The 109,692-nt window shown below is 41.9% G+C and overlaps 6 protein-coding genes and 1 long non-coding RNA gene across 13 annotated transcripts; 2 read left to right on the top strand and 5 right to left on the bottom strand.

Moving 5' to 3' along the window:
• Nucleotides 1-2,239: 2,239 nt before the first annotated feature.
• Nucleotides 2,240-44,291, bottom strand: myo5b (myosin VB). Of its 4 annotated transcripts, none has more exons than XM_051393923.1 (39): nt 44,043-44,291; nt 30,838-30,948; nt 30,343-30,514; nt 29,046-29,190; nt 28,109-28,265; nt 27,470-27,613; nt 27,179-27,260; nt 26,696-26,803; nt 26,395-26,504; nt 26,043-26,308; nt 25,052-25,133; nt 24,814-24,954; nt 24,232-24,354; nt 23,206-23,289; nt 20,734-20,868; nt 20,563-20,660; nt 18,317-18,403; nt 17,371-17,482; nt 16,885-17,096; nt 16,146-16,302; nt 15,739-15,978; nt 15,404-15,640; nt 15,014-15,107; nt 14,701-14,846; nt 13,855-13,974; nt 13,627-13,761; nt 12,459-12,524; nt 12,046-12,285; nt 11,244-11,338; nt 8,967-9,165; nt 8,474-8,567; nt 8,255-8,398; nt 6,541-6,692; nt 6,376-6,465; nt 6,154-6,304; nt 4,896-5,190; nt 4,628-4,802; nt 4,391-4,471; nt 2,240-3,899 (listed from the first exon to the last, which is right to left on the bottom strand). In XM_051393923.1, the coding sequence occupies exons 1-39, from the start codon at nt 44,070-44,072 to the stop codon at nt 3,747-3,749; spliced, it is 5,463 nt and encodes a 1,820-aa protein (XP_051249883.1). In that variant the 5' UTR covers nt 44,073-44,291; the 3' UTR covers nt 2,240-3,746. The 4 variants fall into 4 exon arrangements, with proteins under 4 accessions (XP_051249883.1, XP_051249881.1, XP_051249884.1 ...); XM_051393921.1 differs by having other exon boundaries at nt 11,244-11,341; nt 44,043-44,290; XM_051393924.1 differs by lacking the exon at nt 44,043-44,291 and adding an exon at nt 37,764-38,141.
• LOC127359793 (uncharacterized) lies at nt 12,554-15,560 on the top strand. Its single transcript, XR_007882851.1, has 3 exons — nt 12,554-13,351; nt 13,497-14,040; nt 14,664-15,560. It is a non-coding gene; the product is annotated as an uncharacterized LOC127359793 (long non-coding RNA).
• A 1,966-nt stretch (nt 44,292-46,257) lies between the features above and the next one.
• Nucleotides 46,258-60,440, bottom strand: cfap53 (cilia and flagella associated protein 53). The gene is made up of 8 exons (XM_051393928.1): nt 60,289-60,440; nt 52,513-52,742; nt 51,734-51,907; nt 51,341-51,644; nt 47,478-47,696; nt 46,986-47,202; nt 46,682-46,784; nt 46,258-46,560 (listed from the first exon to the last, which is right to left on the bottom strand). Exons 1-8 carry the CDS (start codon nt 60,355-60,357, stop codon nt 46,326-46,328), a joined length of 1,551 nt encoding a protein of 516 aa, XP_051249888.1. The 5' UTR covers nt 60,358-60,440; the 3' UTR covers nt 46,258-46,325.
• Nucleotides 60,441-61,913: 1,473 nt separating this feature from the next.
• LOC127359785 (septin-4-like) lies at nt 61,914-71,240 on the bottom strand. Of its 3 annotated transcripts, XR_007882849.1 has the most exons (4): nt 71,166-71,240; nt 66,264-66,318; nt 63,916-65,735; nt 61,914-63,804 (listed from the first exon to the last, which is right to left on the bottom strand). XR_007882849.1 is itself a non-coding variant. In XM_051393926.1 (3 exons), exons 2-3 carry the CDS (start codon nt 66,269-66,271, stop codon nt 64,157-64,159), a joined length of 1,587 nt encoding a protein of 528 aa, XP_051249886.1. In that variant the 5' UTR covers nt 66,272-66,318; nt 71,166-71,240; the 3' UTR covers nt 61,914-64,156. The 3 variants fall into 3 exon arrangements, 2 of the variants coding, with proteins under 2 accessions (XP_051249886.1, XP_051249887.1); XM_051393926.1 differs by having other exon boundaries at nt 61,914-65,735; XM_051393927.1 differs by lacking the exon at nt 71,166-71,240 and adding an exon at nt 70,442-70,687 and having other exon boundaries at nt 61,914-65,735.
• Nucleotides 71,241-72,967: 1,727 nt separating this feature from the next.
• Nucleotides 72,968-84,719, bottom strand: LOC127359789 (septin-7-like). The gene is made up of 4 exons (XM_051393930.1): nt 84,668-84,719; nt 77,954-78,000; nt 77,371-77,490; nt 72,968-77,134 (listed from the first exon to the last, which is right to left on the bottom strand). Exons 2-4 carry the CDS (start codon nt 77,959-77,961, stop codon nt 75,895-75,897), a joined length of 1,368 nt encoding a protein of 455 aa, XP_051249890.1. The 5' UTR covers nt 77,962-78,000; nt 84,668-84,719; the 3' UTR covers nt 72,968-75,894.
• On the bottom strand, nt 78,709-84,466 carry LOC127359787 (septin-1-like). 2 transcript variants are annotated; one of them, XR_007882850.1, is made up of 3 exons: nt 81,793-84,466; nt 79,366-80,905; nt 78,709-78,871 (listed from the first exon to the last, which is right to left on the bottom strand). XR_007882850.1 is itself a non-coding variant. In XM_051393929.1 (2 exons), exons 1-2 carry the CDS (start codon nt 81,798-81,800, stop codon nt 79,519-79,521), a joined length of 1,395 nt encoding a protein of 464 aa, XP_051249889.1. In that variant the 5' UTR covers nt 81,801-84,466; the 3' UTR covers nt 78,709-79,518. The 2 variants fall into 2 exon arrangements, 1 of the variants encoding a protein (XP_051249889.1); XM_051393929.1 differs by having other exon boundaries at nt 78,709-80,905.
• A 2,794-nt stretch (nt 84,720-87,513) lies between the features above and the next one.
• Nucleotides 87,514-105,380, top strand: LOC127359790 (uncharacterized). The gene is made up of 12 exons (XM_051393931.1): nt 87,514-87,577; nt 97,627-97,729; nt 97,988-98,205; nt 98,920-99,115; nt 100,260-100,428; nt 100,908-101,001; nt 102,189-102,230; nt 102,351-102,413; nt 103,160-103,278; nt 103,464-103,599; nt 104,209-104,279; nt 104,371-105,380. Exons 3-12 carry the CDS (start codon nt 98,007-98,009, stop codon nt 104,590-104,592), a joined length of 1,311 nt encoding a protein of 436 aa, XP_051249891.1. The 5' UTR covers nt 87,514-87,577; nt 97,627-97,729; nt 97,988-98,006; the 3' UTR covers nt 104,593-105,380.
• The last annotated feature ends 4,312 nt before the right edge of the window (nt 105,381-109,692 follow it).

Here is a 109,692-nt window from a genome sequence, read left to right on the forward strand (position 1 = left end):
GTGAGCTGTGAGGTTTATACTGTAGTACTTCCTCTCAGGACGTCCTCCCACATACATACATACATACATACATACATACATATATACCTTAAGAAATGGCACATCTATTTATGTCTTCCATCTTTACACCTACACCCATACCATGAAACCACAGTGTAAAATCTCATGGTGATGAATTTCAGTGAAGCCACACCAAAATGAGCGAGTCTTTGAAGCCGAGCTACAACAGCCACATGAATGTGTCCTCTGTACACCCTCGCTACAAACTCTGCTTCCTGCTTCTCCTCAGTTGTTCTTTTTTCAGTCAAACATCAGCCTCACACAGTGTGCAGCCTGTGGACAGACACAGAGACACATAGACACACAGACAGACAGTCTGACAGTGGCGCTGTGTGCGAGTGAATTTCTGTAGAAAGGTGTTGCACGTTGTGCAAACAGAGGTTAGACTCTTTGAGAAACAACTTGTCACCACATCCTCTTCCTTCACTCATAATTCGTCTTCATCCTTTAAAAACACAACGAGCAGCTTCAGGTTGAGCACACAGTGAACACATGATGAACACATGATGAACACATGATGAACACATGATGAACACATGAACACTCACTGACGTTCTCATGCAACGTGCGGGTTTCATTTCAGCTCAGCTCAGTCTGTGGAGGTTTGTGGCGAACTCATGAAACTTTCTGTTTTTGCACCACAAACATATTTAAATATAAACAGAGGAAGACGTTCAGAAAGCGAGCTGACGTCCTCGTTAACGGTTCGTTCTCTGACCAACGCTTTCTCACTCAGCTCACACCGTGGAAACACGGCGCGGTAGGGAGGCGGGAGCCGGTGGGAGCTGAGCTGGGGGCTGGATGATACTTTACCAACAAAGACAAACTTTAGTCACAAATAATAATTATTTATTTTGTATTGTAGCGCACTGACTGCAGAGCTACAAGGTCCCCTACCCCCTGGAACAGACACCTACCTGGTCTCAGTGGGCATTCAGTCTTCTTGCAACATCACACGGCAGTTCGGGGTCTTTCTTCCTACAGTGTCTTTATTCATTTCAAACTTTAACACACACACACACACACACACACACACACACACACACACAAAGGTGTGTACATAAATCTCTACGCAGACACACAAGAATACAAGACCCAGTAATGAGTGTGTGTTGATTCTTATTGTTACAGTTTGCTGACAGGGAACAGCGTTACAGCACCGAGGTCATTCTGAGTTCCTGATGGACAGATTGATCAGTGGCTAACCGCTAACTGCTGTTAGCTCGGTCAGCCGTGCAGCTAAGCTAACTGAGCTGGCAAGAAAACCACCTCGGTACTGGATTACCCGTTGGTCTCGGAGATTGTGTTCGGTCAAAGGTCAAAGGTCACTGTAGTTTTTGTCAAACAAACAGGAGGAAATAGGGCATTGGTCGGGGACTATTTTCAGCGGCGGATGAATCCACACTTTGTGAAGGAGATAAAGCGTGAGCTCACTGGCAGCCGGTTGGTGTGACGCTGTGTGCCACCTGAGCGGCAGGTAGACCACAGACAGCTGGAACAACTGACACACAGCCGCTGTGGGAATCGTCTCTCGGCCGCGTTCACACAGCCTCTGAAGAACTTCCTTCAGTTCAGGACCATGACAGCAGCGCTCAGGACAACAGCCTATTAATGCACCGGTCAGAGTTTTGCCTCTTTTGCTTCCATATTTTTTTTTTCTTTGAAGACTATCAGAAAGAAAACGGCCAAAATACACATTAACTGTTTATTTTACTTCACTTTGTCTGTTTGTGTCTGTAGATTTCACCTCAAGTTGGAATTATATAACACCTCATTTACATATTTAAACAGAACACTTAAAACTTAATAGAAACAATAATTGTCTTAATGTGAGTAATTAACTGTTAGTTTACATTCTGACTGCAGTGAATCTTTCATTCAGGTCTTTAAATAAACCTCGTTCAGCAGCTTCAGGTTTATTCCTCTCTGTGTTCATATATATATATATATATATATATCATTCACAGTGATTTATTGCTCATTTTATTCATAAATAAATTCAGAAAATGGATTTTATAGCTGTACAGTATTTTATGATGGGGGGATATACACCCTCCAGCACTACGTATCCTGATAGAGGTTCACTGTATTAGAATCTCTGCAGGAGTCAAACCTCCCACTGCCTGAGCAAGATTATTTATTAAATATTAGAAGAAAATAACTTAATTTGTCTACAAAATGGATTTTTAAGGAAACAGCAGTATTTTATTCTTCGTGATGAAGATCAGATGGTCAGAACATCTTAAATCACAAAAGATCAGACAAAAAACATTTGAGTCCAAGTTACAAAATATATTCTTTGAAATACAGAAAGTTACAGAAAGTGTTTCCAGCTGAAGAACATTTTTGATCTTGTGAAAATATAAAATATATATTATCGATTGAGGAACATTTCCCACACAGAAGATAAAAGCTCTTTACGACTGCAGCAGGATTTCTTTCTTATAGTTACACTTCATAAAAACATGTGTTTCTTATTTGATACCGTTTGTAAAGATAGTTCATAATAATAATAATAACAATAACAACAATATTAATGAGCGCTGTTTACGAGTGCAAATGATTGATCAGGCTTCCATAATGGCCCAGGAATGTGATGAAAGGCTGCAGTACACCTGTCAGACTGTATTCGTACTGTAGTTATTAATCAGTGTTATTAGTTATTAATCAGTGTTATTAGTTATTAATCAGTGTTATTAGTTATTTATCAGAGTCACCACACAGTGCTACAAATCACACGAAAAAAAAACACGAGTCAGAAGAAAATGATTTCACACAGAAAAGAAAAAAGAGGAATCAAAGTGAATGCAGCTGATTCTAAACAGTCTGATCAATGAAGTATTGATTACTATCTGTACATGATTGGCAGCCCTTTAACAACCCAGACCCAGCGCTCCTCCTCCTCACTTCATCTACTCTTTGACATTCAAACAACTTCCTGATGGACAGAAATGATTCTGAATTATTTCCACAAACAAACAAACATTGTCAGTATCGAGGTGATTGACAGTCCATCTACTTCAGTGTTAGCGAGGTCGCTAAAGCTACTGAGGTTTCTTACTAATGATCGCCATGTTGACGCCTCGTCAGTCGTGTTTCCATTCGTCGCAAATTTTAACTGAAATTTGAGTAAATCTGCAAAAGAAAATGTGATTATTAGGAGCTGGATAGATCCGCAGTAGGTGGCGCCATTCGACCCTTCCTAAGCCCCGCCCATTTTTGAATGCCACACTGGTGTTTGCTGTGAGGAAGGTCCAACACTTCAACGCTCAGAACTCGTTCTTTACTTCAAATAAAAACACGTTGATGGAAACACGACTGCACACGGCTGTTGGGTCTACTGAGATTTTGGCATTGCATTGTGGGATTGTTAGCAGGAAGTAGTGTCTGTGATGGACGTCCCCACAGACCTCCGTTATAAAGATTAGCTTTCTGATTGTCCTTCCTGACCTCTGACCTCTCTTTACGCTCTGTCCACACATTTACTGCCAGTAAGAGGACGGACTGGATCCTCTCTGTCTGTCTCTGTCTCTGCTGGGGGACGAGGGGTCAGTAGACGATGCGGACACATTCTGAGGGACCGCTCAAGAAGACTTTGGTAGCAGGATGGTAAACACGTCTCCGTCCAGCCTGTCTCTGTTGTTAAAGTGTAGTCAGATGGTTCTGCTGTGGGTCTTTGAGAGCCCTCAGACCCTGACGAGGAAGTCGAGGCTGAGGGAGGCGGGGATCTGCAGCGTCTCCAGGCTGAGAGCAGACGGGGTGTACGGGAAGAGGACGGGGAACGTTTGCTTGGTGTCCACCAGAAGCTGAGGAGGATCGTTTCTGTCCTGAAGACGGTTCTGGACACACAGACATGGACAGACGGATGGATTCAATCATACTGAGACTCAACAGATTCTTTTCAATAAACTCAGAGGATCTATAATAATGATACAATAACAATACTACACACATCAATAGTCCCATTATTAAAGCATTAATCAATCTAATACAGTGAGACAACCTGATCAGCCTTCAGCAGTTAGCTAGTGTTTCTGTAGTGGAGACTAAACGTTAACAATGATCCATATCAGCAGTTTGAATCCAACTAAAAGCTCCCTGCACCAAACTCCCTTTAAGAAATATCACATTTTAACAATTCCTAACGTGTTCGTAACAACACGTAACTCTAGAAACACGAGCTAAAGGCCGTCATATGTCCACAGTCTGACTGTCAATACAGGATCAATATCATCCATAAAGATACAGTGTATACTGATCAATATCATCCATAAAGATACAGTGTATACTGATCAATAATCCATATGATCAATAAAGATATTCTGTGTACCTGAATGTTTCTGATGAAGGACACAGTCACTCTCTCTTCGAACTCGTTCAGAGGGGTGTAAAGGTTCAGGATTTTCACAATCTGCAACACAGAGGACGACAGTGGTTGGAACATCTGAGACAGTTCAGTCACGATACAAATATCACTTCCTGTCTTCACAACAACAACAACAACAACAACAAGCTGTAAACGTTCCTAAAAGCATGTATTGATCAGCTGATGTATTGACGAGCAGACCTGCTGCGTGCTGAGGCCGCTGCACAGCGAGCAGATGGCCTCGGCGTCCTGAGTCGTCTTCTTCTTGACCTGCAGTAGCTGAGCGGCCTGGATGATGGGCTCCAGAGTGGCTGCAGCTTTACTCTGGAACAGGTTGTTTGCTCTCAGCCACTCCTCCATCTGACTGGTGTTGTACCTGCACACACACACACACACACACACAGACAGATGAGGCTACACTGTCAGTCCATGGCGTGCCTGACAGACGGCGTGCTGTTTGCGGCCGTACCTGAGCTGCATGCCGTTGCTCCAGGAGCACACGTCTTTGCGCAGCAGCAGGTTGTTGAGGGTGACGGCGTTGATGCAGTGGAACAGCTGTCGCACCACCTGACCTACGATCTCGGGGTCCAGGCCGTGGTCCTGCATGATGCTGTGAAACTGCCCCAGCTGGCGGATTAGCGCCTCCAGAGTGTAGCTGCTGGGGCCGCCGGCGTCCGTGTCCATGCTGGACGAACGATTCCTGTAGCCCATCGGCTTCACCCCCGCCAGGCTGGGGATGCTCTCGCTCTCCAACATGGCCGACACTGGACACCACGACCACAGACAGACAGACAGACAGCAGACAGACGTCATGTTACATCACAGATTCCTTCAGAAATCACTGATCACTGGATACTGATGTGCGGTCCACATTTCGATCTATGAGGCATGTATTGACAGTAGCTGGGCGGTTGCCGTGGTAACTGTGGTGGAAATGAGTCACTGGATGTTGAAATGAGTCAGAAGAGCAGCAGTGACGTGGTTTCTGTAGACAACGTCTGTAAAAGGAACCAAATATCAACCCGACGGACTCTGGATCAGTACGAAGTCGCACTGCTCTAACCGTCAGCTGCACACTGCTCTCAGTGGGAGTAATTACTACACTACCCACAATGCCATCCAGCAAACACTGAGTCAGCACAGACTTATGAAGCATTTCAATAATAACAACCTAAAAGCAGTTTGTAAAAATCGAATCGAAAAAAATAGAAATTGTATTCATTATGAAGCTGTGGCAGGACCAATTCAACGGTGGTGGGCCGCCACAGTCTATAATTACTGAGACCGGCTGTATAATGTTGGCTTTCTACTGAGGTACACTGAAGAGTCTGATTTTATAAATATATGACAGCCTGCATCATTTACGTCCATGTTTACTTCCTTTTCTTCTTCTCTTATTTTATTGGTACATTGATGTTTCTTTTACGTTACCGCCACCAGCTGTCCATCAGTGGAACATTATGTTCAGCACAGTGTCTTTAGACTGCCTTTAGAGGCCTGACATTGGCTGAAGAGGGCATTGTGGGTAGACTGTGATGAAGTGACTTTATACAAAGATCATTAGTCATCCTTTCTATTGACTCAGTAGTTCAGATTTATTTTAGTTTCAGCCCAGCTGGAGGAAGTTATAACATTACAGCTAGTAGTGTAACTAATTACTTTGGGCAGGGAGTAATAAGTAAAGTAATAACATTACTTTTGAAAAGAGCAATGAACATGTAGCTCACCGATCATGGGCTGGATGATGCCTTCTGCCACCTTAATGAGCTGCTGGTAGATCTGGATGGAGAGGTCGCTCAGCACCTGTCGGTACTCTGCCAGGTCGAAGTTCTTCAGGCAGTGTTCGTTCTGTTTGGCTGTGTTCTGCGTCATGAACACCTGAACAAAAACACAACAGGTCTTTCTCTGCTCACTCTGGATTCTCCACAAACTGAGGAAGAGTGTCTCACCTCGTCACCGCTGTACTGCTTCAGACAGTGGAGGAGACGGCTGGTGTTGGCCAGCCAGAAGGACGTCATCTCAAAGTCGTCGTTGTTCTTCTGCAGACGCAACAGAAATATTTCTTTAATCCATCAGTCATTAGCCAGACTGGTGGATGTGTGGAGGGCACTCACCTTGAGGACCTTCTTGATGGCGTTGATGGTGGAGGTGAGCAGAGACTCCACCTTCTGGTCGTCGTTGATGTAGTCAGCGTGGCGGATGCACATGAAGAGAATATAAGCTGGCAGACAGGGAACAGTAGCTGACACTGTGTTGGGCCTGATGTCTGAAAACACATGAAGTCACAGTGTGTAAAGGTTATATATAAGAGATTTATATCATTAATAAAGCAGTAGCAACTATTAGCTATGTAAAGTGTAGAGTGAAGTCATGGTGTGCTGTGAGGAGCAGAGTGACTGAAACTGGATTATTTCCACCAAACCAGAGTTGGTGATTGTTGGAAAGACTTACAGAGATAGTGAGTTTTATTTTGTTTCTGTCCACTTTGAATGAAGTTATGCTGTTACGAGGTAAAATTACAGCTTTTGCCTATGGAGTCTGGTGCAAGTGAGTAGTGATGGGAATCGAGAACCAGTTCCGAATAGTCCGATCCATCAGAGTCGTATGCCTCTGAGCTTATCAATGCTTGATGCATTGATAAGCTAATGCACTAATGCATCTACACTGCTGACTTTTATTTTGTTTCCATCCAGTCTGAAGTGTGTTTTATGATTAACTGTGAGTTAAAACAAAGGAGTCTGGTCAGCTGTAGCATCGTGCTGGTTCTCAAGTCCGACATCTAGTGGCAGTGAATTTCATACCTATAACCTTTAAAGTCAAAGGCATCTACTTTACTTAGTTTGAGCAGCTGAGAACAACAACGTCCATCAATCACTTTTTCATTAGCAATCCTCCAGCATCCTGATGGAGCTTTAAGGCGGCGACCATCAACCACCACTTCCGGTTCTCTCTCTCTCTCTCTCTCTCTCTCTCTCTCTGCACTCACTTCCTGTCGGCTGATCCGACCCACAGAAGAACAAAACTGATGTTGGCAGCAGTGTCATGACTGGAAGCTCAGAGAAAAGCTGTTTCCTCTGTTTCCTGTCAGCAACACTCAAGCAGACTGAGCACCAGATCCTACGGAGGACGATTAGGGCCAGAGTTAAAAAAAAACATTTGTTCAGATTTGACATTAAAGTTCGAGCCTGAATCCTCTTCCGAAGGATTTACACTGTGGTTTCCACTGAAAATACTAAACCTGATACTTAAGTTAAGATATGGAAAAAAGAAAGATTCAGTATATAGTGCTGCTTAGCATATAACTGCTTAGCTAATCTACATCAATTTTTAGCTTGCTACTTAGTTAGCATTTGCAACAGAGCAAAGTAGATTTGGTGATTGTTTTTGATGAGTTTGAATGAAGTGGTTTTTTATGATGAGTTAACAAGGCAGTTAAACTAACATAAGTCTTTTTTCAGTAAAAGAAAGGTGTACGGTAGTATTTTTTCTGTTTAATGCGAAAAATAGCTGTAAGAATATTTCCTTTCTTTACATTTTGTGGGTTTATTTAGTTTATTAAAGCTATGAGAAGGAACTGTTGGGTCTCTGTAAATAATGTTATAAAGAGTTCGGTCTAGACCTGCTCTATTTGAAAAGTGTCCTGAGATAACTTCTGTTATGAATTGGCGCTATACAAATACAATTTAATTCAATTAAATTTAATTGTATTGAGAGCTTAATTGTATGAACTTGCTGCTCCTACCTAGCACATGGCACATCTAAGTACAGGAAACAACAGTTTGAATAAGAGTCCATGTACTGCTGTGGAGGAGGATGGAGCAGACTGACCTGAGATTAGAGTCTTGAGCAGCAGGGCTTCGTCCTCCTTGTAGTACTCCAGCATTCCTTCAAAGTCTTTCTCCTTCCTCTGGACTGTCACCTGACGGCTTAGTTCGGGTCTGGACTTGGTGGTCTGAGCTGCAGCCTGAGCAGCTACAGAAGCACAGAGACCATCAGCACCCAACATCTGATCCAGATCAAGTGTAAGCTGCAGATGTGAACTCTTACCTTCTAACTCCTGGACCTTCTTCATGTAGATCCTGAGCTGCTTCTTCAGCTTTCTCTCATTCTTCTCCAGTTTCTCCACCAGCTCCTTGAGGTCCTACGAACAAGAGAACCGGTTTTAGATCCAACCTAAGTAGCTAGTCAAAGAAGTAAATGATCTCAGACATGCTGCTGACTTCCATCCATATCCTGTTAGATCTTAGCTCAGGGTTTGACACCATCAACTGAATAAATCAACTTTAATGATGGTTCAGTCTCTGGCAGTGCACTGGTTACGCAGACGATACCCAGTTACACATTTCTATTGAGCCAACTGACCCAAATGGCCTTCATCTCTGACTGCCTGTTTGGCAATCGTTTAGAGGTCCAGTGTGTAGACCTTATCATCTAGCAGCGTAGTTGCAGATTGCAACACCTTTTTCAGTATAATTATTGTTAAGAAACGGACACGCTGGACCACGATGCTGGAATGTGCCTGCTCAGCAGATTCTCTCACCAGGTTGTCGTTGGTGAGCCGTGTGATCTCCTGCTGGACGCTGTACTCCACCTTAGCCTCCGGCGACAGAGACGAGGTGTAGTTCAAGATCTCCTGCTTCTTTTCAATGTCGTCTCTCAGCAGCTCGATCTGAGTGTGAAGAGCTTCCAGTTCGTCTTTGTGCTGCCTGGACTGAGTCTGCAGCTGGGCCTCCAGCAGCCTGAGAGGACCAGGATAGTGTTACTCACTGCATGTTTACCAAGAATATTATCACAAACATCTGTCTGATTTTTTTTAATTACTGATTAATCTGCTGATTATTTTCTAGATTAGTTGATTGATCATTTAATCTATAAAATGTCTAGAAAATTGTGAAAAGTTTCAAGTCCAACTTCCCTTCCTAGCCTACAGTTTCTGTATGGTGATAAATCAGTCCGGTGTTACCAATGATACAAATTAAAGTTCCATTTAGTGTAGCAGAGCCTTTCCAGTAATACACAATAGCAACACCCTGTTTTACCCTACTATTTCATGTCAAAATGGCCGCTGTGAAAAAAGTGGATTAAAGTGGCTGTAAATGTAAGACTCGTAGGTAACCATAGAACACATTTTCAATGAGATATCTGAAGGTCAGAGGTCAATAGATCCCTTTGAAAATAGTAAAAATGCTCTTCACGACAACCGAGCATGACACGATGAGTCAGATCTTCTAATTTCATACGATATCTTCACTGTAGCTTTAAAACCAAGCCCACTGCCACCTCTGAAATACATTAACCTAGACCAAGGACATCGGCAGAGAGGCTAGTTTATTTAGAAATATTTGCAGATGGTATTTTGGATTTTGACCAATCCAAAATTAAAATTTTGTGACCAACTCACAAATCTTAATTAAATTTTAATGTGTTTGTTTAATATGATTAATATGAAGACTATCAGATGAACAATGGGGGACTTTTTACTTTCTGTTGGATAAATAAAGACGCAATGGGTTCAACAAGAGTGCTCTGTGAGAAAAGCCCCGGCAGGTGCAGTCAGTGTACTGAGCTCTTATTTTAGTAAGAAAAAGAAGAGAAAGTGAAAGAAAAGCGAGCAGAGGAAACAGAGACCTGGCCACTTGCTTTAGGCCCTGGTAAGCCAAACCCAGCTCTCCATCTTCATTCAAATAACACCAGTCCTGCGGGGTACTGGTGTCCAGCAGGACGCACACAAACAGAGGAAAAGGAAACAAAGCAAAAGCAGAGTGTGAGAAAGACTGCAGAGAACAGAGGCAGACAGAAATTCAAGTGTTAGTAGACACAAAAAAACAGCATCAAGCAGAAAGTCGGCCCTGTTCACTCCTTCCAATGCTACAAAGTTAATATAATCTACATTTAGGGTTTCATACAGTGATTTTTATTCCAGACTGCAGAACAGCAGAAAGAAAACTGAAAGTGGGCTCAGACTGTTAGTACACCATCAGCTGCAGTACAGCAGTGTCCCACAGTGGTGGAACAAGTACAGCACAGCTTTAATGTAACAATACTCACAATCCTACTCAAGTAGAAGTACAGAATATGCAGCCTGTCAGTGTACATACAGGAAACATTAACTACACCACCACCTCCTCTAAACTCTGCTATGAGAATCTGACCCAACCTGGACTGAAGCTACGGTCACTGATATTCTCTGCATTCAGCTTTAAAAAGGGCAAAAAAAAAGTAATAAATGTCACAAACTGTTGAGTGAGACAGTATTTAGTTTTCATTTCCGCTGTGGAGCCACATTAACAGACACCATCATTTCCCTTTAAAGTGGGCCACTACAAGCAAAGACATTGGTTTTATGTAATGCTCAATTCTGTGATTTTAGTCTTTGCTTCCATAACATGTCTGGTTTCAGATAAGTGGACCCAAAATGCACATTTAGTGTTTATTTTACTTCACTTTGTCTGTTTACATCTGTAGATTTCACCAAAAATGGCATTTGATGAAGCCTCATTTGCATTTTCAAAGATACAATTTCAGAAAACTAAAAATAATTTAGGCCCTATCCACTTGTATTTTCTGGCCTTAAATCAGATTCAAAGCTTTAAACAGAACAGATGAGGAAAGGAAGGAAGCTGTTCAACAGGCAGAAAAAAGCACAAGACACAATAAACACAAAAAGATCAGGAAGTAAATGTATTTCCAGTGGTCCCATGTAACTCCTGACGAAAATCTAAAATGAAAGTCTACCGGTGATTCTGCCACCATTATCACTGTAACCTGAATATGCGTACTGTCCCTTTAAATGTTGATGAATAATGAAGTCACTTACTTTTTGGACTCACACAGTCCGTGATACGCTTTCAGAGCCTCCTCTTTGTCCATGGGCTCTTTGCTGTCGTTCAGTTCAGGAACATCATTACTTTCCTGCTGAAAAACAGAACATTTTATTTTAATACAACAAAGATTATTGACCCCAGTTTGTGTGTCTTATATACACTTGTATCGGATTTGTACTCGCTACTGGTCAATACGCAAAGCTCAAGTATCAAAATTGATACTGGGACAGAATACACTGGAACATCTCCACTTTTTTTTTTACCTCCACACAAACACAAATGTCCACTGGAGCAGATTATTTACTGTTCTGCTCCACCTCAGAGAGAAGCTTGGCTCCATGCACAATCAGTGACTGCATGCGAAGATGGACAGCATTACAGCCCCCCAAAAGGGATATACATTTTCTCAATCGCCCCCTGGTGGCTGTTTGCAGTATAGGTCATAAACCCCATCAAATATGTTTTTCCCAAAGATGATTTAGTTATTTGATGCTATAAAAATGGGGTTTCATGTTCATGCCTGCTCGCGATTGAGTCAGCCAGTTGTATGGGCAGGACACTGATACTGCGGCTCGTGTATTTGTGTTATTTTGGCTTCATTTTTGTACAGTGGGAGGAAGTTACGATGCGTCATCCATCTTTACATACAGTGTACAATCTTAATGTACTTCAGCACACTTGATTTGAAAGTTCTTCTGAATGGTGAAAACCTGGAATGTTTTTTACACCCGAGGCCAGTCTTTCATAAATAATAAATATCATCCCAACATTACAGTACAATGAAAGTAAACTCACTATGTGATCATTCTTCTCCAGTAGCTGGGCCGTGCTGACTATCTGAGTCCTCAGAATGAGGACTTCCTCCTTGCGGGCATCCAGCTCCTCATTGGCTGATTTGAGCTGACTGAGCAGCAGGTTGTAGCTGTCCTGGAGTTCATTGGAGGAATTGTTTTGAGATGCACGCTCAGAGATTGCCTTCCTCAGCTCGTTTAGGTCATTCTTGAGTTTTTTGTTCTCAGTTTCCAGCTCTTGCCTCTGCAGGGGCACAGAACAAGGTGTGAGATATGATCCAAATGGAATCCTTTATAAAACATGGTATATTAGTTTTTATTAATGTGTATTTATTTGAATATGACAAAACATCTAATCTATGAGCTTGCAGTGTGCTGATGGTGATGTGTGATGATGATGTGTGAGGTGAAGTGAACCTTCAGGTTGTTGTAGGCCAGATCTGCAGTCTCCTGCTCAGAAGTGGGACTCCTCGACTCAGAACCCTTTAATGAATGAAACACATATGGAATTCAAGTCCAGTTCAGACCAAATATTCACAATATTTGCGGGGTTAGGGTTAGGGTTAGGTTTAAAAACCTTGAAAGCATAAACACTCATTCAAAGTACCTGGAAAAGGGAGATGTAAATAACCATAACTTCTTCTCCCGTGGTTTCACTAACAATGAGGCTCAGAGCTCCCCCCTCCCGCCACTGCGTGTATTACAAATCAAATCACGCGATCTCTCAAAAAAGGACCAACAGTTGGGTGGATATTTGCCTGTGACGGTGTGAACTATGAACCTAACTAGTTCCCGCCTCCTCAGCACGAGCTGAACGATAAATCTAACACACCAAGAGAGGCGGGAGTTAAGGCAGAACAGCCAATCATCAGCCGGTCACACTCAAAGCTGGTGTCATGTTTGAGGCAACAACAGGAGAGGGAGGGGGAGAGGGGGCAGCCGCAGCGAGCGCAGACACAGAGCGGCCAGAGAAACGGAGCGACTGTAGTAAGGCGTTTGCGCAAAACTGTGGAAAAACTGCAGAAAAAGTGTGGGTGTTTAACCCTCTCACCGGGAAAAGTGTGGGTGTTTTAACACCCACACTTTTCGTGACGCCCCTGGTTGAACCGTGTGAAGAGTCTCAGTCCGCACTTTTCATCAGTCTGATAGTTGCAGAAAAACAACGTTAAACTCTGTTCAGGAGCTGCAACAAGCAGTGGACCAGAAACTCCAACGTTCTCTGAGGTAAAATCACTGTTTTTATAAATGCAGTCTGGCGGAGAGTGCGCAGATGGATATAACGGCATCAGAACGGGCTGTCTGACAGCAAGGTAAAGTAATGGACATATTATAAATATAGTATAATATAGTATACACTGTCTGCTCCTTCCCCATCCACAGAAGAACTTACAAACTGTTTTTTACAGCAGTTTACAGTGTTTGGTTTTCTTCCTGTCAATTTCTTCCATTTTCAAGAGACAAATCTTTGGTCTGAACTGAGCCATGCAACGTGGATCCTCGTTATCTGAGTGACTTTCTGCAGAGATAATAAAGACAGCTGGACTGAAGTATCACATCAGTATGAATATCAGTTGGCGACTGTCACCTTGCGCTTGGCGAGCTCCTCCATCTTGTCCACGTTGGCCTGCAGTCTCTTCCTCTCCTGCTCCAGCTCTCTCACTCTCTTCTGCAGCTTCATGAACAGACTGATGTCCATCGCAGCCTTCTCCACTCCCATCTCCTGCAGGGGACAACAAATCAAACAGTTAGCTTAGCATCAGGCTTCAGCGGAGGACCCTGCCTTCGTTCCGCTCTTCCCTCCTCACGGACTCACCTCCACCAGCTGAATGGAGTCCTCGGTGTCTCCGACCTCTGAGGTGGAGATGGATGGGTAGTTGGAGTCCGATTCCAGGCTGCTCTGATTGGACGGGTTCCTCCTGTGGCCGGGTTGGAACTGGAGGATGATGGGAGTAGAAGAGTTACTTCATGTTGTGTTCTTTCATGGAAATAATTATTTACCGTAAATATCTATAGCAATACTTCACATTATTAAACACTGACCCTCTATTAGTCGACCAGCTACCTGAACCATAACTGCTGAGTACAAAGTTTTCTGTTAGACATGTTCAGTATGGGGCGCCCAGATAGCTCAGTGGGTAGAGCTGGCGACCCATGTACCGAGGCTGAGTCCTTGCAGCGGCCCAGGGTTCGAATCCGACCTGCAGCCCTTTGCTGCGTGTCATCCCCTCTCTCTGCCCCCCTTTCCTGTCTGTCTTCAGCTGTCACTATAATAAAGGCAATAAAAGCCCAAAAAATATACTTTTTTTAAATTTACACACTGACAGATGCTAACTTGCATATGTTGGTCAATTAGCATAATTAGCATTAATAACCACCTATACAGACAATATTTCAGCAATATAGAAGTGGTTTTGGGGGCTTATTGAGGATTCGGAATCCATTTCTGACATTTTCAACAGGAAGTGGCCATATTCTCCCAGTGGGCATTTTCTAAAGGCTGGGGGCCCATACTGTACATTTCTAACATTAGGGCTCTGTTGGCTGCAAACACACTAATATAGAAAGATCTCCCATGTTTTACACTTTTAATTCTGAATATGTAACATTTCCTCTGAACAATAGATGATGTTGGGCTGTGTGGCAGTGAAGAGGAGCTCACCTTACTCAGGGACACCTCCTCCTTCAGGTTGTCGTATCTCTGCTCCAGTCTGGAAAACTCTTTAAGAAGATTCTGGTAACGCTGCCTCTCCTGATCCAGCTCCTTCTGCAGAGACGCCTCCTTCTGAGACACACTGCTGCCGTCCTCTGAAACACACACACACACACACACACACACACACACAAACATTAAGTCATTTAGAAAGCAAAGCATGTCTTAATTCCATATGATAGAGGTATTTTAAATTTAAATATAAAGACAAGCTTTGAACGGAAGAGTTAATACCGTTCACGTGTTCTGGTTCAGGTCTTACCTTCAAAGCTCTTTGAGTGCTGAAGAATCCTTTGGTTCATCTCCTCTTTCTCACTTTTCAGCAGGGAGTTCTCTCTCTCCAGCTCCTCTACCCTCTGAGGAACAAAACACCATCAGTAGCATCCACCTCAGAGTTACAGGTAACATCCAGACAGCAGCGAGAGAGGCTGTTTGATTACTTACAATAAGTTTTCTGCAATGTTTAAATTAGAGTTATTCTGCAGCCATTAAACTGTGGAATCAACAAATACCTCATTATGATTAGTTAAAGCAAAACATTTCAACTTTAAATGTCCTCACCGGCTGATTACTGATCTAATGACTGTTACGGTGCAGTTTGTTGTTGTTGTTGTTGTTGCTGTTGACAGTGACTGTCCGGCTGTGCTCTCACCTGTTGGAGCCCCATTTTCTCCGTGCTGTGCTCCTCCTCCAGCCTCTTTCTCTGGGACGCCGCCTCCTGCAGCTCCTCCCTCAGCCTCTCCAGCTCCTCCTGCAGCGACGTCAGCTGACCCCCGTCACTCTGCTGACTGCGGACCTGCTCCAGCTGCTTCTGCAGCTTGTTCACCTCCGAGCCCAGGGTGGTGTTCACCAGCAGCAGCTGCTCATTCTGACTCTTGTACTCTTTGGACTGAAAACACACAGACAATGTACAGCTGTTCAATACAGGACAGCACTTGGACTAGCGGTGTTAGCAGTATTTTTACATGTAGTTCCCACAGTGAGTACCTGGTCGTCCATCTTCCTCTGCAGCTGGACGATCTTGTTCTCCATCCCTGTGTTGAGCTTCTTCAGGCGTTCGGCAGAGCGAGCTTCGATCTTCAGTTGCTTCAGCTGTCGTTTGGCGAGCGTGCGTCTGTACGCGCACTGGATGGTGATGGCGGCGTCGCGTGCTCGTCTGAACTTCTTCCTCTGCAGCCAGCTGCGGACACTCTTCTGGATGATCATGGCCTTGTGGTGCAGGAGGAACTGCAGAGGAGACAGGGTCAGTGAACCGAGGAGGCCTTCAAAAACATTCCACCATAAATTGGAAACACTGCGCTTCCAATTTACTCGTTACAGCAACACAGAGACAGCGAGGAAGAGTGAGAGAGCACAATAAGGGTCAAGAAGAGCAGGTTTGGGGGGTTGTGTACCTCCTGGTAAATCCTACGGGTGAACATCCCTCTGGTGAAGGCCTGGATGGTGACAACAGCCTGTCTCACTCTCAGATAGGCCCGTCGATCTCTCACCATACGGTACTGTTTCTGACAGATGACGGCGGCTCGAGTCTGACGCAGGAAGTCGGCGTATCTGAAGACAAAATAAAAAAGTTGCACTTTGGTTTGTCTTCAATCAGGACTTAAAAAGTCAGTCAGTTAAATTCTTATTTACAGAGATAGTCAGTTAGTGGTGAATCAGGCTAAAAGGCTCCTATTACATCACTACATGTTCATATAAAGTATTAATTATAGGAGCTTAAAGTAAAACATGGAGGCAGATGGTGTTTTATCTCACTCTCAATTGAGGATTCCACCAAACCAGAGTTGGTGAAACACTAACAGAGACGGTTTCAGTGAGTTTTATTCTGTTTCTGTCCACTTTGAATGAAGTTACGATGATCTGAAGATAAAATGAGTGGTAGAAACCAGAGCACAGTTGCCCCACTGTATTAGCTAATTTTGGGGCACTCTCACTGAATACTGGACCAATTACAACACTTGTTGACTCCATTTGACACAAAAACATGGGAAAATAAGGTCCAGGTTGAAAATAAAAGATTAACTTCAGCTTCTCACTTCCTGTGTAAGTTCTGAAACAGTCTCAGTCTCAGTGGGTTCTGTGTGGGGTTACGTGCAGTGTATAACTGTTATATCAGCGCCATGAGGAACTCACCTGCGGGCCAGGTACCCTCGCCCGTATCTCTGCAGGGTGATCGCAGACTTGCGGATCTTTCGGTATCGAACTCTCTGCAACCAACCTCGAACCGTCTTCTGGATCTTGATACAGGCCGAGCGAAACTTATCCGCCCGCAGCTTCTCCAGGTACGCTACCTGACCCGCCCGGAAGAAGATCTTCGTCTTACCGAACTGGAACATGTCCGGCTCCTGAGACACAAGAGGACAGCTGGTGAGACACGGGGTCACACTGAATGAAATTCCTTCTTCATGCTTTCAGTCAAACAATAGCATTTCAAGGACTCGTGGGAACCATGGTGCACCAACTGCTGCTGCTAAACAGCTGAATGAACAACTAAAAGAACTGTGAATGGGTGTGTTGTTCAGAGCAAGTTGCAGGATATAAAAGGTCATAAATATAAATACAACAATGAATAAAACAACTTCATTTCAAGAAAACGACGTGTTAATAAGGTTTTCTTACCTTGATCAGAGTCTCCAGCAGGTTTTTACACACCAACTTCTTGTCTGCCAACATCATGTCAGACTTCTTCAGCAACACTCGATACCTGCTGAAGAAGTCTGGGTACGTCCACCTGGAAACAACACCAAGACACACGTTTGTCTCTGACAGCTTTTATTGTCATTTCTTTATGAATATGAAAACTTTATTGTTCACCCAGTGAAAATTAGTCTTCAGTTTAATGTTATACTTAATATGACAATAATGTGAACTACAGGGAGTCAGGGGGAGCTGGGCTCCTCTCAATAACACATGAGCTCCACTAAAAACATGAATTGTGAAATTTAGGGGGTCTCTGACATTACCAACACCAATATACTGACAACATGCTATTCTTGACACTTCTGTTTTTCTGTATCTTTATCAGGATCATGTGTACAATTAGTCTATTATTGATGTCTGTATGTCATTAACTGATCATTAATGATCAGATGTACAGAAGTAGGCCTTTATGGTTGCAGGTATGTTTCTTTGCAACTAGGTTTTTTTCACTAACTCCTTTTTCACTAAAATGGTTGAGTGTAAGTGCAGACGGTGTGTTCAGTATTGTTCTGGAAGGTTAACTGTCAGTGTGAACTCTCGTCTGACTCAGAGTTTGTTAAACAGCAGTTTTGTAGAGTTAAACGTCATATCATCTGCATACATTAATACTGTGTACAGCACTGTTGAGGGGGTCACAGTGGAAACAGATAGTGACCGTTTCAGAGCCTCTTTACACTCAGGTACATAACGAACAGACTTTTGTTGCTCTGCTGTCTCACAGACTCACATTATTAGATTTGGATGGAGGCAGTGACTCTGGAAATAAATTTTTAACCCTCAGAGCCGACAGGAGCTGACTGCTTACACCTGTGAGGTTCTTATGAGACCGATCTGAGGACAGAAGAGGACGAAGAGGGGGACTCACCTGGACGGGTATCCGGCTGCACTGATCCGGATAGTCTCCAGGACCCCACAGGCTCGGAGCTGCTGCACCGCTCGCCTTGAGTCGAACCTGCAGCGACAGGAAACAGTTTCACATCACCTTTGTTTCACACAGTTCAGCTCCGACACCAAACTCTTCCTCCTACCTCATCTGTTTCTTCGGCATCGCGCTCAGAAAGCAGCTGCTGAGTCAGTTTCCAGCCAACTGACTGGGAGCCAGACTGTCACACAACATGTGACTGAGGCCTGAAATTCAATTTAACAGCAGCAACAACAGGAGGAGGAGGAGGAGGAGCAACAGAAAGCTCAACCAGGGTTGTTTGTCGAAAGGAAACAATGAATAATGTGAATAATGTGTGACTGATTCATCCTTCACATATTTACATATACACTGTTTCCTGTCCTCAGTCACATCCATACATACAGTGACACAGTCAGCTGGAAGTCAGTCAGTCAGTCAGTTTCGATGCTGAGAGAAAGTCTGTCCATATAATGACGTCATACTAAATGCATATTATTGATGGTTTTTAATTCATTTGAAAAACCAGGATCATTATTATGTTTAAAGCCTATTTAATAGTTTTTTTTCTTATTTATTCAGAGAAGGTTCACTGAGAGGAAGCTTCTGATCACAGTCACACTGTTACACATTCACACCTGGAAGCTGCCCAGAACCACAGTCTGATCTGCTGCCACTGAGCAGTGCTTGGGGTTAAGAGCCTTGCTCAAGGGCACCTCAGAGGAGGGGGAACCGTCAACCTTCCACTCACAAGCTCGCATCTCTAACTTTTAGGCCACATTTACACAAATGTTATAACCTTTTAGTGGATAAAACTGATAGAAAACAAAGAAAAACTTTGTTTCCTGCCATAAATGCCAGTGTACCAATCCCAGTAAAAAAAGGAGAAGGTCATTATGAGTTTAAACATTATTATGAGTGAATGGTTTTATTGTGTCAGATGTTAGGAGGAGCTGGCAGATATCACAGATTAAAGTCACTTCTCGTATTTGCGATAATGACCTTCCTCTCTAAAGGCGAGTGGCGAGGAGGTAGAGCAGGTTGTACACTCAAACCCATGAACATTGTGCGTATTTTCAGGTGATTATAGACTAATGAAATACCTATGAATATTATATTAGTAATGTTGCACACTGGGGCTTCAATGAAAGTGAAACATGAATGGAGGTGCCTCTTAAACAGTTTAGGGAATGTGATAAACACCTGTCAAGATTCATCTGGAATAACAAAAAACCCAGAGAGAGATACTCAACATTCCAGCTGCCGGGGTGGGGGGGCATGGCCCTACCATGTCTTAAAGATTACTACCTGTCTGCTCAGCTGAGGCCTCTTGTGTGCTGGTGTAATCCGGCATATGAGGTTAGATGGAAAGACATTGAGCTGTCTTTAATGGACATACCTATACAATCAGTACTGGGTTGCCCCAGCAGAGTTAACAAGGCTCTCCAGCTTTAAAATCAGTTTGTTGCTTTCTCTATGAGGGTATGGTTGGAGGTGGTGAAGAGATTTCAGCTACACAGAGAGATAAGATTATTGAGCTGGCCGGCATATGATCCACAGTTCCTTCCAGCGTCACAGGACCACAGGTACAGACAATGGGCTAAGCGAGGTATTACTGCCTTCTGCCGAATATTAACAAATGGAAGACTTAATAGTTTTGAGGACTTATGCCAGGTGTATGAGCTGGGCAGAGAGGACTTCTACCAGTACCTACAGATTCTACACTTTTTTTTAAAGAATAAGGCCCTCTGATCCTACTGAGCCCTCAAGAATAACCCAGATACTCATTGATGCTTATTGAAAAAACACGAAAGGCATCATAGGCAAATTATAAAAGGGTTTTTGCTTAATGAATAAACATTCAACTAACTATATAAGGAGTGCTGGGAAAACCAATATAGTAATCTCAGAGGATGTGTGGCTTCAAATATGGGAGACCCAGTCGAGTGTGGATCAGTTTCAGCAGATCATGCTGTTACTGTGACTGTTACAACCATGTAGATCTATAATGTATATGTGTACAGTATTTTTTTTTTTTCTAACTAGACCTTTCAATGACCTGTACTTGTACTTTTTCTTTTGGCTTACTTTTACTTTGTATATGTAAAAATTCCAGACCTCACCCTTTCTATGTTCACATAAAAGAAAAAAAAAAAAGTATAAAAAAAAAAAAGTGAAACATGAATGTTGTCTGTGGTGCAGCGACTCACGAGAAGGCCTCCTTGTCATCGTTGGGTTTGATGCAGCGGACGTAATGAGGAGTAGTAGCATTCAGAGTCTCCATGAGAAGATGAAGAGAGGCACGGAACTGAAACAGAGAATCACATGAACATCGAGAACAAGGACAGCGACGCCACCGCGGGCAGCAGAGTGGAGCTCACCTGGTGTCCCACCGTCTTCCTGTGGTCTTTGTTGGGAGCTTTGGGCGTCGACTTCGCCGCTCGCACGTTGATTTTGGACGACTTCGAGGAGGTGACGTCTTCCTTCTCATGAAACAGGTCTGCGACCAGCTGGAACTGAGGGGGAACAGGCAGCCACGTTGATACCTCAGACAGCACTGCAGTTCCTCTAATGGCCACTGGAGGCTGGCTCCATATTAAAACCCCAACTGCACAGCCTCGTGCCCTTAACGAGACACTGTATCTTTATAGATTATATTGATCAGTATACACTGTATCTTTATAGATTATATTGATCAGTATACCTCACTCCACTGGCTGCCTATTCAATTTAGGATCCATTTTAAAATTCTTTTATTTGCTTTTAAATCCCTGAATGGTCTTACCCCGCCCTACCTCTCTGAGCTTCTACAACCTTATATACTCGCCCACACTCTCAGGTCAGCTGATCAGCTGCTCCTGAGTGTGCCTAAATCTAAGCGGAAGCTCAGTGGGGACCGTGCCTTTGCTGTGTCGGCTCCTAAATTATGGAATGATCTGCCTTTGCTCGTTAAACAGGCCTCTTCTCTGTCTGTTTTTAAATCCCTTCTTAAAACCCATCTCTTCTCTGTGCCCTTTGACACCTAGTAAGATGTCAACTTTATTTACTTGATTTAAATTCTTATTTTGATTGCTTTTTATTGCGTGGCTATTATTTTTACTCATGTATATTGCCTTTCATTTATTGTTGTACTTTATATGTAATTTTGCGCCTCATGTGAGCTGTTATGTCTCTTATTTATGATGTCTTATTTATTCTTCTGTACAGCACTTTGGTCAACTTTGGTTGTTTTAAAGTGCTTAACAAATAAAGTTGGATTGGATTGGAGTATACACTGTATCTTTATGGATGATATTGATCAGTATACACTGTATCTGTATGGATGATATTGATCAGAATACACTGTATTTATGGATGATATTGATCAGAATACACTGTATCTTTATGGATGATATTGATCCTGTATTGACAGTCAGACTGTGGACATATGACGGCCTTTAGCTCGTGTTTCTAGAGTTATGTGTTGTTACGAACACGGTAGGAATTGTTAAAATGTGATATTTCTTAAAGGGAGTTTGGTGCAGGGAGCTTTCAGTTGGATTCAAACTGCTAATATGGATCATTGTTAACGTTTTGTCTCTACTACAGAAACACTAGCTAACTGCTAAAGTCTGATAAGGTTGTCTCACAGCTGCTTAGTACAAACTGGCCGTCACCACATTGTGACCTCTGACCTCTGACCAGCTTCACTGAAGCGACGCGATGTGTGACGAGAAAGGATCTGAAAGATGAGTGAACACAAACAAAAGCTTTGACCCAGTTCTTCCCCATTAACCATTTATGGTCCAGAGACAGCACGCCTGACCTGTTCCACTGTTAAACTGCAGAATAAGAAGGTCACATTACAGAGGTCCTCCACCCTGAAACGTGTTCATTGAGCTGTGAACTGAACTGAAATGTCTCAACACACCCTCTACTGTACCTAGACTGTTTGGGACGACTTTACGTCAGACATTTCTATAAAAACAGAGTTAACTTCCTCGGCCCAGAACTTCCTGTGGAAAGGTAGAACTGTACTTTAGGATAAAGGAGGTCTGCCAGAGCTCCTCTGATCCCAGTGAAACCAGCAACCCTAACAGGGAGATTAAAGAACGAGGTCACAGGTTCCTGTTCTGCAGAACTTCAGCAGAGGAAGTAACACAAAGAGGGAAGTTAGCACTGTCTGTAGGTGTGGACCCCGAGGGCCTGTTCAGACCTGTAGACCTTACCACTTGTGATCTCACTTCCCCGCTCAAACTGTACTATGGTCTGTTTATTGCGGCCAGTTCCTGTATTTCAGTTCAGCTCCACACTGAACTCAGCTGTCGGCAGCACGCACTGTGGTGCATTGTGGGATTTTATAACTGGACACCCTGTTATTGATGTTTTCACCTCACAGATGAGGAAGGAAGGTATTAATGTCACAGAGAGTGAAAGTGAGTGTCTCTGCTGCCGAACGTCAAACTCATTCATTCATTCATTCATTCATTCATTCATGTGTAACATTTGCCCAAGGTCCAAATACTTAATAAGTTTCTTCTTCTTATTGTTGACTCTGTTCTGTCTCTGTTGACTTTCATGGCTTTATGGACCCATTCAGGGTCAGATCAGCTACAGATGTTGAGGTGTGAGACATTTCTTTATGCTACATACTTTATACACATAAACAATAAAATCATCATATAAAGGTAGTTCTGTGGTTCTGGTTCTATGGTTCTATGGCTCTGGTTCTGGATAGATGGCTCTGTGGTTCTGTGGTTCTGGTTTTGTTGTTCTGTTGTTCTGGTTCTATGACTCCGTTATTCTGTGGTCTGTGGTTCTGGTTCTGTTGTTCTGTTTTTTTGGCTCTGTGATTCTGTGGTTCTGGTTCTTACCTGACTGGCTTTGAGGATGTTTATCTGCTCCTCGTAGACAGTGTCTCTGTTCTTCTCCAGAAAGCCTTCACACTGATACTCCACCTGTCGACCCAACAGTCAACATAAATTAAATGTTGTAATGTGTTGGTGATGTTGGTGTTGGTGTTGGTGGTGTTAGTGTTGGTGTTGGTGGTGATGTTGTTGGTGCTGTTGGTGGTGGTGTTGGTTTTGTGTTGTTTTGTTGATTTGTTGGTGTTGTTGTGTTGTTTTGTTTTTGGGTGGTTTCTTTTTGTTGGTGATGGTGTTGGTGTTGATGTTGCTGGTGTTGATGTTGGTGTTGATGTTGGTGGTGATGTTGGTGGTGATGTTGGTGCTGTGTTGGTGTTGATGTTGCTGTTGGTGATGGTGATGGTGTTGCTGTTGGTGATGGTGTTGGTGTTGGTGTTGGTGTTGGTGATGGTGTTGATGTTGGTGTTGATGTTGATGTTGATGTTGGTGGTGATGTTGGTGGTGATGTTGGTGTTGATGTTGGTGGTGATGTTGGTGCTGTGTTGATGTTGGTGTTGATGTTGCTGTTGGTGATGGTGTTGGTGTTGGTGTTGCTGGTGTTTGTGGTGTGTTGGGGTTGGTGATGGTGTTGGTGATGGTGTTGATGTTGGTGTTGATGTTGAGTGGTGATGTTGGTGGTGATGTTGGTGGTGATGTTGGTGGTGATGTTGGTGGTGATGTTGGTGCTGTGTTGGTGTTGGTGTTGATGTTGCTGTTGGTGATGGTGTTGGTGTTGGTGTTGCTGGTGTTTGTGGTGTGTTGGTGTTGGTGATGGTGTTGATGTTGGTGTTGATGTTGGTGTTGATGTTGGTGGTGATGTTGGTGGTGATGTTGGTGGTGATGTTGGTGGTGATGTTGGTGCTGTTGGTGGTGTGTTGATGTTGGTGTTGGTGATGGTGATGGTGATGGTGTTGGTGTTGGTGTTGGTGGTGATGTTGCTGTTGTTGTTTTTGTTGTTGGTGTTGATAAGGTAACAGCAGAGAGTTCTGTGCTCACCTTGTCAGCGAAGTGTATGATGATGAAGGAGGTGTTGGACATACGAGGTTTCTGGAAGTGAGCACTGCTGGAGTTCTGCTTATAGAGCTTCTGGGCCCAGTTCTGATCTGTTCCCTTCGGCACCTGGAAGCAGATCATAGAACAACAGGAAGAGGAAGAGGAAGAGGAAGAGCGGTGGAAGAGCTTTATTTCCGCCATCACTGAGACTCTTTTCTGATTCTCTTCAATCTACAGACACAATCTGCTCACATTGACAAACATGGTTGTCTTTTCAACACAGATTAGCGTAGCATATAGCATATCTAAGTACAGGAAAGGAGGAAGTTGAATGAGGTTCTGACCGAATCTTGCTCAACTGTTATTGCAGCACAAATCAAAAAGGGGCGGGGCTTAGAAAGGGTACATTTTCACCATCTTAGTTCAACCTGTTAGCATGCTAGATTTATTAGCTAGATGAAGAACACTGATCTCAATAACACACTCCATATTCAGTTCCATTATTATATTCTAACAGCCAACCACATTCACTCTGTTTCTAATCAGACGGCAGTTTATGGGCAAGAACAGGAGCTCAGTTCTCACTTTACACTCTTCATCCAGCAGGTCCAGGATGCCGAGTCGAGCCTCGATCAGGTCTATGCATGGCTGGTTGTCATAGAAGTCTATGAGGGTCCAGGGGATCTGCTCCTTCATGTACTCCTCCTGCTCCAGCTTGAACACGTGCTGACAAGACAGAGCACATACAGAGGGGTTAGACTGTTCAGGTTCAGGTTCAGGTTCGGACCCAGCCATGTAAGATTTTAAAGGAGAGGAGGCGCACAGAGTTGAACTGCTGCTGAAGCTTCTCGTTGGCGTAGTTGATGCAGAACTGCTCAAAGCTGTTCACCTCAAACGTCTCGAACCTGCAGACAGACAAACAAACAAGTGACTATGCTGACGCTAACACCGGGCGTCACAACAAGGGCGCATGCAAACAAATTGTCTCCATGGAAATTGCTGAATATAACTGCTGTAAAGGGCTTCATGTATCCTCTAAAGGGATTCTGTGCAGCAGCCATCATTCAAAATGGCATTTTAACCCTTTAAGATCACATCCTCAGTTATATTGTTTTCCTGTTTAACACAATATTTACAAAAACTAAATTTCTTTGTATTTTTATATTAAAATCCATCACTTTGTCTTGCTGTGTCGCATGCTTACGTAAACACGAACAAACTGATTTCAACCAATAATATCATGACATTCACGCGTCAATCAGATACCGAGGTGACCGAGTTTCCATCTGAAAGCTAAGCTATAAATGCTACAAAGCTAGCAAAACTGGCAATAAAACCACCTAAGTCCTTTATTCCCTGCAGTCAAACTGTCCTCCGTTCTCATCAGATGGTGCATTCAGTCCCGGTCTGGACCTGCTGTTCACTGGGAGCTCCCAGTCCAACAGAGTCAGCTAATGGATCCACTACAGCTGCTGGACTGGGGGGACGTAGCACACAGCGCTATTAGCTACTGCGACAGGTCTCTCCCTACCAGGAAATACGTAAATATGAGGAAGCAAACAGGTCTCTGATTTCTGTCTCACCTGGACTTTAAGGTGTTTTGTGCTGCTTTATGTAAGAGTTAAATATAATCTGGAGGTCAAAGGTCTCAGCTCACAGCCTTATCTCAAAGCTTTATTGTCATTTTTATTGTCTTTGATTGTCTCCCTGTGGGACAATAAAGATCTGACAAGTGTAGCAGGGACAGCTGAATGCTGCACTGAGGCCTGGAGGGCGTCAGAGTTGAGAGGATAAGGATGATGAAGGCTATATACCCGTAGATGTCCAGCACTCCGATGAAGGAGTGCTGTTTGGTCGAGGTCTGTAGGGCCTTGTTGATGTGCTCCACGATCCAGTCGAACATGCGTGCGTAGATGTGTTTGGCGAGCGCGTTGCGGGCGTTGGTTGCCTGCTTGCTGGACATGTTCTTGACGTAGGTCTCGGACGCAGTGACCAGCTTCCTGTGACAGAGCCAGTGCTCCATCTGCTGCATCTCAACACCCATCAGCTGGCAGAAGTGTTTGAGGTGGACGTCATCCCTCTGAACACATACAAACAGACAGATTCAGCCGTTAGAGGACGCTCGCCCTGACCTGCTGACCATCGACTGTAACCACGGTGACGTACTGAGATGTGACACGACTCGCCGTCTCGCTCCGGGCAGATCTCGATGTTTCCCAGATGAAGAATGGAGGCAATGACCTTAAAAATACTGCTCTGACTGCTGTCCTTTATCCCTGAAACACAGTCACATGTTCAATGTCCAACACATTCAGCACACAGTAGACACACGGCAAACACATGTTGGACAAATGTTGGACAAAAGTCACATTTGTGATGAAGTGATGAAACATGACACAAATATGATGAAATCTATACATTAATATGATATTTATATAGTACGTTAATATGTAGGATGGGTGCTCACCCAGCAGTGTGAAGGCTTCTCTGGTCTTTTTAAAGTCTTCAGCATCGTTCACTCCCTCGATGAAGATGTTCTCTCCCAAAGATGTGAAGGTGAAATCTTCTGCGCTGGCTGACAGACACAAACAGGAACCAATCAAACACTCTGAGGTCAGCAGGTAAAAACTAGGCGGATGATGTTTTATTCATTATTCATAAAACTGTGTGAATACCAGCAGGGTTTGAAATATTTCTCCTGTACTGAACTCAGAGGAGTCCTCACAGTCCTCACAGAGCTCACGCTCTCTCTGAACTCACCGTTACAGTCGTACCTGAGAACACCTGAGCAGTGCAGTAGTAATGTAGTAGTAAGTCTGGTTCCATGGAAACAAACAGGTAGACTCAATTCAATTCAATTCAATTTTATTTGTATAGCGCCAATTCATAACAGACGTTATCTCAGGACACTTTTCAAATAGAGCTGGTCTAGACCGAACTCTTTACTCACTGAGGCTGAGCTCTTTGAACTCTGGTAGACTGGCAGAGGCACACAGCTGGTAGAATATGTGATAATTCCTCTCATCCTCCGCCTGTCAACAGACAACAACAACATATTATTATATTATATTATATTATATTATATGATTATACACAGAGTGGAAATACTGCAGTAACCTGTCACTATGTACTGTCCTGTACACTGTATACTGTACACACTGTACAGTATACTACTTTACACTGTCCTGTACACTGTACACTGTACACTGTACACAGTCACTAAACAACGAATCAAACTGACCTGAAAAACAACCCGGGACTTCTCCAGCAGGTACGTTCTCATGTTGGCGCCGATAATGTGATAACGCCGGCTGAATCCGATCTGAATGTACTTTCCAAAGCGACTGCTGTTGTCGTTCCGAGTGGTTTTGGCGTTTCCAATAGCCTGAGGACGGAGAGCACAGTGTCATCAGCATAATGTGATATCAGAATTTAACAGCAGAACACCTTCAGTACGTAAATGTTCATGTTTGAAGGAACGAGCACACTCTGGTCACTGTATCCGAAATAAGAGCATTAGTATCAACATTAGCTGTACATTCTAATGTGTTATGAAACAGTATACTGAGTTATTGTTTTTGTGGTTCTTGTAGGTGCCTGACCAACCAGCTGAGACTCCAGGAAGTAATTGCTCCCAGAGAGGACATGGTCTGTAACTTTTCATACTGTTTCAGTGTTTGCACAGATGAAACAAAGCAAATATAACATCAGTTATTCAGTGGTGGTTGGGACAGAGCTATGCTAAAACTAAACAAAAATTGAATTGAGTCATAACAATAAAAATATTAATTTGCATGATGAGTTGTTGAGGAAGAATTTAATAGTCTCAGAGGGAAAGATAAAGATGAAACTGAACATCAGTAGTGTGTCAGTCACTCACCTCCATGATGGGACTGGAGGCGAGCACTTTCTCCTCCACATTGGTGTCGTTGGCTGAGCCGCCCACTGTGGCAAAGAAACGCATGGCGTACTTTGCAGAAACCGTCTTTCCTGCTCCGGACTCTCCGCTCACTATGATGGACTGATTCCTCTCGTCTCTACAGGACACATTATCATTATTATTATTAATAAGCCTACATCCTCTATTCACAGCCACTGAGGAGAAAATAGGAGGAACAACTGTATAATATTATATAATATGAGTTCTGGAAGAAAATAAAGTACTTTATTGTTGGTATCAGTACTTAAAGTATCCTCAAAACGTTACAACATTCTGTCAAAAATATATACATATATCATTTATTCTCAAAATATTAAACACACAGTGTGTAGTTTCTGCCACTGGGAGGGGCTGCTGCTAATGTTAGCTGCTAACGCTGCTGCTAACGTTAGCTCAGCTTGTTTCTCTGATAACTTAAGATCCAGACGTCCGATGACTAAAATCCTTCATCCGGTTCAAATCTAGAGTTAAAAAGCACCAAGATCTAAACAGTGGATGGTAAACAGTCAATGTATGACAGCCTGGTTATTGATTATTGATTGAATCAGCTCCATATAGAACATAGCTCTAGAGTTTATACCCTGTTTAATGAGGAGATGCTACAGATTATTAGAAGTCTTTATAGTGGGAGTATTTCCTCTGTAATGTATCTAACATTCTGAATTAAGCAGTGTGCTGCAGGTGAAGGAGTCGTGATGTTCAGGCTGTAATTACAGTTGATGAAACCATCAGATGAACCCTGTAATCATCCTCCTACACCACCAGCTCCACAGATATCTCAGGAAACACACATCGTCTCTGTGCTGCTGCATGTGAGGATCAAAAATTAATGATCTGATCATCAATACAATGATCATTAGACAGGTTCAGGTCTGACCTGGCCATCTGCTTGTACGCCTCTTCAGCCACAGCAAATATATGGGGGTCCATGTCCCCCATGTTTTGACCGCTGTAGGCGTTGATGACCTCCTCTCCGTAGATCTGCAGCTGCTCGTACGGGTTGATGGCCACCAGCACGATCCCTGCACACACGTCACACATCAAATCATACATCACATCACACAAATATCATATCATATCATACATCATATCATATCATATCATACCATACCATACCATATCATATCATATCATACCATACCATATCATATCATATCATACCATATCATATCATACGTCATATCATATCATATCATACCATACCATACCATATCATATCATATCATATCATATCATATCATACGCATATCATATCATATCATACCATACCATATCATATCATATCATACCATATCATACCATACCATACCATACCATATCATATCATATCATATCATATCATACGTCATATCATACGTCATATCATACATATATCATATCTTATCATATCATATCATATATCACATCATACATATATATTATATCAATAATACACTACATTATTATTATTTGATCATATTAATATATGATGAAGGATCTTTTATTAACACTGAGATGAGCTTCACCAGAGTCATAAAAAGTTACACTTTTATCCTGATCAGGGTGTAAAACAGGCCAGACTGCAGACAATCAATAATAATCAATACCAATGTGATCAGCTGGGATTAGCGCCATATGTGGGAAATGAAGGGATTTAATAAAAGGCTATAAAGTGCATGTTTTGTTTCAATGGAAGTTGAAAGTAAAGCCGCACTGTGTACTTATCCATTACTCACTGTGTCAAATTCATTCTTAAATTATAGCTAGAAACCTATTGTGAGGTCACAATGACCTTTGACCTTTGAGTCAAAAGTGTCACCAGTTCGCCTTCTGTTCCTGAGCCACAACGGCCAGAAAAATGTTATTCCAGGACAACAAGATGTCACAGTGAAGCCGACCTTTGACCTTTTAGACGTCACTTCATCACTGTATCCCATTAAACACCTGAGTGACATCTTTTCATAATTACAGCATCAACTCATGAGTTATCGCCAAAAACGTGTTTGATCAGGTCGTTCTGACGTCACAGTGAAAATTCTACTCAGATATCTTAAAGTGTGTTCAAATGTGTATCCTCGAGTCCAGGTGGATGTTAAAATTCCCTCCAGACGTTCCTGAGAGATAACGGACAACCTGGAGCCACACACTAGAAATGATTTACTGAATACTAATGAAAGAAGAAGAGAGATACTGACCGCAGTAGGTGTAGATGTGGTTGGACTCCAGGAAGCGGACTCTGAGGTTGTGCAGGACTGCAGGTTCATGCAGGTAACTGAGGGCAGTGAGGTCGTTCTCCCCAACCAGGATGTCGGGGTTCCGGAGGAAAGGAAGGGGGTTGCTCTTCGGACCCACAGGATACTCCAGAGGCTGAGACAGCGGGACACAATACAGCACCAATACACAATCAATATCATCAATACGCAATCAATATTATCAATAGCATTAATGGCTTTATGCCACAGGGGGTCTGTTGGTGTGTGTAGTTCTGTGAATCTGATGATTGTTGTGAGGCAGAATTACAGGATGTTTAATATAATATATATATATATATATATATATATATTATATTAATAATTGTGTTTAAGTACATATTTATTCACTCTGGTCACAGAGGAGGTGAAATAACTGCTGAGCTGTGTGTCACAGTGTGTGTCACAGTGTGTGTCAGTAACATAAAGAACAACAACTACCGTCTCATCCTCCAGTTTGAGGTGGAGAACCGGTTCTCCTTCCTTGTAGTCCCTGACGATCTCTGCAGCCTTCCAGACATCCTCCGGGTCTGGGATCCAGACCCGAGTGAACTGGAACAGACAGGGACCACAGATATCCAGCATGAGTCTACAGGTATAGATGAGTACCCACAATGCACCTCTTCTCTCTAAATTGGTGCTTTGTGTGATAAACTGAAGAGAAATTCTAACTTTAAATCAAACTGTTTGATCGTCTGAAGCAGATCAATAACTGGGCACAGAGGATGGTTCCAACAACGTTCTTACATAGTTATTTATTTAACAGAACAGTTTCATTAAAGCTTCTACATATGAGATATTAAACATTATATTCTCTATATACAGTCACATGGTGTCTCTCTCCCTCTGCTTGTGTTGTATCGCAGCCTCTCTGTGGTTTGTTTCCATAGCCGGTCTGCTCCGACTGAAACTGCTGTTTTTATCATCTACGTCGGTGAATGAAGGATTTATTTCCACCAAACCAGAGTCGGTGATTGTTGGAAACACTAACAGAGACGGTTTAATGAGTTTTATTCTGTTTCTGTCCACTTTGAATGAAGTTACAATGATCTGAAGGTAAAATGAGTGTTTGTGTCTCTGGAGTCTGGTGGAGAGTGATAGTGATATTACGGCTGTTTGTGGTTAAACTAAAGGTCTATCTCTGTAGGGATCCTTTCCATAATGCTGTCAGACACTGACAATAACAACCTGAGTCTGTCAGTGGCAGAAACTACTACTGTTAGTGGAACAAACAACAACAACTGATAGTGGAACAAACAATAACTACTGTTAGTGGAACAAACAACAACAACAACTGTTAGTGGAACAAACAACGACTACTGTTAGTGGAACAAACAACAACTACTGTTAGTGGAACAAACAACTACTACTGTTAGTGGAACAAACAACTACTACTGTTAGTGGAACAAACAACTACTACTGTTAGTGGAACAAACAACGACTACTGTTAGTGGAACAAACAACTACTACTGTTAGTGGAACAAACAACAACTACTGTTAGTGGAACAAACAACTACTACTGTTAGTGGAACAAACAACAACTACTGTTAGTGGAACAAACAACTACTACTGTTAGTGGAACAAACAACTACTACTGTTAGTGGAACAAACAACGACTACTGTTAGTGGAACAAACAACTACTACTGTTAGTGGAACAAACAACAACAACTGTTAGTGTTTACAGGGAGTATTGTCAGCTTAAAGTTGCAACCATTGCAGAACCTTTACAGAACAAATCCTTTCTTCTCTAACTCTGAATCCAGGTGGAGGTTCCTGTTAAACTCGGCATTTGGAGGCTGTGCCACCAGATAAAGTTTCCTCCCAGGTCTGTCTCAGATTCCAGTGCAGCTGGCAGGAATCACTGACAGTATTTAGGATTTATTCAATAATTATCCCTTTTTCCATTAGACGGCACCAGGAGCAGTTGGATTGTGTTTGTTAATGTTCTTGTCCTTTCTTTCTTTCTTTCTGAAAATGAATTAGTACCGTGAAGGAAAACCTGTCCCTGTATGAGCTCTGATGCTGCTGTAAAGCACACAGTCTGTCCTCACTATCACTGCAGGATCACTGCTGCTTTCATCCTCCTCATCAAAGCTTCATCACCTCCTCACTGATAGTTAGTACTGACTAATTACAGCACTGCAGCTCTGATCGGTGAGCGTCTCACACTCTCTCCAACATTCTTCTTCTGTCTCACATATTGAGGACGAGATTATCTGCTGAGTCAGGATTCAGTGAGCCCTGAGGGAGAGACGGCATGAGTCAGCAGTCTGAAACAGAAGCCACTAACAGGACCATCTGTACCACAGAGGTCTCCTCCTCTCCACAACCAACAGACCTGCTGATTAAAACCAGTAACACCACGGAGTAAAGCAGTTCCACCTTAAAAACCACTGCTTCTCCCACAATGCTTCATTCTCTTTATTCTGACTTTATTCTCTTTATTCTGACTTTATTCTCTAGATTCTGACTTTATTCTGACTTTTGAAACACTGGATCCTACATTTCCCACAATACACCTGGACCGTGTCTTTTCTTTAAAATTAAATTAAAACCTTATCCTTTAATAATAGTTCTCCTGTATTTATTAGGGTAGAATATGGATTAAAACCGTTAATAATAGTTCTCCTGTATTTATTAGGGTAACGTTGTGGCAACCACCGCTGCCAGTCTTTCACAGTGTACAGTAACTCTCACACAACCTGCGTTGGATACATTTCCTCAGTCAGCACTTTTCTCTTAAATGACAGCAGATCTAATGTAAAGCAGTGTCTGATAAATATACATTATATTCTAATAATGCAGCTGCTTTAAATACCCGTCAGATAAACAACGTATTATTATATTTCATGAATTATTAAACAACATTATCGTTACTGGCTGATTTCACTACATCAGACTGTGCACACAATACTGGAAATATACCTCAACTGTCCACGATGTGTGGGAACCCTCAGATGACATCACTATGTTTCACTCTGTGTGTGTGTGTTTATTCAAATGACTTTCTGGTTTCGGTAAAGTTGATTTGCATTGAAGCAGCTGAAGACGACACTGTGATGTACTTAAACCATTAAAGACACACACACACACACATATGTATCAATATGTGTGTGTGTGTGTGTGTGCGCGTGCACACGGGTGAATGTGGCACGTAGTGTAAAAGCGCTTTGAGTGGTCGGAAGACTAGAAAGGAAAATATACAAGTACAGGTCCATTTACCATTTATGTGGTTCTGGGACTTTGTAACTTTGTTTTGTATAAATAAAGTTTATTCATATGATTATTATTATTCTATACTCTGCAGTAAATACTCCAGTGTGTATTTATACTGTTTCCTCTCTGAGGATCAATAATGATCTGATCATTCAAACAGTAAAGTAGGATGGTGAAGGCAGAGTTTGTCTGTTGTTGGTGTGTATTTCAGATTTATTTATTTATTGTATTTCAGATTTATTTATTTATTGTATTTCAGATTTTTTTGTTTTTTATGAATTCTTTCAGATTTGATGGATTTATTATTTATATAGATGTGTATATAGATTTATATATATATATAGATGTATATATGCGCTGCTGAGTTCTGAGCTCAATGTCATTAACAGTATGTGAAATATGATGTTTCTGTTAACATTAATATTTTATTTGTATTATTACTGATCTGTTGTTAGGGCGACTAACATCAGTTCAACTGATATAATCTAATATAATGAGACAGAATATTGTAATATTGTCAATACGAGCTGCAGCTGTGTTTACTTTGTGATATAATTTCATACACAGATTCAATAATGTTTCATTTCTGAATCCAAACTGTAATTTCACCTTTAAGTTTTAATTCATTTAAACAACGAGTCAGTTCAGGCAGACAGACAGACAGACAGACAGGCAGACAGGCAGACAGACAGACAGACAGGCAGGCAGGCAGGCAGGCAGGCAGGCAGGCAGGCAGACAGACAGACTCATTATAAAGTGTTAACGTGAGAGGAAGTGAAGAACTCATTCATGTTCCTCTCAGCCAATCAGAGCTCAGCAGACTGTTTATCTGGGACACTGTCAGAAACCCACCAATGGCTGCGCAGCACACCGTCTGTATGTGGGACAACTCAGCATGAGACAGACAGTGAGGACGGCACCCACATACAATAAACAAACAATAACAGTCACATATAATCAGTAATATAATGACAGCAGGCATATTTTTAAAATAAAGGCGTCTTTGATCCGTCCCTCCAGGATTTTGGGGCTTTTTTTGATTGTTGTGACCTAAAATGATTTCACAGCTGTTAGCTTAGCTACAAACAAGTAGCAGACAGAAACTGTGACAGTGAGTCTGAGGCTGACAGGGGGAGGAGCTAACAGCCCTGAAGGTTCCACTTGAATTCATTCAAACACTACAAAGAGCTGCTGTCGGGGGGGAGTTAAAGAACAGTGACACCTGCAGCAGTGAGAGTGCAGGAGGGGGGAGGAGGAGGAGGGGGAGGGGGAGGAGGAGGAGAGCAGGTTGTAGAACAGGTTCCTGTGTGCAGGTGAAGTGTCAGATTAACAGAAAGCAGTCGGCCTGTCAGAGACTGCAGGAGGATCAGCAGTCTGAGGCTCCGCCCCCACAGAGTCAGCACAATGACATCACCCTCCGCAGGGGAGGGGGGGGGCTGGGTGTGTCCGACAGGAAGCTACAACACAGGTAAAGGTACAACACCTGTAACTGTACCTGTAACTGTACTGTATCTTTATTGATTATTGATCAGTATACACTGTATCTGTATGGATTTATTGATCAGTATACACTGTATCTTTATGGATTATTGATCAGTATTCACTGTATCTTTATTGATTATTGATCAGTATACACTGTATCTTTATGGATGATATTGATCAGTATTCACTGTATCTTTATGGATTATTGATCAGTATACACTGTATCTTTATGGATGGTATTGATCTGTATACACTGTATCTTTATGGATGATATTGATCAGTATACACTGTATCTTTATGGATGATATTGATCCTGTATTGACAGTCAGACTGTGGACATATGACGGCCTTTAGCTCGTGTTTCTAGAGTTACGTGTTGTTACGAACACGTTAGGAATTGTTAAAATGTGATATTTCTTAAAGGGAGTTTGGTGCAGGGAGCTTTTAGTTGGATTCAAACTGCTGATATGGATCATTGTTAACGTTTAGTCTCCACTACAGAAACACTAGCTAACTGCTGAAGGCTGATCAGGTTGATTAATGCTTTATTAATGGGAGTATTGATTACTGATCAGGTTGTGTTTTTGCCGTCCCGTCTTGAACCATCCGTCCAACTGCTACCAAACCTTCTTCTGATCAACACTAGCATAAGGGTTATTGATATCTTAGTTTACAACATTGTTGTTGTTATTATTGTTGTTGTTATTGTTATTGAACATTAATTGCAGGTCTGTTACTGACAATTCATTTCATCATTGATCAGTTATGAAATGTATCATTATTGAAATACAACGATAGAAAGTTCAACGTTTTCACTGAGGAAACAGAACATCTTACAATGACTGGTTAATGATTCCAACAGATATATAGATTATATAGATTATAGATTCATATATTGTTGATTGATCAGTTAATTAACTGACTAATTCTTCCCTCAGCCTCACAAAGGAATCAGACTTCCTGAACTGAACTAATTAGAGATCCACAGAAAACCATTAATCCTCTAACACACACACACACACACACACACACAGACACACACACACACACACACACAGACACACACACACACACACACAGCGCGGGGGGGGTAATCCCACTCATCCAGATCCAAAACCTGCCCCCCCACATCCTGAAAAACAAAGAGGAGCCTCCGTCAGCAATAAATTAATCTATGTTTAAAAACAATCAATAAATGATCAGTGCTGATTGATGATCAGTGATCAGTACTCACTGGTTCTGTTTTATTTGACAGAAACTGAATCTGACGTCAGCTGGTTAATCAATAATGAAACTGATCAACAACCTGTTCACAAACATTACAGGGAACCCAGGCTCAGACTCAGACCTGGACCTGGATCAGAGTCCCTGTCTGATCAGAAATAATCAACCAGAGGAGAATCCCTGAGTCAGCACAGTCTCAGACCTGAACACAGAGCAGATGGAGAGCGAGCCCGGCCCTCCTGGATCCAGCTCCGGATTACTGAGTCTCACAGCGGGGACAGGGTTTAAGTGGCCCTGCTTAATGATGTGGACTACAGAGTCCAGAAAGAGGGATTACAGACCTGCTGTCCAAATCAGAGCTCTGCATCCAGAGAGCCACGCTTTTACATCAATAACTGATCAATAACTAATCAATAACTGATTAATATCTCATCAAAATGTGTTCAGTTTTTTCTCAATATTTGATCAATAGACATCATTAATCATGTTTGATACATCTCATCAATATCTTATCAAAATTAGTAAAATATCTGCTCAATATCTGATCAATATCTGATCAATATCAAGTCGGAATCACAACATCCTCCATCGTCAGACTGGAGCGGCTGATAATCAATAATCAATCAATCAAACTTTCACCGACTGATGGTTTAGTCGTTAAAAACAACTTCATGATTGTAAGACTGAAATTGCTGATCAAAAATCAATAATCAACACTGCACCCTACGTGTCCCATAATGCACCTGGAATGTGCCACATCTTTCAAACTGTCTGATGACATCACTCTGACGTCAAAACGAGGCGTAGAAAGCAGCTTTAACAATGAGCTGATTTTATCATTTAAATTAAAGATGGATTTTAAATCGGAAACTAAAGTCACACTCACTCCTGATCAGTGATCAATGACTCGATCAATCAATAAAGCTGCTGCTCTACAGCATAAAGCACTTGATGCACCAGACTCCATTATAAAAACAGCTCAAATAAGCCAACAAACACGGTGAGTCTGTGGCTGCACCTGTCCGCTCAGTGTTGAACTCCATTCAAAAATATGTAAATTTAAACCCCAGTTGTCGCTTATGAGAAAAACTCTTTAAAACGACTCAACACAACGACTGTCCGCGCTCTTCTGCCACAATTGGCTCACATATAATCCAAAACGCAGCAATAATGTCGGTATTATTCAAACTTTTGCTCAGTTAACACCGTCGCTCCGCGCTGCCTGCGTTACAGAGCTAACAGGCTGCTAACAGGTGACTCACCGCTAAGTTTCACTAAAACAACATAAAGTTTGGTTCATGTCGAACAGCGCAGGAAAATCTGAGTGTTCCTTAAAACCAGTGTTTGTTAAACGGGGTTCTGAATGGAGTTTGTGTCTCAACGTACCCGGAGTCTGCTCTGTGCGTGAGGAATGACGTCGGTGTGTTCCACAGGTAAAGCTCACCTTTGTGTACAGCTCGTTCACAGACATCTCCCCTGTCTACGACGCTCGCGCTGTTCAGTCCATTCAAATCCTCTTTTTATCCGGAAGTTTCCTGATAAAAACAGCAACTTTTAGTCCGCATGTCCCCCCGGTGGAGCGGGCAGAGAGCGGGCAGGTGTCCCCGGTGGAGCGGGCAGAGAGCGGGCAGGTGTCCCCGGTGGAGCGGGCAGAGAGCGGGCAGGTGTCCCCGGTGGAGCAGCAGGTGTCCCCGGTAGAGTTTCGGTCGGTGTTGTCGGTGTTTGTCCGGCTGTCAGCGACCGGTCGGCCGGTGTTTCCCCGCCGGTGTTCCCGCTGTGTCCGCGGCGGTAAAAGGAGCAGAATTGTTCCAGAAACAGAAGAAGAGACTAAAGAGGCTCTACTTCCTGTGTGTCATCTACTGTTCACTCACACACCAACTGGATCCTCAGAGCACTGCAACAGCTTCTCAACATGAGGGTCGCGGCCCACAAACGGCCCCCAGATGAACCCGGAGAGAGCAGTGGTTGCAACGTCCGTCAGAGACTGAACTCATCATATTTATATAAAACTGAACTGTTAAATGTTTTATGTTTCTAACTTCAGAGTGAGTGCAGTTACTGCTGTCAGCCTTTAGGGGCAGTTACTGCTGTCAGCGTTTAGGGGCAGTTACTGCTGTCAGCGTTTAGGGGCAGTTACTGCTGTCAGCCTTTAGGGGCAGTTACTGCTGTCAGCCTTTAGGGGGCAGTTACTGCTGTCAGCCTTTAGGGGGCATTACTGCTGTCAGCGTTTGAGGGCAGTTACTGCTGTCAGCGTTTAGGGGCAGTTACTGCTGTCAGCCTTTAGGGGGCAGTTACTGCTGTCAGCCTTTAGGGGGCAGTTACTGCTGTCAGCGTTTAGGGGCAGTTACTGCTGTCAGCGTTTAGGGGGCAGTTACTGCTGTCGCGTTTAGGGGCAGTTACTGCTGTCAGCCTTTAGGGGCAGTTACTGCTGTCGCGTTTAGGGGCAGTTACTGCTGTCAGCGTTTAGGGGCAGTTACTGCTGTCAGCGTTTAGGGGCAGTTACTGCTGTCGCGTTTAGGGGCAGTTACTGCTGTCAGCCTTTAGGGGGCAGTTACTGCTGTCGCGTTTAGGGGCAGTTACTGCTGTCAGCGTTTAGGGGCAGTTACTGCTGTCAGCCTTTAGGGGGCAGTTACTGCTGTCAGCGTTTAGGGGCAGTTACTGCTGTCAGCCTTTAGGGGCAGTTAGTGCTGTCAGCCTTTAGGGGCAGTTACTGCTGTCAGCCTTTAGGGGCAGTTACTGCTGTCAGCGTTTAGGGGGCAGTTACAGCTGTCAGCGTTTAGGGGCAGTTACTGCTGTCAGCCTTTAGGGGCAGTTACTGCTGTCAGCGTTTGGGGGCAGTTACTGCTGTCAGCGTTTAGGGGCAGTTACTGCTGTCAGCCTTTAGGGAAGTTACTGCTGTCAGCCTTTGGGGGCAGTTAGTGCTGTCAGCCTTTAGGGGGAAGTTAGTGCTGTCAGCCTTTAGGGGGCAGTTAGTGCTGTCAGCCTTTAGGGGCAGTTAGTGCTGTCAGCCTTTAGGGGCAGTTACTGCTGTCAGCGTTTAGGGGCAGTTACTGCTGTCAGCGTTTAGGGGCAGTTACTGCTGTCAGCCTTTAGGGGCGTTACTGCTGTCAGCGTTTAGGGGCAGTTACTGCTGTCAGCGTTTAGGGGCAGTAACTGCTGTCAGCCTTTAGGGGAGTTACTGCTGTCAGCCTTTAGGGGGCAGTTAGTGCTGTCAGCGTTTAGGGGGCAGTTACTGCTGTCAGCCTTTAGGGGGCAGTTACTGCTGTCAGCGTTTAGGGGCAGTTACTGCTGTCAGCCTTTAGGGGGCAGTTACTGCTGTCAGCGTTTAGGGGCAGTTACTGCTGTCAGCCTTTAGGGGCAGTTACTGCTGTCAGCGTTTAGGGGCAGTAACTGCTGTCAGCCTTTAGGGGGCAGTTACTGCTGTCAGCCTTTAGGGGCAGTTACTGCTGTCAGCCTTTAGGGGGCAGTTACTGCTGTCAGCGTTTAGGGGGCAGTTACTGCTGTCAGCCTTTAGGGGGCAGTTAGTGCTGTCAGCCTTTAGGGCAGTTACTGCTGTCAGCGTTTAGGGGCAGTTACTGCTGTCAGCCTTTAGGGGCAGTTACTGCTGTCAGCGTTTAGGGGCAGTTACTGCTGTCAGCCTTTAGGGGCAGTTACTGCTGTCAGCCTTTAGGGGCAGTTACTGCTGTCAGCGTTTAGGGGCAGTAACTGCTGTCAGCCTTTAGGGGCAGTTACTGCTGTCAGCCTTTAGGGGGCAGTTACTGCTGTCAGCGTTTAGGGGCAGTTACTGCTGTCAGCCTTTAGGGGCAGTTACTGCTGTCAGCGTTTAGGGGCAGTTACTGCTGTCAGCCTTTAGGGGCAGTTACTGCTGTCAGCCTTTAGGGGGCAGTTAGTGCTGTCAGCCTTTAGGGGCAGTTACTGCTGTCAGCGTTTAGGGGGCAGTTACTGCTGTCAGCCTTTAGGGGCAGTTACTGCTGTCAGCCTTTAGGGGGCAGTTAGTGCTGTCAGCGTTTAGGGGCAGTTACTGCTGTCAGCCTTTAGGGGCAGTTACTGCTGTCAGCCTTTAGGGGCAGTTACTGCTGTCAGCGTTTAGGGGCAGTAACTGCTGTCAGCCTTTAGGGGCAGTTACTGCTGTCAGCGTTTAGGGGCAGTAACTGCTGTCAGCCTTTAGGGGCAGTTACTGCTGTCAGCCTTTAGGGGGCAGTTAGTGCTGTCAGCCTTTAGGGGCAGTTACTGCTGTCAGCCTTTAGGGGCAGTTACTGCTGTCAGCCTTTAGGGGGCAGTTAGTGCTGTCAGCCTTTAGGGGGCAGTTACTGCTGTCAGCGTTTAGGGGCAGTTACTGCTGTCAGCCTTTAGGGGCAGTTACTGCTGTCAGCCTTTAGGGGGCAGTTAGTGCTGTCAGCGTTTAGGGGCAGTTACTGCTGTCAGCGTTTAGGGGCAGTAACTGCTGTCAGCCTTTAGGGGCAGTTACTGCTGTCAGCGTTTAGGGGCAGTAACTGCTGTCAGCCTTTAGGGGCAGTTACTGCTGTCAGCCTTTAGGGGGCAGTTAGTGCTGTCAGCCTTTAGGGGCAGTTACTGCTGTCAGCCTTTAGGGGCAGTTACTGCTGTCAGCGTTTAGGGGGCAGTTACTGCTGTCAGCGTTTAGGGGCAGTTACTGCTGTCAGCCTTTAGGGGGCAGTTAGTGCTGTCGGCCATTAGGGGCAGTTACTGCTGTCAGCGTTTAGGGGCAGTTACTGCTGTCAGCGTTTAGGGGACAGTTACTGCTGTCAGCCTTTAGGGGCAGTTACTGCTGTCAGCGTTTAGGGGCAGTAACTGCTGTCAGCCTTTAGGGGGCAGTTAGTGCTGTCAGCCTTTAGGGGCAGTTAGTGCTGTCAGCCTTTAGGGGCAGTTAGTGCTGTCAGCGTTTAGGGGCAGTTACTGCTGTCAGCGTTTAGGGGCAGTTACTGCTGTCAGCGTTTAGGGGCAGTTACTGCTGTCAGCCTTTAGGGGGCAGTTACTGCTGTCAGCCTTTAGGGGGCAGTTACTGCTGTCAGCGTTTAGGGGGCAGTTACTGCTGTCAGCGTTTAGGGGCAGTTACTGCTGTCAGCGTTTAGGGACAGTTAGTGCTGTCAGCCTTTAGGGGCAGTTAGTGCTGTCAGCCTTTAGGGGCAGTTACTGCTGTCAGCCTTTAGGGGCAGTTACTGCTGTCAGCGTTTAGGGGGCAGTTACAGCTGTCAGCGTTTAGGGGGCAGTTACTGCTGTCAGCCTTTAGGGGCAGTTACTGCTGTCAGCCTTTAGGGGCATTTACTGCTGTCGGGTTTAGGGGGCAGTTACTGCTGTCAGCCTTTAGGGAAAGTTACTGCTGTCAGCGTTTAGGGGCAGTTACTGCTGTCAGCCTTTAGGGGCAGTTACTGCTGTCAGCGTTTAGGGGCAGTAACTGCTGTCAGCCTTTAGGGGCAGTTACTGCTGTCAGCCTTTAGGGGGCAGTTAATGCTGTCAGCCTTTAGGGGCAGTTACTGCTGTCAGCCTTTAGGGGCAGTTACTGCTGTCAGCGTTTAGGGGGCAGTTACTGCTGTCAGCGTTTAGGGGACAGTTACTGCTGTCAGCCTTTAGGGGGCAGTTACTGCTGTCAGCCTTTAGGGGGCAGTTACTGCTGTCAGCCTTTAGGGGGCAGTTACTGCTGTCAGCCTTTAGGGGCAGTTACTGCTGTCAGCGTTTAGGGGCAGTTACTGCTGTCAGCCTTTAGGGGGCAGTTACTGCTGTCAGCGTTTAGGGGCAGTTACTGCTGTCAGCCTTTAGGGGGCAGTTACTGCTGTCAGCGTTTAGGGGCAGTTACTGCTGTCAGCCTTTAGGGGCAGTTACTGCTGTCAGCGTTTAGGGGCAGTAACTGCTGTCAGCCTTTAGGGGGCAGTTAGTGCTGTCAGCCTTTAGGGGGCAGTTAGTGCTGTCAGCCTTTAGGGGCAGTTAGTGCTGTCAGCCTTTAGGGGCAGTTACTGCTGTCAGCGTTTAGGGGCAGTTACTGCTGTCAGCGTTTAGGGGGCAGTTACTGCTGTCAGCCTTTAGGGGGCAGTTACTGCTGTCAGCGTTTAGGGGCAGTTACTGCTGTCAGCGTTTAGGGGCAGTTACTGCTGTCAGCGTTTAGGGGCAGTTACTGCTGTCAGCCTTTAGGGGGCAGTTACTGCTGTCAGCGTTTAGGGGGCAGTTACTGCTGTCAGCGTTTAGGGGCAGTTACTGCTGTCAGCCTTTAGGGGCAGTTACTGCTGTCAGCCTTTAGGGGGCAGTTAATGCTGTCAGCCTTTAGGGGCAGTTACTGCTGTCAGCCTTTAGGGGCAGTTACTGCTGTCAGCGTTTAGGGGGCAGTTACTGCTGTCAGCGTTTAGGGGACAGTTACTGCTGTCAGCGTTTAGGGGCAGTTACTGCTGTCAGCCTTTAGGGGGCAGTTACTGCTGTCAGCCTTTAGGGGGCAGTATCTCACGTATGGCAACAAGACCACGCACCCTAAACTCACACGTTTCATCGATATGTATGAAAATTGATACGCACATGTATCATGACGAGACGAACAAAAAAGCCTCTTGGACCCATACCCCAAACCCAACAGGAAGTCAGCCATTTTGAAAATCTTTGGCCGATTTGCATACGTACTTTAGCAAACTCCAGTGTGATCTAAAGATTAAATATTGTTCTATTTGTCGCTGTGCGTTGAACTTTTATAATAAAAAAGGCATTGTAACCAACTGAGTGAGATTATTATTGATTATTTATTGACTACGGGCACTAATTGGACAAAGCGAAGCTATAACAGGCTCATTGATCGGTCGCTGTATGTGATTGGTGGATGTGTTAATATGTTGCACACATTATTTGTATAATGCTTTATATTGTTGATCAAAGGGTCCTGCACTTTGTTCTAATTGTAATTTGAAGATACATCTTGTAAAACATTAATAAAACATTATTATTATTATTATTATTATTATTATTATTATATGCAGTCGACTTGCAATGTGACCCAGAACTGAGTGCAAAGTTTATTGTCCACATTAGCATAATTAGCATTCATAATCAGCTATAAAGGGGGGAGCTCAGTGATCACTGTAACACAATCCGTTATTCTGACGTCCTGCTAACGGCTAATGTAGCTGCCGTTAGCGTTAGCAACTGAACGGGGCTCAGCAGCCTCCCAGTGAACTCGGAGACAGACAGAGGACAGTGTGACGGTAGGACAGCGGTACCGAGGTGATTGATGGAGTTTCCAGATGGACTCGTTGCTAAAAGAAGCTAACTGTGAGCTGTTAGCTTGTGCAGCTAACATTAGCCGACTTAGCCTCAGGGTGGCAGGAGCCAAACCCGGCCATTAAAACACCTCAGTGCTTTATTCCAGTCAGCTAATGGGTGCGCTATAATGCTAGCTGCTGCTAATGCTAGTTCCTGTAAATACAGAAACATGGAAGCTCTGATTTCTGTTTCATGTGGACTTTAATACTTAATAAAAGGTCCAGTTTGTATCACACTGTGGTACCAGTACTGCCTTGCATTAGTATTAGTAGCAGTTTGCTCTGTACTGACCCTGGATCAGGCCTCCCGCACTGTAACAAGCTCCTCCAGGAGAGAAATCTTATCATGTCGTTGTGTAACTGATAGTTTTATAGTCTTCAACTTGAACATTAACCCACAGAGGCCGATCCAGTCCTGAGCTGCAGCCTCACACATTATATACAACACAGTCAGATAAAAGGAGCTTTACCTTGGAATACGGGTAATAGTCACTGGTCATCCTCTCTGGAGAACCAATACATCAATCAATCAATCAATCAGTGGATCCCGGCTGGTGTTTCTGTTAGCAGTGGAGCATTGTGAGCTGCAGTAGGTCTCAGACTGTGGGAAGCAGCATATCTCAGACCTGTCTGAGCAGAAACTATTATTCTTACATCAGGTAGTCCACTCCCAACCACTCCCTCTGCAGGTATGTTCACCTGCTCACCACTGTGACGCCGGTCCACCCAGAACTGCCTTTACCATCCTGTAATGTGCAGTATGAGGACAGTTGAATCTACAGCGGTTAGAGGTTTGACCTCCATAAGCCCCGCCCCTTCTGGAACCTCGCTCAACTTCCTCCTTTCCTGTACTCAGATATGCTATGTGCTAGGCTAATCTATGTTTAAAGATAGAAGATACATGTATACAGCCACATCTTAAAGGTCCAACTACAGTCGTCACGTCCTCTATCCAGTGTGTGTTTGTCTGTTCTGGGCTACTGTAGAAACATGGCGGTTCAACATGGCGGACCCCGCCAGCAGAGGACCCGCTCCCTACGTAGATAAAAACGTCTCATTCTACAAACACACAGCTGATTATAAACGAATGAAAACATAGCTATGGATATTATATTCCAGTGATGTTTCACACAGGAGCGTAAAATTAGCTAATGTTAGCAAAACACTAGCTAACTAGCGAGCTAATCTACATTAAATGTTAGCGAGTTAGTTGTGGTGGACATGTGGGGTGTTTATAAGATCTGACTGTGCCCCTGTAGCTAGTTAGCTTGTGCATTGCTAACATTAGATGTGGTTGTCTTTTCAACATAGATTAGCTTAGCATATAGCATATCTACGTACAGGAAGGCAATTTGTTTTCCCAGGGTGGCGAAGTCCTGACCCGCCTTACTCTGGCTCTGATTGGCTCGTACTTGTTCAGGCATGAGGAGTGACAGTAAGGTGGGTCCTGACTTCACCATCCTGGGGAAAAGAATATCTGTGATTGGAGCTCTGAGAAAAAAGGGGCGGGACTTAAGAAATGTCTGTTGTGTTTTTAATTTCTCCATGGCTACAGCAGCTGAGGCTCATGGGTATTGTAGTATCTAGAGATGGTGAGTCACACTGAGCTCATTATAGATTCTGTAACCTTCTTAATGAATGTTATTGATTACATTGATTAGCTGCTGTACTTCTTGGTTGTGTTCATGTTATTCTGTCCACACTGTATCCATGTGACATAATGATGTTGTGTATTTTAAACATGGAGACAGTGAGTCACTTCCTGAAAGATGATCCTTTCACAATAAAATACTGTGTGCAACATGGACCTCCTCCCTCACCCTCAGCAAACACAGCGATACCCAACAGCTGCTCCCAGCATTATTACATCATTATTACATCATTATTACATCACTCGACTAATTCACCCATCATTATAACAACAATTATTAATCACTGCCTCTTATAGGAATATTACGTTATATTAAAACACATTCTGTCTGTCTGTCTCTCTGTTTGTCTGTCTGTCTGTCTGTCTCTCTGTTTGTCTGTCTGTCTGTCTCTCTGTCCAGAGATTCAGAATAAATTATAATAACTTTATTGATCCTCTGAATTTTACTTCAGCGCAGACATCAGGACGACATTTTAAGGTGTTTTACATTACAAATATCAGCATGTTAGCATTGTCACTGTGTATATAAAGGCAGACGCCCCCTGGTGGCTGACTGCAGTATAGACTCTCTCTCTCTCTATCTCCCCCTGGTGGCTGACTGCAGTATAGACTCTCTCTCTCTCTCTCTCCCCCTGGTGGCTGACTGCAGTATAGACTCTCTCTCTATCTCCCCCTGGTGGCTGACTGCAGTATAGACTCTCTCTCTCTATCTCCCCCTGGTGGCTGACTGCAGTATAGACTCTCTCTCTATCTCCCCCTGGTGGCTGACTGCAGTATAGACTCTCTCTCTCTCTTGGCTCCCCTGGTGGCTGACTGCAGTATAGACTCTCTCTCTATCTCCCCCTGGTGGCTGACTGCAGTATAGACTCTCTCTCTCTCTATCTCCCCCTGGTGGCTGACTGCAGTATAGACTCTCTCTCTCTATTTCCCCCTGGTGGCTGACTGCAGTATAGACTCTCTCTCTATTTCCCCCTGGTGGCTGACTGCAGTACAGGTTGGGGTGTCTGATGTAAGACTGAATGAAGGCTTGAGACTCGCAGTGTGAACAGACTTTATTTATTAGAGGAAGGTGGTTCTTCCACATGCTGGCCGACTATGTGGGTCAGAATGCGGAGGCAGACCTGGACCCCTCTGCTCGTCTGAATGGATGGGGGGCGGTGGTGTGAGACGTGGGTCTGGACAGGATCTCGTTCTTCTTCTGGTTGTACAGCTCCTCCAGGATCAGACCCTGCTGACGCTCCCTCTCAGCCTGAGCTCGCTGCTCGCACTGGAGCTGCTGCTGCTGCCTCATCTGAGCCCTCAGGTCGGCCTGGTACGCCTCACGGGTCTGCTTCTGACTGCAGGACCAACACAGACCAGATCAGGACCAACACAGACCAGATCAGGACCAACACAGACCAGATCAGGACCAACACAGACCAGTTCAGGACCAACAGACCAGATCAGGACAGGACGTACCGTCTCTTCTCCTCTTCCTCCGTCAGCTTCATCTCTTCCGTCCGTCTGTTCAACTCGTCTCTCTCTGCAAACAGCGCCTCCTGTTTCTGCTTGTTCTTGTCCACTGTAACACACACACACACACACACACACACACACACACACACACCGTAAAGGTTATCAACTGATCACTGTAGCTTTGATCACACAGACTGAAGGAAACAGTGTACTGATAAGTGATGTGATCAGGCTGTGATACACACACACACACACACACACACACACACACACACACACACACACACACACTATAAGAGTACATTACGTTTGAGTTGGATCTGCAGACTGCGAGCTTCCATCACTTCCTTCATCAGTCTGTTTCTGGCGTCTCTCTGCAGTCGACTCTGCTCCTCTCTTTTACTCCACACCTCCTTCAGCTTCTCCTCCACCAGCTGCTCTGTCTCCTCCTCCTCCCTCCTCTGCTTCTGCAGCTCCTCAGACAAATACTGCCGGTACCTCCACTGCTCCTCACGCAGCTCGGCCTGAACACACACAATAATAACACAGATACAGGATGTATATTAATATTACCAGAGAGTCAGTTTAGTATCACTGTACACAGACAGACAGGCAGGCAGACAGGCACACAGACAGGCAGGCAGACAGGCAGGCAGACAGACAGGCAGGCAGACAGGCAGACAGGCAGACAGACAGACAGACAGGAGGATGGATAAATGGAACCACTTCCTGTGTGATATGTGAGCTCTTTACATTAAACTGCTCAGGATCCTCTCAGGTGAGCTCCAGGTGTGTTTACCTTCCTCTGAGCAGCTTCCTGTTTCTCATCAGTTTCCTGTTGGAGCAGCTGCTGCAGGATGTTCACGTCCAGCTGCAGCTCGTCCTGCTGCTCTCGGGCCAGACGCTTCATCTTCCTCCGGAGACCCTGATCCAGCTGCCGCCGTCTGGTCCGCTGGCCCTGGAGCTTCTGCTGCTGCTCGCGCTGCAGCTGCAGACGCTGCATCTCCTGCTGCTGCAGCTGCAGCGCCGAGTCCAACAGAGGGCGAGAACAACGTCAGCACCTCAATCCTACAGCTGAGTCACAGTCAGATAATTTTTTATATATATATATATATATATCATTAGTGTTTAATCAGCTGATAGTAACAGTCATTGTGTGTTTGTTAGAATGAGACGTTACAGGGACCACCATGTTCTACGGTAGCCCAGAAGGGACAAACCATAGAGACTTTAACAGCCACTGTAGTTTCCAATTCAGGCGTTCGGCTGGTTTCACTGTACAATAATCGTAGATAAAATATTGACCAGTGGATTAAGTGACATCTAGTGGTGAAGTTGCAGATTGCAACCAATAAGACTACGGTGGCTGTTACAGTCTCCAGTGTTTGGTTTGTCCCTACTGGGCTACCATAGAAACATGGCAGACTCATTCTAACAAACAAACAATGATTCTTATTATCAGCTGATTAAAACATTCTGATGATGTATTTCTGTATTCAAAACACGTCTAATGTAAAATAACTAGTGCTGTCAAACGATTAAAATATTTAATCGCGATTAATCGCATTAATGTCATAGTTCGCTGTTATCGCAATTAATCGCACATTTTTATCTATTCTAAATGTCCCTTGATTTCTTTTTGTCCCATTATTTATTCTCATTTTAATGCTCTTATCAACATGGAAAAGTGGATCGGCTTGCTTTGTGCAAAATTTAGTGTTGTTTTTGGCGGCCTGTTTTAATTTTAGTTTTAGTCTAATCCTTATGTCAAACTGTCATTTTAGTTTTTATTAGTTTTAGTCACGTTTATACTCTTTTTAGCCTAGTCAAGTTTCAGTCGACTAAAAGTCTGAGCATTTTAGTCTAATTTTAGTCAGAATTATCCATGACTATTTTCGTCTAGTTTAGTCGACGTAAATTGTATATTTAACCCAGTTAATATAGTAGTAGTAAAGTAAGATTTGAATTTACAACATATTTATTTTACCTACCAAACATGTAAGAAGTACACACACATACATTTAAATAGAATAAATAAATAAAATAGCTTCAAATGACAATGCTAGAAAAAATTGACATTACATTCAAGTTTAACTTTAAGAGAAACAAGGTGCTTGAATGCTCGCAAATAAAATGTGTCTGTGACTAACGTTAACCCACCGCAGCTGCATCTTCTAGTGGTGCTATCCATTTGTCTCGTAAATCCCCCGGCCGAGTTGGAAAGTGTAAATCTTGCAGCTATCTCGCGACATTTCACCGAGACATGGTGATAATTTCAGCCGTCCCACTCGGGGCTCCTCACTGTACACCGAGCTAAACGAGGGTGAACGTACGACTCGCAAAACAAAGATGGCTGCGCCCATATTAATATGTATTTTCTTTGTTTTTGTGCTACGTTGGTCGTTTTAATGTCGATTTTAAATGCTCTTACACACTTGTTTACATTGCTGCTTTAGTCCGGTCACCAATTTATGCATTGCACGGTGTTGCTGTAAGTTCAATACAATGTAAAGTTTTGTTTTCAAGCTGGTTTGCTAAATAGGCTAATGTAGCTAACAATAACACTAGCCTGCCCCTGGAGGCCCCTGGAGGCCCCTGGTGGCCCCTGGTGGCCCCTGGAGGCCCCTGGAGGCTCCTGGGGGCCCCTGGTGGCCCATGGTGGCCCCTGGTTGCCCCTGGAGGCCCCTGGTGGCTCGAGACAAACGCCACAGCACTTGTTGAAATTGAAATAGGCGAAAATGGCAAAATATTATTGAACTGTAAGACTTGCAATAACAGAATTACTTGAAATGTTTGTGTTTCTGTAGAAAAACATTATTATTATTTCACATTGAGCTTGTTTAGAAGATCCACAATCAATAACAACACAGCTGCTGCACTGGTGGCGTCCATGTTCTTTCCGACTCGTAATGCCCAAATAAACTGGAACGCTATAAGTGGTACAAGCCAGGCAATTACGTCACGTTCTCGCGTCAGAGCAACTCTGGCGGGGGATTTACGAGACAAATGGATAGCACCATAAATAATGCCGCAAGTGGGGATTGAGGAAGTGACGTCGCCTGCATCTGCGCAGTGCGCTGATGCAGCCCTGAGACTCAGGAAACAGAAATATTTCAAAATAATAATAATAGCGAGACGAAATAACATTATAACATTTCGTCTCGTCTCGTTTTGGTCAACGAAAATTAAGAGATATTTTAGCAGTTTTTATTTTGCAAACCACATTTAGTCACGTTTTTATTCGTCAACAATATTGCATTATATATTTGATTATAGTTTTCGTCACATGACCACCATTTAAGTTGCGTCTTGTCACGTGATAAAGGTTCGTTAACGGCGAAATTTAGTCATAATTTTCGTTGACAAAAGCAACACTAGTGCAAACGTTGTTGTTTTTTTGTTTTTTTATTGAAAAATCATCCATTGTCGCCTGGCTTTAGACTGGGAGGGTGTTTATTTTTGACAAACACACAGAGCACTTTGATCTTGTCAATGGAACCATTGGCAACTTTTTAAAAGTAAACTTTCCCTTTTCCTTTTTTTCATTCAGAATATTATTGCATCCATTTGGCTGTCTTAAAAAAATTGACGTCACTACTCTTAAACAGTGTGTGGGCGTGCCTGTGTTTTGTTTCCGGTTCCTGGTGTAGCTGATCCAGTTGGTGTTGTAGTTTTTTAACGTTATAGGTTGTTGCAATAGCGTGAAAAAAATACAAAGTGTGCTAGGCCAAAAAAAAGTTAAAAAATTGACGCCGTTAAAATTTTTAATAAATTTAACTGACGGCACTAAAAATAACATAACATTAATTACTGCTTATTTAAAGAACATTTCCTGTTTTTCACATAAAAATATTAAACTACATTTACAAACGACTTAAACTAATTAATAGTGTTAATCACTGTAATTTTACATTTGTGTTTTTATCAGTGTATCCTGCTAACAGACTATGAGTGTATTAGTGTATTAGTATATAAGTGTATTAGTATATTAGTATATTAGTGTATTAGTGTATTAGTATATTAGTATATTAGTATATTAGTATATAAGTGTATTAGTATATTAGTATATTAGTGTATTAGTATATTAGTATATAAGTATATTAGTATATTAGTGTATTAGTGTATTAGTATATTAGTATATAAGTGTATTAGTATATTAGTATATAAGTGTATTAGTATATTAGTGTATTAGTGTATTAGTATATTAGTATATAAGTGTATTAGTATATTAGTATATTAGTATATTAGTGTATTAGTATATTAAGTGTATTAGTATATTAGTATATAAGTATATTAGTATATTAGTATATAAGTATATTAGTATATTAGTATATTAGTGTATTAGTATATAAGTATATTAGTATATTAGTATATTAGTATATTAGTGTATTAGTATATTAGTATATAAGTATATTAGTATATTAGTGTATTAGTGTATTAGTATATTAGTATATAAGTGTATTAGTATATTAGTATATAAGTGTATTAGTATATTAGTGTATTAGTGTATTAGTATATTAGTATATAAGTGTATTAGTATATTAGTATATAAGTATATTAGTATATTAGTATATTAGTGTATTAGTATATTAGTACATTAGTATTAGTAGCCTATATAAGCGTATTAAGTGTATCAATATTAATACATTAGTGCTAACAGACCATGAGTGTGGCCTCCTCCTGTCTCAGCTGTCTCTGCTGCTGTCTCTGCTGATCCGCTGTGTCTATCTGAGTCCTGATGAAGTCCAGCTGCTGTCTGTCGCTCTGCTGCTTCCTCTGCACTCTCTCTTGCTCTCGCTGTTCCTTGGCCCGTCGGTCGGCCTCCCACAGTTGGTCGAAGGTCTCGTCCTCCCGCCGTTGCAGCTGCAGCTGCTCCTGCCGGTCGCTCACCTGAGCGGCTCGCTCGGCGCACACCTGCTGCTCCCGGCGGCGCATCTGGACGGTCCGCAGCTCCTCACACTGCTCCCTGAAACACCGCCACACTGAGCACACACACACACACACACCTGCAGCACCCAGGCTCTTATTGTGAAAGGCTGCAGGAAGTGTGTTCACCTGAAGAGCTGCTCCAGTCTGTCTGACACCAGCTGCTGCCTGTCTCTCTCTCTCCGCTCTCTCAGGGCTTTAGCTCGCTCTCTCATCTTCGCCTGTCTCTCCACCGACGTCTCCGTCCTCTCCTCCATCTCCTGCAGGAGCTGCTGCTCCTCCTCCTCCAGCAGCACCTGCAGCCTGGAGACAGGCAGAGAGACAGACAGGTAGGGATAGACAGGTAGAAACAGACAGGTAGGGATAGACAGGTAGGGATAGACAAGTACAGATAGACAGGTAGGGATAGACTGGTAGAGATAGACAGGTAGAGACAGACAGGTAGAGACAGACAGGAGGAGACAGACACGTAGAGACAGGCAGGTAGGCATAGACAGTTGGAGACAGACAGGTAGGGATAGACAAGTACAGATAGACAGGTAGGGATAGACTGGTAGAGACAGACAGGTAGAGATAGACAGGTAGAGACAGACAGGTAGAGAAGGGGAGACAGACACGTAGAGACAGGCAGGTAGGCATAGACAGTTGGAGACAGACAGGTAGGGATAGACAAGTACAGATAGACAGGTAGGGATAGACTGGTAGAGACAGACAGGTAGAGATAGACAGGTAGAGACAGACAGGTAGAGACAGACAGGAGGAGACAGACACGTAGAGACAGGCAGGTAGGCATAGACAGTTGGAGACAGACAGGAAGGGATAGACAGGTAGAGATAGACAGTTGGAGACAGACAGGTAGAGATAGACAGGTACGAACAGACAGGTAGAGACAGACAGCTGGGACCAACCTGTCTCTCCTCTCCTGGATGTGCACTTCCTGTTGGTCCAGAGCGTCTCGGACTCGTCTGTCGATGGTTCCTCTCAGGTAACGACCGTCTGAACTCTTCAGCCACGAGTTCTTGATGTCCCAGGTCTGCTGGTACCGGGTGAACTCCAGGACCCGGTCTCGGGCCGCGTCCTGTTTCTGTCTCTCCAGGATCAGGTGGTCCGCCGGCCTGGAGGACTGGAGCTTTGCTCTCTGTTGGACCCAGAAAGGACACAAGCACATGTCCTTCATTCAGCTGAAACAACCTAAGCTAAAGTTAGCAGCAGCTCCCAGGATCCCGTGCTACCCCCTGGTGGCAGGAACTAAACACTTGTGTGTGTGTGTGTGTGTGTGTGTGTGTGTGACTGTGTGCCATCTAGTGGTGAAGTTGCTTACTGCAACTCCCTCGCTTCACCCTCTTGTTCCAAACTACGGGGTTTAACAACGTATTTGGTTTGTCTGCTCTGGGCTCCTGTAGAAACATGGCAGACTCTGTAGAGCTCAATCAGCTGATTAAAGTCTTAATGTCCAAATATCATTTAAATATCATTTAAATATCATTTAAATATTATTATTATATTTTTTATATTATATTTTTTACTATAAAAATTAAAGTCATTGAGCAAACTTCAATTTCATTTACGTTAATCCTCAGTTTATGTACATTCAGTTTATTTTACCATGATACTTTAATAAATAAGACTGTAATTGATTGATTGATTGATTGATTGATTATTTCATGTAACGTACCGGAACCCTAACCCGAACGCTGATTTTGCCGGCGTCCTGACCCGAACGACTTCCGGCTTGATGCAGTTTCCGGTCTTTTTGCGCTACTTCCCGGCACACGATCGCCATCTAACGTAAGTCCCAGGAATTTCTACATTTTACAGAGTCTATATGTGGTTTTTCATAAATATACATCAACATTTACATGTATAATTATTATATGAAAGTTACTTTAATGAGGGGAAGCCGCGGGAAGGCTTAGATTGCGCTTGGGCGACGATCCAGTCAACTTTAAAAGTCCGTTTCTATTTTCACTTTACAGCTTAAATAAGCTCTCATATGGGTACATATCGTAGCTAGGTTTACACTGATTAGTCTAGCTAATGAAAATGTCGGATATTGTGTTTATACAGTCTGTGGTCGAGGTGGGCGGAGGCCAAGTTTTTTTTATTGAAATTAAAAAAAGTTACAGACGCGGGAAAGAAGAACAAAGGAACAGAGCAAGCGCAGCATTGTTTTTTTAAGCTGTGAAGTATCACAGTACACATGAAGATTTAATGCAAAAATAAGGTTCAAATTAGCTATTCAGATGTATTTTCTTGTTTATAAGCTAAAATAAATAAAGTATATTTTTTTATCATGATGTCATCATGTAATAATTGATATATTATTGGTGTGTGCGTGTGAGTAAGAGAGAGAGAGGGAGGGGTGTGAGAGATGTGTTGAAAGCCAGTAGAGGCTTTTATGATAGAAAATATTGGTTATATAGATACACCTCCTTATGTATAAAAACAGTAGTGTTGAAACTCAATTTTGCTCTTGTGTTTCTGTCTGAGAACAGAGACAACAGAGAGAGAGAAAGAGAGAGAAGAAGAGAGAGAGAAAGAGAAGACGAGTGAGTGAGAGAGAGAGAGAAGAGACAAGAGAGAAGAAGTGAGAAAGAGAAGACGAGTGAGAGAAAGAGAGAAGAGACAAGAGACAAGAGAGAAAGAGAAGACGAGTGAGAGAAAGAGACAAGAGACAAGAGAGAAAGAGAAGATGAGTGAGAGAAAGAGACAAGAGAGAAAGAGAAGACAAGTGAGAGAAAGAGGGAAGAGACAAGAGAAAGAGACAAGAGAGAAAGAGAAGACGAGTGAGAGAAAGAGACGAGAGACAAGAGAGAAAGAGAAGACGAGTGAGAGAAAGAGACAAGAGACGAGAGAAGTAGTGAGAGAAAGAAGAGACAAGAGAAAGAGACAAGAGAGAAAGAGAAGATGAGTGAGAGAAAGAGACAAGAGACAAGAAAGAAAGAGAAGACGAGTGAGAGAGAATACGAGAGAGAGAGACATAAGGTAGGCAAGGGGTGTGGGTGTGTGAGAGAGAGATTTGCTTTTATTCCTTTACAGGTGCATCAAGATGGTTAAAAACAATGCTTTGGTTTAAGGTAAGTATATTTGTGAGTAAGCATGTGATAAATTCATTTGTGCTTGTTGATGCAACATGAAATGAAATACCTATAAAAATGTTACTGTAATTTCTGAAATAATATGCCTCTTTTAGATGCCTAACATCAGACAGCTGCCCCAGAGGGAGAGGAAGACGAGGAAGTGGACCCCGGAGGCCATGGGAGAGGCCATCCAGGAGGTGAAAGCAGGCAGGCTGAGTCTGGGGCAGGCAGCCAAACAGTTTGGGGTCCCAAAAACGAGCCTGAGTGACCGAGTCAGTGGAAGGGTGGCCTCTGACTGTGTGCACGGTCAGAGGCCACTTCTCACCCCTGCAGATGAAGATTCCCTGGTGGAGTACTGCCTTTACTCTGCCAGTCATGGGTTTCCACTGACAAAGCCTCAGGTTCAGTCTTTTGCGACAGCAAATTATAATCAGCGCTGTCCAGAAGAGAGAAGGGGGAAGTTGGGCCGGACGTGGTGGCTCAACTTCCGCAGGAGGCAAGGCCAGCGCTTCACTTCTCGGACCCCAGACAATATTGACCGTGGGAGGGCATCCTGTGCCAAGAGGGGGCCGATTGAAGAATACTTCAGGCTCCTCACTACCACCATGGAGGAGCACGGGTTGAGGGAGAAACCCCGTCAAGTCTATAACTGCGATGAGACGGGGTTTCAGCTGGACTCGTCGAGACGAAAGGTCCTCGTGCCCCGGGGGACAAAACATGCTTACAGGCAGGCCCAGGGGACCAGGGACCACGTCACCGTCCTGGCCTGCCTCAACGCGGCTGGGGAGGATATCCCCCCTTTCATAATTTACAAGGGGGGATATCCCGGGGGGCCCTATAACAAGGAGGGGGTCCCCGACGCCCTCTACAGGAAGTCACCGGCCGGGTACATGGACAGTGAGCTGTTCAGGAAGTGGTTTGTCGGGCATTTCCTGAAGTTCGCCGCGCAGGAGCGCCCGCTGCTGCTTGTTTTTGATGGGCACAAATCCCACCTGGATCCAGAGCTGGTCCAGGTGGCACAGAGGGAGGAGGTCATTCTCCTGCGCCTTCCACCACACACATCTCACATCCTGCAGCCTCTGGATATGAGTTTCTTTGGACCCTTGAAGGCAGATTTCTCTGGAATTACAGGAGATCTGTCGGTAATGAGCCACTCCTTCTTGGTTTCCAAGAAGGAGTTTTCAAGGGTCCTTAGGGACTCATATCAGAGGGTGAAGGATCGGGGAGTGGTGGTGGCTGGGTTCAGGAAGTGTGGCCTCTACCCTCTGGACCCGGAAGCCATTGATTGGTCACGGGTCATGCCATCCGGACCGCGGCGTGGGACCTCCTCGCCACCTCTGCCAACCCCATCAGCATCTTCCTGGGCCATGCCTGATGTTACCCCCCCATCCCAACACCCCCCCACACACCAGAGTCCACCCCCAGTCCCTAGTTCACCCCCTGTCCCTAGTTCACCCCCTGTCCCTTGTCCACCCAATCCCTACTCTACCCATCCCCTGGTAACATCAGGCAGGATCTCAGTAGACCTGGCCCACCTCCTGCCCGAGGTGCGTTATAATACCACCAAGGGCAGGAGGAATACCACCAAGGCCAGGATACTGACGGCTCAGGAGATGTCTGATGCCATCGAGGAGGCGGAGGACCGTGCTGCAAGGCGGGAGGCCCAAGCTCTGGCCAGAGAGCAGCGGCGGGCCGAAAACAACGGCCCGACAGCCACTTCCTCTACCCTGCCTGGTGGCTCCCGTCCCAGCCGCAGAACAGCATCCCCCAGGGCTGCCTCGGCCTCCAGCGCCGGCCTTTCCATCGCCGGTCCCTCAACCCGCTCGGCCCCCTCTAGTTCCTCCCACGGTCACCAGCTGCCTGCCCCCAGCGGAACATCCCCACCTAGCCTGCCTGCACCTGGCTGGCTACTGGATGGTAAAGCACATGTTTTTTTTATTATTTCCTCTGCAATTTTAATACAGCTTTGGGAAATAATTTTGTTGTAATACTAAAATATGATTTTTCTTTTAGAGCCATCAACATCTGCCTTCGGCCTCCGAGGGTCCAGAATGTCTTCCTCTCCCTCCCAATGTAAATGCTTTATATCATTGATAAAAACAAGCAATGTCCTAAGATGCTGGTGATATTAGGGATGATGATGAGTAAACAACACGTCATCTTGTTTATACAGCCTGCAGACAGACAGCTGCGCCATTGTCCAGCTCCTCCCAGCCGTCTGCTGGACCCACGGCATCCACTGGTATTGTATTTAACATTAACAGTCTTTGTGTGCCATCCCATGATATTCAAAACATGTTCTTAAATATATTTTTTCTATGAGTAGGTCACACCAATGTGGAAGATCTGTGTGGCCAGTGCAGGGAACCTGACCCTCCGGGCGCCTGCTCGGAGGGATTGGTGCCGTGGGTCCAGTGCAACAAATGCGCCAAATGGTTTCACACCATTTGTGTCGGCTGGGAGGAGCTGGACAAAGATGAATTTTGGTGTTTTTGGTGCCTGAATTTGTTTGATAAGTTTGTTATTTGATTTGTTTTTAATTTGATTATCTGTTATCTATTTGTTTGTATATATTGTAAATATTGTATATATTGTAAATATTGCTGTTTCATTTTAGTAAAATATTTTTCATGTCATATCATTTGTCTTTTGATTAAATAATATAATTGTATGCATGAACATTTATTTGTTATATTATGCTACATACTAACTCTGCACTGAGTCTATTACAGGTAATTGTTATATGAGCATACAGCATATGTGTCTGTAATTGCTAAATTAAATGCATCAGCTTGTATTGTATTTTAAATGAGAAGTGTTTAACAAAATATCCAGTAGGTGGCGGTATAGCGGTATAACGTTAACTGCATAAATTAGAGTTGTTAAAGCATTGTATCTTATTTTGAAGGGGGAAAGTACGATCTCAGATGAGTTGATGTTAGATTGTCAGTCTCAGGAACAACTTAATAATATAATAACACCGGCAGTGTTCAATGTTTACAGTTAGATTGTCAGTCTCAGGAACAACTTAATAATATAATAACACCGGCACTGTTCAATGTTTACAGCGGGCGGACTCACGGCTAAATCACCGGTGTTAGCATCCTTTTACCGCCTCTAGTAAAGACCGAGCAAAAGTAAATGGTTAAAACGATACACGGTTAGAAAGGTAAGAAGTTCGTCTTTACTTTAGCACCTTAAAATCAACCGAAACCATTACATGATCATTTAACGTTAGTAGTTAAAGGGAATTCATATCGAATATTAGCATGAAAATCGTTCGGGTTAGGGTTCCGGTGTGTCGGTTTAACTGGTGGTTGAATTAACTGGTGATATTCCCGAGCATTGATGCAGATCTGTACACTAGAAATACTGACTGAATTGACTTCTTTTCATAATTTTAACCAACCAGAATGAAATCCTTAACACTGTAAACACTCCAGTTCTGATGTCTAATAAGATTAACGGAGGTACCTGGAGTTTAAATTCATTTTATTTGCGACGGCGATCTCCGGACGCTTGAAGAGAATGACACAGTAGGTGACTGTGTCGATGCCTGTTCCAAACACTGCAAATGTCAATAAATAATAAAAAAAAATGTTCTTTCTGTCGTTTTACGAATCCTTATTAATCTGATGTCAGGTCTATTTGAGAAGAGTTTATACTGTCACACAGTGTGTAAGGAAACATACAGTCTGCAGTATATGTTTAACGCAGTGTGGAGTCAGCTGTGGCAAAGCGTGATAGCCCAGATCAACTGGTGATAGCCTACAACATTTTACCATCGATCATGTCGCGTCTACACTTTTATCTCACCAATCACAATGATATTATATACATAACAGCACACTCTTTCATCCAAATTAGACAACTGTCAAATCTCATTTTGCAATAGGAAGAGAAATTGGATAATATTAAAACTTTAATCAGTAGAGGGTCTACAATATACAAATCCGATTCACATGGGATTTTGAATAAATGGGACAGAGATTATAAGATGTGATAGAATTGTGGTATTATACATTGAAACAGTCAGTATATGTTTAATACCATCTTGAAGTAGAGTTGTGACATGATATGACCAGATTAACTTGTGATACAACAGCTGTTTTCATTGATCTTATTTCCTTTTAAAGTCTACAGACTTTTATTTCACTAATCACAATGATATTCTGTACATGTCAGCAAACTCTTACTTACCATGATCACATGTGGGTACATTTGTTTTTCACCAGAGCTGGTATGTTGCTTAAGTAGCCTAAGGATTTGATTTTGGTGGGTTTAAATTATTGACAGTAACTCCAGTAATTCTAAAATGTGTGTGAAGCTATTGCTCAAACGATAACTCAGTTTAATCAGTTTTACATGCATTTAGGTCTTATTGTGCAGTATTTACCAATTTTATAATTATGACTTTATTTTCAAATCCAGAGTTGTGACGTGCAGCACATGTAGACTAAACTGAATTTTGTAGACTATTGGGATGAGTGAGTGAAACGTCTAGATTTTAATATTAAACTCGATGGACGGTAAATAGTGTAGCATGAATGAATGTGCACTCTGCCACAGCTACAAAGTTCTCCACACTGCTTGGAGCGTGAACTCGGACTGATAAATTTATAGGCTGGATATAATTACACACATTAAAAACAACTATGACACTAGACCGGTAACATGAGGATTTTGGACGTTTTATTGACGTTATCAGTGTTATGTCACATACATTGCCATTCCCTATAGTCCTCACTTGTTACTAGATTTTAGAACCTGCTGGTTCCTGAGGAATAAATATTCATTATAGAGACGTTTTTGTGAAGGTTTTTTTTTTTTCACAAGAGAAACTACGAGCATTGAGCTCATCGTCTCAACCAGTTCACTCAGGATAATATCACAGGTTAATCCAAACTCGAGTTACTCCGTTAATGTGGTTTTACAATAGTGTGAGGATGTGGTTGCCTTTACAAACAATTACATTTTGGTGTGTTTAAATTATTTAAAATAGTTAGTGTTTCTAAGATGTATTGTAAAGCCATTGTATGATTACTATATACGATATCCAAAGGAGTCTTTCTTCGATGTAACGTTATACTCGGGAAGGACTCAGAACTGAAACAACGGTAGCGATCAGCAGCTGTTAATGTCACCATGACAGTGAATAATAGTTCTGTAGTGAAGAGCAGACAACAACATTATTGTTCCAGTAAAGAGTTTCTATTGCAGAGTTTTAAAGTCACCAACAAATGAATGTTATAGAAGTAGTCAGAATCTTTATTTCCTGGTTCGGCAATAAGGGGTCCTAAAAAGCCACACCTACACACATCTGCCTCAGTATCACCAGTTAATTCAACTCCAGTTAAACCGACACACCTGTGCGTTAGCTGTTTGTTGTTGTTTACAGTGGAACTGCAGCTCGGTAACGGGCAGATCGTTTCAAACGGACACAAAGAATAAATATATGGATGTAAAATATGAGCCGAACCAATAAGAACATATGAACATATGAAGGATCTGCGGTTCCCTTCGACCCGCAGCGGTTAGAAAGAGTCTCCTCACGCACAAACTAAAGAAGTTGCGGGATCTTTAAGGGAGTCTGGTTGTTCTCACCACAGCGACTGAATGAGGCGTCGGTCCCGTGAACTCCCGACATCGTGTCCTCCGTTCACTCTGCAGCATTTTGATAGAAGTGGATGTTTGTGTCTGTTCCACCGACTGCTCCTCAAAACAACACAGCGACAGCAACAACGCCGGTTACCATAGTAACGGCAAACAAGAGGACGCCTCCTGCTGGCCGCCGGAGGCTGGAGAGAGTGAGACAGCTGTCTGTCTCTATGTGTGTGTCTGTCTTCTACCTGATGTGAAAGAATAATAATATTCATTCAATAAAACAGATCAAATACACACTGCTCATAGTTCATAACACGTATTATTATTATTATTATTATTATTACTATTATTATTATTATTATTACTATTATTATTATTATTACTATTATTATTATTATTATTATTATTATTATTATTATTATTATTATTATTATTATTACTATTATTATTATTCTTACTATTATTATTATTATTATTATTACTATTATTATTATTATTATTATTATTATTACTATTATTATTATTATTATTATTACTATTATTATTATTATTATTATTATTACTATTATTATTATTATTACTATTATTATTATTATTACTATTACTATTATTATTATTATTATTATTATTACTATTATTATTATTATTATTATTACTATTATTATTATTATTATTACTATTATTATTATTATTATTATTATTATTATTATTATTATTATTATTATTACTATTATTATTATTATTATTATTACTATTATTATTATTATTACTATTATTATTATTATTATTATTATTATTATTATTATTATTATTATTATTATTTATTATTATTTTATTTTTTTTTTTTTTTTCTATTATTATTACTATTATTATTATTATTATTATTATTACTATTATTATTATTATTATTATTATTACTATTATTATATTTTATTATTACTATTATTATTATTATTATTACTATTATTATTATTATTATTATTATTATTATTATTATTATTATTGTTATTATTATTAGTAAGTTTACTTTGTTGTTACAGTTGACTCCACTGTCCCCCACAAGAGCTGCAGATGTTCTTCCAACACAATGTGATTCTCGTCAAAGTGGATCAGATCCTCACGCTCCCCATTTTTCCTGCTTCTAACACATCACACATCTAAAGAGCAGCTTCAGCAACAGACTCATTCAACCCTGCTGCTCTAAGGGTCCATACAGACTGCAATAAGACTTTCTAATAATAACTGACTCTTAATCAGCTACTTCAGGGATAAATTAAGTATTTCTATCTATCTGTCAACTCTGTTCACTGTCTGCCTGATATACCCTCCCACTGACAGGAGCCCTGATATATGTGTATATATAGGCCTATAATGTATATATAATATACAATATATATAATATAATATACAATATATATATATATATATATAATATATATATATATATACAGCTTTATGTTCTCCATGTACATGAAACCAAATAATATCATCTATTAGTAAAGAGGACTTTCTACAACCTGCAAGCTTTATAGATCAAATGATCCAGTGGAAGGTTTACTGAAACTCCACCAGACTAACATCACAAACAGACTTAAGTAAAGTGAAAACTAGCAGCTGACACAATGTTCAGATTCTCAGTGGATCTTTATTGGTTGCAAGCGAGAGCCATCATCAGCATTACACAGATGTGAGTGAGGAGAGGCAGTCTGTCCTCAGTTCTTGGAGCACTTTGAGATAACACACATTAACTGGAGCCAACAACAGGATGTTCATGAGTTCACTGCACGTGTTATTGGACCTTTCTTCTCTTCCTTTCTCCTCCTTAAAGTGCTCCACACAAACATCCCGCTGACAGAAGACACAGGAAGAGGTACAGTATCAACCCCCTCCAGGATCAACTCCTTTATAATGAGTTGACTTGGATTTAGTTTCCCAACAGCTTAAACATTGTGATATCATGGTGGATATATCAGACACATCTATTCAGCAAAAGCAGAATCATACTGAAGAACACATGATAATAAGAGGAATATCCCTCAGAAAGCAGAAAACAACAGGACCCCACTGTGTTTAGTCTGTGATATAGGGGAGTAAGGGAGCTGTTGTACCACACATTGACCACCAGGGGGCGTCCTCACTCCATTTAAAGGCAGAGCTGTTAGCTGTGTCCCAGTTGTTTACATGGCAGAGAAAAGCTTCACTTACTTTACAAACTCATATTTTTACACTAAACATATGAAAATAAACAAGAACAGCTGAAACAGACAGTTCATTTATTGACAGAAAATTCATCATCAACTATTTTTATAATCATAAGTCATTTTTAATGTAAAAACATTTCATGGTTCCAGCTTATAGTAATGATCTGAATGTATTTGTAATAATTTTGAGGTTTGGGTTATTGGTTGGATAAAACAAGCATTGTGAAGGTTTCACTTCATCAATAATGAGAAAATAATCATTAGATGCAGTCTGTCATATTTCTAAACCTTTAGGTACATTTTACACTTACTTAAACTTAAAGGTTCTAGATGTGGCTGTCATCGGCCAGTAGAACGCAATCATTAGCTTTGTACCGCTACATTATTTATGGGATATCGCCCGACGAGGTGTCTATTATCGGGAATTAATCATCAGTTACTGATGATGGACACCTGGAAGGACATTATCCCCCTTATATACATCACTTACCAAAGAAACAAAATAAGATCATTATTTCATATTTTCATGTGTTTTGCAATCAAAGCGTTTTTTACAAGCCATGACTCCGTTTCCATGGTACCACCTGAGGTTCACCTGGAAAAATCATTACCATCACATAATGTAATGGAAACATTGTTCACTGCTCCAGTAAATAGGATGAACCTTAGATACGACTTGGCAACAGGCAAAATTTCTAGTTCCCTACATTCAGAGAGCTAACGTTACGCTAGCAAGATTCAAAGTCAATAGTGCTGCGTACGGTCAACAAACGTAAATATAATTTGACAGTGATAGTTAGCGGAAGGCATGTAGGAGGATCTCTGATAGGAAGTACCAGTGAGCTCAGAGGGCCACAGTGGCCATCCTGTGGTGTTCACAGGACGAGACACTGAAGGACTTAATTCAGAAAGTTTCACTGGAACTTAGTATGTGTCCTACATCAGGAAGCAATGGACACTCAGCAGCCAATGAGAGTCCAGTATTCACCCAGATCGTGGTATAATGTTGGCTAAATCAAACTAGGGGTTCCGTTATCCAGCACCGGCCCCCTCGGTGAGTCAGTCAGATCAGATCCGGGAGTCAGGACGAAGAAAGCGGACAGTATTTTACTATGTTAGCTAAATAGCAATTGGTCATTATTAGCAAGTAAGCTAACATTATCCAGCTAACAGCCCAATCAGACAATATGTCACATATATCTGCCACAAGCTCTGCAGTAATGTTAGCTTTGACTTTGGACTCTGTGTTGGACTCTGTGTTGTGGTGGGTGTCGGTCGCTTGTAGACGTTAGCGGACTCCATTTACTCACTGGCACTAAAAAAGTGATTAATGCATCAAAATAATGCTTAAATCTCACAGAATTAGAATCTCACATATGGAACATTTAAGTAACATTTTTAATGTGGCATTAGTACTTTTACTTACAGTAGGTACAGGATGTGAATCCTTCATTCAGCACTGATGTTCTTCTGTACAGTGACTAACTGTTGGTGATTTTACATGAAACCACAGAGGGCGCTGTTTCCAGGAATCACACATTTGAAATTTAAAAGGAGATTACATTGTAATCTTCTTCTGTAGTTATTACAAGAACATTCATAGAACCAGAACGAGTCAGCAGATCTTGTTTTTTACACAGCTGTCTTCTCACAGTCATGTTCTTCATCTACTTCATCATCGATTTAACTGCTGCTGACAGTTTACCAAAGCCATACCTCATTCCAGCTCTGGTTCCTTCATCCACTCGACTTTTCATCTCTTCCAGTTTCTGGACCTTCTCTGTGTCTCCTTTCTCCTTCATCTTCTCAATCAGGAAGTCCAAGTGGACAAGAGTGGACAGTGAATCAGTATTCAGGGCGATCTGCTCCAGTCTGACAACATGCTGGAAGGACTCTTCCAACCATTTATCTTTATCTTTCTGAAGATCTTCTGTTTTCTTTCGAAGAATTTCTAAAAGGTTCAACTTGCTCTCACTTTCTGCCTTGTTCTCTTCATACTTCCTTTTCACATCGTCTAGAGTTTCCTCAACTTCCCTTACCTTGTTCACATAGATCCAGTTTTCTTTCACATGAGCCTTGTGATGACACCTCCCGGAACAAACAGTGCAGCGGCTGTATCTCATGACCTTACAGCATTCTGGACCCCTAGCCACTGTACATCCAGGATAGTGACATTTCTCCTCACATTTATTACAGCAGACAGCTCTACCGTTGATAGTTTCTTTATCTTTGTATGGCTTCTTGACTTTTATTTTAAAATTCTCATTCTTCTTCATCTCTTGTTCATTTTTCTTCAGCACTTCCTGAATCTGTTGGATCTCTTCCTGTTTTTTTTCAATCAACTCAACTCTATCTCTTAGGTTTTGGATGGAGGCTGTCAGTATAGTTCGCTCAGTCAGAACATCCACAGTTGTCTCCAGCTTTTGAGGTGCAGTTTTCTCTAGAAAGTCTGTGAACTGTCTCAGTCCTTTTGTTGTTATTTTATCCGAATGTTTAAGGTCTTCTGTGTCCTCTGTCCTGTCTTCATTCTGGCAGTTATCAAACAGGAAGTGAACCGGCTGATTCTTTTCATTTCTGGCACATTTAATGTTTGCAGCCTCGAGGGCTTTCAGAGCATTTTTAGGAGTTCTTCCATCTGAGTGAGTGAGAAGGGCAACTATGTTCTTCTCCACATCTTTTCCAAACAGAGACACGGCCGAATCAAAGATGTACCTCAGACGGTCACTGAGTCGATTCTCAGTCGCTTTCAGCACCAGACCCACTGCATTGATCTCATGGACTCCGTCCTCTGAGCGGAACAAGTCAAATAATCTCTGACTGACAATGACATCTTCTTCAGTCCCTCTGGTATCTCCATATCCAGGAGTATCGATGATGGTCAGAGAGTAGGGCAGAGTTTTATCTTCAAAACCAAAGATCTCATAAACGATCACATCTGATGTCTGACTCTGTGTCTGACTTCTCTTCTCGTCCTCTACGATCTGAAACCAGACATTGTCCTCCCACTCCACTCCCATGGTGTAGTTGACCAGAGCGTTGATCAGAGTAGATTTTCCTGTTCCGGTTTCACCAACAAGTAAAATGGTTCTGTTTGTTTTGGTAGGATCTTTTTTACCAACAGTCATTCTTTTTAGAGGCCCAATATTCTCTTCCTTTGGTTTCAGTTGATAGACAGCGGGAGATCCTGGTTGGACCAGATCACTTTTAGAGATGATGTAGTCATATTTGAATGACGTGTTTTTATTCCTGTAGCAAAGTAAAGATATGAGTTAAAATAACTACTGAACATTAAATGAAATGACATAAAATCACTCTACATGTCACATGTGTTTCACACAACCAGCTTAGCTTAGCTTACAGTTAGCAAGTTGGCTGTCCCTGCTTTGTATCACTCTTGGCTAGTAGAAAGCAATCATTAGCTTTGTACTTTTATGGAATTTATTGTTGGCTAAAATAAGCAAAATTTTTCTAATGTAATTTGGCAAGCTAGCCAGCTAACATATCCACTAACGTTATCACTAGCAAAATACTGTCTGAGTGGATGTGTTATGGGTCAGGACTGTTTTGGCAGGAAAAAGGGATCTACACAATATTAGGCGGGTGGTTATAATGTTATGGCTGATCAGTCTATGCAGCAGTTACTTGACCAGGTGAACGTTAGATGACTGTAAAGTAATCAGACTGTAAAGTAATCAGACCATCATACAGTTTACAGCACCTTGTCGAATATCACTCCTACATGTTTACTGTGTTAGAAACAGTAGTATTACTCACATTGCCATGGTAACGGCTTCACAGGAACTTCAGGATGGAGCAGCTGATTAGTTCTCTGGATGAAAGAAAAACAAGTCAGTAACTTCCACCTCCTGTCAATGTTGTTCAAATTCAATTCAATTTTATTTGTATAGCGCCAAATCACAACAGGTGTTATCTCAGGACACTTTTCAAATAGAGCAGGTCTAGATCGTACTCCTTATAACATTATTTACAGAGACCCAACAGTACCACCATGAGCAAGACCTTGTTCTTAGTCAATATTATTAGATACTGCATCATACTGTAAGTGAAATGTTAAAGAGTGAAGAAACAGCACCCTTCAATCTGTGCCCTCCTACCAGTGTTGGTCAAGTTACTTGGAAATAGTAATAAGTTACTGATTACTAATTACTTCTCCAAGAAAGTAATCCAGTTACTTTACTGATTACTTATTTTCAAAAGTAATTAGTTACTTTACTAAGTTACTTTTCAAAAACATGATGCACAACCTGAATACGCTATAAAGCAACAAACCTTTCAGCCTAATTCTATTCTTTCTGCATATTCCATCATCTACAATTGAATCAAATGAAACAGTCTCTTTTTTAAAACTTGTTTTATTAGTTTCAATCTTTAAACTTTATGCACATTGCATCAAGCAAAAAAACGTTTTTGGTCGGTATTTTTTCTAGGATGCGTCATAACGAGTCTACTGTGAAAATGAGCAACATGTCTTCGACAATATAGCCAGCGACAAGCTTCTTCAGTTCAGCGGCACTAAGTCTTGTCACTCTTAAGTCTATTTTCATCTGTTTAGCAGGAGAGGGGGCCTCGTAGCTTCGCCCGGTAGAATTGGATGTGGTAGCCGCTCTCTCCCGCGCTCCATGTTGTCTTTTGTTGATCACCACACGTGTCAGTGTTTACCACTGACGTTGCGGTGCTCATACGTCATTGACAGTCTCACAAAACAAAATCACGGTTAAGTAACGCAGTAACGCAGCCTGCTTGCAGGAAAGTAACAGTATTCTAATTACTGTTTTTGCAGTAGTAATCCCTTACTTTACTCGTTACTTGAAAAAAGTAATCGGATTACAGTAACGCGTTACTGCCCATCAGTGCCTCCTACACAGATCAACAAAGTAAGTCTGTGAAGTGTCTGGTCAGGGTGCATAGCTCTGTGCTAGGCTAGCTCAGTAGCACTCTCTCATTGTGACATCAATTAAATGACATTTAATGTAAGATTACACTATAGTTTAATTACACCGTCAATATGGTCATCATTGTTGTATTTCATGTATTACCCACGCACTAATGGTACAAAGGGAAAGGTTACTGACTGATTGGACAACGTACAGTCAAGTTACAACAACGTGGGCTCCGTTATGCTGCCTGGGCCCAAAGGAAAATTACACAAAGGCAAGTCTAAACAAAAGGGTCTTGAGCTGCTCTTTAAAGGTGTCCACAGACCTTAAGTCCAATGGGAGAAGGTTCCAAAGTTAAGGAACCAAAACCTCAAAAGCACTGTGTTTAAATCCTGGATCGAGGAACAACTACCTCGTAGCTACCTCAGGATTGAGAGGTCATTCTCAGTGAAGCGCTTGGTATACTCGCCGTTGCCGACCTGTCGCGACAATGTGACGTCACAGGAGCACCGTAGCTATTTATATTTGCGCGTGGTGGTCGCGACACTAGTTGCAGTCTTCTCCTGAACAGAGGTGTCGCTACTGAGGAAAGGCTACCGACTTTGCTATTTCTACGCACTAGAAGAAGAAGATTTTTTTTTTTTTTCATTATTTTCCAAATCGGCAGCGGAGGTTCTTCCAAATTTTCCGGCATATGGCCTCCTCTTTTCCAATTCTGGCACCTCTGGGCATCTCTGTGTTCCTTCGTTGAAAGATCGTACAGATCGTCCATCTTCCTGTTTCCGCTTTGGCGCGCTCCGCTGAAAAAAAAAGAGTGGTGCACGACCTCGCGCAACCGCACCAGCGAGATCTACGTCATTTTGACGTCACGTTGTTGCGCGACAGGTCAGGAACGGCAAGTATACACGAGCCTTGAGTCCATCCAGCTCAAGGCACCAAACTCAGATCAAACTGTCAAACTAGGCAGTGCTGACCTCACCAGTTCCCCCTCCCCCAGCTCAGCAGGAGCCTGGGCCACTTCACAACTCCACACCTCTGTGAATCCTCCCTCCTCCACCATAGAGACGACTCTCTGTCTCCAAGAGAGAGACGTCAACAGGCTCTTTAAGAGGCAGAACCCCCTCAAAGCAGCCGAACCAGACTCAGTCTCTCCATCCAACCTGAAGCACTGTGCTGACCAGCTGTTGACGCACATCTTCAACACCTCACTAGAGACATGTCATGTGCTAACCGGCTTCAAAGCCTCCACCATCATCCCTGTCCCCAAATAACCAAGGACCACAGGACTCAGTGACTAGTCCATCCTCACCTCTTCCATCACCATCTGGTACGTATGCGTTCTCAGCGTATCATTCGATCTGCTGAGAAGGTGATCGGCTGCAATCTGCCATCCCTCCAGGACCTGTATGTCTCTAGGACCCTGAGGCGTGTAGGCAAGATTGTGGCTGACCCCTCCCACCCCGGACACAAACTCTTTGTAACACTTCCCTCTGGCAGGAGGCTGCGGACCATCAGGACCAGAACCCCTTGCCACAAAAACGGTTTCTTTCCGTCTGCAGCTGGACTCATTAACAAGGCCCAGATCCCCCACTGTCACTGACTCTTAACCCTTGAGGCACATTGGGGGACCATACGTGTACATTCTGCTTATTTGATTCTCAATATATCGGTCAGTTTAAAGGCTAATTGTATGAAACTTGGCCAGGGTTTGTATGTTATTAATCTTTTTTTAATTCTATAATCCCCTCTATTGTAAGGTGTGTAGAATAGGAGATTTGCAGGCGCCCGGATAGCTCAGTGGGTGGAGCTGGCAACCCATGTACCGAGGCTGAGTCCTTGCTGCAGCGGCCCAGGGTTTGGGTCTGACCTGCGGCCCTTTGCTGCATGTCATCCCCTCTCTCTGTCCCCCTTTCCTGTCTATCTTCAGCTGTGTCTATCAAATAAAGGCAATAAAAGGCCAAAAAAATAACTTAAAAAAAAAAAAAAAAAAGAACAGGAGATTTGCATCTATCCCTACACCCTTTACCCTCTGGCCTGATTTGGACACATTGACTCCCATTATAACCACATATTTTTGATATACTGTAATCCTGACATATTTTAATGCTTTTCCCATGAATACCTAATAAATCTAAGCCGCTACCTCCAAAATACAGGGAAAACAGGTTTTAGGTATGATGCTGTGCACCTTTGTCTGTCTGTCTCTCTCTCTCTCGCTCTCTCTCTCTCTCTCTCTCTCTCCCACCAACCTAGAGTCGGGGTCTGTCCGAGGTTTCTGCCTCTTAAAGGAAGTTTATTCTTGCCGTTGTCTTCTAGACCTGCTCTATTTGAAAAGTGTCCTGAGATAATTTCTGTGAATGAATTGGCGCTATACAAATAAAATTGAATTGAATTGAAAAAAATTGAATTACCTTGCAAAATGCAATAAAAAAGCTGAACACCATAAAAAATCTTTATGGAAAAAATCTTGGTATGTTGGGAGTGATATAAAATAGTGTGTGTGTGTGTGTGTGTGTGTGTGTGTGTGTGTGTGTGAGAGAGAGAGAGAGAGAGAGAGAGGTAGAGAAATTCGAATCAAAGGCCAAATGAGCTGTTTATGTTTTTTCCTGATCAAGAGAGAGCCTCCTCTCTCCTGTTGGATGCTTGGTATAGGCTGTTTATGCAGGTGCATGTTAGAAGTGTGTGAGAATAGTTGGAATGGTAATTGGTAAATGGATCTGTACTCTAGTCTTCCGACCACTCAAAGTGCTTTTACCTGAGCTTTTGTTTGGGGTGCATTTTCAATTTCTCCTGGCTATTTACGATTAGTAGGACCTTATTCATCAGGACATCAGGACTTTATTTACTATAAAACTTTGTCCACATATGAGGACACAGGGTTGCAGGAGGCTATACTACAGCCAGGTTTACCCTTTCACACACATTCACTCAGTAATGGCAAACTCCATCGAACAGAAACTAACACATTCATACACATTCACAAACTGATGCACAGCATCGGGAGCAATTCAGGGTTCAGTATCTTGCTCAAGGATACTTTGACCAACCAACAACCTTCCGATTAATGGACGACCCGCTCTGCCTCTGAGTCAAAGATGCAGCCTTGTCTGGCTGGTCATTTCTCCAGCAGACAGCAATGAAGAGAAGCCTGGAACTAGAGGAGGCTCTTGCTGCAGTCTTGCAGTCCTCTGGGGAGAGTGAGCAGTATGTTACTGAGGTGGATGTTACCAGCAGTGAGGATTCATCTGAGAGCCAGGAGGGATCAGGGGAGGAATTCCTACCAGGCACAGAGGGGCCCTGCAGCTCGGAGGAGGAAGAGGAGGAGGAGGAAGAAGAGGAAAAGGCAATGGAGGATGACACCTCTCCATGGAGATCAAGAAATGGGGAAATCCTGTGGTCTCCCACACATGAAGACTCCCTGCCATTTGCCCAGAGGACTGCAGACAATTCTGATTCTGATTGTGATCCAATAAGTCTAAACATTGTCCTGCATCACCATGCACCAAGATATCATTCAAGACTCTAAGAAGTCATTTCTGTTGAGTGCAACCCGCAGAGGCCAGACTGAAACTATTCAAAGATATTGTGCTCATCTATTTCAGCTGCTTAGCATCCAACTTTCTAAAAAGAATCTTGTTATAAGATATGAATGACACACATGAATTTAACGTAGCATGTTCAGTTATTAGTTATGTCAAATACATTGTTCTTATATGTTTGTATTTGGTGTCCTGACCTTGACAGTTTAAAGTATTTCATAGTTCTGTTTTGTTCTTACCTGTTGTTGCTTCAGGAAGCTCTGATGCTGAGGAGGAAGAGAACAGAGCAGTTTTATATCAGCAGAGAGGGTGGATGCTCTGTGGTCACCTGATTTCACAGGAGTTCTCAGTCTTTATAGACTGCAGTGAACTCTTGAGTACAGTACAGACTGTCTGGGCTGTATGAATGAACACTACTTATTGTTTATCAATTGAACTTTATTGTGTCAATAAAGTCTTATCTTAAAGAACTCCTCTCCCTTCACCATCTGTTTTATTGATGTCACCTTTGAACAGCGAGGTAATTCTAAGTTCTGAGAGACAAAAAGGGTCAAAGAGTTTGTTCGACCCTAATGGGGTGTTAATAACCTATAGCAATATAGTTAGTGTGGATTCAACTACCTTAGTTATTATGTGTAGTAAGAGAAATCATCAAAATGCAAACTGACATTACAACATTTAGACTACATTCAGATAAATATGCAATGTCCAGTTAGACTTTTAAAATAAAGTTTAGGGGCGCCTGTGTAACGGAGTTAATGATCCCACTTGCCATCACTTGGCATAGAATGTCCTTATTTTACTATATCAGTTGTTTAAATATTGTTTATAATTAGTTCTAATGAGTATCCACTGGGACTGTGTGTAACATGAGCGCCCTCTGCTGGGGCCCGTGCAGACTTGAGCGGTGCAACCCGTGTGTCATTACCAGTCTGCACTATGCTGTCTCCGTGGTAAGTTATGTGTAAATAAGCTCCGCTAAAAATACTATAAAATAAGTTCGTTTTTCTTGATGAAAGTAATATTTTTCCATTTAACATGTTTGAGAGAATCTTCGAAATTATTGTAAAACTTTTCTGTGATCATATTACTATGTTTTTGAGTCATTAAGGCTCATCATGTTGTGTGTTTTGCTAGCTAAAATGTAACTTTTGATCTCCGTGGTGTAGCTTGTTTAACAGTTAGCTCATTTAATGGTTTCTATGTTTTAGCAATGTTGGAGCTTATTACTAGAAGAGTGGCTGTGAGAGACCGTATGTGCTTCTGTTGTTATCAGATTAAACGGCGTGCTGGTGCCAAAAGTAAAAGTGTTTGCCTGATTCATCACACAACGCAAAAGAGAGAGAGTACTCGACCGCTACACCTGGTTAGCTCAGTAGGTAGAGCTGACGACCCATGTACGAGGCTGAGTCCTTGCTGGAGCGGCCCAGGGTTCGAATCCAACCTGCAGCCCTTTGCTGCGTGTCATCCCCTCTCTCTGGCCCCCTTTCCTGTCTATCTTCAGCTATCTCTATCATAAAGGCAACAAAAGCACCCAAAAAATACTTTTAAAAAATAAATAATGAATAAAGTTTGAGTGGTTAACGATGTAAAATGGTTGCACTTCAATTAGGTTGTACATTCCATTGTAAGTTATGTTATCTACCTCACACAAATTAAGCATAGTGTTAGTTCAGGCAGGCCACAAAGTCAAGCTCAGCTGTGTCGGGCTCCACGACGTAGGGTGTTAGAGTGGTCTAACTGTATTGGTGTAATCAATCAATGATTATCAAAAATTATATTATCAAAAGATAATAGAAAATGACTTTAATAATATTAAAGTTCCTCGGGGCACCAGCCTTAAATAAGGGAACGATAACCAATAATCGATTGATTAGTCTCATAAAAATTACACTAAACTATTAATTCAGAAGTCAGATTAATAATTAAATTAATAGTTACAACCAAAATCATTAATAATAGCTAGAGTGGGAGCTTTGGAGTTCTACATAGAAGAGGTTGGTATCACTCACTCTTGTACGAAATTAAATAGGCCAGCATATGTAAACACAAACATTTATTAACCAGATATAATAAAAGCAAACAGAGGAAAATACACAATATACAATCCAACTTAAAAAAAGAGTGTGTGTGTGTGTGTGTGTGTGTGTGTGTGTGTGTGTGTGTGTTTATGGGGGTCATCAAAGGCATATGTCCTGTGTCCTGAGAGACACAGAGAAATAGAGAGGCGGGAGGTTTTGAATCCTTCTTCACATGTATGTACTTAGACCGAATATGTGTGTATGTGATTCTTAGATTAACAGTGCCGTAAAAAGGGAGTAAGTGTATGCAAAGATGTCTGTGTGAAGCATTAAACTAACATCACCTTAGCACTGTCTCAAAGACTACAGTTACTACAGTAACCTCAGTTAATCAAATCAACATCACAATACCACAGTAACCTGAATAAAACACATCAGCGACATTAACAATAATTAAACAGTCCTTGTTTAGCCGTTAACTCTGTTAAGTTGTCTGTCTATGCCCAGTACGTTACCAACAGTCCAATGGAGATGAAAAAGAGTTCAGAATTATGGTTCTGAAGTCCAAAACTGTCTCTGCTGTGCGATGTCCGCCAGTGCAGGTATCGCAGGAAAAAGCAGGCCTTTGTGCCATGCTATAATCCTATTGTCATGCGTCATCTGCAGGTCAGGCCGAGGTCCAGAACTTATCACCCGGTGTGGGTGTGTGTGAGCAGGAGTGAAGGTAGAAGAGACTTACAATAAGGCCGCAGGGGAATTCCTTTGTCTGAAAGACTACTACAATCAGGCCTTTACTTTTACATACAGGCTGCTGTAGGAAAGACCATCTTCTTTGTGTAAAACCCATGTGGCCATATTCCAACATTTCCCTTTTGGTCCAGTTAAAAACTTCAAATGAACAAGTTCCTATTTAAAGGTATCCTTGGATCCCAACAGCTGTCAATTCCAGCTACATCAGCTGATCACATCTAGGCGTAAACACACATCAGCTGATGGCTCAGCTGATTCCTCCTAAACTTCCTATGGGAAAACTATACAAAGTCAACTGACAGCTCAGCTGATTCCCTCAAGCATCCAATTGGCAATTATCATTCATGGTGCCTTATTTAAGCTGCTTTAGCCTGCCTGTCTTTGCTGCTTTCTCTACAAGCCTCTTTCTTTTTGCAACCCACCTCCACCCCAGCTCCTCCTTTTATGGTGTATCTAATTTATCAATGTCATTTTCTGATTGCCATTAATGCTTACTCTGTTCTGTATGCTGGGGGGTCTCTGCTGCCGCTCTTCTTGTCTTAAACTTTTCCATGTAGGCACGTAAAAGGGCAAGGAGGTCCCAGAACAGAGACATATCGTCAAATGTAACATTCTGCTTTGTAAATTTTTTTTGACAAGTTATTTTGACAAGTGGTCCTGACTGAACTTAAGTATGTTACATAAGCTAACTTACATATGTAACTTCAAAGCATTCAACATTTACTTTTGGTTTTACACAGGACGTGAACAGCAGCTCCATATGTGGACTATCTCGCTCTTTAATTCAATTCAATTCAATTCAATTCAAATGGCTTTATTGTCTTTATACGACATCACCTGACTTCGATGGCAGTTGTGCAGTATTTGATGACTTGGGACCTTTATCGTGTTGTCGTGGAAATTCTTCCCAAAGTTGAGAGGTGCTAAATCTCTGAAGAACTTTCAAGCCGGTGTGATAATCAAGTCCCTTTAATTCATGCTGCATGGAGAGAAGGTCACGTCATGGATGTTCTCTCCCGACTTCCAAAATGCTCTCCCTTATATACATTTCAGTGCATCTCATTACATCACAAACAATGAAACCCCCTGTGTGTCTTGCAAATGTTACTCCTGTAAATCCAGGTCTCTCTCACCAAATGGTCCTTTGATGTGTGACTTCCCCCTGGCTCTTCCTATCATAAACTCAACCTTTTGACCAGGGGCACATCTATTTTATTACCCCCAAATCCTGTTTCTCTCCCAAAGTGTCTATAAAGGCTTAAAGAACTCCTTTCACCACCTGTTTTATTGGTGTCACACTGTTTGAAGTCCAGTGAGGTAATTCAAAGTTCTTTATACGAGACAGAATATGAGCAGGGTGTGTTGGGAGGGTTCAGCTCATCAACCCCTTCAACTTTAGATGGTAAAGAACTTAAATAAACCACAATATGGTAAAATAATTTTGGTGCACTAGAAGATTTTAATAGATAAAATTGGATCTGAAACAAAAAACAAGATAACAAAAAGCTCAACTATATCAAGCTAGGTCGGTAATGTATTTCAGAAACATTTAGTTATGATTCGTTTTGTTTATTCATCAGAGTTTTATGTAATAACCACTGTTATATAATGGTCTATACATATACTGGATATTCTATATTTTGTTATATTATAATATTGTACCTTTATTTTTACACACTCTGATTTTATATTTTCTATATATTGTTTAATATAATTTAATGCACATATTTCAACGTTCTTATTATTATTTCATTTTTTATTATAATGTCTGAGCAAATGTAACGCAACCATTTGCCATCAATAAAGTATTTTTGATGTTTTTTGTTATTTTCATCCTGACAGAAATCAATGAATTAAATTAAAAAAAGAAGAAAACCTGGTATTTGTAGCAGTCACAGGCCTGTAATAAGCCCAGCTGACCGTTTCAATCAGACTAAACAAAATCACTTCTTTGACTTTGTTATAAAGAGTGAACACATGGGCGGCTGGTTAGCTCAGTCGGTAGAGCTGGCGACCCATATACAAAGTTGCTGCAGCGGCCCAGGTTGGAATCCGACCTGCGGTCCTTTGCTGCGTGTCATCCCCTCTCTCCTCCCACCTTTCCTGTCTCTCTACAGCTGTCTCTAAAAATAAAGCCAACAAAAGGCCAAAAAAATAACTTTAAAAAAAAAAGAAGAGTGAACACAGCTGTCTGTTCTCAATCATGCTGTCCACCTACTTCATTACTTCTTTTCAGGCTGCTGTTAGTTTGTACTGCAACGCTGCCAGGACTGCCGTCATCCACTCGACTTTTCATCTCTTCCAGTTTCTGGACCTTCTCTGTGTCTCCTTTCTCCTTCATCTTCTCAATCAGGAAGTCCAATTGGACAAGAGTGGACAGTGAATCAGCATTCAGGGCGATCTGCTCCAGTCTGACAACATGCTGGAAGGACTCTTCCAACCATTGATCTTTCGCTTTCTGAAGTTCTTCTGTTTCCTTTTCTAAAGTTTCTAAAAGGACTTCCTGAGTTTGCTGTCTCTCTCTCTGTTTTAGTTCAATCAACTCAACTCTGTCTCGCAGGTTTTGGATGGAGGTTGTCAGTCGTATTTGCTCAGTCAGAACATCCACAGTTGTCTCCAGATTTGGACACGCAGTTTTCTCTAGAAAGTCTGTGAACTGACTCATTCCATTTATCGTTATTTTATCTGAATGTTTAAGTTCTTCTGTGTCCTCTGTCCTGTCTTCATGCTGGCAGTTATCAAACAGGAAGGGAACCGGCTGATTCTTTTCATTTCTGGCACATTTAATGTTTGCAGCCCCGAGGGCTTTCAGAGCATTTTTAGGTGTTCTTCCATCTGAGTGAGTGAGGAGGGCAACAATGTTCTTCTCCATATCTTTTCCAAACAGAGACAGAACTGAATCAAAGATGTACCTCAGACGGTCACTGAGTCGATTCTCAGTCGCTTTCAGCACCAGACCCACTGCATTGATCTCATGGACTCCGTCCTCTGAGCAGAACAAGTCAAATAATTTTTGACTGACGATGACATCTTGTTTAGTCCCTCTGGTATCTCCATATCCAGGAGTATCGATGATGGTCAGAGAGTAGGGCAGAGTTTTACCTTCAAAACAAAAAATTTCATAAACGATCACATCTGATGTCTGACTCTGTGACTGACTTCTCTTCTCGTCCTCTACGATCTGAAACCAGACATCGTCCTCCCACTTCACTCCCATGGTGTAGTTGACCAGAGCATTGATCAGAGTAGATTTTCCTGTTCCTGTTTCACCAACAAGTAAAATGGTTCTGTTTGTCTTGTTCAGATCTTTTTCACCAAGCGTCATTCTTGTTATAGTTCCAATCTTCTCTTTCTTTGGTTTCAGCTGGTAGACAGCAGGAGATCCTGATTGGATCAGAACACTTTTATAGATGATGTTATATTTGTACATGGTGTTCCTGTAGAAAATAAAAATTTAAAAAAATAATTAAAAGCTTTTTATTTTGCTTCTCTACCTGGGCCTTTAAACAGTTAAATAAAAAACGTATTTTCAATTCTTAATGAACAAGGAGCCGCAATTTAATTGTTTATCTAATTACATGAATGAGATGCCTTTTCAATCTTAGAGACAGAACCCAAATACAGACAACTGACGCAGAGCTGATGCAGTTTATGTACAAAAATGGAAGCTTACCGAATAGTGAAGCAGGCAAGGGTAAAAACTGGAAAGGCAGTCCAAAACAGGCAAACAAATCCAACAAGCTGCAGGCAGGAAGTCCAACAAATGGGCAGAAGGTCAAACAAGCAGGTCAGGCTGGCAGAAACAGGTACAAATTCATTACATTCAGACAAGTGAGCAAGTGCTGGAGACAGAGAGCAACACAGAGGATGAGAGATTGAGGATCTTCTGCCACCACATTCATTACCTGCCTCCCTACCAGCCAACATAATATAACAAATATTAAATTGCAATACCAAAATAGTTTGGTGGCTTAGTTAGTCTTTAAGGTAAACACCGAACAGTGTGTGTCCTGCCTTAAAATGTCTGCAGATATTTAATGAACTGAAGGAGAAATATTTCATTCAGAATAAATCAGCAGAGAAGCTGTAGAAAGTTAACTGACTACTGATATTTCAAATGCGATGATATGTGACCATGGTATATGTAGGATAATATAACTTTGTGTCAAGTGGCCATTCACGTCATCGGTTACACAGATGGTGAACATTGTCAGGTATTATTTCCACATGATCACTGTGTTAGAAATCTTACTCACATTGCCATAGTAACGGCTTCACAGAGACTTGAGGATGGAGCAGTTATCTGGATGAAAGAAAAGACAAGTCAGTAAACTCCACCTCCTGTCAACTGTATTATTAGACATTATTAAAAACTGTATCATAAGTAAAATCATAATAACTTTATTTAGAAAGCAAAGTTCAAGATTCAATCATTTACAACTTTGGTTAGGTTTAGGTACAAAAACTACTTGGTTAGATTTAGGAAAAGAATGTAAGTTACATTATGTACCTCACATAACTTACATCAGTTAACTTTGGTACGTTACTTAAAACAAACTGTTTATTTTCGATTTCATACAGGACACAAACAGCAGAGTCCTGGGTGTGTTTGAGCCAGCCATGCACCCCGCCTCCTTCATATGCAGACTCTCTCGCTCTTTAAGCTACATCACCTGACTCTGACGGCGGCCGCATCCAGTAAGGACGCTAGAGGGATACCTACAGGGTCATATTTTAAAGAGGCGGGACACTGACTAAACGGAAATGTTTGACAAAAAAAGGGAGTGAGACAGGGTGCTGAATAGACAGATGTGTTATGCAATGTCAACACAGCATTTCAGTTACTTGATTTTCATATGTGATCCCTCCTCCATAATGCATAAAGTGGGAAACACTATGAAAATTCTATCACAATAATGGGAAACAGATGTTTATTAGACAAAATTCCGCATAAGCTTCAACACACTCAAAAGCTGCTGATGATCCAGTAAAGACACTCTGAGCAAACTCATTTCATGAAACAGAGTTTTTATTTATAATTCATAGAAAACTGCATCAATCAGAATATGATTTCATGTGGAATAACAATACATTGCAACCACAAAAAATATGGCTTGTTAAACAATAAAGTACAACATAAATGGATCCAGATGTTTCCACATAGCCTGTGTCATCTGAAATGAAGAAACCAGAGTATCAATCAAACCAAAGTACAGTCGATCACATGACTCTTCAAAAACACTGAATTCTGCAAGTTAGATTCAGCTCCAACACTGCAGAGTTCAGTTCCTCTGTACAGACTGATTCATATGGGAAAAATGCTTTAGATGTATATTTATATACTGTATATAGAAATGCCCCTGGTGTGTTTACTGAGACTTGTGCCAACATCAGCAAAATTCCAAAAAGCATAAGTCCGGTCACCCTCAGACACCTGCCTTGACCTAGAGACAGCTAACAACAGAATAATACGTAACATACGATTGATGTTTGTTAAAATTTGAGCAGCAACATTAAACAATGATTACATTTTAATTTAATTTTCTCATGTAATTATAACATCAACATCACATGTCATAGAAATAGAATGAAAAAACCTTTTGTGAAACATTTGTATCAACAGTGCAGATCTTGTTGTCATCATCACTTTAACTGCTGCTTAATTTACCAAACATGTACCGCAGGCCTGTACTGATCCCTTTATCTTCATCCACTCGACTTTTCATCTCTTCCAGTTTCTGGACCTTCTCTGTGTCTCCTTTCTCCTTCATCTTCTCAATCAGGAAGTCCAAGTGGACAAGAGTGGACAGTGAATCAGCATTCAGGGCGATCTGCTCCAGTTTGACAACATGCTGGAAGGACTCTTCCAACCACTGATCTTTATCTTTCTGAAGATCTTCTGTTTTTTTTTTAGGTTTCCCAAAAGGCTCAACTTGCTCTCACTTTCTGCCTTGTTCTCTTCATACTTCTTTTTCATTTCTTCTTTATTCCTCTGAACTTTCTTTGTCCTGTTTACAAATCTCCAGTTTTCTTTCACATGAGCTGATACAGGACATCTCGCGGGACAAACAGTGCAGCAGCCATCTTTCATGACCTCACAGCATTCTGGATTCCAGGCCACTGTGCATCCAGGATAGTGACAGTTCTCCTGACAGACCTTACAGCAGGTAGCTCTTCCGTTGATAGTTTCTGTATCTTTGTACGGCTCATCAACTTTTTCAATAAAATTCTCATTCCTCTTCATATTTTTCTTGTATTTCTGTAGAAGTTTCTGACTCTGTTGGATTTCTTTCTGTTTGAATTCAATCTCCTCAACTCTATCTCTTAGGTTTTGGATGGAGGCTGTCAGTATAGTTCGCTCAGTCAGAACCTCCACAGTTGTCTCCAGATTTTGAGGTGCAGTTTTCTCCAGAAAGTCTGTGAACTGTCTCAGTCCTTTCGTTGTTATTTTATGCAAATGTTTAAGGTCTTCTGTGTCCTCTGTCCTGTCTTCATTCTGGCAGTTATCAAACAGGAAGTGAACCGGCTGATTCTTTTCATTTCTGGCACATTTAATGTTTGCAGCCTCGAGGGCTTTCAGAGCATTTTTAGGTGTTCTTCCATCTGAGTGAGTGAGGAGGGCAACAATGTTCTTCTCCATATCTTTTCCAAACAGAGACAGAACTGAATCAAAGATGTACCTCAGACGGTCACTGAATCGATTCTCAGTCGCTTTCAGCACCAGACCCACTGCATTGATCTCATGGACTCCGTCCTCTGAGCGGAACAAGTTGAATAATCTTTGACTGATGATGACATCTTGTTCAATCCCTCTGGTATCTCCGTATCCAGGAGTATCGATGATGGTCAGAGAGTAGGGCAGAGTTTTATCTTCAAAACCAAAGATCTTAAAAACGATCACATCTGATCTCTGACTTTCTGACTGACTTCTCTTCTCGTCCTCTACGATCTGAAACCAGACATTGTCCTCCCACTTCACTCCCATGGTGTAGTTGACCAGAGCGTTGATCAGAGTAGATTTTCCTGTTCCGGTTTCACCAACAAGTAAAATGGTTCTGTTTGTCTTGTTCAGATCTTTTTCACCAAGAGTCATTCTTGTTAGAGTTCCAGTCTTCTCTTCCTTTGGTTTCAGCTGGTAGACAGCAGGAGATCCTGATTGGATCTGAACACTTTTAGAGATGATGTTATCATATTTGTATGAGGTGTTCCTGTAAAATAAAAGTCAGACATTAGTTCAAACAGTACTGAACAATAAATGAATGTTGTCTTTTAGACATTGCATATTGCTTAAAATATTTTGCACACCATTGTACTGCACATTGCACATAGTCTATATATTTTTCATTTATAGTTTTATATTTTATATTATATTTTGTAATATTCTTATCTTTGCACTATATTCCCAAATGCTGCTGTGTGTTTTTTGAATTTCTCCTAAGGGGGATTAATAAAGTCATTCCAATCAGGATCATTACATACCCTTCCCAAATATTCCTAGCTGTGCAAGTTGTTTTTAATTCATGATTATGGATGGGAATCAAGAACCAGTTCCAGTTGAGGACCAGTTCCAAATTATCCAATCCATCAGAATGGTATGCCTCTAAGCTTTTAAATAAGGACAGATTGAACTCTGATCAAACAATCAGGATGCAAGTGGGTCTATTGAAGAGCTGAAGAGATTCATCCAAGAGAGCTATCAAAAAATGTATCAGAACACATGTGAAAGAGACAAGATCCAAAAAGATATCACTGAGGATTCCAGACCCTCTTCAAGCAAAAGTCTGCATCATGACAGTGATGGGACTGAGCCAACAACTAGTGGGAAATTACTCTACTTTAGCAACCGGAGTACATCAGAGGGAAGACTTTCACTAAAATAAGGTTTTCAGGAGTTTTATATATATTACAGTATTTTTACAGTGCCGTATTAGTACTTTTATGCAGGTAAAGGATCTGAATACTTCCACCATCACTGGGGATAATACCTGACCAGGTGAAAATTACATAAAGAAATTGTAAACCATCCTCCAGTTTTTCAGGTGGCCATCAACATCATAATTTATTACACAGAAGGTACATAAAGTCAGTTACTTACCTTGCCATTGTAACAGTTTCACAGGAACTTGAGGATGGAGCAGCTTATTAGTTCTCTGGATGAAAGAAAAACAAGTTAGTAACCTCCCCCTCCTGTCAACTGTAATGTAGTTGCTACAAGATATTATTATATACTGTATCACAAGTGAAATGAATACACTGCCCTTCAGTATGTGCCCTCCCTTACACAGATCTTATAATCAAATAAAAAGTGGGTAAGTGGGCATGGCTCTGTGCTATGCTAGCTCAGTAGTGACCAGTTTAATTTAGTTAAATTAAAAAGCACTGCTATTTACCATCCCTATAAATGGGAACAACTGTCTGTCCCTGACTGATTAACCGACTGATGAAGTTACAGTTGGTTGGCTGAGTGCTGGGAGTTTCCCAATCAGCTGGTGTAAATTTGAATGTGTTATTGCCCTTAGTGTTTTTTGTTATTTTGTTTCTTGGTTTCTGTAGCACTTTAAGATTCTTTTATTAAAAGTGCTTTACAAATAAAATGTATTATTATTAAATAAGCGCAAGCGGTCTTCAAGTACGTCCTCAGGAGCTTATTAAAACTCCACTGTGTAACATTGAGGACGATCTATTGTCAAAAATGGATATATATTATAGATATATTCATAGATATGTTTTCATTGTTGTATAATCAGCTCAATATAGAAACTTTGTGTGTTTGTTACCTTAGAATGAGATGTTTTTATCTACGGAGGGTCAGGGTCCTCCTCAGCGGAGTCCGCCATGTTGAACCGCCATGTTTCTACGGTAGCCCAGAACGGACAAACCAAACACTGGCTCTAGATAGGGCCCTTTGAGTTTTTCCCAAGTGGCCACAGTAGTTTCTTCTACACACTTGAAAGGCTGAGCTGTACTCAGTTAGTCAGTCAGTTATCTGCCATCTGACCATTAGATGCCACTAAATCCTTAGTAATCCTTAATAAGAGTAAATGTTAAAACAGACTCGGATCATGGGGGTCTTACCCACCTGGAACTTTGCCAGTTTACTAAGACAGAAAAGTTGTTGCTGTCCCTTTTTGCAAGACATGTTAAAATGGTGATGACAGTTAGGGTTAGGGTTAAGTTCAACTTATTGTCAGGTACTTCTACAACTTCCCCTGGATGGTAATGCCCGGAGGACCCTAAAATCATAGCACATGTCCTTCGTTTTTGCCACATTTAACAGTGTACAAAGCCATTTACAACAGGACCATGATCATTTTCATCAGAGTGGAGGAGACTGACAAAAGCAGAGGCATCTGATGCTGCATCAGTTGTTATGCTGACTGTGCCAATCATCAGTATAAAGAACGTAGAGGAGTGGTGAAAGGAAATGTTGTATATTAAGTAGCGATGATGTGAAGATGTGTTGAAGAGAAGTCCGCTGACACCGTCTTAATTGTATTTAAAGGTTTGTTACAAAAAGTTCAGCATCAATACAAGCATCGCGGAGCTTGGAGAGCATCCAGCCAAATGAATATCTATTGTTTATTCAAGAAAATAGTAAAGAAACATCTGGTTCCAGTACAGATATGTGAGATAAAACAGGGAGATAGGGGATTTATTAAGATAAAGGTCAGAGGCCATTGAGAGGCCCCTAGCCTAAACATTTCATAGTAAGAATTACGACGTTGAACCTCATGTCTTACTAACACTGCATATGTTGACAAAAATATCACTTGAACAAACTGTAACTTAAATTTATAGGCCTTTGGATACCACAGAAACAACCCAGAGGAGACCCTGCGGATGATGACGTCTCCTTGGACAAGCAACCATTCACCCTTACTCTCTTCTGATAGTGAAATTGTGTCAGACTTCAGGTGCTGTGCAAGCTGCATGTCCCATCCAAAACCCTTCAGCACAACCATAGAGTTCCTTTTGGCCTTTGTGACTACAATAGTTTTTATACCATCCGAGGCAGAACTTAAGTTGTTGGTCTCAAGCTCCCTCTCTATCATTTCTTCCATGCACACCTCTTTCTATACAACAACATTAACTGATTTTGTGACCAATGGCTTACTATTTGAGTACACTTTCACAGTCTGCTCAGGGATTGTCCTTACAGTTGGAAACGTAACAGCTGACAACATTAGTGAGATCATTAATGTCAGTACAGGACTCCTTAAACATACATGTAACAGCCCTGTAGGCTCCGTCCTCTTCTTAGTCCGTTTGATGTTGGTTTTTCCTCTCCTCAAAGCAGGGCAGAAGGTGAGATGAGCTGGACACAGTTGTGGTCAGCCCCATACAGCGGGTGACAGAACTTTAACACCAGTTGAACTTCTTGTTGTGTGTGGTTAGGCATGTGACGTTAAAAGTTTAGGGTTAGGGTTAGTCTAACCCTAACCCTATCAGAGTCTTCATGGAACAGTGATCAAAATCTCCATCACTTGGTCACTTCAGAGACCAAGACCAAACTATGTCTCCTTGATTGCCAGTTTACAGGCATTTCTGAATTCAAGTTGAAATCATGGGCTTGCAACTGTGTTATTCTGTAGAGACTGTACATTTCATAGAATGATGGATAAATTGTTGTTGTCTTTGGCATACACTGCTTTGCTTGCCGCGCCTCCTGGTCTTGCGAGGTAACACGCTGGTAAATTCACCCTTTCTACTTGAATGATCAGCAAAACAGCTGAGATATAAAAGCTCCAGCTTCCAGTGTGACTGTCTCATCCCTGCCAGTGCCAGCACCTTTTGCTTTTTTTGCCAGTTAATTTACTTTTAGATCCACAACACCTCATCTTGCACTTGCACTCATCCACATGAACACCACTGATTACTGACAACCAGGTCTCATATTTATAGTGGCCTTTAAGTTACTCTTACTCCTTTTCATGGCCTATTTAATCTTTCCTTTTTCAAAGTGTTCTTACCTGTTGTTGCTTCAGGAAGCTCTGATGCTGAGGAGGAAGAGAACAGAGCAGTTTTATATCAGCAGAGAGGGTGGATGCTCTGTGGTCACCTGATTTCACAGAAGTTCTCAGTCTTTATAGACTGCAGTGAACTCTTGAGTACAGTACAGACTGTCTGGGCTGTATGAATGAACACTACTTATTGTTTATCAATTGAACTTTATTGTGTCAATAAAGTCTTATCTTAAAGAACTCCTCTCCCTTCACCATCTGTTTTATTGATGTCACCTTTGAACAGTGAGGTAATTCTAAGTTCTGAGAGACAAAAAGGGTCAAAGAGTTTGTTCGACCCTAACGGGGTGTTAATAACCTATAGCAATATAGTAAGTGTGCATTCAACTAGCTTAGTTATTATGTCTGGTAAGATAAATCATTACAATGCAGTCTGACATTATAACATTTAGACTACATACAGATAAATATGCAATGTCGGGTTCGACTTTCAAAATAAAGTTTGAGTGGTTAACGATGTGAAATGGTTGCACTTCGATTAGATTTAGGAACACATACTTCCTTAGGGTTAGGAAAACATTGTAAGTTATCTACCTCACACAAATTAAGTATGTTTTATAAGCAAACTTACAAATGTAACTTCAAAGAATTCAACATTTACTTTTGGTTTCACACAGGACGTGAACAGCAGTCTCCTGGGTTGAAGCCCTGTTTGTTTGACCCATCCATGCACCTCACCACCTCCATATGTGGACTTTCTCGCTCTTTATACGACATCACCAGACTTCGATAGTAGTTGTGCGGTATATGATGACTTCGACGTGAGACTGGGTAGAATGGGCTAATACTAAAACCCGAACGAGACGTGTACACGTACATAGACATATATATGTAAATCAAGCACATCATCACATCAGTCAACACCAGTTGAGCGTCTTTTTGAGTCTGCTAGGGCATGTGACGTATTGATGAAAGTCTCTCACAGTCGTAAGGAAACAGTGATTCAAATCTCCAAGCACTGAAACTGGATTGTCGGGAGATATGGATTGCAGTGTCTGAGGTACTTGCATATGCTTGGTGGTGATTAAGGTTAGTTTGTGTTGACATCATGTTATATCATTAAGTATCAAATGTGTTCAAGTATCAAAGTTAACCAAGGGTATACTCTTGAACTGAGTTATATTTTGACCTATACATCCATGCTTACATTACATTTACAACATGTTTTGAATATTTATATTATAATTTTTATGATTTGGGCTCTGCCTGCTACCACATTGGATTTGAAATTAAACAACTGAGATGCAATTGAAGTGCAGACTTTCAGGTTTAATTCAAGGGGTTGAACAAAAATATCCTATCAAACGTGTGCGTCACCTGATGTGACGTGCGTCACCACTTTAGCCACCCGGGAATAAATGGTCCGGTCAGCTCCGAGCTTCCTCTTTCCGCTGCTGCTGCCGCATGGTGTGGTTGGGTACCGCTGTTCTGTTCTGGTGATCGAGATTGACGCTCTGTGTGGTCCGTGCTGTGTCTGCCAGGCCTCTGGGAAAGACGATTGGTGAAGCATGTAAATGTTTGCAGAGATTTGGAAGCGGGTGTACAACCAAGCGCAGATTGCCACTGCTGTTTTGCTTAGACGGAATTATGAACGCACTAACGTAGTCTACCTGTTTTAATATTTTAGACTCATTTTTATTTTCATCCTTGTCTGTTGGTTTATTGTTACGACCTGTTTTATAGTGGTGTGTTAGGAGATTTTATTCCTTTGAATATTGTGTTTAGTTTTTAGGAATACTATTGACATAACTTTTTATTGTTCATTTCTTGATAGTGGTTCGGGTTATTTTGGTCCAGAGTATACATACACTTGGGTGTATGTTGTGAAGGGGTTTTTCTTCACCATAGAAAGGATCCTGCGATCAGCCACCACTGTTGTTTTCTGTGGACGTCCAGGCCTTTTTGAGTTCCTGAGCTCACCAGTGCGCTCTTTTTTTCTCAGGATGTAAACAAACTGTTGATTTGGCCACTCCTAACATTTCCGCTATCTCTCTGATGGATTTCTTCTTTTTTTGCAGTCTAAGGATGGTCTGTTTCACTTCCACTTGTTGTGTGTTCACAGCAACAGCTTCCAAATGCAACTGCCACACCTGGAATCAACTCCAGACCTTTTACCTGCTTAATTGATGATGGGTTAACGAGGGACTAGCCCATGCAGCCCATGAAATAGCTTTTGAGTTAATTGTCCAATTACCTTTGGTCCCTTGAAAAAGAGGGGGCTGCATATTAAAGAGCTGTAATTCCTAAACGCTTCCTCCAATCTGGATACCTCTGGATCCTCTGAATACCCTCAAATTAAAGCTGAGAGTCTGCACTTTAAGCCCATATTGATTATATAACTGTATCTTGAATATGTTTTGGTAAACAGCTAAAATAAAAAACTTGTGTCAGTGTCCAAATGTATATGGACCTAACTGTATATATATATATATGAATATATATGTAATATATGTATATGTATAGTATATCAATGCAGGCAGAGACCTGATCGCCCTTAAGGAAAGTGTTTTGGGGGTCGTGGGGGAATTTTCCCCAACAAGTTGAAGTTTTTCCACCCTCACTTGCATTGATTGATTGTGTGGGGATATAGTGACCGCCATAGGGGGAATATATAGTATCATTCATGTCCTAACATAACCTTTCTTAAGTAGACATTCAGGCAACATGTGTTCATGTTCCAAGAAATCCATTGTTTGCATGTACATAACAGGAAAGAGTGACAGACTTTAAGGAAATAACACCACCTTTTTATCTGTGTGTATAAGTCCAAGAGTTGTACAGTTTTCGTCTTCAACTCAAAAGAACTACTCTGTGCTCTTTCGGCCTCCTCAGCATCAGAGCTTTCTGAAGCAACAACAGGTAAGAACACTTTGAAAAAAGGAAAATGAAACACTTTAAACTGCCAAGATCAGGAGTTAACACCAGATATAAATAGCCGCTATAGTTAGCCAGCCCCCGGAGCCGGGGGTCCCACCGAAGGTAGCTTCTGTTAGCTCTGTAGTTCCCCGGTAGTTCCCGAGCAGCCGGGAAGACAGGGAGGCTGGGTGACTGAGCGAAGGAAGACTAGAACGGCGAAGCCCACAGGTCACCACCAACCGCTTCATTTTTTTTATACATTTTCCCTCTCAGCGATACACCCGGAACCAACTCTGGTTATTGGCAGCTCCATAGTCAGAAACGTGAAGTTAGCGAAGCCAGCGGCCATAGTTAAATGCATCCCTGGGGCCAGAGCGGGCGACATTGAATCAAATTTAAAACTGCTGGCTAAAGATAAACGTAAATACAGTAAGATTGTTATCCATGTACGACACCCGTTTACGCCAATCGGAGGTCACTAAGATTAATGTGGAGTCGGTGTGTAACTATGCTAAGACAATGTCGGACACCGTAGTTTTTCTGGACCCCTCCCCAATGTGACCAGTGATGACATGTATAGCCGCATGTCGTCATTCCACCGCTGGCTGTCGAGGTGGTGTCCAGCAAACGATGTGGGCTTCATTGATAACTGGAAGCCTTTTTGGGGAAAACCTGGTCTGATTAGGGAGAGACGGCATCCATCCCACTTTGGATGGAGCGGCTCTCTTATCTAGAAATATGGCGAAGTTTATTTCTAAAACCTGACAGTCCAGAGTTAGGACCAGGAAGCAGAGCTGCTGTCTTACACACTCCTCTGCGCTTTCTTTAGAACAGTCACCCACCCAAAACCCCATAGAGACTGTGTCTGTCCCCGACCACCTAAACTATTTAAAGAAATAAAAACAAGAGGAGTTCAACATAAAAATCTAATAAAAATTAAAACCAACTCCTCAGTAGCACAAAATAAGAGAATGAAATGTGGGCTGTTAAATATCAGGTCTCTGTCCTCTAAAGCTGTTCTAGTGAATGAATTAATATCAGATTATGATATTGATTTACTTTGTCTTACTGAGACCTGGTTGTCCCACGAGGAGTATGTTAGCCTAAATGAATCCACCCCCCAGTCATATTAATACTCACATTCCTCGAGGCACAGGCCGAGGAGGTGGAGTAGCAGCTATATATGATTCGAGCGTTTTAATGGACCCTAAACCTAAACTAAATTATAATTCATTTGAAAGCCTTGTTCTTAGTCTTTCTCACCCAAACTGGAAAACACTGCAGCCAGTTCTATTTGTTATAGTGTACCGCGCTCCTGGACCGTACTCTGATTTTATGTCTGAATTTTCAGAGTTTCTATCAAGCTTAGTCCTTAAATCAGATAAAGTAATTATTGTAGGTGATTTTAATATTCATGTGGATGTTGACAATGACAGCCTTAGTAATGCATTTATATCATTAATAGACTCAATTGGCTTCTGTCAGAGTGTAAATAAACCAACTCATTGTTTTAATCACACTCTTGACCTTGTTTTATCATATGGCATTGATATTGAACATTTAATAGTCTTCCCACATAATCCTTTCCTATCTGACCATTATTTAGTAACTTTTGAATTCATACTATTAGATTATAAGCCATTAGGCAAAACTTCCTACAGCAGATGTTTATCTGACAGTGCTGTAGCTAAATTTAAGGAGGAGATTCCTTCAGTGTTTAATTCAATGCCATGTCTGAATTTAACAGAGTCCTATAACAACTTTAGTCCCTCTGAAATTGATAATCTTGTCGATAGTGCTACAGGCTCACTACGATCAACATTAGACTCTATCGCTCCTATAAAAGGAAATTATTAAAACATAGGAGACTAGCACCTTGGTATAACCACCAAACCCGCCAGTTAAAGCAAATAGCTAGGAAATCTGAAAGGAAATGGCGCTCTTCCAAATTATCAGAATATCGCTCAAATTGGCAAGATGATCTTAAGATTTATAGAAAGGCCCTCCGTAATGCCAGAGGAGCCTATTACTCAGCACTAATAGAAGAAAATAAGAACAACCCTAGGTTCCTCTTCAGCACTGTAGCCAGGCTGACAGAGAGTCACAGCTCTATCGAGCCACATATCCCCATAAACTTAAGTAGCAATGACTTCATGAGCTTCTTCTATAATAAAATTATTACTATTAGAGAAAAAATTAATCACCAACTGCCATCAACAGTTATCAGTGGCTCTCCAAGTTCAGGGACTTCTGTCAATGTAAACTTAGATGTATATTTAGACTGTTTTTCTGCTATCGATCTTCATCAGTTAACTTCAATCATTTCTTCATCGAAGCCATCAACCTGTCTGTTAGACCCGATCCCAACTAGGCTGCTTAAAGAAGTTGTTCCCTTAATTGGCACTTCTTTACTGGATATGATTAATCTTTCTTTATTATCAGGATATGTACCACAGTCCTTTAAAGTAGCTGTAATTAAACCCCTTCTTAAAAAGTCCACTCTTGACCCAGGGGTTTTAGCCAACTATAGACCGATTTCTAACCTCCCGTTCCTCTCTAAGATTCTGGGAAGTAGTCGCCAAAGAGTTGTGTGACTTTCTACATAACAATAGTTTATTTGAGGATTTTCAGTCAGGATTTAGAGCTCATCATAGCACAGAGACAGCTCTGGTTAAAGTTAATAATGACCTTCTGACTGCTTCTGACAATGGACTTGTCTCTGTACTTGTATTATTAGATCTTAGTGCTGCATTTGACACCATTGACCATGATATTCTTTTACAGAGACTTGAGCATCAAATTGGCATTAAAGGAACTGCCCTAACCTGGTTTAAGTCATACTTATCAGATCGTTCTCAGTTTGTACATGTTAACGATGAATCCTCCATAAATACTAAAGTTAGTCATGGAGTTCCACAAGGTTCTGTACTTGGACCAATACTATTTACTTTATATATGCTCCCTTTAGGCAACATTATTAGGAATCACTCCATTAACTTTCACTGTTATGCAGATGATACGCAGTTATATCTATCAATCAAACCCAATGAAATTAATCAATTATCTAAATTACAAACATGTCTTAAGGACATAAAATCCTGGATGACCTGCAATTTTCTGATGTTAAACTCAGAAAAACCGAAATTCTTGTTCTTGGCCCCAAAAACCTTAGAGACTCATTGTCTAAAGATATAGTCACTCTAGATGGCATTAACTTGGCCTCTAGCACCACTGTCAGGAATCTTGGAGTTATCTTTGATCAGGATTTGTCATTTAACTCCCACATAAAGCAGACCTCTAGGACTGCCTTCTTTCATTTACGTAATATTAGAAAAATTAGACACATACTATCACAGACAGATGCAGAAAAACTAATCCATGCATTTGTTACTTCAAGGCTGGATTACTGCAACTCTTTATTATCAGGTTGCCCCAATAAGTCCATTAAAACGCTCCAATTAATTCAGAACGCTGCAGCACAGTACTGACAGGAACTAGAAAAAGAGATCACATCTCTCCTGTACTAGCTACTCTGCATTGGCTCCCTATAAAATGTAGAATTGAATTTAAAATACTCCTCCTCACCTATAAAGCTCTTCATGGTCAGGCCCCTTCATATCTTAAAGAGCTCATAGTACCCTATTACCCCACTAGAACACTACGTTCTCTGAATGCTGGGCTACTTGTGGTTCCTATAGTCTCTAAAAGTAGAACAGGAGCCAGAGCCTTCAGTTACCAAGCTCCTCTCCTGTGGAACCAGCTTCCAGTTGTGGTTCGGGAGGCAGACACCCTCACCACATTCAAGAGTAGGCTTAAGACATTCCTCTTTGATAAAGCTTATAGTTAGGGCTGGATCAGGTGAGTCCTGAACCATCCCTTAGTTATGCTGCTATAGGCCTAGACTATCGGGGGATTTCCCATGGTGCACTGAGCTACTCTCTTCCTCTCTCTTTCTGCACTCATTCATGTCCCTTTAATGCATGTTACTAACTCCACTTCTTCCCCGGAGTTCTTGTGCTTTCTCGTCTGCAGGTTCTCATGGATCCTGGTGGAGCCTCCTGCCATGGTCCTGCTTGACTGCCATTGCCAATACTGTTGTTGCTGTGCACCTGTCTGTCTGTCTGTCGCTCTCTCTCTCTCTCTCTCTCTCTCTCTCTCTCTCTCTCTCTCTCTCTCACCCCAACTGGTCGAGACAGACGACCACCCACCTAGAGCCGGAGGATCTGTCCTAGGTTTCTGCCTTTTAACAGGCAGTTTTTCCTTGCCCTTGTCGCCAAGTGCTTGCTCATGGTGGTACTGTTGGGTCTCTGTAATTAATGTTAAAGAGTTCGGTCTAGACCTGCTCTATTTGAAAAGTGTCCTGAGATAACTTCTGTTATGAATTGGCGCTATACAAATAAAATTGAATTGAATTGAATTGAATAAATATATTTGGGTGCATGCTCATGCAGCAGCCGGCAGCAAGTCACATGTGGCTTTGCTTTTGCTGGTTAGTTTGATTATTTTCATGCAGTGAATACAACGCCCTGAGGGAGCAATGTGTGAGAAGGGGTTGACTTTGTTGCTGAAGGTGGAAAATACACAGGTTTGCAAAAAGAGGTAACACTTTATAATGAGTACACACTATTAAGCATTAGTTAAGCATGAATAAATACTGAATTCATCATTTATAACGCATGAATACACATTAGTATGTAGTTTATAAACACAGTTAAAAATGTTTTATTCATCATTGATAAGCACATTAGTTATGGATTAGTAAATACTGAATTCATCATTTATAAAGCATGATTCTGCTCTAAATAGTCATTACTATGTGGTTTATAATCACAGTTATAAATGTTTTACTCTTCATTGTACTGTACATTTCTGCATGCACTTGCACATCCACTATTCAGACATGTATTAATGATTAGTGACTGTGTTAGCAGATGTTCTATAAAACCCACAACAAATTCATTTTCTAATGATGGCCTATAAACAGTTATTAATGCAGGAATTCACAGTTACAAAGCACTTACTACTCCTTAATTAAGTATTTTGCACGAGCTTATCTAAAGTGAGCACTATCTATGGCTTATTAAGCATTTACAAATGAGATATAAAGGCTGACAATGTCTCAAGACTCACAAAATGTTCAGTTATCTTAACAGACGAAGGAGAGACACAACACAAAGGGATACAGAACATATTGTATTGATATTTATTGCAACTTCCCAACATATTGTATGAAGACGAACAAGGGTGGTTTATGAAGACATGCTATTGTTGTGGTCTTCTCTGTTTGGGACGTGTACGTTGAGTGTTACATCATATTTATGTTAACTCTCAGAAGTTTCTGACAGTGCAGCCAAGGGGAGCATGGAGAAGCACATTGGAGTCGGCGGCCGTCAGCGGCACTAGTGGAGAGTATGTGTCTTTGTTTGATAGCACACATTATGGTTGAAAGATAACGCTTGTCACTTGACACTAACGACTAACGTTACTACCGTTACCGACCCGCCCGCGGTGGCTAAGCCGACCTGCCGCTGCTAGGCACTCACCTCGCCCGGCTAGACGAGACTAGGCTAGGTCGGCTTAGCCACCGCGGGCGGGTCGGTAACGTTAGTAACGTTACTAACATTAGTAACGTTAGTAACGTGAGTCGGGGAGCAAGGGCAAACACCTGCAGCTGCTGACAAGCTAACGTTATCTTTCAACCATAATGTGTGCTACCAAACAAAGACACATACTCTCCACTAGTGCCGCTGACGGCCGCCGACTCCAATGTGCTTCTCCATGCTCCCCTTGGCTGCACTGTCAGAAACTTCTGAGAGTTAACGTAAATATGACGTAACATCCCGCTCTCCGCACGTCATCACGTTGATGACGTGCTGAGAGCGGGAGCTCAACGTACACGTCCCAAACAGATAAGATCACAACAATAGCATGTCTTCATAAACCACCCTTGTTCGTCTTCCCATATGTTGGGAAGTTGCAATAAATATCAATACAATATGTTCTGTATCCCTTTGTGTTGTGTCTCTCCTTCGTCTGTTAAGATAACTGAACATTTTGTGAGTCTCAAGGCATTGCCAGCCTTTATATCTCATTTGTAAATGCTTAATAAGCCATAGATAGTGCTCACTTTAGATAAGCTCGTGCAAAATACTTAATTAAGGAGTAGTAAGTGCTTTGTAACTGTGAATTCCTGCATTAATAACTGTTTATAGGCCATCATTAGAAAATGAATTTGTTGTGGGTTTTATAGGACATCTGCTAACACAGTCACTAATCATTAATACATGTCTGAATAGTGGATGTGCAAGTGCATGCAGAAATGTACAGTACAATGGAGAGTAAAACATTTATAACTGTGATTATAAACCACATAGTAATGACTATTTACAGCAGAATCATGCTTTATAAATGATGAATTCAGTATTTACTAATCCATAACTAATGTGCTTATCAATGATGAATAAAACATTTTTAACTGTGTTTATAAACTACATACTAATGTGTATTCATGCGTTATAAATGATGAATTCAGTATTTATTCATGCTTAACTAATGCTTAATAGTGTGTACTCATTATAAAGTGTTACCCAAAAAGATATTGATTATTTATCATAACAATGAAGAGCAGTCTAAGTAGTTCTCAGTGAGTCCACCCAGCTCAACGTACCAAACTCAGAGAAAAATGTGATCAATGTGAACGTTTAACTTGCAGCTTCCAGCTCTGAAACGTATCTGTGAGACCTCCAGTTGTGGGTTAGTAGTCTTTAGCCTAACTCATTGCTCTAACTATTGCTAACTAGTGTTAGCTTTTCACAGTCTGCTGTGAAGAGTGAAGAGAAGACGTTGAAGTAACATTGCATAAACCTTTCATTTCTTTTCTGTGGCAGCTAACACACACACACACTAACTATTATACTGCAACCTGGGCGTATCCTCTCACTGTATGGCTGACTTACAAATATATTTGTGAGAGAAAAATAGAGGGGGTATTACAGGCTCACAGTGGGGCATCCACAGCACTGGTGTCTGTGTATCTACTGTGCTCATATTGTAGACAAACTTCTATCTATCTATCTATCTATCTATCTATCATTTTTCTATCTATCTATCTATATATATATATATAAACTCCTTCTTAAAAAGCCCACACTTGACCCAGGGGTTTTAGCCAACTATAGACCAATCTCTAACCTCCCCTTCCTCTCTAAGATTCTGGAGAAAGTAGTCGCCAACAGTTGTGTGACTTTCTACATAACAATAGTTTATTTGAGGATTTTCAGTCAGTCATTTTCAGTATCAAATTGTCATTAAAGGAACCGCACTAAGAAGAGATGATGCACATGATACCCAGTTATACCTGTCAATCAAGTCCAATGAAATGAATCAATTATCTAAATTACAAACATGTCTTAAGGACATAAAATCCTGGATGAGCTCCAATTTTAAGATTCAGAAAAGTTCTTGTACTTGGCCCCAAAAACCTTAGAGACTCACTGTCTAATGATATAGCTACTCTAGATCCCCCCCCTCTCTTTTTTTCTCTCTCTCTCTCTCTCTCTCTCTCTCTCTCCCACCCACCTAGAGTCGGGGTCTGTCCGACGTTTCTGCCTCTTAAAAGGCAGTTTTTCCTTGCCGCTGTCTCCAAGGTCTTGCTCATGGTGGTACTGTTGAGTCTCTGTAAATAATGTTATTAAGGAGAGTTTGGTCTAGACCTGCTCTATTTTAAAAGTGTCCTGAGATAACTTCTGTTATGAATTGGCGCTATACAAATAAAATTGAATTGAATATATGAGGAAGTTGTTATCAGTGTCTTCTAAGTTCCCAAGAACAGGAAGAGCAGCATATTATCAAGACACATATTTTGTTCATTTTCAGTTCATGTTACACAGTTTTGATTTGGCACCTTCATAGTTAACAGAATGTTCATTTGCTTTCATTCTACTTTACGAGGAAAAATGTTCAGCAAGTTATTCTACATTGTTCAGATTCTCCACATATCACTAACCATAGACAGTCGGCCCTCGGTGCACACCACACAAACTGCATAAAACTGGTAAAATTTAGATTTTAGTAAATAACAGTAACAGCCTGTAGCACATATTTTTCTCTCCTCTGTCTGTCTGTGTCTTCCAGGGCTGTTTGGTGAAAAGTGAAAGTAAAAGTGAACTATTCATTACATTTGATGAAGGCCAACAGGCAGCAGGAATTCCAGCTCAGAAAGATAATTTGTTCATATGTTCACAAAATGAACTTTTTGTAACGTCTCTGAGCTCCAGTTCAGACAATATATGGGTGTGATGGCTCTCATAGACGCATATCATGTTTCAACTAGACAATAATTATCTCATCTCTCAGTCAAGGTTTAGTTACGGCCCTGTAATGTGAGATTTAATGCAATGGATTGACATTGACTATTGATTAAGCATTGACTTTAAATGTTGATTAGCTGGGCATACTGGGCAATATGGATGCACATCTCTGTCACTAACAAACGTTTACTGCCAATGATGCAGACTGAAGGCGGGCACTGTGGGAGGGAAAGGGTGAGCACACTGTCTGTATCTGTGTATTTGCGAGTAATGTATTTGAGGAAGTTGTTATCTGTCTTCTAAGTTCCCAAGAACAGGAAGAGCAGCATATTATCAAGACACATATTTTGTTCATTTTCAGTTCATGTTACACAGTTTTGATTTGGCACCTTCATAGTTAACAGAATGTTCATTTGCTTTCATTCTACTTTACAAGGATAAATGTTCAGCAAGTTATTCTACATTGTTCAGATTCTCCACATATCACTAACCATAGACAGTCGGCCCTCGGTGCACACCACACGAACTGCATAAAACTGGTAAAATTTTGATTTTAGTAAATAACAGTAACAGCCTGTAGCACATATTTTTCTCTCCTCTGTCTGTCTGTGTCTTCCAGGGCTGTTTGGTGAAAAGTGAAAGTAAAAGTGAACTATTCATTACATTTGATGAAGGCCAACAGGCAGCAGGAATTCCAGCTCAGAAAGATAATTTGTTCATATGTTCACAAAATGAACTCTTTGTAACGTCTCTGAGCTCCAGTTCAGACAATATATGGGTGTGATGGCTCTCATAGACGCATATCATGTTTCAACTAGACAATAATTATCTCATCTCTCAGTCAAGGTTTAGTTACGGCCCTGTAATGTGAGATTTAATGCAATAGATTGACATTGACTATTGATTAAGCATTGACTTTAAATGTTGATTAGCTGGGCATACTGGGCAATATGGATGCACATCTCTGTCACTAACAAACGTTTACTGCCAATGATGCAGACTGAAGGCGGGCACTGTGGGAGGGAAAGGGTGAGCACGCTGTCTGTATCTGTGTATTTGCACTGACTCTATGTTATGTAATGCTGTTTTGTATTTGTGTCAAAAAAGAGATTCTGCATAATAATAAATTCCAATTAACATCAAGGCTGTAAAACTCAATGTAACCTCATTCAATGCAGTGTTTTCATTACATTTACTAAAATGAGTGCAGTACAGTGCAAATGTTCTCTTTGTATACTGCTGCTGTAATGCTGTCTGTTTGGATCAGGTACTCTCAGAACAGGTTCTCAGGTCCAGTGGATTTTGGGTGTGTTTTCCACAGGTCTGTTTTGGATCAGGTTTTACATTTTGGACAAATGAATTTCTCCAAAGAGGAGCGCAGCCTCTCATCCATGTGCTTTAAAACCAAAACTAAACTCAAAGGTTACATTTAGTTTCTCTTCCTCATTTAAAATAATTGTATTATCTATCTTAGTGAAAACAGAAGTGTTTTAGTACAGTGGTTCCCCATCTTCACACAGTTGTTGTGTTCACTGTTCACTGTACTGTTATTGCTAATGAAAATAATATGAAATATATAGAAAGTATGTCACTGAGTCTTAATGAGAACCATTGTTTGAGTGTTTCCGTACGTAACGTAAGCGTGTGGTATTATGAAACTGGCACATGGTCACAGTTTTACAAATTGGTGCACATCAGAGGGCTGATACAGGAAATGTGATTTTCCACTGAACTTTGCCTCAGGCGATGCGTCTGCTGTGAATAAAAGCGCTGCAGAGGATTCCAGTTTGAACTCAACACCACAACTACAACATCAGCTGGAACTGCAGCAGGGACTGTGAGCGAGGTAAGACAGGCCTGTTTTATGTCAAACATGTTAATATCATAGTCACAGTTCATAAAACTGATACTGAGATGTAACGGTCAAAGTAAGCTTCACCAACACTCTGTGCTGTTTATATTAACAGGATTGTCCTACATGAATTGACAGTAGATCATCATTTTCCATCTAACCCAGAAAGCATTAGCTTTTAACAGCTTGGATCTGTCACACAGGCTGTTGTGGGTCTTTTTAACTCTACTTCCTTCTGCCATTTTACCGTAGTACTGAAAGTAAACAGGAGATGTTTGCGTCTAAAACTAAAGCACTTGTGAAGAATCTGGGCGCTGAGGGCGACCTCATCGATAACGACAATGTGAACGAAAAAATTGAGATGCTGACTCTGGTCAAAGTCAGACAGAGAAGATTCTGGCCAGTAATCAAGTACACGACCACGGACCTAACACTGCTCGACCTCCTGGAGGAACCAAACTATTCACCAGGTGTGTATGCTCTCACACACATCACAATAATACCACTACATATGAATGCTTCATTGTACAGAAGCGTATTGCATTCACTTGAAAAACAAAAAGTAATTTATTTTTTGTTTTGTTTTTTTGAATATTTTTTTCTGTTTTTCGGAGTAGTTTTATTTCTGAATTATTGAGATACTTCGAACTCCTGCGAAAAGCTCCAACCTAGTGACTCCCATGGACCTATGGTGACTCCTGCCCACAGGAGAGTCGACAAACTAATGATAACACCATCTATATAACTTAAAGACAGGACTATCTCCCAGTGTCTTAAACCAGATCAAAGTAAAACTTGATTGAACTAAACAAGCCGGTTATGTTTGTTTCCGTTAAATCGAGATCTCAATAAAGGAAATAATGTGTCTATTGTTTCAAATGCTCTCTAAACTCAGAAAATAAATTAGTCCAAAAAACAGAAAAAAACTTTTTTCAGAAAATCTGAAAAAAATTACTCAAATTCTTACTCACTAAATTTCCAAGTGAATGCAATACGATTCCGTATCATTGCAAGTAATTCCTGTATTAAAGTAAAAGTACACCAGTATTATCAGCTTCATGTAGTAAAAGTATGTGTACAGTAAATATGTCTAAAGTTGCATAAAATAGGAATACTCCAGTAGGTATGTCAGAATGAAATACTTCCACCAGTTCTACGTTTGAAACTGACCCTTCTCCTTCCAGAATACACAGAGGAGGTTTTGGCTGAGGATTTTAACAATCTGATACGCATATGTGGGAATGGCAGTGTTGGAGCAGGAGCACATGATGTCGAATTGAAAGCCAGTGCAGAAACAGACACTGTGGACGGAGTGTCACCCATCACTCTGAAGAAAAAGACAGTGGACATCGAAAAACTGAGGAAGAACTACACAGACAAGTAAGTCAATCTCTGGCTCTGATAGAAACTTTATTTATGTTTTTATTTCTACTTACAAAAGACATCTATGAGAGTATGGACTGTAAATAAGAGTTTACCTTAAAGTTATGATGGAAAATAGAACAGATGTTCATGAAATTAACCAGTTTCTTAAACTTTTACCACCATCTTGCTGTTTCACTGGCAACAGGCAGCATGGAATCCAGTATCAGTGTTTATAATCTGATCTGACTAATATCAGTCTCACCTGTGCTGCAAAGCAAGTCCAGCCCACCCAGAAGATCTATTCATGCCAAAAAGGTGCTCAAATAGTGGTTACAAATATTTACTGAAACCCCATCCCAGTCGCTGTATATAAAAGCCTATAAGAAACAAATTCATATTAAAAATGAATACTAAAACATGTGCTAGATATAGTGGATATTTAACATAAAAAGAATAAAAGAAAGCATTTCTTTTAACGGCTGTGACAGGCAGACTGAAACTGAAGTAAAGTATGAAGCTTCATTGCTTCAAACAGTCTGTTTTAGGAGGATTCAATCCATCTTCTTATGGCTGTATTATTAGAATTTACCCAGTGTAAAAACGACTCTGGTCACCCGGGAAACATTTTTCTAGTTCTAGACTAGTGATGTTGATTGAATGTTCACATTTACACCACATTGCATTAGTTAAATTTTTCATCCTTGGAAATGTGCAAATAATTTCCTGTTGGCACTTTGGAGCCTTAAACCACATCCAGATTCCTCAGCTGAAAGCCGGTATTAGTTAATAGGTTAGGTGTTCAAGTCACCATGGCCATGTACCCCAGTGTACGACCACTGCAGTAGGACAATTAATCCTTAATTTACCTCATAAAATAATGCTGCTTCGTAGCCCTCTGTTCCCTCTCCTACAGCTGTAACAGAGCTACACTGAGTTACTGCGTCACATTAAAACCTTTATTCACAAACACCATAGCTACATGTGACTTGTGTACTAGGCTGAAATGACATGTAATGTAGCATGGGGTCTTAAATATGTTTCCATATTCAGAGATTTGTGTCCAATATTGTTTTCTGTTCTATATTCTCGAGTTTTACTGAATCTTCTCAGTTTTCATTAAAATATCTCCCTCCCATCTGTTTTCTGATTCTCTTCCCAGGAAGGTAAAGAAAAAGTTTGTGGACATGCTTAAACTGAAGGAGGATGAAAAGCTGACTTTTGTCTACCAGTCAGTCTACAACACTACGCCGGTTAAGTTTTTTGACATTGCCATAAACCAGGGCTCTACGTCAGCAGCATTTAAAATATACTTCCAACTGTGTGTGACGGTGAGTGTTTGACCCTCTGAGACAAAATGAGAATAACTGACTCATAAAGTATATATAATGTACAGTATATATAATGTACCGTATATATATAATGTACAGTGTATATAATGTACCGTATATATATAATGTACAGGGTATATAATGACAGTATATATAGTGACAGTATATATAATGTACAGTTTATATAATGCACAGTCTATATAGTGACAGGGGGCAGCTCCAGAGATCTCTATACATACAACCCTATGTACCCTGGACTGTTAACCTGTTTATGTGACCCCTCAGCAGTTTAACCACTGAATGATCTGAATGGGAACTGAGAGAACGGTGTGAAAGACACATATGTGACTCAGTTAAAGTGATCTGTATGTCACTGAATCTCATGTATCTTATTAGGATTGTTTACTGCTGTATTCCTGAAGTGGAAATGGGTCCAGAGTTCTGATCCTGCTTTGTTCTGTCTGTATTTGTTCCTTCAGGGCAAAAAGAAAGAGAAGACAACCTTCATTGTTCCAGAAGAATCCACCTTCGCTTACAGTCTAATGGAGATAACAACTGAGGATGGGACCCTGGGTGAGATACAGCACACTGACTCTAACTTCAGGGTCCTCACTCTTCCTTGATAAGTCAGTCATATCATTTACTGCTAGGCCCAGCTTTGACTTTAACTACAGATTTATTCATTCCTTAATGAAGTGTCCCAGGTTCATTACAACGCTGAAAAGATCACTGCTGTTCCACTCTGGTGTGAACAGCTACACTGACTGACTTTCTGTAATGAAAGAGAGCGTCTGGTTAAACCACTTTTTAAGTGTCACAACTAAATATGGTTTATGTAGGCCGTGTGAGTGGGGGCTGAAAAAATAAACACTTTCAGGACAACATTGATTATTTCCAGGATATTTGGTCATTTTAATAATTTTCCAGGTGTTTCCATGACTGGAAAACTAGTCACTAAATGTCTAAGATTCTGATTAAGATTGTCCAGAACTGGTGTCCCTTGTTTGTTTCTAATATCTGATCTGGATCTGAACATCTGAGGCCTAAACTATGAAGTCATTTCAACATACGCAGGATATCTTCATCTGGCTTCACTAACCCTAACAACGCTGGTTATGAACTCGCTATGTCAACCCAGGATTCCTTGTCAGATAAGAGCACAGTGTCCAATCAAACACGAATAAGTTGCAGCACAGACGCATATTTTACAGATGAAGAGCAAACTATAATATTACATAAATACAAACAAGTTATACACAGTCCAGGCTAAAAGCAACATAGCTCCTGCTGCTAAATGCAAGAAACAGGGGCGAGATGCATGAAACTGCTTTATTTTGTTCCGACATATAACGTGTAGCAGGTCTCTATGCTACTGTGGGTTCTTGCAGCACACAATCTCACACACTGGGTCGTTGTACCAAACAACTTTTATTTAAAGCGTGGCTCATACAACACACAACACACAACTGCATAGGGCTCTCGCTCTCAGTTAGCTCTCCACCACCCAGGTCCAGGTCCAGGTCCAGGTCCAGCACACTACTGCAATATAAGGGAAGAGTGATTACACTACTCTCGCAAGCCATCCCCACACCTCTCTCTCCTGCAGCTGGGTGTAAACCACACCCACCTCCACGAACTGTCTGTCTGTGTGTCTGCCTGTCTGTCTGCCCTCAATCAACCAAATGAATCAAATGTAGGTTTATAAATGAGCATACACAGATCTCAGTGTAGACTGATAATAATGTCTGTTTCACTCTCAGGAATCCCTCCAAGAACCAGGAATGTGAGACGTTATAATGAAGGTATGTCTGTTCTGTTGTTTATTTCCCATCTTTACCTTCAAACTGATATTGTTGTTCTTCATCAAATGAACATATTAATTGTATCACACAAACATCTGTGGACCATCAAAACCTTTGAAGAATGGTGGCGCTTCAGCTCAGACGGCGAAGGCGACTGTGAGACCTTCCAACGGGTGAAAGGAGGTCAGTTTGAGTGTCTACGTGTGTTTGAAGCTTTAATACTTTGGATTGTAGAAATGTTGATTCTCTAAATGTTCAGTTAAAGCTGCAATAATCAGGTCCTCACACTTGTGTCAAGGCCTGCGCCAGCATCATGTGTAGAAACCTGTTTCCAGTAGGGGGCGCTATGACTATGACTGAATATTGGCATGTAGATGTGTTCGGGGCGCGGCTCTGATCAGACAAATAAAGTTTGGGGGAGATTGGATAAAGTACTCTGAAGTTAAGATTATTTCCTATTTCATACTGATTTGTTGGAATTCCACACCGAGCCGCATCGTTTATGTACAAAGAGCACAACTTTTAATCCTGATGGGCTTTAGATTGCACTGACCGAGTCTGAAGTCAGTCAATCCAATCAATACTTCCTGTTGGGTCATATTTTATTTACAGAGACCCAACAGTACCACCATGAGCAAGACCTTGGAGACAGCAGCAAGGAAAAACTGCCTTTTAAGAGGCAGAAACCTAGAACAGACCCTTCGACTCTAGGTGGGTGGTCGTCTAACCTCGACCACGTACCCGTATATTTCCCTCACTGACAGTAGCTACTGGAGACAACCTGGAGTTAGTTAGCATCACCACAGCGAGCTTGGTTATGTTGTGTACTGTAGAGTCGTGTGTTGGGTGGAGGTCTGGAGAAAGTTTGGGACTGAGATGAACCTTATAGCTGAGATCACATTGGTGTCGCCACTGTCTGTTTCCTGTAGAGATTAAGATGAAAGAAGTTCTCCTGCAGCCTCTGGCAGATCTGTCTGCGCCGACCCGTGATGTTCTCCTGAAAACACTCCATATGATTGTGGAGACCAGGAACGATCTCTCTCTGCTGGTCAGTCACAACTGGAAACCTGTGTGGAGTGTCTTTATGTGGAGGGTCTTTGTTTGGAGAGTCTTTATGTGGAGGGTCTTTATGTGGAGGTTTCTGTCAGTCAGTCGTGTGTTGGGTCTCCAGCCTGCTGCACTGCTGCACTGAATGTAACTTGGACAGAACTATAATGTCCCTCCCCCCTCCAGGTGGATCAGCTCAGTACGGGAGCGTCTGATGGTCCGCAGTCTCAGCACGTCTCCTCATTCATGGACCTTCTCAAGGCCTCCAACGCCTCGACCGCTCAGAAGGACGCCATTGACCTGTTGGTCAGCGCGATGGACAGTGAGTCAGCTAAACTGGTCCCAGTGTGGTTTAACTACATTTCCCAGCAGCACTAGGGGTCGATATTTAAAAATCAAGTAGCGTTTTCAGTTGCAAGAAAAAGTGTGTGTGTGTGTGTGTGTGTGTGTGTGTGTGTGTGTGTGTGTGTGTGTGTGTGTAATGCATCAAAGTGTGTAATCTTCTATAAACTATATCAGTGTTTCTCAAATGGGGTAAACGTCCCCCTAGGGGTACTTTGGAGTACTGCAGGTGTACTTGAATAACAAATATCAGTCAGTGTGTAATTCATAAAATAATAATATAACAGCTTAAATACACAATGTGAGTATGATATATATGTGTCTGTAGTTCTCTAGCAAGAGTGAACATCCTCACTGAACTGTCAATCAATGTAACTAATACTGTAGCATTTCTATATGGAACAGTAACAAAGGTGTAGCTATTAGACTGCAACACCACATCAACACTGCACATTAAATATATATGTAATCCTAATATGAGCACCTGGCCTCCACATATACATACATAACTACTGACCCATGACACTGAACAGCAGCACGGCACTGAATACAGCTGCTCTTCATGATGCCTTTCTTTCTCTTTCTGCAGCTCTGCCAGACTCTGTGCCTGCACTGCTGACCACCTGCAGTCCTGATACTCTGAGAGTCCTGAACCAGCTGGTTGGTCCATTCACTCACCATCATCTGCATGCATGTCTACGGCATGGTGTCATTACAGCACTGTTTAGGAACTGTCTCTCTGTCTCTTCAGGTGAGCAGTCTTGGCAAAGAGGCCAAACTCCCAGAGTCACTGCCTCCTCCCCTGCAGGAGGAGGGGAAGCTCCGCTGGGCAGCCGAGCTCCTCTGTTCCACCGGCGGCACCCTGCAGGAGCTGAATGAGCAGTGGTTCAGACCCAAGCTGCCAGCAGGAGCGCTGCTGGAGGTGCTGTGCCTCGTCGTGCGGGGACTCAGCATCATACAGCACATCATGTAGTAAAAGAAATAACATCAGCTCTGATCTCAGAATCACAAAGATTAACCCCTGTATCATTTATCAGTTTCAGTTCCCAGGTGTTTATGTGTGGTGGTTTGTATGATACTGAAGTTAAAAAGAGTCAGTGGAACAAACATCCACTGTATATACCTCCTGGAAGGCTCCTCTTGGAATAGAAAGGAACTGTACTTAAAGCAACATTATGTAAGATTTGGTATTTGTGTGGTTTGGGGCCCAGATGAACAACAGCTAATATTTCTGATCACAGCAAGAAGGCAGCTCGCCATCCGTCAACGTCCTCTGAGCTCTCTGAGCCTCTGACATTAGCCCGGTTACACTGCCCAACACCCGGTCCCGGGTAGCACGGCTAACTTAAGTAGCTAACTAGCTTCAGTGTCCATCAGGAAACTGTAAAGTACAGAGAGTTGTGGTGTTAGAGCCGTAAAGAGGCACAGACACCCTGTTAGTCAGCGTAACATCAGGATGATACTGTAGCTACAAAAGTTCATCATGTTGCTTTAAGTACAACTTTGAGGTAGAGTACTTGAACCTGAGTATTTCCTTTCTGTCTTGTGGCCTTTCACATAGAATCAGTGAAGGATCCTGTTTGTCTCTCTCTGTATTATCACTGCTATACAATCACTGCGCTGACTTCAAGGGAATTAATACTTGCTTATATCTTATGTTATGTATCTTTATCTTAATGATGATTTGGTGTGCATTAACCTTTAAATCATTTTTTTGTTTGAAAGGTGGTATATAAATAAAATGTTCTTTATTGATTCATACACTTACATCTCAGAAGTTTATTAAAATGTTAAAATCACCTCAGAGCATTGAACAAGGATCAGGGAGGGATTAAGACAAGCTCACCTACCTTCTTGGTGGAGGTGGTTGTGGCTGCATGCAGTTTGTGTGAGGACCTGCAGACATTACTCAGGGCAAATAAAACCCCTTCACTCCTCCTTTTCGGGTATAAATATCCCTGAGCTCTTTTCATTTACAGATCATTCTGCTAAAATGATACTTGAGCTGATCGTCAAACAAAGTGCAGTACCAAAGAGAGCTTTGGTAGTAGAGACACAAATAAAACTTTATTTATAGTTAAATAGCAGAGTACACCGTAGGGTATGGACAGGAATGTGTTAAAAAGGTTAAATATTGTCATGTAGAGTCAGCACAATGCCCCCCCGGTGGATAACAGAATGAGCCACGTTAACTAAATGGATTCATGCAGGTACCCTGAGCCCAGCGGAGGTGCAGAACTCTTGTTTTCTGAGTCTCTTGAATTACAATATACTATAAAATAGAGAGACACGTTCAGTTCTTTGCTCTGTGTACACAACTGAGTTCAAGTCTTATCTCTTCTGTTTCTCGTTTTACGGTAAATGTTTTCACCAAGTTTCTCTTGAACCAAAGAGCCCCCCCTCCCTGTTACACTATCTGAGCCCCATCCTCTGTCTCACTGACTCTGGAGATTCTCCAGTTCCAAATCCCACAGCAACACACATACTGGAGGAGATTAAAGACTCGTGGGGAAAACAAAAAGAGGTTCAGAGAAGCAGCAAAAACAAGATATTGATGAATATAATTTGTCAACAACAGAATCTGGGGATAAAAACAAACTATGAACGTAAAGAAATCCCTGAGTATGGGGGACGATTAGAAAACAGCAAATGAACTGGAAATATTCACTCAAGAAGCAGATATTAATGCTTCTGTTTTCATGCAGTCTTACAAAGTATGAAATATGGAATATCATCTGGGTCTAATACCCTGTACAGTCTCACATATCCTGCCTCCTTCAATAGTTAGCAACAGAGTGAGGAAGTTGGACAATGTTTATTCATATGTGTTAAAGCTAAATGCTAATCAAATCAAATGAATTAGCTTTGTTGAATTCATGGTTTGTTTTCATGGACCTGAATTCAATGACAATGTGTTCAACAACATGGTGACAGAACCAACATGAAACACTGTGAGACGTCACACAACTTGTAGTTTGTCTGTTCTGGGCTGCTGTAGATTCACAGGGAGATTGTTGTGATCTAAAATGCTGTAAAATGATTTCACAGCAGCTTTTCTAACAAATTGCTTTGCATGTGATGATTTTAGATGAAATGTGATGAAATTGTGGGAGAACATAAGATGTTTGCAGCTCACATTTCACAGTAAAGTACAATGATTGGTTGAATTTGCATTCATTGTTGCAATTGCGAGTCATTTGAACAAAAACACAAAGATTGTGATTTCCAGCTGATTGTAAACTAATGAAAACACAACAATGAGTATATATTAATGTTACACATTGCAGAAGTCATGTTTACTCTTGTTGATTTGTGATGGACAAGGTTCAGATTAATATTTACTCTGGCAGTTTTAATCAGTGACCAGCTCTCGTCTTCTAGAAGGTTGTATGAACAGAAACACAAGCTATTTAATTTGAATGTAAAGGGGCAGTCTGGTGAGCAGCACATCGCCAAGTGAATTCTGATTGGTTGAGTTCAGATGACGGGAGGGAGAAAGAGGTACAAAGTGGTGAACAGAGCTCAGTTCAAGAAGTGCTGAACATCAGGCTGTGGATCAAAGCTGGAGCAGAAGTCAGGTAAGATTTCACCTCCTCTCTTCACTGGTCCTGGACCCCGAGGGTCTCTGTGGGTAGGACCAACAGATCTTATGTACAGTGGTATAGACATTTAAAGGCAGCACACACAGGAGACATACGATGTGCATACGCATGTGAGAACATGTGCACCCATTGTTTTCTATGTAAAGCTGCACACTAATATACTGACAGCATTACATTCACTGAAGCCTCGGGGCTATGCTACTGTATGCTGGCTGTCTGTTAAACCAGTATAGCAGAAATTCATTTAAAGTAATAGTTTTGTGGTGTTTTAGCTTTCAATAAGACTCAAAGTAATGGACAGATATTTCATTCAGTTCAGTTCAGTTTTATTTGTATAGCACCGATTCATAACAGAAGTTATCTCAGGACACTTTGCAATTAGAACAGGTCTAGACCGGTCTATAGTTAGCTAAAACCCCTGGGTCAAGAGTGGGCTTTTTAAGAAGGGGTTTAATTACAGCTACTTTAAAGGACTGTGGCACATATCCTGATAATAAAGAAAGATTAATCATATCCGGTAAAGAAGTGCCAATTAAGGGTACGACTTCTTTAAGCAGCCTAGTTGGGATCGGGTCTAAGAGACAGGATGATGGCTTCCATGTAGAAATGATTGAAGTCAATTGATGAAGATAACTAATAAACAGTCTATTAATATATATCTGAGTTTACAGGTGTTAAGGTTCCTGTGTTTGAGGAGACACTGTTACTGGATATAATGGTCTGGTACTAACAGTAAAAGCCTTTAAATCTAATAAAGACTGTTTATTGTATCTTTTGCCCTACAAGCCAAATTTCTCATTACTCCAAAGTGAACTCAAGCTGCAGAGTGTAAGTGCCGCTGTAACTCTACTGGAGCTCTGAAGGCACAGTGACCTGCAGAAACAACAACAATGGTGAAGTGGACTGGTGAGGCACATTAACACTCTGGTCTCAATCAATGTGATAAAGTATGAGAGTGGACAGACTACGTACAGGGTAATCTGTACTGTACATACACTGAGTGCAAACAGCATTTCCCATAATGCCCTCACACTTTGAGACTCCTGCAGTGGTTTATAGGACCAAGATAGATTTCAGTTTACTCCTCCAGTAACAGATCTATCTTTGTGTCATTATCAGGTATGTCATATACAAGGCACCCAAACTGAAAAACCAGTTCACTGGTTTGGAATATATTTACGCTGATTCCGCTGGAGAGAAGTATGTGGCCTCCGGGACTGACCCTAAGTTAATCAACAACCCTGAAGGTGTCCTGGCAAACACCCTGCAGCCCCTTTTCACAAAGACCAGAATGATGGCGAGAATCATTTTCAACCTTCATCCCTTTGTTTCTGTGACTCTAACAGGGTGCTAATCAAAGTTACACAATGCTAATGAATCTTGCAGTTTGACTGTTCACACGTAGTAATATCATTACCTTCAGGGCAGGTCTATTTGCATATAGAGAGAACTAGAACTAGCTAAGCCAATGCTAGCTGAGCTAACACTATTTAGTTGGCTTCAAACAAGGCTTCACTTTATTGTTCCTCAGTATTACATTAGTCCAGTGGTTCTCAAACTTTTTCGGTCATTCCCCACTTTGGACAAGGGGGAATTTTCAAGCCCCACCTGCCCCCATCGCCCATACACAATGCTAATGAAATACGGAACAAGCTTAAAATGTTCCAATTTATTGAAGTAACAAGTTGTATCTAAATACAAACTAACTATCTACATCAAATAACAGCAAGTTCAAAAATAAAGAAAATAAAAGTGCAGCTGTGTCAAAATTTGTATCAAGTTCAAAAATAGAAAAGAAATAAAAGTGCCACTTTGCAATCTGTTAAAAAAAGAGTTTGTTCCGCTACAATTAAGATGCCAACGTCACGTCAATCATTATTTTGGCACTTCGGTTCCAGGTTACATTTTTCTCAGGGTCTCATATCTGATGTTCTTTTAATTTAGACTGCATGTAGGCTAGTAATGATTACTTTGTTTGTTTGTGTTTTGTTTGAATGTATGATCTTTGTTGTCATTAAAGAAAGGCATTGATAAAGCAGACATCCCAACCTGCAAGGATGGGATGTCAGGGAGGTTCGTTCCGGGGGGGTGAGGGTGGGGAGGGGTATTCCTGTTTCACTTGGTGTCACCCCCGGGGGTGATCGGCCTAATAAGTGGCAACACAGAGCTATAAGGACGGTTTGCTGTCTCACGCGCTGCATTTATAGTCACACAAACACACACACACACACACAAACACGCAGTCACTCTCTAGTCTAGATTGCTACAGATTCCAGGAGATTGGATCTCATTTGCGGGCGTCAAGGAGCCGCTATCAATATGCAGGAGACTCCCGGAACTTTTGGAACTTCTTTTAGACAGTTGGGATGCCTGGATAAAGATATAAAGGCATAAAAAGGAAAATTTCCTCCCGTTTGGCGTGCCCCACCTGTCACGTCTCTATTCCCCACACTTTGTTAGACACATCCTAT

The sequence above is a fragment of the Dicentrarchus labrax genome, unplaced genomic scaffold (genome assembly GCF_905237075.1).
Source record: "Dicentrarchus labrax unplaced genomic scaffold, dlabrax2021, whole genome shotgun sequence".
NCBI lineage: Eukaryota > Metazoa > Chordata > Actinopteri > Moronidae > Dicentrarchus > Dicentrarchus labrax.

Excerpts from the sequence above, each read along its gene's own strand:
- myo5b (XM_051393921.1), bottom strand. The coding sequence starts at position 44,072 with ATGACCAGTGACTATTACCCGTATTCCAAG. Across the intron at positions 30,949-44,042 it reads ACTATTACCCGTATTCCAAG|TTCACTCGGGTCTGGATCCC; the intron begins GTAAAGCTCCTT and ends TGTCTGTTCCAG. Across the intron at positions 11,342-12,045 it reads TGGAGAAGAATGATCACATA|CAGGAAAGTAATGATGTTCC; the intron begins GTGAGTTTACTT and ends TCTGTTTTTCAG.
- cfap53 (XM_051393928.1), bottom strand. The coding sequence starts at position 60,357 with ATGCTGCAGAGTGAACGGAGGACACGATGTCGGGAGTTCACGGGACCG. Across the intron at positions 51,908-52,512 it reads ATCCAGGAGAGGAGAGACAG|GCTGCAGGTGCTGCTGGAGG; the intron begins GTTGGTCCCAGC and ends GCCTGTCTCCAG. Across the intron at positions 51,645-51,733 it reads AGACTGGAGCAGCTCTTCAG|GGAGCAGTGTGAGGAGCTGC; the intron begins GTGAACACACTT and ends GCGGTGTTTCAG.
- LOC127359789 (XM_051393930.1), bottom strand. Across the intron at positions 77,135-77,370 it reads CTTGCCTGCTTCACTATTCG|GAACACCATGTACAAATATA; the intron begins GTAAGCTTCCAT and ends TATTTTCTACAG.
- LOC127359790 (XM_051393931.1), top strand. The coding sequence starts at position 98,007 with ATGTTTGCGTCTAAAACTAAAGCACTTGTGAAGAATCTGGGCGCTGAG. Across the intron at positions 102,414-103,159 it reads CTTCCAACGGGTGAAAGGAG|AGATTAAGATGAAAGAAGTT; the intron begins GTCAGTTTGAGT and ends TGTTTCCTGTAG. Across the intron at positions 104,280-104,370 it reads TGAGAGTCCTGAACCAGCTG|GTGAGCAGTCTTGGCAAAGA; the intron begins GTTGGTCCATTC and ends CTGTCTCTTCAG.